The 121,196-nt window shown below is 35.2% G+C and overlaps 7 protein-coding genes and 1 non-coding gene across 17 annotated transcripts; 4 read left to right on the plus strand and 4 right to left on the minus strand.

The window, feature by feature from the left end:
• The first annotated feature begins 10,240 nt into the window (after positions 1-10,240).
• On the plus strand, positions 10,241-24,279 carry LOC131951880 (desumoylating isopeptidase 1). Of its 5 annotated transcripts, none has more exons than XM_059314296.1 (6): positions 10,241-10,344; positions 21,745-21,857; positions 22,191-22,285; positions 22,622-22,731; positions 22,996-23,118; positions 23,409-24,279. In XM_059314296.1, the coding sequence occupies exons 2-6, from the start codon at positions 21,767-21,769 to the stop codon at positions 23,482-23,484; spliced, it is 495 nt and encodes a 164-aa protein (XP_059170279.1). In that variant the 5' UTR covers positions 10,241-10,344; positions 21,745-21,766; the 3' UTR covers positions 23,485-24,279. The 5 variants fall into 5 exon arrangements, with proteins under 5 accessions (XP_059170279.1, XP_059170278.1, XP_059170281.1 ...); XM_059314295.1 differs by lacking the exon at positions 10,241-10,344 and adding an exon at positions 20,300-20,390; XM_059314298.1 differs by lacking the exon at positions 10,241-10,344 and adding an exon at positions 21,106-21,140.
• Positions 24,280-27,365: 3,086 nt separating this feature from the next.
• Positions 27,366-38,310, minus strand: LOC131951874 (phosphatidylinositol 3,4,5-trisphosphate 3-phosphatase and dual-specificity protein phosphatase PTEN). 3 transcript variants are annotated; one of them, XM_059314282.1, is made up of 11 exons: positions 38,130-38,310; positions 36,735-36,945; positions 36,416-36,500; positions 36,113-36,157; positions 35,614-35,788; positions 34,045-34,152; positions 33,805-33,946; positions 33,248-33,423; positions 32,214-32,402; positions 31,507-31,950; positions 27,366-30,844 (listed from the first exon to the last, which is right to left on the minus strand). In XM_059314282.1, the coding sequence occupies exons 2-11, from the start codon at positions 36,811-36,813 to the stop codon at positions 30,833-30,835; spliced, it is 1,455 nt and encodes a 484-aa protein (XP_059170265.1). In that variant the 5' UTR covers positions 36,814-36,945; positions 38,130-38,310; the 3' UTR covers positions 27,366-30,832. The 3 variants fall into 3 exon arrangements, with proteins under 3 accessions (XP_059170265.1, XP_059170264.1, XP_059170266.1); XM_059314281.1 differs by having other exon boundaries at positions 27,366-30,993; XM_059314283.1 differs by lacking the exon at positions 38,130-38,310 and adding an exon at positions 37,888-37,972 and having other exon boundaries at positions 27,366-30,993.
• Positions 38,311-47,938: 9,628 nt separating this feature from the next.
• Positions 47,939-48,010, minus strand: Trnag-ucc (transfer RNA glycine (anticodon UCC)). The gene has a single exon. It is a non-coding gene; the product is annotated as a tRNA-Gly (tRNA).
• Positions 48,011-48,458: 448 nt separating this feature from the next.
• Positions 48,459-55,776, plus strand: LOC131951878 (group XIIA secretory phospholipase A2). The gene is made up of 5 exons (XM_059314292.1): positions 48,459-48,568; positions 51,110-51,310; positions 53,801-53,868; positions 54,610-54,778; positions 55,576-55,776. Exons 1-5 carry the CDS (start codon positions 48,502-48,504, stop codon positions 55,689-55,691), a joined length of 621 nt encoding a protein of 206 aa, XP_059170275.1. The 5' UTR covers positions 48,459-48,501; the 3' UTR covers positions 55,692-55,776.
• Positions 55,777-59,807: 4,031 nt separating this feature from the next.
• Positions 59,808-68,553, minus strand: LOC131951870 (calcium uniporter protein, mitochondrial). The gene is made up of 7 exons (XM_059314276.1): positions 68,436-68,553; positions 64,170-64,236; positions 63,901-64,071; positions 63,654-63,758; positions 63,173-63,333; positions 62,667-62,870; positions 59,808-62,553 (listed from the first exon to the last, which is right to left on the minus strand). The coding sequence occupies exons 1-7, from the start codon at positions 68,544-68,546 to the stop codon at positions 62,350-62,352; spliced, it is 1,023 nt and encodes a 340-aa protein (XP_059170259.1). The 5' UTR covers positions 68,547-68,553; the 3' UTR covers positions 59,808-62,349.
• Positions 68,554-71,274: 2,721 nt separating this feature from the next.
• Positions 71,275-82,226, plus strand: LOC131951869 (phosphatidate cytidylyltransferase, photoreceptor-specific). The gene is made up of 11 exons (XM_059314274.1): positions 71,275-71,558; positions 72,469-72,608; positions 73,100-73,196; positions 76,127-76,303; positions 76,408-76,527; positions 76,648-76,730; positions 77,137-77,293; positions 77,625-77,777; positions 77,873-78,007; positions 78,263-78,366; positions 79,022-82,226. Exons 1-11 carry the CDS (start codon positions 71,475-71,477, stop codon positions 79,164-79,166), a joined length of 1,395 nt encoding a protein of 464 aa, XP_059170257.1. The 5' UTR covers positions 71,275-71,474; the 3' UTR covers positions 79,167-82,226.
• Positions 82,227-82,233: 7 nt separating this feature from the next.
• LOC131951871 (ragulator complex protein LAMTOR3-A) lies at positions 82,234-86,205 on the minus strand. Of its 2 annotated transcripts, none has more exons than XM_059314278.1 (6): positions 86,123-86,204; positions 85,074-85,108; positions 83,991-84,049; positions 83,620-83,750; positions 83,439-83,502; positions 82,234-83,134 (listed from the first exon to the last, which is right to left on the minus strand). In XM_059314278.1, the coding sequence occupies exons 1-6, from the start codon at positions 86,129-86,131 to the stop codon at positions 83,061-83,063; spliced, it is 372 nt and encodes a 123-aa protein (XP_059170261.1). In that variant the 5' UTR covers positions 86,132-86,204; the 3' UTR covers positions 82,234-83,060. The 2 variants fall into 2 exon arrangements, with proteins under 2 accessions (XP_059170261.1, XP_059170260.1); XM_059314277.1 differs by having other exon boundaries at positions 82,328-83,134; positions 83,620-83,753; positions 86,123-86,205.
• Positions 86,206-88,636: 2,431 nt separating this feature from the next.
• LOC131951875 (tubulin-specific chaperone D) lies at positions 88,637-120,443 on the plus strand. Of its 3 annotated transcripts, XM_059314285.1 has the most exons (37): positions 88,637-88,822; positions 91,055-91,105; positions 91,341-91,438; positions 91,540-91,641; positions 95,543-95,689; positions 96,897-97,035; positions 98,839-98,934; positions 101,566-101,698; positions 101,834-101,973; positions 102,173-102,233; positions 102,673-102,779; positions 102,921-102,983; positions 103,292-103,448; positions 103,753-103,840; positions 104,061-104,146; positions 104,291-104,371; positions 104,507-104,580; positions 105,929-106,046; positions 106,379-106,439; positions 106,542-106,596; positions 107,201-107,263; positions 107,358-107,413; positions 107,832-107,913; positions 108,122-108,176; positions 108,502-108,657; positions 109,657-109,797; positions 109,958-110,041; positions 110,208-110,309; positions 110,593-110,646; positions 111,128-111,266; positions 116,675-116,796; positions 117,533-117,610; positions 117,712-117,801; positions 118,232-118,319; positions 118,658-118,767; positions 118,970-119,054; positions 119,773-120,443. In XM_059314285.1, the coding sequence occupies exons 1-37, from the start codon at positions 88,645-88,647 to the stop codon at positions 119,779-119,781; spliced, it is 3,549 nt and encodes a 1,182-aa protein (XP_059170268.1). In that variant the 5' UTR covers positions 88,637-88,644; the 3' UTR covers positions 119,782-120,443. The 3 variants fall into 3 exon arrangements, with proteins under 3 accessions (XP_059170268.1, XP_059170269.1, XP_059170270.1); XM_059314286.1 differs by lacking the exons at positions 88,637-88,822; positions 91,055-91,105; positions 91,341-91,438; positions 91,540-91,641; positions 95,543-95,689 and adding an exon at positions 96,089-96,129; XM_059314287.1 differs by lacking the exons at positions 88,637-88,822; positions 91,055-91,105; positions 91,341-91,438; positions 91,540-91,641; positions 95,543-95,689 and adding an exon at positions 96,439-96,478.
• The last annotated feature ends 753 nt before the right edge of the window (positions 120,444-121,196 follow it).

Raw genomic sequence — 121,196 nt, forward strand, 5'->3', positions numbered from 1 at the left:
TCAGTCTAGAACTGTAAAGATATCAGGGTCAAAACGACATAACCTACTATCTGAGCTAGTCTAGAACTGTTCACTAAAGCACCCTTTCGAACCTGACGGTCCATGTGGCAGGTGAAGAAGAGCTCACCTGTTTTAGTGACCTCGGCAGTTGAAGGGATCGTGTGGTCAGCGCTACGCCCAGCTTTATTTTCTTTACTTTCCGTGAGTCAGGTACCCATCAGAGCTGTGTTGACTCAGGGACAGAAACCAGAGATTCGAACTCGAGACTTTCGGGTTAACAGTTGTATACTCTACCATCTGAACACTGTCAGAGCTATAAAGATAATCAGGGCCAAAATCACCTATAACTCCTATCTAATTGGGAAGTCGTCTAGAGCTAAGATAATCATCATCACAACACCAAACAACTATTTGCAAGCAACGGCAGAAGCTAGTGTGCAACGTGTATCTCATGTGCGCGGTGTTCTAAAAGTCTTACATGTATTTTACAAAATTGAACCCGCGGCATGCTTAAAACTACCGCAAAGTTTAGAGGGGAAAATGTCTTCAAGGAAGGTAATCCGAATGTGTCTACGACTGGAGAATCGTACTTGATCTTATATTTGCTGAATAGAGGCATGCAACTCTCTCCCATTAGCTTCTATCCATACGACGACAAACTGGCAATAATGAACCATGCTGCTACCGCGTAATAGAAATAGCCCCTGACACATCGATCAAAGATGGAAGCTATCTAATAAAAATATTTGTATGAAGACATCATTTCTGATAGAAGCTTTAAAGTCAGAGGGGGCTGAACTCCGGCACGGTGGGTCAGAAATTAGCGATTTCTCTGATATTAAGTACAACATAAGATCACATAAGATAGGTCGGGTTAAGGATGCGAGGTAGGAGGGGGGGGGGGGTTATTGTAGAGTATTCAGAGCTTGACCTTTACTGACCTCTTCACATGGTGCCAACATGCTAAGAATGAGCAGTCAAACGGAGAACAGGAAAAATGTACTTCAAAGCTGGAATTATTTTTAATAGGAAATTCCCCGTCTTACATGACAGAAGGCTCTGCCCTTTAATGTTTGTTTATCCATTTTAATTAGAATTTTTTTTTATTTTTTGCCAGCGGGAGTGTTTTTTTTTTAATTGCGGAAATTCTGAGGTTAATTTTTTAGTAGCAGAACTGTTCGAATGAATTACTCCGCGCCAAGATTTTAAAATGTGAAGCGTTATTTTAAAAAGTTCTCTGTTGACGGATGTTGGAGCAACTCTTAGATCACAATCTGGAACTGACGGAACGGTTGTAATAAATTTCTCGACTCCTCAGCCTCGGTATGTGGTTTTTGACACACGCAACATCCGCGGGGAACTGAAAGAATTTCCTACATCAAAATCTTCAGGATGTGACGCAAATTTTTGTTTTTCTTTAAACATGCGTACAGTTGTTTTCTTTTATTAAAACAGAGGGGAGTGTTAATAATATCCAACGTACGTTATAGTAACGATTTTATTGATTTTTGAACCGGTCATTTACCTTTGTACCACGCAAGGAACCGGTCATTTACCTTTGTACCACGGCAAGGAACCGGTCATTTACCTTTGTACCACGGCGAGGAAGCGGTCATTTACCTTTGTAGCATGGCAAGGAACCGGTCATTTACCTTCGTACCACGGCAAGGAACCGGTCATTTACCTTTGTACCATGGCAAGGAACCGGTCATTTACCTTTGTAACACGGCAAGGAACCGGTCATTTACCTTCGTATCACGGCAAGGAACCGGTCATTTACCTTTGTACCACGGCAAGGAACCGGTCATTTACCTTTGTACCACGGCAAGGAACCGGTCATTTACCTTTGTACCACGCAAGGAACCGGTCATTTACCTTTGTACCACGCAAGGAACCGGTCATTTACCTTTGCACCACGGCAAGGAACCGGTCATTTACCTTTGTAACACGGCAAGGAACCGGTCATTTACCTTTGTAACACGGCAAGGAACCGGCCATAACACAATGCACCTCAAGTGACCCTGCTAAAACTGGATCAAAAGATCAAAGAGCTGAAAGAAACCACTGTTACTCCCCTCCACCCCCCCCCCCCTTCTCCCAGCGCCTGACGTCAGAGTATCCCATGCACCCGTTCCATAATGATAGTGTTTACCCTGCAGACGGCAGATACCCCGCGCTTCCGGTGTCTTCTGCTGACTTCCGTTACCAGCAGAAGTCTATCAAGCCTCCCTTCACTCCCCCCCCCCCTCTCCCTCTCTTCTTACATCTGATCGTCTGCTTCAAGTTGAAAAACAAAAAAAAACGACGACCCGCCCTCTATATCAAATCTGCATCCACCTAACCCAGCAGGGGGGTGGGGGTGGGCGTGGGGAGGGGGGGGGGGGGGGGGCTTTAGGTGGGCAAGCGAGAAACTATAAACCAAAATAACGCGCACTGATCAAATTGCAGCGCGCAACCGCCGTTTGATGTCAAATGCGACCGGTCCTTCCCCCCCCCCCCCCCCCCTCTCCCCACTCCCATCCCCAAAACCGCATGTGGTTTCCATGGCAACTGACAATAAACAAGTCAGGAAATGTAGAAAGCCTTGTTGTATTTATTGTCCTTTTGTATCGCCGGTGTTTATTTCTGGCCTGTCGTTCGTGTATTTGAACGTTCGGCGGAAAAATGGCTTTGGGGTTGTGGTGTTGTGTGTGTGGGGGGGAGACATATGTGCAACACCTTGGCTCCAGAAATTTCATATATATATATATATATATATATATATATATATATATATATATATATATATATATATATATATATATATATATATATATATATATATATATATATATATATATATATATATATATATATATACACACATATATATATATATATACATATGTATGTATGTACATGTGGGTGTAAACACATGTTTTGTATATCAAACCGGCCCTCTCGGGCTATAAATAGAAATTCTGTAAATAAAAATATACCCCAAATAGACGCCTCCGTAACTCACCCCACCCTCACCTATTTACTACCAACCGCTTTGACACAAACTGTGAGCGCTCTGGCCCACATTAAGTGCAGTTTCTGATACCTAGCAAATCTTAATTGGTTATTAAGGTCACATATAGTTAAGTGCGTACGTAGTTTTTTTATATATCGCAATTAGTTCCGTGTTTGTTTTCCTTGAGAAGGGGGGGGGGGGAGGCAGGTCAATATCTGCGGTATATTTACCTGAGCCCCCCCCCCCCAAAAAAAAGAAAGTCTACCCCCCCCCCAACGAAATGGAATTTATAGAGGAAATAAATACTTTTTACAGTGTCCGCCCCCCCCCCCCCCAGAAATTTTAGTCCGCCCCTACCCTTTTACTAACAAAAACCAAGGTGTGTAATTATAATTTTTATATTCATTCCCTTTGCTAGAGTCCCTCTCCCCACACACTTTCCCCTCCCCCCCCCCCCCCCCCACACACACCCGCCATTACCTAAAGATTTGTTTCATCCCTGTGTCGTTAGCAAGCTGCCAAAAAACGATTAGAAAAAAATGTGACAGTAAGGTCTCGGGTTAAGAAAACATCTTAAACGACGTGAACGTAAGCATCGCTTATTGTTAACTGTGTTAAAAAGACACCAAAGATCTTATCAATGAGTTATTGAGTTTGTGTGTGGGGTGGGGGGCGGGAAGGACTAAGACAATGGAATGGTTAAGAGTGATTCTTTGAATTCGGCTGGTGAGCGACTTTTCCCCCTACGTTATACAATATTTAAGTCAATCAGAAACCGTTTATTTATGAATTGTCTTTAATTACCAACCCATAGTTAGAAGTATGCAGTGTCGAAGCAAAAACCCACAGTGGCGAAGCAAAAACCCATAGTTAGAAGTATGCAGTGGCGAAGCAAAAACCCATAGTTAGAAGTATGCAGTGGCGAAGCAAAAACCCATAGTTAGAAGTATGCAGTGGCGAAGCAAAAACCCATAGTTAGAAGTATGCAGTGGCGAAGCAAAAAACCCATAGTAGGAAGTATGCAGTGGCGAAACAAAAACCCATAGTTAGAAGTATGCAGTGGCGAAGCAGTAATGTGAGCAACAGCAGGTTAACGACATATTGTGGCTAAAATGGCATCGACAAGTTCATCGACTTTGTAGGTTCTTTTTCGTTTATTTTGGTAGCATTAATATAAGCAAGGCAGCAAATACCCTAGCTAATCCAAATACCCTAGATAAGCCAAATACCCTAGCTAATCCAAACGCCCTAGCTAAGCCAAATACCCTAGCTAAACCAAATACCCTAGCTAAGCCAAATACCCTAGCTAAGCCAAATACCCTAGCTAAGCCAGGCATCTAAACCTAACTAATCCAAACGCCCTAGCTAAATCAGGCATCTATACCCTAGCTAATCCAAACGCCCTAGCTAAACCAGGCATCTATACCCTAGCTAAACCACCAGAACAAAGAGCAACGTACTTGGCACTGGTGCTAAACCCGGCTTGCCTATCACTCTCAGCCTTCATGCTACACCCCCAGACAGTTGGAGTGTCTAAGTATCACAACCAACCGGAACTAGCACAAAAACGGCGCACAGACATAATTATCATCTGCGCTCATATTTCATTCCCTTCTCCATTTCTCATTTCCCAGACAATGGGAGAAACGAAACGAACGCCTGTCTCGTCTGCTGTTTGTTTCTTTAGCCCGAGGAGCAGGCGGAAATCAGACGCGTTGCAGACGTGAGTGAATAAGAAGAGAATGGCGAGGGGGTGAGGGGGTTGGTTTTATTATCCGCTACTGTGTATCATGGCCACCAACTGGAATTTAAAATAAAAATACGTAACAATCAATAATAGCAATCTCTCGTCACTCAATTAGTACCCTCTCGGAAATCCAGTGAGTACAGGTGAAGCAGAGTCGCTTTAAAATTTAGAGTTGAAATTATGGTAGGCATCATGGTGGACGTATGGTTGTCGGGTACCCATAGGTGGTGGTTGGACGAATGGTTGTTGGGTACCCAAAAGAGCTGAGTGGACTCTAGGACGCCTATCTTGTTGCACAACGATAGCACACTTTCACACGCATACGAAACGGGGAGGGGGTGCAAGTGGTGGGCCGTGCTGTTGTTGACTCCACAGCTAATCCTCTGCATGTTGCACAAATGTAAACAGCAATTAAAACTGAACCCAAGTCTCAACCCCGGCCAACACCGTGATGGATATGTGTCAGGTGACAACAGGAATAATGATGGAACACACAACTAAGTAGTTCTTTTTTTTTTTAAATATCCATTAAAAATAATGAAGAAACACACATCTAAGTAGTTCTTTTTTTTTTTACATCCGACCAATCTCCTATATATTCGAGTACCCAATGTGTTTAACATACATTTAAAACTATTACCCCATGATAGATTCACATAGAGACTTCATGTGCTAAACTTTCACGTTTGAAATACCCCCCCTCCCCCCCACTCGATATAGCGGGTGGGGGCGCCAAAAGGGGTAAAAACCCCATTAAAATGTTAGTTCTTATAAAGCTGCATTGCTGAACAATACACAGTCATAGTTAAGAAAACAGACTGCTACTTGGCTATACAGACTGATTTAACATTTGTCTACCTCGACTGCGTGACAGCAAAATAATGAATGTTAAGGGACATTGACTGGTAAAAAGCACATGTATTATATATTGGGGGTGGGGGGGGGGGGGGGGGGGGGTTGTTACGTGGCTGTGGACGTGGAACGTGGTGTTGAGTATTTTATTTATGTTGTAGACCCCTTTGATCTTTTATTATTTTATTACTGTATATATATTAAATATCTTATTATTATTATTATTATTATTATAGAGTGTTATCTACTGTTGTTTACGTTGTATCTGTCTGTTGCTATAAATATATATATAGACCCCTAGACATTGAAGAACCCAACAGGGGTGCAAAATTAATTGTTTACACCGGGCTCCGGAATGAGTCGCTATAGCTCTGCCACCACCCCCCCCCCCCCCCCATTTCAATCACTCACGTCAAAAACTGACGTCATAAACAGACCTGGCGCAGACGATAGATACAGTAAACACGGAGCGCGAGGCTCGCCACGATCGAGCGGAGATAGAGTGCACACCAAAACACGCCGGTGCACTTTCGTGCTCCTGATGACAATACAACACCCCCACCTGCCGCCCCGGCAGTGGGGATTCCCGGTTTACCACGTGGTTTCGCCATTACTAACTTTAGCAGCCCACGTGGTTTATCCATTACGATATTATTTTTTTTAGGAAAACACATGCACAAAATACATCTGACCTAAAGTTACATAAATGTTTGTGATTTTTTTTCCCCAAGAAGACCTTGAGTTGTTCAATGTGTTTTTCCACCAGTAATTTTTTTTATTATGAAAGATGGTATAGCTCTATAATAAAAACTGGAGAACCTGACTTGCAAGGGCGTAGTTTATTCACGTAAACAACCGCAGAGTGATTTACTGCGCATCGCACTTTACTTGTGGTGAATATTGCTATGACGGGTGGGGCGTCGGTGATGTCTGTACCCCGCACCCCCTAGTGACGCCAACCAAAACGTCAGATTCTGATTGAGTTGGAAGTGGCATTTTGTATGTTAGTGACGTCTATTCTAGCTCAGGTTTTGCCGGAACATGCAATACAAAAACGGTATAACAAGGTTTAACTTCAGCTGGAAAGACGAGCATAGTACATTTTGCTCTTTACTGCGATAAATTATCGTACTCATATATACAAGTAGTGGATTATAGCCACGGTGACATCGTTGGGGTGTGGGTGGAATGTGGGACCCGCCTATGCTAAACTTTCTTGTACAAGAGCTGTCGGGAGGACGGGAAATTGTTTGGAAGCCTCAATCAAATGTTTAGTTAAGATGTGGGGTTTGTTTATGTTTTTAAATATTTTATGAGATACTGGCGACATGTGTTTGACAAGATTTGTTTGAAGACTGGCAAGATCTGTTATGAGAATCTGACAAAATTTTAAGGAGAATAAGACAAGATTTGTTAGGAAAATCAGACAAGATTTGTTAGAAAACTTTGGCAAGATTTGTTAGAAAAATCTGGCAAGATTTGTTAGAAAAATCTGGCAAGATTTGTTAGAAAAATCTGGCAAGATTTGTTAGAAAAATTTGGCAAGATTTGTTAGAAAAATCTGGCAAGATTTGTCCAATGCGTAGACAGAGTTTCATTCGTCAAATGACTCTCCACGTAGCAGTTGAGATGTGGGGGTGTCAGTGTTGTTAGTGGTGGTGTTGGTGATGCTGGTGATGTTGATGGTGATGGTGATGGTATTAATGCCCTTGAGCTGTTGTCAGTGGTGGTTTTCGTGGCGTCGTTGGTAATTTTATTTGAGATGTTGGCGGTGGTGTGTTGGAGGTGTTGGTGTTGATGTCAGTGCTGTTGGTGGTGTTAAGGTAAACAAACCCAGCATGTCTTAACAAGAGCCATGGGGTGGAGCCATGTATCTCTGACCCCACCCCCCCCCCCCCCCCCCCACGACCTATTCATTCATTGTGTGTTGTTATTTTTATACCTTGACTTTCGATCAGAAGAAAGAGTTAACTAATTTTTTCATGAGCTATCAAAAACTTGTGTCTAACTGGGCACGTTAAAACTATATGACGGCATTTGGTATTTAAACAATTAGTATGTCTCTCCCCCACCAACGTATCATGGCGGTGGGGGGGGGGGGCTGTCCGGCTTATGTTTAAATTCTGCCCTGCCTTAAACACCTATCAGAACAGGGAAAAACACAGAAGAAAACGTGAAGTTTTCTCTAACTAAAACCATTGTTAAAATTTGTTTTTTGTTTTGTTCTGTGTCGCCGGGGAAACTTTTTTATTTCATCAAACAGGAACGGCAACCACGGTTGTAAAAAAAAAAAAGTTTTATCAAACTAATTCTTTACTGCTGAGAGTTGCACCCCTTTGACAGCGATCGGCTCGCCTGGGGCCCCCACAGGGAGGAAACTTAATTGTTGGTGTTACTTAACCCCCGCGTTTGTGGCTGCCCGAGGATCAAAGGCGTGCCACTTGCTCGTGGATCAAACGGCTTCTTTTCATCCTTGAAGTTTTGGATAAATAAAGGAATAAATAGTTCCAGATATATCCTGGCTCAGCATTGCCAGAAATCGTCTGGAGTTCATTGTGAACCTGTTTCTTTCTTTATATTTGTCTGTTATTTGTCTGCTAAATGTTAATAATGTCTTAAGTTTACGTTCATGTAAGAATATCAATTGTTATTCTGTACAAGATTTGTGGTGTTTGCTGAGTTGTTTTTTTTTTGTTCTTTTCCGATCCTGCGCTACTAGATGCGCGTGGTTAACTTCAGACATATAATCCATCGTTAATCCTAGTCTTAATCCGAACTGTTTAATGTCGCTAGCTGATAAAATTTAAACGTACCGATCTTAGTCAATGTGCGATTGCTGACGTGGGTGAATGCATGGTGTAGTATTGAGGTAAATTTACCGGAGGTGTTGTTGATTGTTGTTTTTTTTTTTCTCAGTTAAGTTGATAGAGAATTAGTATTTGGATGAAATGTAATTTACAACAAAGTGTAGGTAATTTAGATCAAAGTGTAGAAGCAAGTTATAAAGAGGAGTTACGAGAAATATGTAATTAAATGGTGAATGTAACTGAGATCTAAATGTAATGGAGAGCTAAAAGTAGTTAAAAACAAAATGTAATTGCTTACCATCAAAAATGTAACAGAGCTCAGTAGGCAATGTCTGACATGTGATTGGCCAAGAGACCTCGGCGTTAGCCAATAGATTTCGTCCATCCTCCTCGGCCGAATCGCACATGGCCCGGCACGGTAAAGGCGATAACGTCCTTGACCTACCCCCCTGGACATTGGCAGGGCAGGGCGGGATGTAGAGGGTGCAGAAAAACGTCACGAGGGCGCTCGTCTGCTGGGTGAAGGTTCCTAGTACGTCCGCCAGTTTCTGACCGGCCGCGTCCTGGGTGTAGTCCCCGTAAACGTTGGGGAGCTGGCTGGTGGGGTACAGGCCCGCGCAGGGGGCCACGGTCACGGGGACACAGGCCGGCGACCCCGGGGTCGAAGACTGGGGAGGGTCGGGCGGCGTGTACGGTGACGTCACGGCCGCCATGGCTGAGGCGTGAAGCAGACACAGACAGGTCCACAGACAGACGTACAGACAGATGTACAGCTCCATACTGCTTGAGTTCTAACTCTTGTGGTCTAGCTTATTCCTCTTGGCTTACATCAGTCAAGTTTTCTCTTGGCTTACATCAGTCAAATTTTCTTTTGGTTTACATCAGTCAAGTTTTCTTTTGCCTTACATCAGTCAACTTTTCTCTTGCCTTACATCAGTCAGATGAGCATCTTCCGACCTGCATAAAATAATATTTTTTAAATGTAAAAATAAATCCCCATCTGCAAGAAATCTGCAACAAGATTTTGTTTTTGATTTGCCTTGCAGTTATACATGCAGTTATTTACTAATCCTAAACCAAACCCAATACCTAAAGCCAACCAAAAGTAGAACAGTTTAATTTAACAATGCAACTTCTGTGGGTTCAGGATTTGTTCACCAACTCCCTTGGTACAAAAATCCAACCGTTCATCAACGAATGCTTGACGAAATTTGTGGGAGCATCTCAGAGGCGTAGCGACCCTTCCCGGCGCCCGGGGAAAAACTTTCGATTTTCACCCCCCTCGAACTTCGAACTTTTCATTTGCACCCACCCCTCAAACTTTAGATTTGCACCCCCCCCCCCCCTTTCGAACTTTTCATTTGCACCCCCCTCAAACTTTCAATTTGGCGCCCCCCCCCTAGGGTCGGCGCCCGGGGACATATGTTCCCCCCGCCCCCGCCCCCTCGCTACGCCTCTGGAGCATCTGCAACTTCTTTGTAAATGAAGAGTCGTCAAAAAAAAATATCTCTGCCACAACAATAGTTTAGGGTTTGTACTAAATTTCACGCTTTCACTTTTAGAAGTTATCGTCTTGATGCTATTAGATCTCTATTGAAGCTGATATCTCCAATACACTTCTTTTTACAAATTAAGTTCTCATACGAGATGAAGAAATGTCAAGTATTTATCCCCGAGTCAGGATTTTTTCCCCTATGTTTGGACTGTGTTAGTTTTTAATTAACTCTATCTTACCTCCCCCCCCTCCCCCCCCTCCCTCCCTTCACTAATCCGGCCATGTTTTGCTGAAGAGATAAATGGAATCTAAACAATCTGTTTCTTGTCTCTCCCCAGACGGCCCCAAACACGACAGCACCGCGGGCTGAGGTTTATCTGATCTGCTGCAGCCCTCGAGATGCCTCGGGCAAACGCCGAGTGGCGGGAGATTCGCGTCGGAAAACCTGGTTTGGATGCTGTTTTTGTTTATTCCGTAGGGGATGAAGTTTGGGTTAAAAATAAATAAATTACATTTTTTATACCGCTGGATCGTCATTGAACCTGGCCTCCGACGTGTGAAGATGAGCTTAAAAATTACCTGGTTTAGAAATTGGTTTATTTTCTTTAGACCGGGTATTTAAAAACAAACCTGGTCTGGATTTTATGTTTTAGTTTGTTGTTTTTGTTTAATTTACTAAGCAAAACATGGATGTCGGTACATTTAATTATACACGAAAGTGTGCTAAAAACTGTAAACAGGGCGGGTACCAATATATGGGTGTCTTCGAGTCAGACGCAGCTGTCACAAGATTAAGGGGTGGACTGGCCCACCGGTCTACCGGGACGAATCCTGGTGGGTCCCCAGGGGAAAATCTCGATGGGCCCCCAGCAACGGTGCTATAGTAGTCCTATTAGTGTTTTGAAGGTAATTCTCCAATTCCATTGCTTCCAGCAAAGGCGTAAAATTCAGGATTTGATGGAGGAGGGGTGGAATTCACAATACCCCACCCACCCCCGAAAAGGTTTATTTTAAAAAAAAGAAAACTGCAGTAGTTTTCTAAAGTAATATAAACTAACAATTATATCTTCAGTTACATTACAGATTTTTTTAACAGCTAAAAACACACATTTTTACTCACTCCATACAGACCGTGAATAAGGAAGTTTTTAAAAATTGTTGTAGAATCAAAGAAAAATTAGTATTAGTCTGTAATTTAAAACATCGTTTAATTATGAACGCTTTTAAAAACGTATATCTTTAATAAGAAAGTTCTGCTTTAAAAAATAATCGCCAATAAACTTCTTTTCTGGAAACTTTTTTTAAGAATTTTTTAAATTTTTATTTCTATAAACAGTAAATAAATAATTATTAGTGTTAATTTTTTAACCATAGAAAAGACAAAAAAAGTCATATAACCGAATATCTTACCTGTCAAACTCTTTTAAAACGCATATCTTTAATAAGAAAGTTCTGCTTTAAAAAATAACCGCCAATGAACTTCTTTTCTGAAAACTTTTTTTATATGTTTTTTTAATTTCTATTGACAGTTAATAAATAATTATGAGTGTTAGTTTTTTAACCATAGAAAAGACATAAAAGTCGTAAAACCGAATTTCTTACCTGTCAAACTCTTTTAAAAATGTATATCTTTAATAAGAAAGTTCTGCTTTAAAAAATAACCGCCAAAGAACTTCTTTTCTGGAAACTTTTATTAGGTGTTTGTTATTTTTAATTTATTTCTATTAACAGTAAATAAATAATTTTTAGCGTTAGTTTTTTAACCATAGAAAAGACATAAAAGTCGTACAACCGACTTTCTTACCTGTCAAACTCGTGGGAACAACACGCATCTCATCGTCTGCTTGTTGATATCGTCTGAATGAAACGACGGCATCCAGCAGCACCACCGCTCCCCCCCCCCCCTCACCATCGCTCACGCTCGTGGGCCAGCACGAGAAGCGAGACTACTGCCCTCTACAGACCTCGACCTCTGCCCCGGGGCGGGGTTTTTTATGTCAGATCTGACACCAGGGGCATGGGAGTTGTTGGTTGAGGGTGAGGCTGGGTGGGTGGGGGGGGGGGGGGGAGACTTGCGCGTGATATCTGGAAAGTTGGGATTGAGTGGCAGAAGTGACCTATCGGAGACCTCTGTTTAATTTAGCAACCGCGCACAATTTTGGTCCGCTGCTTGTTTTGATATTGGAACTATCGTGTTTTTCACTTCCTTAAAGTGTGTGTTGAGAGGGGGGGGGGGGGGGCAGTAGTAATAAGTCAGTAGTTGGGAGAGTTGTTAGATGTTATTATAGTATTAAACTAAGTGTTCTAAGTTTTTGTTTTAAGCTGACAACGAAATACAGTGTGAATTCTCAGTTCCTTCGTGACTACATCTCTTAAAGGGGGAGGCGATGCACCGTTTCGGAAGTATGCCAACGCCCCCCCCCCCCCCACCCCCCACACACACACTGCTCCGGGCGTACTAGAAAAATTAATGATGTAGAAAATATAATAATATATATACTAACCAGTGCCGTTGCAACCGTTCACCCCCCCCCCTGTCCGGAAATTTAAATGCTGCCCCCCCCCCCCTTCCCCACCCCATGGAGTAAAATGTCTGAGGCTAACACTGACCGCTGTTAGATTACAGTCAGGACAAGGTAAGGCTTAGGGTCAGCTGCAGATAAGTAATGTCGTCATTATGATGGTAGAAGGGGGGGGGGGGGGGTTCCGTCCATAAATGACGCCACACTTAGGGGGAGTCCGTAATTTGGTGACGATGATAAGGGGGCGGAATTCAGATAATGTGACGTCACACTTAAGCATTTTTAAAAAAGTAAAGCTAGAAAATGATTTTTAGCTTTAAGATTGCATAATATACCTTATACAAAAACCCAACTGTTGAAGTATAATGACTAAACTTGTCATTGTTTAAGTGTGTTAGTATTCTAGTGATCCCGGTGTTCTAATCGTCTCAAATCTTACCACCCCGTGTCAGATTAACCTCAACTGGATACATTACCCCAGTGCTCCAGATCTAGCAGTTTAAAATGTTGTTCTAGCCACCCTGAGTTGTCTAATTACCCACCGCTCTGTCGCTCACCGATAAGATTTCCATTCAAGAAAAAAATTTCAAGTAAACAAAAATAATCTCAGCGCACCGGCATCTCTGTGACAATGGCAGACGCTCAAATTTCACCGCCCCTGTTTATGTGTATACATTTTGTATGTATGTATGTATATATATATATATATATATATATATATATATATATATATATATATATATATATATATATATATATATATATATATATATATATATATATATATATTACATATATGTGTGAGTGTTTGTACAGAGAACAGCCCTAATATTTACATCGGTACAGAGAACAGCCCTAATGTTTACACCGGTACAGAGAACAGCCCTAATGTTTACACCGGTACAGAGAACAGCTCTAATGTTTAAACTGGTTCACTAGCCTAGGTGATTGCTCCCCTTTAAAAAAAAAAAAGCATTTCAATTTTTTTTTAAATTCTATTTTTTATAACCAAAGATTGCTGTTAATATTAATCTTCCTTTAAACTAGTCTAATAAAAACTAATAAAGCGATAAATGTAGCTTATTTAATCAACAATAAGCTATGTCCTTCTGATGTGGTGTCGGACATGGCCACATTGGCGAAATGTAAATAGATCCAGTCTTATAAGAGAGTACTCAAGAGAGGTAACTCAACTATTGTTTGCCACAAGCTGAGGTCCTGTAAAGTTGGAGTTCTGACCAGAGTTTTTTCCAAGCATCTCTTCTGTCCGGTGACCAGTAAAATGCGCATCGGAAAAAAGAACAACGGAAAAAAGCGAAAACAGAAAAAAAAAGCGCCAACAGAAATTTGTGCACACAGAAAAAAAGCGCAAACATAAATTTGCGCACATAGAAAAATGCACAAAGAGAATAAACCGGGAGTGATCTCCCCTAAACTTTCTCGAATATTCTTATATAAAATAACAGGGGATGGGAACTCGGGCTATAGACTTCTAGACATGATTTTTAATCCATTTTAAATACTTAAAGTTTTAAAAATAGAATAAAATCTCGTAGACAAATTAATTGCACACCAAGTGAACGCGAATAAAAAAGCGCATAATAGTGCGCAATATTATTAGTACTTTTAAAATTTACATTAGTTTTTTGAGAAATCGGAAGTAGCGTAAATAAGTACTTCCGGTCAACGAAAAATTCTCAAAATTTGACAGAAGGTAGAGAATTAGATATTTTACTTACATATCAAATTTCATTTATCTATCTGAAATAGTACTCAAGTTATAGGCTTTTGAAAAATTCAAAGTAGAAAAAGTACCACTTCCGGTTATCCGAAATCGCTCAAAAGTTGATACGGATCTACGATTTTGATAAAATACTTGTATATGAAATTTCATCAACCTAGCTGTAACGGTACTCAAGTTATCGTGTTTACACACGGACACACACACACACACACACACACACACACACACACAGACACACAGACATACGGACAAGATTGCAAAATTATGTTTTTCCGTATCAGTGAGATGTAAAACGTCGAGATTTGCAAAAATCTCGATTTTTTTTTTTTGCACGATTACAAGACTTTCTCTATACTTCGTATATACGAGAAAGTAAAAAAGCTCTACCAGAAAAATGCGCTAACAGAAAATTGCGCACACAGAAAAATGTGCAAAAAGAAAAATGCGCACATAGTAAAATACGCAAACCTAACTGAAATAGTACTCACAGGGCTGGCGTTACCTATAAGGCGAACTAGGCGGTCGCCTAGGGCGCCATCCTTAGGGGGGGGGGGGCGCAAAAGGTTTAATCGCTATTATCACAAAGTACCTAATAATTAATAACTTTTATAAAGGAGTAGCGATCTATTTCGGCGCCCAGGACGAACTATCAATTTTGCACCCCCACCCCAAAATTAGGTCTATATAGGCGTTTATTTATTCGCGATGGTGAAAATGCAACCCCACCTCCCTAATTTGGAAAGATCGGGGCGCTTTTTACCAGTCACATTGCCTTTTTAATTTGGTGTCACATAATTGATGTAGAAAAGATTAATTTAAATTTCGAACATTTCAAACGGTTATCTAATTTTAATAGGACTTGTAAGTCTTCGTTTTCTCCGACTTTGAATTAGAAATCTGTCCTGGTGTACAGAGTTTTGTAATGACGGGATTTTCAAAGTATTTTACTTGTTTGGTAAGATTTGATGAATCGGTTAGATTTGGGAGTAACGGCGGAAGGCTGTTGCTGATATGGTTTCGTAGGTATAAAGTATCGAAGTGTTAAAGTGTCATAATTTTTATTTGGCTGTTTTGTAGTTGAAGGTCTAGTGGAATCTGACTGGTAATAGAGAAATGAGAATGCAGGTGATGAAGTATCGTAGTTCTGGAGTTCGGGAGTATTGATTCTTGTGGTATTAAGGTATCGAATTATATTGACTGTTAAAGTGTAGTAGTAGGTCCAGTGAAATCGTTGTTGATTGGGATTACCGTTTGTAGAGTCGGGTGAAGTTAAGCGAGTTTGTGTCGTAGTTCTGGAGCATCGAGTCTAGACTGTTATGTTTAGGTATCGAAGTTTGATATGTGTTTTGAATGTAGTAGAGTATATCGAGTAGTTGAGTCTATCGTAAGTTGGATAATTTCAATTCAGTACGGAACACTCTACAAAGAAAGGTGGGCGTTCTCTAGTTGAAAAATCTTTAGATTTTTAGGAATCTATATTGCAACTCTTAAAGTATAAATATATAAACAAAGTTTACGTTTAATTATAAATTCCATCTTGTTAAATATATATATATATATATATATATATATATATATATATATATATATATATATATATATATATATATATATATATATATATATATATTAAACAGGATGGAATTTATAATTAAACGTAAACTTTGTTTTTTTTTCCCAGATAAGGGGGTTGTTGGGGGGGGGGTTATCCTGGGTGAGGGTCATGGGCGTGGAGAGCATCAGAGGCAAAGTTGCGTGACCTGCAAGCTGCGGTGCTCTAATTTTAGCATGTGTGTTCGTGTGAAATTAAAGTGAAATGCTGTTAGAGCAGGGGTCGGCAACCTGCGGCTCGCGAGCCGCATGCGGCTCTTTTGATATCAAGATGCGGCTCTCCAGCTCCTTGAACAAATGCTAATAATCTTAATAAAAAAATAAAATATTTGAAATAAAAAAATGTTAGTGGCTCTTTAAAACCATGGAAATTTTGAAAATTGTAACTTTTGGCTCTTCCGCTTCAAAAGGTTGCCGACCCCTGTGTTAGAGTGCTAAAGTGTTACATTAGTAAAGCGTCCCTTTAGCTAGGGGATCCAAAATTTAAAAGTATTTTGTATAATCAGCAATACGATAAAATGTATGTCATCATAATTGAATAGAAGTATGTTATAAAAAGCTACTGTTTTTAGATGTTCAAACAAAAACTACAATTAAGTATTCAATAGATAACATATACTGTTGTCACAAGGTTACATAGATAATATAAAATATTTATTATAATTATTACGTAATGAAGTTTAAAGCGTTTTGCTGTGTTTTTGAAGCATGTCTTAGTTACACTTGGTTAATTTAGCTATTCTTGTGAAAGTTATTTCCCTTGAATAAAATTTTGTTATTTGTATTTTATTATTAACACGTTTTTCTTAACTCAGCTTCGCGTTTGTTTGTTTGGTTGTTTGGATGTTTGTTGTTAAAATTGACATCGAAAATTAGCCCACTTCTGATTGCTCTTGAGATCTGAAATTTGGCATACAGGCTACTTTCGCCTAACAATTTCAGATGCAATCATAAAAACTAGCAATTAGAGACCGTAATTAGCTTAATTTAATTACGCCCCAAGGACCATAAAATTGAGGACATGATTTCTAAAGATACCGACAAGACTGTAGGCTTATTGACACAGTTACTTCGGCCCCAATCGATGTGGGTGCGCTGGCCGTGATCGTATAGTGGTTAGTACTTCGCGTTGTGGCCGCGACAACCCAGGTTCGAATCCTGGTCTCTCAAGATTTTTTTAGTCCGTGTATTTATAAACACTTAGTAAAGTCATACTTAATCAAGTCATTAGATAAAGTAGAAAATAAACTATATAAAAAACTTTTTTAAAAACCACGTTTTTCATGTGTAGCAACGGACTAAAAAGGAGAAAATAAAATACTTAAAAAAAACTTTTTAAAAAACCACGTTTTTCTTGTGGACTAAAAAGTAGAAAATAAATTTTTCTTTTGTGCTTCCTCGAGCTGTGCAAGTTCTTGTGATGACTGACAAAAAACGTGGGTAGGACAGATGGGTCGGGAAATTTGATGGTGAACGTACCCACGTTTTTTGTCAGTCATCACAAGAACCTGCACAGCTCGAGGAAGCACAAAAGAAAAATTTATTTTCTACTTTTTAGTCCACAAGAAAAACGTGGTTTTTTAAAAAGTTTTTTTTAAGTATTTTTTAACACGTTTTTTAACACGTTTTTCTTAACTCAGCTTCGCGTTTGTTTGTTTGTTTGTTGTTAAAATTGACATCGAAAATTAGCCCACTTCTGATTGCTCTAGAGACCTGAAATTTGGCATGCATGCTACTTTCGCCTAACAATTTTAGATGCAATATAAAAACTAGCAATTAGTGACCGTAATTAGCTTAATTTAATTACGCCCCAAGGACCATAAAATTGAGGACATGATTTCTAAAGATACCGACAAGACTTGAGGCCTATTGACACAGTTACTTCGGAACCAATCGATGTGAGCGCGCTGGCCGTGATCGTATAGTGGTTAGTACTTCGCGTTGTGGCCGCGACAACCCAGGTTCGAATCCTGGTCGCTCAAGATTTTTTTAGTCCGTGTATTTATAAACACTTTTTTAAAAACCACGTTTTTCAACGGACTAAAAAGGAGAAAATAAAATACTTAAAAAAAACTTTTAAAAAAACCACGTTTTTTATGTGTAGCAACGGACTAAAAAGGAGAACGGACACGGTAACACATTGTTAACGGTGACACGGTTGGTACGCTGGGCATGCTAAAATACACATAAACACGTTTTTCCTTAACTCAGCTTCGCGTTTATTTGTTTGTTTATGGGAGATTTGATCACGTGATTCGTGAGTAGATCTCCACGCCAGCAACGTAAATTACACCCTTTCTCTGTTTAAAGCGTATCGGTCGCTCAAGATTTTTTTAGTCCGTGTATTTAAAAACACTTAGTCAAGTCATACTTAATCAAGTGATTAGATAAAGTAGAAAATAAACTATATAAAAAACTTTTTAAAAACCACGTGTTTCATGTGTAGCAACGGACTAAAAAGGAGAAAATAAAATACTTAAAAAAAACTTTTTAAAAAAACACGTTTTTCTTGTGGACTAAAAAGTAGAAAATAACTATTTACATACATTTGATGACAAAAAACGTGGGTCGGGCAGATGGGTCGGGAAATTTGATGGTGAACGTACCCACGTTTTTTGTCATCAAATGTATGTAAATAGTTATTTTCTACTTTTTAGTCCACAAGAAAAACGTGTTTTTTTAAAAAGTTTTTTTTAAGTATTTTATCTTAACTCAGCTTCGCGTTTGTTTGTTTGTTTGTTGTTAAAATTGACATCGAAAATTAGCCCACTTCTGATTGCTCTATAGATCTGAAATTTGGCGTGCAGGTTACTTTCGCCTAACAATTTCAGATGCAATCATAAAAACTAGCAATTAGAGACCGTAATTAGCTTAATTTAATTACGCCCTAAGGACCATAAAATTGAGGACATGATTTCTAAAGATACCGACAAGACTGAAGACCTATTGACACAGTTACTTCGGCCCCAATCGATGTGAGCGCGCTGGCCGTGATCGTATAGTGGTTAGTACTTCGCGTTGTGGCCGCGACAACCCAGGTTCGAATCTTGGTCGCTCAAAATTTTTAGTCCGTGTATTTATAAACACTTAGTCAAGTCATACTTAATCAAGTCATTGGATAAAGTAGAAAATAAACTATATAAAAAACTTTTTTTAAAAACCACGTTTTTCATGTGTAGCAACGGACTAAAAAGGAGAAAATAAAATACTTAAAAAAAACTTTTTTTAAAAACCACGTTTTTCTTGTGGACTAAAAAGTAGAAAATAACTATTTACATACATTTGATGACAAAAAACGTGGGTCGGGCAGATGGGTCGGGAAATTTGATGGTGAACGTACCCACGTTTTTTGTCATCAAATGTATGTAAATAGTTATTTTCTACTTTTTAGTCCACAAGAAAAACGTGGTTTTTTAAAAAGTTTTTTTTAAGTATTTTATTCAAATGGGAGATAATTCGTTTCTTACCTTTACATTCATTACAAATTCAAGCACCTCAAGCAACTTAAGCGGTTGACCGCTTACACATAAATATAACTTTAAGTTATTATTTGCTATTGTAAAAATCATATAGGGCTTAAGTTCTAAACAAAATAGTTTGGTAGGTGTTTTAGCATTATTAAGTTGAAAAACAAATACATTAGTAGCCGATGTAGATTGCAATACTTAACGTTAGTAGAAATAGTCTTAGTCGTAAATTAAAAATCTAATTCATTGTCTTTTCATATTTTTCACCCTCTCCTAAAGGATTCATATATAACAATTTTATGATGGAATCTATAATATTTATAACCCTCTTTTTTTCAAAAACAAAAAGTATCGTTACATAATCACACAATATAGACATTTTACAATTATAACTAAACACAGTCATGCTTAAAACAGGTAACTTCCGTTTCGGAACTCACCTTGGGAGGGCTGCAGAGAGCCCAACACTACAAGTATATTTTTTTTCAGGGGGTTTTTTTTTCCATACTTTTTTTTTTTTCTACGGGGGGGGGGGGGGGGGGGGGGGGAAGCACTTAAAATTTTCTAGGGGGGGGGGGGGGCTATGTCGTAAAGTAGACTCGTGGACTTAGCAACAATTTCAATAAAATGAGATTACGCTTGCAAACTGGAATTGAAGGAATTAAATCAAACTTTTGAGACGAAAAAGGCAAGTAAAATTTGATTTTGATGTCTTCTTATAACGTGTATGCAATTGATAATAAATTATTACGTCACTTTTAATTAATTGTTTTCTTACACAAATGTTTTAGTAATTAATTTGTGATAAAGGAGGGGTTTTAATAAGTTTTGCATAGGGCGCTAAATAACCTGGCGCCGGCACTGAGTACTCAAGTTATCGTGTTCAAGCGGGAATAAAGCTAAGTACCATTTCCCTTTAACGGAAATCGTTCAAAAGTCGACAAAATACTTTTCAATACAATCTATTACTTATATTTGAAATTTCATCCACCAAACTCAAAAGTAAAAGGTACTCACGTTATAGGCTTTTGAGAAACCGGAAGTGGAGTAACAACTTCCTGTTACAGGAAATCACGCAAAAGTTGAAAGAAAACTACAAATTTGATACCATAGGCTACTTAAATGAAATATCGTCAACCTAATTGAAACGGTACTCTCTCTCTTTCTCTCTCTCTCTTTCTCTCTCTCTCTCTCTCTCTCTCTCTCACACGTACACACACAAGATTGAAAATCTAAGTTTTTCTGGCACTGGAAGATTACAAGCAGAGTTTCTTCCAGGCATCTCTTCGGCCCCCCCCCCCTCCCGAACGAAATGAAATTTATATAATTTATATAGAAAATATATACTTTTAGCAGTGTCCCCCCCCCCCCCCCCCCCCCCCCCCGAAAATTTCAAGTGCCCCCCGGAGAAAAAAGTCTGGAAGAAACACTGATTTCAAGACGTTAATATTTGTCATAACCTCGATTTAGAGTTTTCCACGACTACAAAGCATCCTTTATATTCCGCGTATATTCCGACAACTGACAAAATCTCATTTTAAAATTGTGCGCGATTACAATACTTTTACTAGATTTAACTAGATCTAGATCTAGATCATACCCAGCAGCACTGTAGACGGAGAAAAGTAAAAAGCTTATATTGTAGTATAGTTTTTGATTGTCAAGCTATTGTTGTTATTGACTGAATAGTAAAAAGAAATTATAAAAAACGTTATAAAATTATACACCTTTATAAAAATGTATGCACTAAAAAGGAGAAAATAAATTATTTTCTTTAAATAAATAATAATACACTACTAACACTAATAACATAAGAAAAGTGGGAAAAATAACTCGCCATCATTTTTATAAAAACACCGCATTTACTGTTTCCGCTGCTAAGAACGCTTACTCTACCGATGTAAAAACTGTGAATACTGAATAGTCATCGCAATATCATTCATATGTTACTTACATCACAGTGATTCATAGATTTTGAAAAAGACAGGAACCTTTAGAATATTCGAGACTTTGATGATCCCTAGATCTATATATAAGCCGAACAGAATAAAATATGTAATATTAACATAGGCATAGATTAGATACTATTTATCATACTAGATAGATACTATTAGATAGGTTATTTAATATTTATTATTAATTGACTAGGCCTATATATTTTATTATTTAGGCCTAAACTATATTAAATTAAGTTAATTAACTTAACTTATAAACTTATAGACTTATGCCTAAAAATTTTAAAAAGTAATTAATTGTTAATTATAATTAAGTATACTAAAAGTTAAAAGTATAGGCTTGTGCTAGATCTAGTCTAAGTCACTATATATTAGAAGCCTGTTTAAAAGTAATTTAATTGTTCGTCAGTTACTCTTTTAGGTAGGCTTCTTAGAATGGATTTTTAATTAGTTGATGAATAATGAGTCAGACAACCAGAATCACATTTAAATTTAAAGGTCAAGTAAAACATTCTATAATCTATAACCATTTCTGTAACCCTTTTGCAGCTCATTTATCTCTGCTAACAAAATGGACTCCAAGCAATCCTCATCAAATGTCAAGGTTTACATTTATGATATCTCCATGGGAATGGCCAGAGCAATGTCACAAGGAATTCTAGGTAAGTAAAATGTATTCTAGTAATTGTGAAAGGCTTATATTAAAAGTTAAAACAAGGTCTAATCACCATTGAAATAGATGATTTGTAGTTAACCTGTGAATCAAAATTATTTTTCAACATGTATGCTTATTCTATATCAACATCTGATATTGAGGACTCATTAATGGGTTTTTAAAAAATACATCTTAGTGTTACTTAATCCTAGTTCTACCAGTCCTGCTAAGCCTGTCTTTTTGTCTTTTCATGTTTATAATATACTTCAAAGATGTCATTTTCATTTTATGAAAATTTTATTTAACTTTTATTTAATGTTTTCTAATCATTTATTTTCAGGCCGACAGATAGATGGGATCTGGCATACAGGTATTGTTGTTTATGGACAGGAATATTTCTTTGGAGGAACATCTGGGATAGAGGCTTGTCCCCCAGTGAGTTGTCTTCTTTAAATAACAGTTCAGTGTAGTATTTAGTTTGTTGACCCTAAACGATGGCCTGGGATCCACCAGAGTGATGGGTGAAAGGAATAGTAAACAAATAGCAGCTGAGCGTTGTACTCATCATCATCTTTTCCCTTTTGTCCCTAGGACATGGGTTTTGTACTCACTAAACTCTTTCTATTATTGCTACATGTAAACTTTTTGTTTTGTTCACTGAAGTATTTTTTTTTTATTTCATTTCCTTATTTTAAAATAATTTTTTATTTTTCCATATTCAGTTTTTTTTTTTGTTATGATGAATCAAAATAATTTTTGACATGTTGACAGGGTGGAACAGTCCTTGGTAAACCATTACAAGTTGTTGAGCTGGGCAACACTGAAATTCCTTTCGACGTCTTCATGGATTATCTACAGGAGCTGTCAAAATCAACCTACAAGTAATCTCTTAAATACAAATATATTTTTTTCATGTAACTGTTAAATTTTTTAAACCAAAATTTTGAATGACACAATTTTCAAAATGTTAGTAGCTTTTGACAAGGCAGGCCTGTTGTTTCACAATAAATGTGTTTTTGCTACAAAATTCCAATAGGCCTGTAGGTTTTCTAAAGGAAATTATTTAATAATAGGGGTTTAAAATTCGTCTATTTTAATATTAGTTTATTCTCCGCAAGTATTAAGAGTCATTTTGTTTTCCTCAGGCCAGAGACCTACCACTTGTTCCACCACAACTGCAACAACTTTTCCTCTGACCTAGCCCAGTTTTTAACAGGGAAAGATATACCATCACACATAACCAGCTTGCCACAGGACGTTCTCAGCACGTAAGTTTGTCAGCTGGTCTTTATTTTTTTTTTCTACATGCAAGATTTTGAATAAATAGTTTTCGTTATTTATATTCAAATAATTTTCTGTTTTTGTAGTATCGTTTTAAGTTCAATTTAAATGTTCTATACATGCAGTTTTGAAGAACTAGAGTTTTACATTAGGTGGGAGGCCACATTAGCTCCCCTGATTTTCTAAGCTATTATTAAAAAGTACCTAATAGAAGCACTAATAGAATTTTTTTTTTTAAATCTAAGCCCTAAATATAATTTTTTTAAACTGATTTCAGGCCATTTGGTGCAATGATACAACCATTCGTAGAAGCAATGCATGTACAGGGTGGACACTCACCATTTAATTCTTAACCCAGATGGCATCTAGACTAATTTAGATGTGATGGACTGGGGATTAGAACTATTTTAAACTCAGGAGTGAATGACAATGGTGTTCAGATCAATGTGCATAATGTGTCCCTTGTTTGCCCTCTGAATTGAATGTTTTCAAAAATATGTGATTATTTATTTATGCTGATGTTATTTTAAGTCTTAAATGACTTAATTTGGGGCAGAACCATAATTAAGTATGAGGTTCTCGGTCTAGTAGAGACACTATTTTAAATTTCTTCATGATATTCATCAACATTTTTACTTTAGTTAGCAGGGCAATCACTACAAAATTCAAGTCCTTATAAAAATATATTTAAGTGTGCCTGCAAATTAACCTTTTCATTTTATCAATACATGGAGATGAGTTTCTTTAAATTCATCTGGATTATCAAAACAAAAAGCTAATTGAAAATTAAAATATTATTTTAACTAACTCATAAAGTATAATTCAATGTTATTTTTATTTAAAAATGTATTATTTGCACTACCTAATACAGATGTTATTTTTTACACATTTTTTTTCTTTTCCTTACCTGCAATAATTGAGTTATAGGGACATTGATTTCAGCTTGTCAATTATTGTTCACAGGAAGAGATTTAAGTGCTGACATAGACACATTAAATATTGCATAATGTCAAATTTACTTTTTTAAGCACACATGTAATATTGTGGCAGATTTTAACAATACACTTTTAATAAAGATTGATGTATTTGTGAGCTTAATTATTTCTGAAAAAAAACCTCATTTTCCATTAAACAGCCTAGCTACTTACTTTACTGACTGGTGTATACTATTCATTTTGTCTTCATACTATTTATTTACTGCGTGGGGCAGACTATTGCACAGCCCCTTAAAAATGGTTACATCTTTAGAATGCTACTCTCAACAATATTTACATGTCTTTTATGCAGACTACCTGAGTTTGTTTGCATGATTGACAATATAGACTGTTAAAATAATTATTACCATGGCTGAAGCATGGCAGAGAAAGAATGAATTATTTTGTACGTTAAAAGTACTTATTCTTCCTGACAGGGCATATGAAAAATAAATCAAAGGGTTTGTATGGTCAGTATATTAACCTGACAACTTCTCTTGCCCTTGAGTAAACTCAGAAACATCTTATACTTATAGATAAGAAGTTAAATTTCTTTAGTGTTAGCAATGGATTGCTCTAACCACTTGGCCATGCATTTATTTGTTCATAAACAATAATGTAAGCAATGTACCTGATACCACTATATTATTTAGTTACGGGTTCCCTTTTCGAGCCTAACTGTCCATGACTGTTTCTGTGACCTTGGCATATGAAGAGATAGTGTGGTCAGCAATATGCCCAGCAGCCTTTACTTTCCTTAACATGAGTTAGGTACCCATCAGAACTTGGTGGACTCAGGGACATTCTACTGACATGAACTTGATTTGAATTAAAAACGTATTTGTTAGCAGTCTAGTGCTCTACCGTTAGACCATGCCATCCCAACTATGATTTAGTGCTTGTCAATTTATTAGCCTTCCCTACATATTCCTAAAGCAATGATGGTATATCAGTCCCAAACCCTGCTTTCAATCATTAGTTACTATTACCACATATGGGTTTGTTTAGCTGCATAGTACTTTTTCTGTATCTGGCTTGAGAGTTTAAATTGATAATAAAATAACAAACACTTAAAATAATTTAGAATTTTATTAATTCTGCACATTTGAGTAATATTAAAAATAGCTTTATTCTTAAACAAATGCTACAAAATTAACTATGACAAACATACAATGTTTTGATAAAAAAAAAATTAACATGATAAGAAATAAATGAGTATGGTTGGTGACTGTGAGAACAAATAAATGTGGCTTAATTTATATATCCTGGCTGTTTACATTATTGTTGGGGAAGAAAATACAACTCTACTAATGGAAGTCCTGATACATTTTTAAGTGAGCTATTTTCTATTGTTTAGCTGTATCAAAATACAGCTATCAAAACTACAACTTAACACTGAAAATTTTAATGAAAAAGAATTGTCAAAATTTACTTTTCATTCACAGTAGTTAGTGGCCATCCATGTGTGATACGCAATTCCTTTCTCCTCAGCCATTTCCCCCCTACTCAATTACACTTTAGACGCTCCATAATTTCACTTAAGTTATAATCACAAAGAGCAGGTTTAGCACCATTATTTCAGCAAAAATCCCCACACCAGTTTTATCCACAAGAAAAATTTATTTTACTTGCTAAAAAATAATTACAACATTTGTTAAAACTGTTTAATATTTAGCAATTGTTGAAAATATCTAGCAAGAATTATTTTTAGCAATACAAAGCAAGTGCTAAATAGCATTCCATGTAACCCACTCCCCACCCCCCTTTCCCCTACAGATCAGGAAGTCATAATCTCCCCTGCTCCCTCCCTAAACGGGTGTCATCATTTATGGACAGCCACTTACCTAAAAAATATTTTAAACACTTTCCCGGAAGCTTTTATTTAAATTTTATGTTATGATTTTCTACACTGTATCAATATTATTGCTTTACATACAGTAATAATATCTAGCACACTAGTGAAACTGTCTTCACTGATTCTTACAAATAATTAAATGATACATATAATTCTCACAATGTGTGCTGTGCTTATAGTTACGTTTACTTAGATTTTTCTCAGTATAAATCAATTAACATGTGATTTAAAATTCCAACATCAATGAAGGCTATTTTGTATTTACAGACATTATTTAGGTAACTAAAATAACAATATGCATTACACAACTGGTGAAGCTAGTTAAATTATTTTTAAGATAACAGAAAGATGCCATTTTAATTTACAAACCATTGTTCATGAAAAAATACAAGCATGTATCAATAATAAACATATCCAAAAATACTGAAAATTACTTCAATGTAAATATACACAAGTCAATTATAGCATGGACATTCCATTTAAAGCCTAGGGGTGAACACGAATGAATAAATATTTTTAATCATGGCTGATTCTAACATTTAACAACAAAAAAAGAATCGCTATATACACATCTGTTGTTCTGTATCCCTGTAGTTATGATATCACAAAACACAAGCTAACACTGTAACACAAACAGCCATCACTACCAACAGTCAAAACATTGTCATGGACAGAATCTAAAATTTGTTTTTTAATTAATTTCTTTTGGTCACAAAAAATTAAACCCACCATGAAACTCGTTTAGCAGAAATAAAGTTGTGAGAGTAGAAAACAAGCAACAAGTACACAAGCGATGGGAGTTGAAATTTTCCTGGCTAATAACATTAACATCCATAGGGTTGCGTATGGCAGGTGTGACTGTAACAGATTTAAATACAGTTTGTAAACATTGTGCTGGCAGCCAGTAATATAAATAATTGGATCACACACAAATATTACTAAACTGGTTCAATGAAGTACTTATTAATTCCATTTTTTTTTTTTGATATTTTTCTTTTTAGAAATCAATAGATGCTGCTTTTTCTCTCCTACTGTTAATGTAAGTGTAAGATAGTGAGTCACACCTGACCAACTGTTGTGTCCATGATAAAAAAAAAACTACTGTCAATGACTGTTTTAAGTGGATCTCAGACATACATATAAGAACTAGAATCACATGACATCAAATTCCTTTTGTTGAATGACCATTTAGAGTGGGAGCTTGATCATACACGTAAGAGAACAAGTATGGGCAGCTTTATTTACCACATACTGCAGACTTACGGCTTTCTGATGAAGGGCTATTATGTAGCAACTACATCTACTGCTTTCTGATGAAGGACTATCATCTAGCAACTACATCTATATAGTGGATCCTTGCTGCAACAAAGAATCTCAAGTCTGCAACTACCTAATCCCCCCCCCCCCCCCCATTGATTATCCAGGACTATTATTTGTAATTACAAATATTAATGGGACTTTAAAAAAATCAATTTTATTAAAATCATTTGTATAACTTTTCTTGATAAATTATATGAAATGTATTTCTTTTTCATGACATTTTGTAGTAATGAAAAGTAAATATGCTTCATAATTTCTATAAGTTTTTAGTTTCAAGTTACAACAGAAAACATTTCAATAAGGACTAGTCATAAAAATTAATATATGTTTAAAGCTACAAACAACAGGGATAAAAAAAAACGTATGAGAAAAAAAAACAGTAATGAAAACAAAACAGCTGACTTTTGGATAAATATCTTTTTGAATAACAAACATTCTTAACCACATGAATGGCTAGACATACATGACAACAGTCAACCAGTTGTACCATTCTATAGTCTTTCAAATATATGGCGGAAAAAGTGTACATAGAATAATATCAAAAACACAGAGGGTCATCATCCATTGTTGTTGATTATGTATAGGCACAGAGGTTAACTACACTAATATTGTTGCTTATTGTTGTTTTTTGTGACCATTCCAAACCACCCAGGCTATTAGCTAGTTTTAAATCAATAGCAGTTAATTAAGATCTTAAGAAATCATTGACTAATAGAGGAAGCTAAATAAACATTGTCAAACTGATTTTTTATTAGTAATTAATTTTTTCTAAATAGGCCATAAAATTTTCATTTTCAGGAAAAAGATAATTTTGTAACAATTTTTCAAAAAGTTTATAATCTCATTTTAGAATATTAAGCACCAAAATATGTCACTATAAAGTGGATTAAAAAGGATATTTTTTTAAAATGTCAATTTAAGTAAGATTACAACAATGTGTGTCTGTAATAATAAAAAAAACTGAACATGTTACTATAAGAAATAAACAATATTTTTTACAATATCTAAACCTTGTCTTTTGTTGTTTTTTTTTTCCTGAGACAATCATCTTGCAACAAACAACATGATGCATTGGATAAAAAGTCTAAACACAGAGAATGTAGGACATCTTGTTACATATCATTTTTTAACAAATGTTAGTAGCCTTACAAGTTAATTTAAACAAATATACTGCCAAAACCACGGAGGGTAAATTAATACTTCTGTTTAATTAAAATTTTGTATTGTTTTTTTTTCTCCTCAAATAAATAAAATAACACAGTATTATATTCTGAGAAAGGTTGTGCACTCCATAAAGAAGGCTCATACTTCTGCAACAGGATGCAGAAGCATCAAAAGATATGCCGATGTATTATATATATATATATATATTTGATTCTCTTTAAACTATATTCATATATACAAAAAAAAACAGCTATTTTTACAAACCTCTACACAACTTACAAGATATTACGGTGCAACTCTACATCAGTTAAGTGAATACTTTGATTAAATTTAATTATTAGCATAATATACAGATATTGAAGCTGCACAATAACATTTTCAATATTTATTTCATTCATGAAGTCAATTTCAACTTTTAAATGATTGACATAAAAACCTCAGTGAACAACTGACTGAGCCAGAGCCTAACACCAGTGGAGAACTGACTGAGCCAGAGCCTAACACCAGTGAACAACTGACTGAGCCAGAGCCTAACACCAGTGAACAACTGACTGAGCCAGAGCCTAACACCAGTGAACAACTGACTGAGCCAGAGCCTAACACCAGTGAACAACTGACTGAGCCAGAGCATAACACCTGTGAGCAGGTACAGCTGACAAGAATTTATTACACAGATTTTTAACATAACTCATCTGGTCGGCTATTTCACTTTCAGATCATATCATAACATTGGTCAGAAAAATATGCAAGGCTCCTGCTTAAATAACACATGGCTTCCCCAGAACCAGGCTTTTTTAACTCCAATTTTTTCTTTATTTTTCTAGAATTATATAGTTTTGCTTAAAATCTCTTCAAACTCTTACCATCATTAAACTTCATCAATCCAATTTCATGAAGCTCTTAATACGGAAATGTTTAGTAGAACAATTCTTTAAAGCTTTGTTGTGAAAATTTAATAAAAGTGAAATTAGAACAGTCTGATTCTGGGGAAACGACATATAGAATAGTTCCACACAACTGTTTTCTTTTTACTAGTACTCAATTCAGATTTTTTATCTATGGCAAATGTAGATTTTTGACAACAAAATAAAAAGCCTTTAGGAAGGTGACTAGGAAGCAAGTAGATTTCTACTTCACTAAGATAAATGATTTAAAAAATGTATAAGCAGAACCACAGAGTCTGACTAAAAATATCCTCACTCCACAGTTCAGGTAGTTAGCAGCAGCATTGTATAAACATCAACATTACACTGGAGAGTTAAATAACTTAAAGCAGGTGAAAATTACAACAAAAAGCTTTTAGCATTCCATAACTTACAAGATATAACATAATATACTTGTTCAATTATATTGGGCTTTTTCACTATGAATTTCCCATTTGAATTATTACAACTTAACTTTAAGAAACAGTAGAATAAATTTTTGTATTTCTTAATATTATAAAAGTATTTAATTTAGCATTTTAAAAGTGAGTTTTTTAAGTAGAAAACAAGATTTAAAATAAACTAAAATCCGTAAAAAAAATTTTAAAAGATTATACTACCGACAAGAGATTGTTAAATTTTTTAATTGATTATCTAATTTAATTTCCTATTAAGAGATCATAAATAACTTTATGACCTATTATAAATATTATGTTAAAAAAATAGAATTGAAACATTTGAACTATATGGCTATGATGAATACATACATGTACCGACTAAGTAATTTATCCTTAGAGGAAATGAAAAAAAAGAGGACTAAGATCAGCAACAAAATTTTAAAGAAAGCTAAGATCATAAGCAGAAATAAATATACAAAAAGGTTACAGTTAAAGTAGTGACTTGGCAAATACAACAACAAAAATTGAAGCTCACAATCTTGAAGTAATGAAGATCTTAACTAGTTTTGTTCAACAATAACAATGAAAATAAATGTGACATGTTGAATACATGCTTGCATTTGAAATGGTGTACAATCAACTTGAAAATAAAAAGATTTCTGCACAAAGGCAAATATTTACACATGGGATGATTTAAAAGAAAGAAAGAAAGAAAAAGAAATGTACAAAACAATAAACGACATTAAACAAAGCCAATTACTATTTGTAACTGACTGTTAAAAACTTAAAACCACTTTACAAGATTAAAAGCCTATCAAAATCCAGTATCTCATATTAGCCAATGGAAGACAAAACACTGTATAGAATGTTTAAATAGTGCTCCACAAAACTGGATATCTTAACATTTCTTAAGGCAAATATAGCTTGACTCAAATTTCATTAAGCACAACTAGGACTTGGTGTCATTAATAGTAATCTGCCATTCAAGGCACATCAAGTTATGACAGACTTACAAAAATGAGTATATTTACATATAAACAAAAAACATTCATACCTCACTAGATACATCAGCCGCAAACCTGCAGTAAGTAGTTTAAAAAACTAGAGTTTAAGACTTTCAAAGATTAAAACATCTTAAATAATGTGTAGATATTTATAAAAAAAAACAATCTCATTTAACCTTTATAACTGCATTACATTTTATCAGTTTATTTTCTCACTTTGAAATCTGTGAAATGAAGTATAACACTTATGACATATGATAACTTGTTTTAATTTACAAACTAGAGCAGGCAGTTATTTATCCATTAAGTTTTAACCAATAACCATCCATGTCTAACTACTGGGATAAAACTTGAGTCAAATTAAAAACAAAACTGTTAATAGATGTGCCCATTTATGTAATAATTCACAGATGGAAATTAAGGAAAATAAAAGTCAATGATAAGGCTGCCTAAAATATTATCAATGAAATGTTAATTTTTTTTCAATGTTGAGTTGTATTTTTTCAAACTTAAAAAATATATATCAAAGAGTTACAGGTTGGTTTCTAAAAGGGTAAATGTAAATTTAATGTAAATTTCAATCACAAGGACAACTACTTTAATAGGAATTCATTTCAAACATTACAGACGTGAGTTGTGCAATGTCTTTTATCCAGTTCAAGGTCCACATGTCTACTTCCCAAAACAAACAACACCACATGAAAAATAAAGAGAGATATATTTAGCTGGGGTCATACCTGTGTGATCTCACAGTCCTCCCACTCATTTTCAGACTCTGTGTCGGACAAGTCATCCTGAATCTCACTGTCACTGCACCCCAGGGACATGGCCTCTGTGCTGCCTGTTATAGAAGCTGTTTCTGGATCCTGATCCACTGTAAATATTGGCCTGGCGCCACCATCTGCTGGGTGCAGCATCATATATTTGTCTTGCAGCGAATGGTCACTGGTGCTGTGTTTGTTTTTGATGTGCGAAGGAAGCGGAGGAGTCTGGGGCGATGTGATGGGGGACGCGGAGGACGTCCATCTACTGGATGAGTTGAATGGATGCAGCAGGTTGGGCTGTGTGGCGGTGTGGGTTGGTCCAGTCTTACAATACTTGTCTGTGTTCAACATGTCATCTGCACTTTTACTTCTCTCTAAGTTGCTGTTCTCTTGCATGGCTTCAAAGAGTACTTTCACCTAAAAATTAACAGTATGCATTCACATTGAAACATTCGTTTCTACTAAACACAAACTATCTCTAAGCTGACATCAAAACGCCTTACTTATCTTTTAACAATAAATGTTCAACCATTGATATTACAAAATTATAAACTTTGAAACTAAGAAACTCATTGAGTGATTTAAGATTTTTTTTTTTAAATTAAATTCTAACAAAAAGAATATTAATATTAAAAAAAAAAGCTATTTATTCAGTCATAATAAAAAAAAGTATTTCTTACCTTAAAATTAGGACTAAACAATTTATGTGATTTATCTTTGTTAGCCCGATCAAGTTCAGACTTTGGCAAGGTGAGAGATAAATATTCAGCAGGCTCTTCACCTGAACCATTGCTGACACTACCATTCTGCTGCACTCTCTCACGATCAGTCACAAAAAATGTGTTGAACCAGAAGTGGAACATTTTTTCCTACAACAAAAACTTTGGCTTAGATCAGACCACAATAAAGAATATAATTATATGTATACTACCTACAAACAGTCTGATTACAGCGGTAAGGCATGCTGGCAAACATATGGGTTTTTGACTGAACCATAAATATGTAAACCATATGCGTTGAACAACCAACATATTTTCTTGACCAACTAACTAAAGATCCTATAAAGTATACAGGGGTAAGAAATGTCAGCCAGTTGAGCTGGAATAAAACTTAACTGTGAATATATTACATATGTTTGAGGCCACCTGTGATGAAGCAATGTTAGATAAGGGTCAAAAAGGTAGAAAAGGAGAAAAGGTAGAAGCTAAGAATTAGCTTAGGTCAGCTAGACATTGGTCAAACAGACCATTACAGTGATATATAACTATGTATATGTGTGTGTGTGTATGTATATATATATACATATATATATATATATATATACATATATATATATATATATATACATATATATATATATATACATATATATATACATACATATATATATACATATATATATATATACATACATATATATATACATATATATATATATATATATATATATATATATATATATATATATATATATATATATATATATATATATATATATATATATATATATATATATATATATATATATATATATATATATATATATATATATATATATATATACACACACATAACATCTCTACCCTTCCCTCACCACACTATCCAAAAGGGAGAAAAAATGTATCTAAAAGATGAGCCAAACCAGAGTTAGACTAAATTAAAAAACCATGAGAAATTTAAAGAAGTCTAAAAAAAAATATTGAAAACCACTTACTCGTTTGTTAATTTTTGACTTATTAAAAAATTCTATTTTGATGTCACCGCATATGGGGACAGAATGACTTGAGTGCATCACAGGCATGAGGAAACTTTTTTGCTCCCTTTTAACACCATCAAATACTGGGGATGTGTAGACCTTCACCTTGAGCTGGGACACCTCATAGAATGGCACTGGTCATGGGAAAAAAAAATCAGTTAACCTCAAGAATCAGAAAATCCTATACAATCAATCACCAGTTGAAAAAGTGCTTATAAAAGTAAAGTAAGTTTCCCTTTCAAACCTGACGGGCTAAGGGGCAAGTGAAGTAGAGTTCACTTGTTTCTGTGACCTCGGCATATGAAGAGATAGTGTGGTAAGCACTATGCCTAGCCGCCTTTACTTTCCCTAACATGAGTTAGGTACCCATCAGAGTTGGGTGGACTCAGGGATGGTCTACGGACTTGAACCTGGATTCAAGCTCGAGACTTACGGGTTAGCAGTCCAGCTCTCTACCGCTAGAAAAAGTGCTTATACTTATATTGATATCATCTGTTGAATAAACTGATACTCACTGCATGAGCCACTGTTGAACATAGGGATGGTCTCAAATTTTACCCCCTTCAGTAATAAGCTGACCTGTCTGTAGGACACACCTGGCTTAAGTAGTTCAGCATAGTACAATACATAACGTCGCTGACTAGGAATGGTCACGCCCTTGAGAAAAAATAAATATTATTAAACTATGTTATAAGCTTATCACACCTGCGAAGAATAACACCTTGTAACTGAGCAATGCTCTAGCAGACATTTACCTTCTCATCCCTTGTTCTTGTAGCACCGTAATGTCTTAATGCAGCATCAGGATCTCTAAACCGCTGTCTATGCAACATATAGGCACAAATCATGACACCTGTTCTACCCTGATGAAGAAAAAGTATGAATTTATTTGATAAGGGACTCCAAAAGAATAGTTAGAGAACCATTAAAAAATGTAAACTTGCAAAAATATGCCTACTTATCTCTTAGTTGTCAACCAAAAGTGATAGCTTTATTTTAAATGGGTTATTAATATTACAAGATATTTTTTTACCACCTTGTTTTGATGGATATTGAGAAAAGAAAAAATTATGAGGGACTTAAACTTGTGATAAGCTCTTCAATTACACAGTACACAGATCTAAGACAAATGTATTTTCAAATCTATCATCCATTTATCAATCTTTAGAAACTGTAATAATAATAAAAATGTGACAATGCTCAGTAAGAATTTTTTTTCTCCAGCTGTTTAATATAATGAGTTCATGAATCACTGTGATCAAGGAAAGAAAAACTTGACAATTGGATCAAATAAGGAAGAGGGAGGGCCACTTCAAGTGGTATCAAGTATACTGAACAAAAGTCATCGGAAAAGTAGGTAACAGAATCTAGGCCATGAGCAATGAGGATGTAGAATTGGATGCATCTGCTTATGCCATCTAGTGACATTTAGCACTAAAGTCTTGTAGTACAACCTCCAAGTGATAGACCACAAACTACATGTTTATATCCTGGTCAAGCAGGGACAAAAATTCTAATCTGGAATAAGTCTGAAGCTAATCCTTATATAATACAAAATGGGACGTTTACGTCTTTTTTACCACATATAACATATCACAATATAATATACCAGATCCAGGAATAAATTTACACTCCCCTCCCCAATACACACATATGCCAATGTGTATTTTTAAATAAAAAGGGATTGCATCATTTTAGAGAAAAATGGATTGTTGCATCAAAGCAAACATTTGTAAAGACCTTTACTGTGTTGAAAAGAAAGGAAGATTATATAAACCAGTTGTGTTAACGTATGCATCCAACCTATCTAACCAGCTACATTTTTGCAACAAAAAGAAACAAGAAAATAAGGTCCAAAAACACTGACCCTCTACCACATCTAACCTATATAAAACAAATCTTTATTTTTAAATAATAAGCTAAACAAGCAGGGATTTTTTTTCCAGAGATTTGGCTCAGGGGTGGGGCAAGTATATTTTTTTCAACTTAAATGTAATATTTTTTCTATTTAGTCCAACCCCCAGAGTAATGCCAGAAAGAAACACAGTACCCATTTGTATGATCCATTAAGGGGTGGTATAGAGTAATGTTTTATAACAATTCTCAGTTAAAATTGCTAGAATTTGCAATGCAAGTTACCATAACAAATTTATTTACTGTGATATAAACCACTACATTAGTCACAAGAACCGGTTAATAAAGAAGAAAGTAATGTAGTAACTGCTACGTAATGCCTCAGTTTAAAGATACAACTTTATAGTGCTACTACAGAAATTTTGTATGAAGAAAATGGCTAATTATTTTTCATTAATAATAAACATTACCTTTCCTGCCTTACAATGTATAGCTGCAACATTATCAGTATGCAAAGATAACCACTTGTCTAGATCCTCACAAAAGGGTTTGATTAGCTCTAGTCTAGGTGGGTTGTGGTCATCAAACGGGTAATAGGCAACACGGTTATGAAATCTAATTGGATCATAACTCCTCTCCGAACACCTAAAATGAAAAAATTTAAAAGATGCAATTGTGTAAAGTTAGTACAATTATTTAATAATAAAATAATAGTCAGGATATTTTTAGAAAAAATATTTTAAGCGCCTCTTTTATAAATAATTTTTAAAAACTTTTTTCATTTAAAACTATCATAAACTAAAATGATGAGTTGGTCAAATGCATATATGCGGAAAACTGACTTTTACAGCAAATGCAAAAACTATGATTCCTAAACAAGTGATTAATACAGAAGGCAATATATGAACATTGTTGAACACTGTTACCTGAAAGCAACAGTAAAAAAATAATGTTTTAAAAAGTACTTACAAATTATACACTTTGTAGTGATCTTTGTGTTTGGACTCTAAAAACCTGGAGGAAGAGAAGAAACAGCCACAGGCTTAAGAATAGTGAAATAATATTATTTACTACAGCATTCACATAAAAACAGTAGTGTCAATCATTTGCTACTTGGGTGTGTGACTGTGTGGCCAATTAACTTTCTGGTTTCATGGAATAGTTTATTGTTATTGAACCAGCATATTTTACTGCTATCATAGTGATTGAATGAAAGTCCATTAAATTACTTACTTTCACCTCTGAGCGTCTCAAAGTAACAAAATATTATACCTGATGACATCATCCATGTTATTCCTGTAGTACCCTTCAAGTTTCTCTGCAGGGAAACCCATTGCAATGATGTTGGGGGTAATATCTGAATAGCGTTAAGTCAAGCATTCAATATGTTGATTCGTAATTAAGGTTTCATTGTAATATCCAAAACTGAAAATCAACTGTTACAAGATCTTTATGATTACAGTTGTAGAATTTTTATAAAGTAGAATTAAATTCTCTGATGTACCAGCAGAAAATTAAGTTGGTGGAAAAAATAATTTTTGCCGTTTCATGATGCATTTAAATTTTAATAGAAATTTAAAAAAAAGGATACAAGTAAGGTCCAAGTCAAAACCATCTTCTTTGAGGCGCCTTTTATTGCGACTTACTAAGCCTTTTAATCTGTTTGCCATTCTTGTGTAAACTTTAATTAGAAAAACTAACAAAAAAAAAAGATGGGCAAAAATATTATGTTCCTATTGACTGCATAGTGACCCAGCTACACCATGTTTGAAGCAGATCTTGAGCTTTGCTTTAGATGATATCTGAAAAAAAAAAGTTTTTTTTAAAGTTAAACTTTATAATTAAAGTGTAAATATATAATCAAGAATTCAAATAATTTAAAAAAAAGCATTCTACTAAGGTATATTAGGTATTTTTAAAAAGTGGCTTATTTTCTATATCTAAAATTACTCATCTTTAGTTTAGTATTCTTTAATTAGTAGGTCTACTTGTTATTTAGGTCTAACTAGGCCTACTTACTTGATGAACTTTACCTACACTTAATATGAGACTAGCTAGGATTAAGCCCAAACTGTTGGCCTCAGTGCTAACTGTTAGTTCTATTAACACACACATCACTGACTAACTAAATCTAGATCTAGATCTAACTCACACAACTGAAGTTTCTGAGCAGTCCTTAGATCTATATTCTATATCTAGATCTGGGCTCGAGGCCCTAACTACACTCGGCCCTACAGTTATTTTTTTTTTTAAAGTTACAGTCAATATTCAATATTGAGTTAATCACACAGTTTATTAGATGCAGTCACACACTTCACACTAGTTCACACAGTGATATGGTCTAGCTCTAGACTACTCTAGAGATTTTATTTTAAAATTACAATATTAAGTAGTTAAGTAAGTAGAGTAGGCCTAGGTCTAACAATCTAAATTGAAATTCTAAATCTCTGATTTTCTAGATCTCTAGGTCTTAGATCTAGATCTAGAACTAGATCTAGATCTGAGTCAATATAATAATAATAATATATTATTATTATTATTCTTTTATTCTTTTCTTCTAGCTGTTCTAAATTCTAAATCACTAGTTTAAGTCCTGGCCTAGGCATTAACATTAGCACATTAAATTGAACACAAGCTTATAAAATATTTTATTAATACCAGTTTTATTCAACAATTATTGTCAACGTCGAATGTGCTTCTTTCTTTTTTTAATTTTATTGATCATTAATTTTACTTAGGCCTACTTAAAATGCTTTTAACAGAACCAAAGGAAATAGAGGACTAGCTCAGCACGATTATCTTCCTTGAACAATGTAGAATGTAGATAGAACTAGATCTACCACTGAAAATAAGTAGATCTCTACACCCAATGGTGAAAAATAATCGTCTCGTAGACTTAATAATGATTTTATGTTTTAACCTATTCAATATGTGGGTTTTAATTGTAAACTGTGTAAAGTAAAAAAAATCACAAATGTGTTTTTACCTGTAACACAAGAAAGTCTATTTCACGAATCTTTCATTCGAATGAATATGTGCATGTATCAATGCGCATTAGTTGTCATTCCTGCTTATACCACAACACACTTCCGGTAGCCTCCTATGAGGAACTCAAGCCTATATAGGTCACTACTTGGCTGACCTAGTGACCGCATATTACCCCTGCCTTGTTCTGCTTAGGTTTTTTTCATGTCATGATAACCTTTAGCTGAGTAATTTTGAGCAGATATTGACTTTAAAATTAAAAGGAAGAATATTGGTTATATAGCTTTATCTAGATCTATATATTTTGAAAACAGCCACAAGTTGCAAAATATTTTTTAAAAAGCAAGTTTAGTGTGTTTTATATTTTTATAAAGTTAGGCCTACTGTGTAGCATAGCGTGTAGAATGTAGATCTAGAATCTAAGGGTCTAACTAAGCCTACTAGATCTAGATCTAGATCTTAAGAATCTAGATCTATACTTTTATAAATATAAGGATCAGAAAGTAGAAACATTAGAGTTTTAAAGATTTAAACCCTTACCCACTCTATTTACAAGATTTTAAAAATACAATATTAATTAACACATGGAGAATCTAGATCTAGGCATAATTTTTAAAAATAATTTTTGAGAGGACCGAATAATCATGTTTACCAGCGCGATTGAATTTGAAGTAGAAATCTAGATCAAGATCTACACTCTACACATAAGGTGATGCAATACAACAATTTACCAGGTCAAGTGCCAGCTAAACTAAAAAACAGCAACAAATTATGTTTTGTTTAACTAGCACTATTATATTGTGTTTGTTTATTTTATGTGAGTTTTTGACTGCGTAGGCTGGCGTGTGTTCTGAAACCCGACGGGCTAAGAAAATAGCACTGTGTTAAAAAGAAAAAAAAGTGCAACCGCAAACCCGGATTGCTCGTTTATGACCTTAAAAGCCCCCGGCGTGTACTCATGACAATGGACAGGAACCGATTAACCTTAACTAAAGCAAAATAAACATGGTGTATGGCATCCGGCGAAAAAGGGCACAACAACGAAAAGTAGAATTTATAGAACAATTTCGAGCACTGCTTAATATTTTTATTATTTTAGAATTTGTTTTCTTTTCTTTGTTGTCAATAAATTTCAGATGCGGTTAATTTTTACGTAGATCTATATCTAGATCTATTTACATCCGCGGGAGGTTGGACGTTGGGCGCAGGTCTTGAGTTGGAGTGGGGGGGGGGGGGGGGGGGGGGTAATCGCCAAAGCGGTATTAAAAAACAACTAATAAAACTCATTTAAATTAAGCTGTATTGGATGTAGCAACAAATATGTATTGAGCACGCTTAACTGATAATTAATTCCGGGCGTCGGAAAGGTTGGCTACGCCGCTGCTTGTGTATTGTCCACCCCCCCCCCCCCTCCCACCCCTCTTTTCCACAACCATCGGGATCTGGATCTTTTAATTAAACATGACATCAAGCACTTACAACTAAAATAATAAAGTTTAGTTCAGCCATCCACTGAAGATGTGTCAGTTGATAGCGTCTTTGTGAAGTGTGTTGTAGGATACGGGAAAATTACACACGAAAATATTATCCTGGTATTTACCGCACACAATGTCAGGCAATCTCCGGGATAAATAGTTTAAGCGAGTGATGGTGATCCGGAGAGTTTAGCTCAGTGTTTCTTCCAGACTTTTTTCTCCGGGGGGGGGGGGGAAGGGGGGGAGCATTTGATATTTACATATTTACGGGGGGGGGGCCGGACAACACTTTCTGGGGGGGGGGGGGGGGGCGGACATTGATAAAAGTATATGCTTTCTATATAAATTCCATTTCGTTCGAGGGGGCGGCAGACTTAGACTTTCTTCGGGGGGGGGGGGGGGGGGGGGCTCGAAGAAACTGGTTTAGCTGTGCTGTTGTCTCATTTAAAAGTATGCTTATACAAGTTTTAGTAATTCCGAGCGATTTTTTTAAAAATGAGATTTTAAAAAAAACTTTAGTTTAGGTATACTAAATTATTTACTGCTTTTAAACAATCATGAAAAAGACTGAATTATTAAAGTGCTTCTGGTTTAATTACGCTTATAAATTATCCCTAGTAATTTAAAATGTAACGCTTCGGATGAAATTAATTTTCAAAAAATTTATTACCTGGTTGTATTTGTTTATTTATTTTATCCTACTACGAATTTTTTTTAGTGCTCATGTTCTGAATCTTTTCTCCAGCACATAATTTTTTTTCGGTGAATTCAACTCTGGATAGACATCTCAGCATCAGAGAGCCCTTTCTTCCAACAAGATTCGCGAGACACAATGGGGCGTGTGTTTCTCGTAGTGGGGAAGACTTTTTTTTTTTCTGTAGGAGTTGCAGGGGGAAGCACATGAAAACATACGCTGCTCGTAACTCGTAAGTGCTAGATATAGATCTAGTAGAAAACCCGAAACGTTTCAGCGCATTCAAACTGATTAGTACTACAGAATACATTTAAATGAGACGGAGGCGAATAATTAACATACATTTCTAATGAACCCAGTGATTATTTTAAAAAAATAAACCGTGTCACCCACCCAACTGCCAGGAATCTGTAAAAATAGTATTTCCCGTTATAAAAAGTGTACGGGTGTAAACCACTAAGTTGCCCGGGACAGGGTACCAAATATGTTGCCGGGAAAGGGTTATATAGGCCCTTTTTGCCTACAGGGTCGTCCACAAACGATGTCCTGCTATTTTAACGTTTTCACTCACCCCCTTTTTTACACATCGACACACCTACCTCGCAGGGGTGAGGGGGCGTAATTTTGTGACGGTGTGTGATGAGTTGGAAGGGGGGGGGGGGTTGTTCAGATGGTGTGACTTCACACTTTTGCATTATAAAAAAGCAATGTTAGAACATTCTTTTATAACTGCGAATAACGGCTACAATTAGTTACTAACATTTTTTAAGGCTAAAGTTGGACGCCACACTTTCTGCCCCCTCCTCCCCAATTCCTTCTTCTCGTCACAAAAGCTCGACTTGTCCCCCTCTAGTGTGACGTCGTTTATGGACGACCCCTGTACCACTTTGCTTTTGCTAAAGGCGTACCTGAACTGTGATTTGTATACTAGGTCTATATGCAGTGGCGTAGCGAGGTCGGGTGTCACCCGGCGCGGCACTTAATGGTGTCACCACCAGAGGCTTAGCGACCCTTCCCGGGGACAAACTTTCGATTTACACCCCCCCCCCTCAAGTTGTTCTCTATATATTTTGCTATTTTTTGCCTTGGTGTCACCCCCCCCCCTAAATGGTGTCACCCGGTGCGGTCCGCACCCCCCGCCTCTGTCTATATGTGCTTGTGGTTGAGTGTGTGGTTAAGCCGCTGAATGGTCCTTTTTTTTCGACGTTAATATAAAAAAAAATTGTTTCTCCACTTTTCAAAACATCAAACGTTTCCAATCTATTAAGAATATATATAAAAAAAATCATTAGTTATCACTGAATACTGCGCACTAAAATAAAATAAAAACTAAACAAAAGTAAGCGTGGAATTTTATTTCAAGATATACGATAATCATACGACCGTATCAGGGCTTTAAAGTTGAACATGTAGGGGGGGGGGGTGAAGGGTGGTCGCGTGCGGACCATACACCCAACACACTAAATTACCAAATAGCTTCACCAAAAAAAAAAACAAAAAAAAAAACAGTCCATTAGAGGACCAGAGTTGACATAGTTCACTGGGCTCCTGGAGGCAGAGGATGAAATCATCAACAGTACAACGGGTCACCTGGATGTAGGCCTTAATTTTCATTTCGTGTTGAGTATTACGACAGCGATGATTTACCTCCCCACCCCCTACCCCATTACCTTGGAGCCAGGAACATTCATGCCCGTGGCGTCAACAATTCACCCCCTCACCCCTTTTTTCCCCCACTTACCTCTAATTATATAACCTGGTGGTGACACTAATAAACGCACGTTCTAATTTTGGTAGTCGGCCTTGCTATGCTAGGTTGGTACATTATATAGCACGGGTGACATTCATAATATTTTACCGTTGAACTGGGCCTTTAGTGAAAGCCATTTGGCTATGTTATACTACGGGGGTAAGTGGTAGCATACACTCCGTAGGGTACTTTATGCTACTGTGGTAAGAGGTGACCTACAGTAAGTTCAACAAGCCGAAGTAGTTGGCGACCTATACAGTACATTGGGTACATTATGCTACTGGGATAAGCGGTGGTATACGTAACATATGGTGCTAACTTATTCTAACCTATTGAAGTTAGTGGTGACCTACGCCATAGGGTACTTTATGCTGCTGTGGTAAGCGGTGACCTACAGTACATAGGGTACTTTATGCTGCTGTGGTAAGCGGTGACCTACAGTACATAGGGTACTTTATGCTGCTGTGGTAAGCGGTGAACTACAGTAAGTTCAACTAGCCAGTTGAAGTAAGTGATGACCTACAGTACATTGGGTACCTTATGCTACTGTGGTAGGCGGTGATATAGAATACAAATGTACGCTATACTAACATATACTAGCCTATTGAAGTAAGAGTGACCTACTCTATATGTTACACTATGCTAATGTGGTAAGCAGTGACCTACAGTACATATGGTACGCTATGCTACTGGAGCAAGTGGTGACCTACTTGCTATACGAAAATAATTCAAACAAAATCAAATGAGGGCTACGTTACATTAAGTAGGAGCTCGGAACAACAACAAAAAACTATTCATCAGCACTGCACTAAAAATAGTAGCTTATAAAAGCGCGATCAAACATGCAGGATAATCAAGTTGTTGAGAAGTTACAGTCTAGATGCGAGTGATGCTAGGTGTTTGATGAAACTATACCGTATCCTATATCCAAAAGATCAACACGAGGACTAAGGGGTAGATCAAATTATTCGTGTGTAGAAGGCGCCAAGGAGGGGTGGGGTAGGATCTTAAAGATAACATCTAAACCCGTCGAGCCAAGTTTTTGTCTGCAATCAAAAGAATGGGGGAGGGGGGTGGGTGGGGGAGGGGGGTAGAAATAGGTGTACCAGTATTTGAAGCTATTGCGCCAGGAGAAAAAAAATTGGAACGACATCAGTTTGAATTTTCATGAATATTATTACTATAAGGTTTAGGTTATAAAGGTTGGTAAACACGGTTACATGCCATTACATAGTACTTATATTTGAAGTGCTTTCGGTGATAATGTTATGGTTATGTTAGAACTAAATTGATATCTAAATGGGGATTAAGAAAACGGTGATGTCTTTGTGTTGTAGAATGGTTATGATAGAATGAAACTGGCATTTAAATGGGGATTAAAATTAACAGTGATTTCTTTCTGTCGTAGAATGGTTACGTAACAGTTACGTTAGAATGAAACTGGCATTTAAACGGGGATTAAAATTAACGGTGATTTCTTTGTGTTGTGGAATGGTTACGTTAGCATTAAACTGGCATTTAAATGGGGATTAAGATAAACGCGGTGATGTCTTTGTGTCGTAGGATAATCGCACCGAACGGCTGTCAGTTGGTAGGGTGTCGCGTGCCCCTGTATCAGAGAGAACACATCAGTCAGAAGATGAACTGTCACACAAGCATTGTTTCTTCCAGACTTTTTTCTCGGGGGGGGGGGGGGGGGTGGCGGTAGAATTTTTTTTTTTGGGGGGGGGGGGGGGCGGACACTGTTAAATGTATATATTTTCTATATAATTTCCAGTTTTAATTTACACAAATAAATTGATCTACGCGGATTTAAATTAGCAAAAAGTGTAAGTTGATTTTCAGTGGTTTATGGATCTAATGATTACTATTGGGAGAGTTCGAACAAAGAATCGCTGCAATAGAAGTGGGTAAGTGGCGGGCGGTGGGATTTCCCACTGGGGCCAGCTAGGTAATGAAATAGTTTTTAAAAACTTTTACAACCGCACCATGGGTTCCGAACTCACAACTGACGTGATAGATATCATCACCACTCGGACACAAAATTACATATCAATTTTACAATTCAGAACTTTGAGACTCTTCTAGACCCACTGAGTACTTGGACTGATAAAAATTGAGTTTCAAGAGTTTACCACAAACCCACTCACAGATATCCGGACATTGTGACCTAAGTTTGAAACAAAGAAAACAAAAGGTGTGACCTTTTGAGGTGAAGATCACTGAGAAATTTTCTTTTTCAATGCACACTGACCGAATTGTTAGAGCAACCAACAGACGTCGTGTCTTTTGGTCCAGTCTTGATCTGCCCACCATACTCTATTCTCACTCTTCAATATATAACAGCAATACATGCAATACAGATAGGACGACGAGGATAGTCGGAGCACATCGTATGCTAACCCCAAAGTCTCGAGTTCGGATCCCGGGTTCGAATCCGTAGGACATCCCTTAGTTCATCTAGTACGAGAAACGATAAAACTGGGCATCGTGCTGAACACACTATCCCTTATTAGGCCGAGGTCACAGAAACAGGTGAACTCTACTTCATCTACCATATGGATCGCCGGGTTCAAAAAGGGTAACTTTACTCTAAGCTCTTCGACAAACGCTCAAAATCACTCGGGCATAGCTAAAACCGGGATAAGCTTTTAATCAATATTGTAAAAATCCTACTCTATTTTTATTCTTTGCTTTCAAGGCGAAGAAAATTTCAGCGACTATTGAAAAAAAAATCTGCAACATCTGGTGCTTGTTCAGGAATCAATCTTTTTTTTTCTTACACCTAAACGTGTCGTGTGTCCGGATGTGGTGACTGCGCGTGTGCTTTATTTTCGACACTAGTTACCATAATATTTTACAGAACTGTTTTTAATAATAATATCAGATCCACATCAAGGCTTGTTATCGCCTGCAATAACGGTGGGATTACCCAGCCTGGATTCAATCTTCACACCTACATCAACGGTGGGATTACCCAACCTACCATGATTGTGGCTTCAGACGTGCTGAACGAGTCACTGAAAGGATGGTTTGTGAGCTACTGACTGTGTTCAACACCCTAGGCTAGCTCAGATCAGGTCTAGAACACTAAGGTCAGTTTCTATTTCTATTAAAATTTAGGCTAGTTTTTTTTTCCAAGTATATGTGAATGATGTAGCTACTTATCATCATCATTCTCATCCCTTGTGTAGCATGACGCAGTCACACCTCCATCGTACTCGATTTTGGGCGATTCATACATTAGGTCCATGAGATTCTGACTGCTTGTGTTTCACTGACAGGGACAACTGATCCAAGTTTGTTTTGTCCTACCTGCTTTCCTCTTTCCTTGTGGATTCCAATCTAAAGCCTGTCTGGAAGGTACTTATACTTGAAAAATATGTTTATAAAAAGACCATGAACAGACACCAATGAACAACCCCTTTCTGTCTCGTAACACTTCGTTACAAAAGCTAAACTATTCGGGCTGGACATATTACTGGACACACAGATGCTTGTTACACTCTACGTCTCGCATGAAGGGATTTCTATAAAAGTAAAATTTTAAAGCATGTTAATGGCTAAATTCCTGATCCAATGGCTTGCAAACTTTGTATCAGACATTTTTCTCCAAGTGTGTGTGAGGAGGGGGAAGGGGGTGAAGTTTCCAGAGGCGTACTGAAAATTTAGATATCTTCTAATAAAATTATATATTTTTCCATTTCTTTATTCGTCGGGGGAGGGAGGGGGAGAGGTCGGATGTGCTCCGGTTTGGGGGCGGGGAGGGGGGGTGATGGTGTCTTGTCTAGTGTTTTGGCTGCAGAAAAAATAAACCGGGAGTGATCTCCCCTAAACTTTCTCGAATATTCTAATATAACACTACGTGGGATGTCAACTCGGAATATAGACATGATTTTTGTTTACTTAAACTTTTAAAAATAGAATAAAATCTAGTAGAAAAAAAAATTGCGCACCAAGCGAGCACCAAAACCAAATGTGCGTAATAGTGCGCAATATTATTAGTACTTTATAAATTTACATGCGTTTTTTGAGAAATCGGAAATAGCGTAAATTAGTACTTCCGGTCAACGGAAATTACTCAAAATTTCTAGAAGGTAGAGAATTAGATCTTTTACTTACATGTGAAATTTCATTTATCTATCTGAATTAGTACTCAAGTTATAGGCTTTTGAAAAATTCAAAGTAGAAAAAGTACCACTTCCGGTTATCGGAAATCGCTCAAAAGTTGATACGGATCTACGATTTTGATATAATACTTATATATGAAATTTCATCAACCTAGCTGTAACGGTACTCAAGTAATCGTGTTTACACACAGACAGACACACAGACACACACACACACACAGACATACGGACAAGATTGCAAAATTATGTTTTTCCGTATCAGTGAGGTGTAAAACGTCGAGATTTGTAAAAATCTCGATTTTTTTTTGCACGATTACAATACTTTCTCTATACTACGTATATACGAGAAAGTAAAAATTGCCAGATTGCCAATGACTCAGTAGCAATAGAGTAGGCACGGGGTGTTGAGGGAGAGGGGGGGTAGAATCCTATCTACTCAAATTGAGGCAGCTGTCATTATGGAGGGTGTGTCAGACACCCCCCACCCCACCCTACATACTCCAAAGCAGATGCTATATGTCCGAGTCCTTCATTTCAGAAACGGTAGCGCATGTTTATTTCATATTGCTTTGCATAGCGAAAACAGATAGGAAACGTCCGCATGCCTTTTTATATTGCTTGATCCTCGATCATTTTTCATAAGTTTTGAGACAAAGCTCGTGGCAGGAGACAGTTGGGAGCATTTCCTCAAACGTTGAAACCGTGGCCATCGCTTTATGGAGGGGTAGCGCGTGAGCTTGACCGCACCACCAATTGAATGAGCCGGCCTTAATTAGCGCCTCAAATTGGGGCCGGAACAAGTTTTGTGTTAGAGCCACAGAATTTGACATAACGTCTGAACAAAAGCGCTCATGTGTTGGTCAAAACGTGTCTCTTGCGATAAGCAGTACCTCTTAGACCTACAGTTCTAATGCGCAGCGACCTGTTCTTGCGCCCGAAGGAACTAGCGATTCCCCCCCCCCCCCCCCAACTTATTTATAGTTATTCACGTGCGAAAAAGCGCCGGCCCCCTCACCCCCACGGCTAATTTGGAAAGGTCGTGGCGCTTTTTACTAGTCACTGTCCCTGAAACAGTTATAACTGTAGTGTCGCGAACAGTTAAATCAGCATGGGCAGCCAAGAGGTAATCTATTTTCTTAAGAAAGCAGCACATGATGAGCTTTTAGAAAAGCTTATCCGTCTGAATGTCAGGGAACCTGTTGTCCGAATGACAGGGAAGTTGTTGTCTGAATGACAGGGAAGTTGTGGTCTGAATGTCAGGAAAGCTGTTGTCTGAATGACAGGGAAGTTGTGGTCTGAATGTCAGGAAAGCTGTTGTCTGAATGTCAGGGAAAGCTGTTGTCTGAATGTCAGGGAAAGCTGTTGTCTGAATGTCAGGAAAGCTGTTGTCTGAATGTCAGGGAAAGCTGTTGTCTGAATGTCAGGAAAGCTGTTGTCTTTCAGGAAAGATATATCTGATGCATGACATTCCTGTTGGATTACATCAAAACCTTGTAACTTTTTCACTGTAATTTTTCATAATTTTAGTTTTATTGTGTTCGACAAAACCTCTAGATCCACTATCGTTTTGTGTTCGATAAACTTTACAGCAGAGGTCAAACTGTGTGCAATAATCATACAAATTTTCTATATTGTTTTATTAAATAGAGAGATTGAAAATTTAGTAAATCCAGCATGTTCTTAGGAAAATAATCGCAATTGTCAGTATGGAAATTGCGCTAAAAAATACACGCTGGCATTCATAACTGAACAAAAAAATTATGCGTCAGCCGGGAATCGAACCCGGATCGACTGCTTGGAAGGCAACCATGCTAACCTTTACACCACCGACGCCACATACATGCAGGCACTTTATTTATTAATAAATAAACCTTGACAACTTCATCAACAAATTGGAACAGTCCACGTCATTTATTGATTTATCTGACTAGATATAGACTCTAGAGCCTCAATAGAATACGTATAGTATTATAGATCGAGATCTACATGGCTTTCATTTTCTTTTGCGTCCAGGTAGGCATTGTTTTTTATAAGACGGTTTATTTTCGTATTTTTCTTGTGAAACTCATGGACTTAAAATTCAAGTAGATTCGATCTAGAAATTATGCCAAATTTTAAATCTTGAATTAAGTAAGATGTAACTATCTATAATCTAATCAACGTTCTTGTTTGTAATCAACTTAGATTCTAGTTCTAGTCTAGATCTTTTTTTAAAAATGTTGGAGGCGAAGTCGTAACTTCACGTGTAGCACGTAGAAGAGTTCTGGTTCAGGGGTCAAAATCGTCCTAAAGGCCGTTTTTATTGGATTAGATGTAGATCTAGAATGGTAGATTCTAGGTCTAATCTAGTGTTACACTCTATAGACCTAAGTAACATTAATACGATAACACGTACGTTACATTAATATAGATCTATTTTTAAAAAAAGGGAAATAATAATATAGATCTACATCTACATCTACAAATCTACACGGATGAATATTTAAGATTATTTCGGTAGACAAGATCTACTTTCATTTCTTACCGGTGTACGCGTTTCTTCTCAGCCGAGATATTTATAGTATACTGAATATACCTATTTAAACTATACTATATGTTTCAATACAATATTTATCATTGTGTAGTGGTTGTATTTGTGCACATTCTTAAAATGTTGGTCAGTGATAAGTTTGCCCTTTCTTTTTAAAATAGCCAGCCATACACGTCGACAGTAGCGTCAGGGGCGGTCCGCTCCGAATGACACTATACAATAGGGGCGACCAGTAGCGTACGCAGGGGGGGGGGGGGGGAGCAGGGGGAGCGGCCGCTCCCCCTCTGGCCATTTTCAGCAAAGTGGCGCCTTTTTGGAAACTTTTAAAACTCAAAGTTTTAAACGATGATATTTGTTAAAAAAATATTTTTGGTCGGCACATCTATGTAAATCACAAGATTTCTTTTCAAGCAGCAATTAAGCATTATTGTACTAGTCTAGTTGTGTCTACATTTACAACACGTATTAACAGCTGCATCAGTTTGCCATTCTAAAAATAACCATTGCAATGCAATGTTTAAAAAACTTCTACGGGCGGTACCACTTGACAAGAGAGGTGTTAAGTTTAAATCCACGGTATAATGTATTTGTTTACGAATAATTGAAATAGAAAATGCTATACATAAAACTTCACACATAATTACTTTATATATACAGTTTGGATCGTGTGATTAATTTAATAAAAAATACAATACAGAAACAAATACAACTGATGTGGCACTTCTATTTAAATTTACTTTTGGGCAAACTGCGTAGCGGTGGGGAAATTTCGAAAAGGTCAACAACGTCATCACGATGAAGTAGTAGTATTCTTACAGTTTGGGCGATAGTGATTACGATTACAAATTATATGAAACAGTTACAACCCCCTACCCCCATGGACCCCTCTGTAAAAAATATTGTCATAATACCACTGCTACATATTTTAATCTATTTCTGAATCAGTATATATGTGTAATTGAATATATATATATTATGTTTAGAACAGTCATCTAAAAACTGACGCTATGTTCACTCTGAGTTGGTTATCTCCCCCCCCCCCACCTCCACAATTGTGTAGAGCGACAATAATGTCACACGTAGGTATACTCTGGGTTGGATGATTGTCCTAAAGTGACCGGACAGTGGAGAATGAAATTGAACCCACCCCCCCCCCCCCCAATCCACTCCGAACTGACCTGTTAAGTACATTTGGGAAAACGCGTATCGATGTACCAAAGTACCATGCCACCAGAATCATAGCTTTTGAATCAGGTAAAACTCTGTGAATATTGTTTTTGCAATTACCAGTAAAAAGGTGTGAGATCGATACAGTGATGTAACCCATACCTGATCACTATGTTAAAAAACGATCTTTAAAAAACACAAATAGCAGTAGTTAATTAAAAGATGTATGATCTGAACTAAAAGTCCAATATTTTAGTTAAATGTAAGCTATTTTTCCGAATGTTTCTCTATTATATTTTAAAACGTGTTTTTATACCAACTCTGATTTTAAAAACTTTCATTATGCTGTAATATTTTAGCATTCATATTGAAGATATATTTAATTCTGATTTAAACAATTTTATTACTTTCTAAAGTAATTATTGATTTCTTTAGACATTTATAATTAAATATGTAGATATATACATATTTATATTAAGTGAGAGATTATTTCCCTATTTCGCTTGTCTTAATTAATGTCCCAGGAGATTATTACGTAAACATTTTTTACACGAATTACAAAACAAATTGTGTTGCGTTTATTGTTTTTTTTTGGTTGTAGTGTGTGTATATGTATTTTTTTTTTTGCTTAGATTGATACATTTTTTGTTTTGTCGGTCTACATTGTGTGTTTTTTTCTTATTTCTTCAAGTGTTACTTACAATTTATTTTACATCATAACGAAGTAATGACATACAGCTAGTAATTATATATATATATATATATATATATATATATATATATATATATATATATATATATATATAATATATATATAAAAAACACGTGTATAAAAACGTGTTAAAACTTCGGCGCCTTTTTCTTGCTCATTTCGCTCCCCCTACAACGAAAACCTGGATACGCCTCTGGGGGCGACATTAGATCCAAAAATTGTACAATTTTAATTTACTGCCAAAAACAATGTTTTATCCAGTTTTTTTTAAAAAAATAGCAAAAGGGGGACGGGGTGGGAGAGATGGGATGACATCCTCGGGTACCGCATCTGGTGACATCTTAGCTAGTTACGCCTCTGCACATCGATGTTAAGCAATAGAGGTGGATTGGCGATTGGATAAGTAGGACTTTTTGTAGACCAATAGTAATTTGTGATGGTATGTTTTATGGATGACTCCTATTAGTCTGTTAAACTTTTTTATTAGAAGTTAAAAAATATTCGTTGTGTTCTTCTAAACTAGGATTGAACGATGATCTAAGCCAGCCATGGATTTTATTAACGAGTCTGCTGCCCATAGTTCTGCTGCTTGTGTCTGGGTGTTGGGCTCAAGAAGCCAGCAAAGCCGCCCGAGACATTCTCGGCTCCCTACAAGACGTTGTTGCCAACATTCAAGACTACATTGGAGATAAGAACAAGGGATGCTTCTTTGAATGCCCAAATGGTAGGCTACACCGTACATAATAATATAGGCCTACAGCTTGTGAAAATTAGTGTTGTGAGCAAGAGAATGAATAGACGGGGTCGTTGATTTTCTTTAAACGTAACGCATTTTCCCCATAATACTCCCCCCCCCCCAATGCACACACAAGCGTACTCTAATTAATCCCACGTCATCACAACAACCCTCATTCATAAAAACCTCTCATTATATCATTTCCTATAAATTTTTAATCTTCGTTAGATATATTTATCAAAAGTTCATACAGTTAATTAAGCAAAAACATGTTTAGGTTTATAGCACTGAGGACTTGATTGGTCAACTCGGCCTTCATATTAGAAGTCCAGAGTTTCTTCCAGGCATCTCTACCGCCCCCATTTTTTATAGAAAATATATACTTTTACCAGATTCTGCCCCCCCCCCCCCCCCCCCCCCCCCAATATCAAGTCGTCGGTTCCCCCCCCCCCCCCCCCCCCCAGAGAAAAAGGCACTCAACATAATCTGGGCATGCCCTCAACATTATAATCCCTTAATCTCCAAGCTTATCAAATCCCACCGGATTAGAGCCATACTATGTTAACATCTGCTACCGTATTTTTCATAAACTAGGCAGGAAACAAGCTTGAAACTTACGTTTTTATGGTCAAGATTTTAATAGGACCTCCGCGAATAAAGCACCCAAGGCGAAATTTGTTTTTACCTGTCGCAGTCAGCAGCGTTTCCTTTAACAAAGCACCCCTTACCATTTATTTTATAACTTCTGTCTTATTAGTTACATTTTTTTTCGTCGGAGAAAAATAGTTGTCGGCGCAATGAGTATGTTGTGTCTATACTACAATAAGTCACATGCAATATAGACTTAGGACCTACACGATTAAGTAACTTGACGATGAAGCCGAATGGACGAGGGGGACATCCATGTAAAAGGTCATAACCTACTTTACGACTTGTGAGATTTCCGGCATGTATGGTGAGATAAACACGTAATATACACATTATTAAAAGCGAGTCCCTTAAGTAGTCGGGAGAATGACGTGCAAATTGGGGGGGGGGGGGGGAGGGGGTGAGGTCCATGACTAACAGGACTGCTGCTTATTATATGGACGCCACTGGTTGCATTGATGGCTATCTGATTAAATTGACGGCTACTGTATACAGCATGATACTTTTGACACCTAACTCCAAAAGTCCCGAGTTCGGACCCCCGGGCAGATGAGACTCGTTAGCTTGTGACAGCAACCCGTCTGGGAGAGAAAACTCATTAATCAAACAACCGTTGCCTTGCAGACTGTTCTTGTGTTGACTAACATGGAAGCAAATCCAAAGCGAAATACAGGCTGAAGTTGGAGTCAACTTGTCATATGGCGCATATCATTTTTACTCTAATTAACACATAATTGTGTTGGAGGAAATTCTCTCTTTAATATTACAGTTTTAGGAACGAAGAAGAAGTAGTAAGCCTATTTTTTAAGTAGCTTTCTTCTTCGTGATAAAGACGATGATGATGATGCGTCTTTGTTTTAAGTCGGTATTCAACAAAACTGAAAGCTGATAGTAATGAGTAAATTAGCACATCCCTTATAACACAATGTAACTAATAAATCACACCCTTCCAGTTTCGTGTTCTTGACCACCCCCCCTACCCCCTATAACACAATGTAACTAATAAACCACCACCCTACAACTTTTGTGTTCTTGGTCACCACCCTACCCCTTATAACACAATGTAACTAATAAATCACACCCTACCATGTTCGTGTTCTTGGCCACCACACTACCCCCTATAAATAACACACTGTAACTAATATTATTAGTTACATTGTCACACCCTACCATTTTCGTGTTATTGACCACCACACCACCCCTTTTATAACACAATGTAACTAATGAATCACACCCAACAACTTTCGTTTTCGTGACCACCACACTACCCCACTATAACACAATGTAACTAATAAAATACCACCCTACCATATTCGCAGTATCTATCATGGGGACGATCCCTTGGGTTTGGCGGCTCAGAATAAAGTAAGAGCTCACCTGCTACACCATAATGTCAACAGTAGTGAATTAAGTGATCAGCCTTCACACAGTGGGTCCTCTAGTCTTACACTGAATGGTTCTCAACGATTAGCATAACCGACTCGACATATTCCAAGGCATAGTGGAGCATACGGGAGGCGTCGATAAAACTTTTTTTTCGGTTTGGGCCTAGTTAGGGTTGTGTTGCAATAGTTTTATGTAGGCCATGGAGAATAACTTTAGACTACTTACCAGTGGTTCTTTCAGACTTTCCTTCGGGGCGGACTGAATTGCCCGGGAGGGTGGAGGGGGGGGGGGGGGGTGATGCCGGGGCGCGGACACTAATAAAGGTAGATATTTTCTATAGGCCTATAAATTCTATTTCGTTGGGGGGGGGGGGGGGGGCAGTGAAAGAAACACTGCTACTTACATCTATAGCGTTGACTTTTAAAATGTGTTTCCATGTATCAGGTAAGAAACCCAAGGCTAACCCTGACCACAAACCATCATCCAATGGGTGTGGAGCTTTCGGCATCCAGGTAAAGTGGCGCTAAGGACAATTTCTATTTTAATGAGATACTGACCAACCTATGTTTTTTTTTAATTAGTCAGTTCAAAAATAGTTAATCATGTTTAAAAAATTAGTTTTACCTTTTATTTTGTTTGTCCTTTTTGTAATTGTAATTGAGGATGCATTTTATTTGTCTTAAAAAACCTAATATATCATTATTTCTTTTAAATATTTTATTTTTAGGGGGGGGCGGCCTATATGATTTTTTTAAAATGTCGGGTGGGGGGGGGGGGGGTCTGCCTTTTGTCACATTTGCTAATAGGAGAGGGTGTTAAAACTTAAGTTGCGCGCGGTCATAATTGACGACCCTCAACCCCAACATTACTTCTTCACATAACCTTCCCTCTCTTACCTTCGCTTACTTCCCCACCTCACCAACCATTACTTATGCCCTTAACTGCCCGCCGTAATCTACAGAATAGGTGCTGATGGTCGCTCGGCTTATGTAAAAAAAAAAATATTGCTTTAAAAAACACGTGGATAGACTTTTTGACTAACAAAACTGAACATTTTGTGAATAACGATAAAACTGAACTTTTTGTAAATAGTGATAAAACTAAACATTTTATGAATAGGGATACAACTGAACATTTTGTGAATAGGGATAAAGCTGAACATTTTATGAATAGTGATAAAATTGAACATTTTGTGAATACTGATAAAACTGAACATTTTGTAAATATTTACTTGTTACCCCTGTGTGCATCAGTTGGATGAGCACATCCAGATGAAAGAGGTGACCTCCTGCTGTAACAAACACGACATTTGTTACGACACGTGCAACAAATCCAAGGACAACTGTGACACCAAGTTCAAGGACTGTCTTCTTGATGTTTGTAAGAATAAGAAAAAATTGTTGACCAAAGAAGTTTACCAAGGTGGGCCTTACTTTAATAGAACTGGAGTTTAGAACATTAAATAAATAGGCATTAGGGGTCGTCCATAAATGACGTCACACTCGTAGAGGGGGGGGGTCCGTAATTTTGTGACGGTGTGTGATGGGGGGGGGGGGGGTTCAGATGGTGCGACGTCACACTTTTGCATTATAAAAAAGCAATGTCAGAAAACGAATTCTAGACGTTATTTCGCGTTTTAGAAAACTGCTTTAATAAATTGTAATAGGAATTGATTAAAATACTTTATTTTTACAGAGTTCAGAAAAATATATTAGAAAAATATTGATGTTTAATAAAAATGCAACTGCAATTTTGAGGGGGGGTCTGGGTTTTTGTGACAACGTGTGACGGAGGAGAGGGGGGAGGTAAAAATCGTCAAAAAGCGTGACGTCATTTATGGATGACCCCCTTACATAAAAGTTGGAGTTCTTTCTGTGGATATAATATTAAACCAGCTATGGGAAATACACTCATGGTTGTATATCTATTCCTGTTGCACGCTTAAGGCACTTACATAATACTAAAATAATACTGAATAAAAAATAATTAAATCGTGTTCCATCCACCTCTTTGCCTTTGTAATCAAGCAAGTATATAACTAAATGTCTAAACATTCACACTAATGGGATGACTTTCATGGGTTTTTTTCAGACATTTTATCCCGAGGTGTGAGCACTTGAAAATATATATGTTCTTTAATTTCTTTTGGAAATGAGTGAGGGGGGAGGGGACTCAGATGATGCATTTTATTAAGCAAATAATTTTTCTTCCACATTTAGCCTGTCTTTCATCCGTGGATATGATGTATGCTGGCACCGTGGCGCTGGGATGTAAGCCTTACAGGGAAGCCCAGAGAAATGCGTGTATATGTAAGCCTGTCAAGACGGAATTATAACATGAACTTTTAGAATGCCTGTGTATGTAAGTCTGGCAACAAAGTGATACCATAAAAATATTTGGCATTATTTTATTTATATGTAAGCCTGTTAAGACGGAATTATAACATGCTTTTATAGAATGCTTGTGTATGTACGTCTGGCAACAAAGTAATACCATAAAAATATTTGGCATGATTTTACTTATATGTAAGCCTGTTAAGACGGAATTATAACATGCTTTTATAGAATGCTTGTGTATGTACGTCTGGCAACAAAGTAATACCATAAAAATATTTGGCATGATTTTATTTATATGTAAGCCTGTCAAGATGGAATTATAATATGAACATTTAGAATGTGTGTATGTAAGCCTGTCAAAATTGAAATATTCAGCATGATTGTATATATATGCCTGTCAAGATTGAATTATAAATAGACTATTAAGCATGCTTGTATAGTGCAGTGTATTAGTGTAAAAAAAAGAGTTATTATCTTCACTGCCATAAATGTTACTCATCTGTGAGGAAATATACAAGATCTGAAATCTAGAGAATGTTATGTGTGTTAAAAAAAATAGATATTTTATAACTATTGTTTGTTGACATTATTTTTACAGTATTGTTGCAATGCTTATATATGTAGGGCTTCAGCCAATATGGTTTGCATTTATATGTATTATTCTAATATCCTAGTTCTCTTGATGTCAAATTTGCGGTTGGAAGTTACTATGAATGATTTATAATGTAGGTAGTGTGATAGGGTGAAGAATATTCTGATAATTCATTTGCGCTTGACACCTTTGGGATATGTAGATTTTGAACTTTGTAATGTTCATGAAAGCATTTTAAAATCAAATCAGTATCATGCAATTGTGATCTTTCCAATGATAACGTTTTATTGTTAACATTGTTAAATTCATTCAATATATTTAGGGGCGACAGAATTATTTTTTAAACACCAGAATGACTATAATAAATACATTTGTTGAATATTAACTGTTTTAAACTTTTTTTAAAAAATGATAATGGAGTTGCTTTTTGTTTGCTAGGTGAATGTATTTGAGAATGATTGGGAGATCCTGAACTATTTATATTTATAGTGTTTTTTTGTTTTGTTTTTTGGAATGAATGGGTTAGTGATAATAGATTACTTGTAGTTGGCACAGATAGATACTTGGTTAAATACCCCTTCAACTCAGTCAGAGACAATCAGTCTATGGCCATGTCTGTATGTATAGAGATTATGTAGGCCAATGCAACGAAGTCTCAGCTGTACTTTCCCTAGTCTGTATTCAATGTTATTCAGTTGTGTCTAACATCAAGGGCTATACTGACAAGGAATCGACTTTTATTTTGGAGGTAAAAACTGGGATGAGGGTAGGAGGGAATGGAAGGGACACAAATAAAACAGTTTTAACATACGGAACAAAACAAAAAAAGACAAAACTGCATAGGTTTGAAATTTATTGAAAGAAAATAGGCTTAAGGTATAGCTGTAGCATAATATGTGTTAAATAATATATATGTAAATGTTGTTTAATGTGCTTTTCAAAGTACAAGTTGATAAAAAGTTGAATGTCTTCTGCTGTTGGCAGAGTTCTATCTACATCATTTACAAAAGTATAACTATTACAAGATTACAAAGAAACAATTTTATTAAATACTAATTATTACATTCTTAAAAAAAGCATGAAGAATAATGCTCTTTATTCCTAAATAGAACAGTGCACAATGTATACGACAGTGATGTTAAAATGAAATTTCAAATTAGATGGTCACTAACCATGACATGTTCATTTGATCACATGGTTACCCTTTTAGCCGAAATGCGCATCAGAATGATCGAAAATATAAAAGGGAGATAACATCTTTGAGCTTGATTCCTTCTGAAGCTCTCCTTAAGCAGAGATGAAATTGCAGCATATATTCTGATCATTCAAAACAACATCTGCATGAATGTATTTCTCTTTGTCACTGATCAACAGGGACTTGAATTTATAATTTTGGTGAAGATATTCAACAGGAATAAAGTTATTAATAAAAGAAAACAATGAGATGCAGAGTAAAAAAATAGTTATAAAAAGTTAATGGAACATATAGTTACTCACAACAATGACATGCAAGTATAATGTTTTGTTTGAAGGAGGGGAGGGGAATGCCAGTGTAAATATCAAGATAAATACCAACCCACGGGAGTAGGATTATAATGATAAATAATTAGTTTTTTTCCAAAAAGTTAAATCACAGACGGCTTTAAAAAAAATTGTGGTTTTTTTGTGTTAAAAGTTCAACAAACTAAACCGCTCTTGTTGTACAACACAATCATCAAAAAGAGGACATCAACATTACAACATTCAACTTAATGCATGGAACAAAATTTGATATGTTTCCCGTCAAATAATTTTAAACCCAAAAACTATTTGCAATAAATTATTTTTTCAAAATATTAAAATTTTAAATGTAAAATGTCAACAAAACATTACCAAGGGAATACCATTAAACCACAGGAATATAACAGGTCTGAGATCAGTAGTTAGTAAAAGTAGACAAAATGCAGTTTTTATGTTGGGATACTAAAATAAAAGATTCTATTGCAGTCTGCAGCCTTACTTTTATATTGCTAACTGTTTCTAATAATAATGAACACATTATGTGCATCATAAGGTATTTACTGCAATAATTAAATTTTAATTTTCCTAATGATGCATATTTAGTTATGGCATTTTGTGCTAGAAGCTTTAATAAAACATTTTTCTAAATCAAAACATTTCTTTCAATCAGTTGCGAACCAAACAAATATAATACTACATGTAAAACTAAAATACTTTGTCTCACGTTTTAGTTGAAAAAAATCCTTGTTCTTATTTTCAATGAACAGGAATATTTTCACAAACAATTTTTTAATTGTTGAAATAATTTTTTTTAGAATTTTAGTATTATGTATGTGGTATTTTAAAAAAATTATTCATAACCAAAACAGAACTGAAAATATATCATTTGGTTATGAGATCTTGTATTCTAATGTTCATTTGACTTTAACATAGAGAATACACACTTCATCTTGATAACAAAACTTTTGAAATTAAAACTAAATGATTAAGTCCATAAAAGAACTTCAATAATAAACAATAAAAACCCCTCAAAAACTACACAATTCTTCAATGGAATTATAAGCAAAAACAAGCAAAGTTGTAAGAAAGTAAAAGTTAGTATATAAATAGGACTGACACAATGACATGAACACACCAACTTACACAATGTAGAGTACAAGGGTCGACGCCCTGTCTATTCAAGATGAGGGAATCAACCTGGCAAGGTTCCTATAGTAACTGGCAAAACCTGGCAAGGTTCCTATAGCAACTAGCAAAACCTGGCAAGGTTCTTATAGTAACTAGCAAAACCTGGCAAGGTTCCTATAGCAACTAGCAAAACCTGGCAAGGTTCCTATAGCAACTAGCAAAACCTGGCAAGGTTCCTATAGCAACTAGCAAAACCTGGCAAGGTTCTTATAGTAACTAGCAAAACCTGGCAAGGTTCCTATAGCAACTAGCAAAACCTGGCAAGGTTCCTATAGCAACTAGCAAAACCTGGCAAGGTTCCTATAGCAACTAGCAAAACCTGGCAAGGTTCTTATAGTAACTAGCAAAACCTGGCAAGGTTCCTATAGCAACTAGCAAAACCTGGCAAGGTTCTATAGCAACTAGCAAAACCTGGCAAGGTTCTTATAGTAACTAGCAAAACCTGGCAAGATTCCTATAGCAACTAGCAAAACCTGGCAAGGTTCTTATAGTAACTAGCAAAACCTGGCAAGGTTCCTATAGCAACTAGCAAAACCTGGCAAGGTTCCTATAGCAACTAGCAAAACCTGGCAAGGTTCTATAGCAACTAGCAAAACCTGGCAAGGTTCCTATAGCACCTAGCAAAACCTGGCAAGGTTCCTATAGCAACTAGCAAAACCTGGCAAGGTTCTTATGGTAACTAGTAAAATCTGGCAAGGTTCCTATAGTAACTAGCAAAACCTGGCAAGGTTCTTATAGCAACTAGCAAAACCTGGCAAGGTTCTTATAGTAACTAGCAAAATCTGGCAAGGTTCCTATAGTAACTAGCAAAACCTGGCATGGTTCCTATAGCAACTAGCAAAACCTGGCATGGTTCCTATAGCAACTAGCAAAACCTGGCAAGGTTCCTATAGCAACTAGCAAAACCTGGCAAGGTTCTTATAGTAACTAGCAAAACCTGGCAAGGTTTCTATAGCAACTAGCAAAACCTCTCAGGCTGTCACAGCAAAAAGTTTTTAAAGACTGAAAGAACATATGAAAGGCACTCGTTTCACGCTCAAAGTAAAACGACTGTATAAATAAAGTAGAGATAGTTTATATAACCTCTTTGCATGCAAGTGATCTTATAAAAGGCAGAAAGTGAGTTTAATTATGCTGATAAACAAACAAGAGACAGCAAATCTCAATTGAACTGCAAGTATCTATGCCTTCTAATGGGAGCAAATTAAACTACAACTGTTTTTAATTATAGGAAAGGATAGTAATTTTTAAAAGAAATACAATATGTCAAGAGGCCACTTCTAAACCCTGCTAAGTTCACTTTCTGAAACAATTAGTCACCCTTCTTTATTAACTGGAATTTAAAGTAGTATACTAATTTTTGTTGTAAAAGGTATACATTAAATAAAAAAAATTTAATAGTAAAGTATAAAAATCCTAATTTTAGTTAACAAATAAATATTTAAAATTCAATTTCATCAAAATCAATCAGAAGGGACTAAGCAGGTTTTGCAAGTGACCTCCTAATGTTATTACTTAATTAAATCTATTAATTATATTTAGCGGAACATAATAGGATTGGAACAAAAAAATTGTAACATAAAACCCAAAAATATGACAAAAACAGCAGTAAAATACTTGAAAGCGAAGAGCTGGGAAAATTATGTTGGGCAGTAAGTCTTCTATTTAACACACAATGGATCTGGTCAAGAAATCACAGTAGCTGGTGTCCTTTTTTAACTTGTTAATTATACTTTAGTACTTCCCACACAAATGTTATAGTGACACCCAAAGAGAGATTAGGATCGTTTCGTTTGGGCCTGATTACTTCACAACAACAAAGAGATGAGGATAATAAAATTGGGCTGAATTACTCTTTAAAAAAACGTTAAATTCTATAAAAATTGTAGGGTCTGCACACTTAAATCAATTCTCAAAAATCAAAACAACTCAAAAATAAATAAATTAACACTGATGTGACACAATGTCACCTGCAGAAAAAAAAACAACTGCTGATGAATAAAAATAAAAACAATCAACTAGGATAAAAAATGTAAAAGTATCTCTAAAAAAAAGAACAGATTAGACTTTTTATAAAATACACAATAGCTACTCAAAAGACCTTGCTTAATCTTTATATAACAGGTAAAATTCCTTAAACCCTCCACCTATAAAGGTTATATAACAGATAGGAAGCAAAATGTGGGTTGGGCTTGTTCAGCAACCAAGACCTTTTCAAAAGTAGCCATGTGTCGATAAAGATGCTTAGACTAAATAAAAAGTAAAAACATTTAGAACTCAATAAAATTTTCAAACATGGGTGAGCAGCAATTCTACGCCCAACAAACGACAAATACCTAAAGAAAATTTAAAGCCCATCTTAAAGATAGATGTTTCCACAAACAGTAAAAAAAATTAAGAACACTTTAATTTTATAGTCATCATCAATACTGAAATTTCATTCATATCAGTGTTCCAGTGATATCTACAAATTGTTCAACCTTAAGATCACATTGTAAAATTTTGTATAATCAAGCTCACATAACTGATAGCAGTTAAAAGTCAACAAAAAAAAAACAATGTTAACACTTATAATTTCATAGATGTAATCATGGGCCTGCCTTTAAAAAAAAAGCTAGTCAAACCCAGCAGTAAATTAAAATACTCAAAGAAAGAAAGTTATGTCCCAAAACTACTGTAGAAACACCATTTCATTTTAGTATAACTATACAGGATTTAAAATACAGCATGTAATAACCAACAAAAATAGTTTGTTGTGTTGTTTAATAATCTTTTATAAAACGATACAAAAATTTTAAAAATCTAAAATACTTTGAATAAATTGATTATAAACAGTTTTACACATTAAAAACACTAATGATATCAAGTGTTGATTAAACCCCATTAAACTTTCTTAAACTTAGAAATTAGTCTTTTTTTTTTAAACATAGCTCTAGCAATGGGTGTAAAGAATAAGAAAGATTATTTTAAATGGGAGAGAACACATAACATGTCCACACTATAATAAAAATGCATGAACATGATATTTTTAACACTTGAGGAGCCTGTTTAAAGCACAAATGAGAGAAAGAAATGTTACTAATGAGGTGAGTAAGAAATTTCTGTATTAAAATATATTATTTATGAATGCTATTTTATACATTATTTTTTATTTAATTTAAAGAGATTTATTTTTACGACTAGCTCTTTAACTATAATTTTTTATAATTACTGAAATCATATAATAAATTTATATAATTAATTATATTTGTTTCTACATTAAAAAAGAGATAAATAATGATACAGATATATGTTTAAAATAAAACAACTATATTATAATATTTTGCAACTAAGTTTACATTTCTAAAACGTGGTTAAAATATTCCAGAAAGCTCACATTAATCTTTTTTGGATAATTTTTCAATTTCTTTAATTGGGAGATGGAGCTGCAGAGGATCCCTAAGCCTACGGAGATCATGTTCAGCTTCAGTGATTTTTTCACGTAGTTGGTTGTACTTGTCCACATCCAATTTCTCTTTGGATGCCAGTTTATAAAACTTGAGGAGAAACTGGCGATCTTTGGCATCAGGGAAAGCATACTCCTAGAATTTAAAATAATAACTGTAGTACAAGTATTTATTGAAACTTAAAATTGTATTCCCGCAAGATGAAATTTGTGTCAGAAACAGGTGTAAGGATTGGAGAATAGACCTACCTGTTTAGTCAGAATGAAGTAGGTATACATAGCCATACTCGTTCCATAAGTGACGAAATACGTAACTGGCTCCATAATATCCCAAGAGTACTCCCACCAGGTCAGACGAGCTAGAATTCCAAACTGAAGACTCATGCAGCCTAGGCCCAGCCAGACCAGGCGGTTAGTGCTCACACTTGCTTTAGAACACAAGTGTTGAGTTTTCTGAAGAAAAAAAAAATTAAATAATAAAGCTTAGTTCAACAATCAAACAGACTAACTAAATAAGAATGTAGTCTTTAATGTGTGTCATAACATTAATGTAAGAACATTTCTAATTAGTATTAAAAACCCTGAAAAAAAATAACCACATATTTCAGTAATTAAATTTTTGAAATTTGGCAACAGTTAAGCAACTTGCAATATTTAAAAATATTCAAGTCTCAGCAGTTATTAAAAGGAGGCAAACCTACATTAGTTTAAGTAAAAGTGTACACACACTGAGTAAGAAGTACTTTGCTGTTTACCTGCTCTAATGGTGATATTTGCATGTTTAGATCTTCTAGGCGTGTTCTAAGTTCTCGCTCCCTTTCTAGCTGGTAACTCTCCACATTGAGGGTAGTATAAAGCTGACTTATCAATAACTTAACATCTGTTAAAGTCTGAGCATCTTCATGTGATACAGGACCTACATATGATAACAAAAGTCAAATATAAATATGTTTGGCAAGTGTTTTAAGAGAACTTGATGAAGTAAATGAGTCCCATATCAATCATACATACTCTGACAACCACAGCAACAGCATTAGCCTACTAAAGCCTTAATGTAGAAAAACAGCTTAATACCATTACTAATCCTTTTTAAAACTTTTAAAAGTATGAGATACACTTTTCAAAATTTGACTTTTATTTTCTCCAGTATGTGAGTACATACTACAAAGTCTAAGTACAAATTAAATAAAATATATATAATTATTAAAATATTAAAAATGAAACTAAGGTACATACAAATAACAGGTGGGCTGACATGGTACTTCTGATCATTGATACTAATTTGAAACTCAGATCTCATGAGGACGTCAATGGACGTGGATTTAGCAATCCGGCTGCCGTCTGAAGAAAAAAGCAAATATAAACTTTAAGGTTTTTTTTTTTTTTTTTTTTTTTTAAATATTCTGATAATTAACTTTTAAAACACTCTTGTATGATTGTTTAATGTCTGTCTTAAGCTTCCTGCTACACCTAACAGCCATACCTTTGGTGAAAAAGGTAACTGTGTCAATGCCCCCATCCTCATCCTTAATAAATTTCACAAAATCTCCCACATTCTGTGATATAGGTTTGAGTGTAAATTCACAAGTTTCTCTTCTTGAAGGCAAAGGTAAAGCAACAACTGGAAGCCCATCTCTGTAGTCAACGGTTACATCTGAAATATTTTCAAGTCGTATTCAGTAAACCCCTAAGTTATAGAAATAACTTACAAAATAATTTATAAAACAGATTAGCTTTGTTAAAAAAAAATACCTGTTTTATATAAAACTTGCGAGCAATATGGACGGGAGATTTCATTTTTGAGGTGAATAAACTGAACCTAAAATGATACAGAGTACAAACACTGAGTTAAAAACAAACAAAAAAACAACTACAAATAGTATGCTCACTGTTACACCTGTGGCAATCATTGTAGAACTGCACCACACCCTTTAATAGGCTTATTAGGCTCCTAATTATTTGTTGTTTTATTTCAATTACATATTACTACAGTCTACAATACATTCTCTAGCATTGATATCGTACAAATTTGTATCATTAGGCCATTATATTTAATAACGAAATGATATATTAGAATCTATAGCCTAAACAAACTAACTATTTTGCAAAATTAGCCTACAGAAAAATAAAAAGCAGTTTTACCAAAAACTTTGAAAAAACAATAGCCTGCTGACCCTATGCCCTATCCCAGGGGTCTCCAAACTTTTCAGTCCGAGGGCCGCATCAACTATCAAATTTCAGTTCGGGTGCCAGTTTCTTCCAGGTATGTCGTTGATTTTTCTGGGCAAACTTCTTCAGCATTCACCAACAAACGATTTTTCCTTGGACAAAAAGATCTCCGCGGGCCGGATGAGAGGACTTCGCGGGCCGCATCCGGCCCGCGGGCCGTAGTTTGGAGACCCCTGCCCTATCCTATAGGCCCTATTAATTACTAATTAGTATAATAATTAGGCCTATAGCCTAGGCCTAATAAATAATTACTAGGCCTAATTAGTAGGGTAAAGGAGGGCGTTAAGAGCCACACTTTTTAGCACCTGTAAATTTTTAAAGATTTCTACTAATCTAAGAATTTTTTAGTATTGAAAATATGGCAAAATTATTCTAACATAGCTTACACAATTTAAAAATAATAACAAAGTGTATTAAATATACTTTAAATGGGTTTAATTGAACATTTATTGTCATACCCCCGAAATCAGCATTTGGGGCGAAAGGAGCCGGGCAATGGGGCAATAAGTATTATGATAATTTAGACTAACTCCGCAATAGAAATAATTAATTTCTAACCCCAAAATAGTTACAGCTGTGTACACACACTTTAACTGATACTAACTATCACTAGGCCCCAATGGGCCCAGTCTACAATTGATACAATTGCAGGTGTACATAGGGCCTAAAGTCTAGTAGTTTACAGTAGGCACATTAGTATGCCTAGTGTGTAGCTAGTATACTAGTGTGTAGCTGTCCAGAGTTAACATTCTTGTATGTAAAAAGGGGTGGTACTAACTAATCTGCCTTAATGCTTTCCCCTGATAAGCCATGTGTGCTAAACATTACATAACATCCTAATTTATAAAAGGCCATGTGCGCTCTTCTCTCTCTCTCTCTCTTTCTCTGTCCGCAAAAAATTTTCGCCGGACATCACGTCAGAATCGGCAGCGGTATATGGAGAACTTTTTACGGACTTTTGTTGAAAATAATATGTTAGATGTTTTAAATGTATAACCACAATTTTACTTAAAGAAGAAAAATAAAAATTAAAGGCGTATTCGAATGTAGAGAAACAGTATTATTTATGCAACCGGAAAAGCATTAATATATGTGAAAAAGAACGCATAAAACTGTGACGTCACTATTGCTTATACATTAACTAATGACGTCATCTGCCGTGTTAAGAATGAAAAGAAATGAACTATTTCATTCAAATTTGATTTAGATCTACGTACACTATGAAATGTATACAATACAATTTTTCCGGCCTAAACTCATAAAATTTATTTTATGTATTTGGATTCTAGATCTAGAGATTCTAGATCTAGACTAAATCTAAATCTAAATCTACGCAATAACTAGATCTAGACGTAGACGCTAAGATCTAGATTTAGACTCTAACTTCTCTAAAATCAATTCCAAAAATAAATTTCTATATTAGGACTAAACTATTTCAAGACTTATTTATTTTATACAAAATCTTTGTTTGGAACTGGCTAATTTGGGATAAAAAATTAATTTGAAAGAATAGGCATATTCGCGTAAGTTAAGATTTTAAAATACGTGTTTCATTCTCCGTATTTTATAAGGTGCCTAAATATCGGAGATGTTAGTGTACATTAAACCACGCAGGTGGTGCGGGTTCGAGACACAGCAAGTCAACTTGGTTAATGTATTCTTTTTTATTATGCTCGGGCTAAACTTAAAAAAAAAATTCTTTTAGGAATCTAGATCTAGATCTAGATTGTCGGGTGTCCGATAGGGCACTTCCCGGCGCCGCAGGCGCTTCAAATTTGGCATGATCTTGCCTTGGTGCGACAGAACACGGGGGCCGGTTGGCCGAAAAGTCTACGATGTGGGGGTCAAAACTGACCTCGACTGACCGGTACCTTATATGAGCTATAAATCGAAAAAAAATGTCCACGGAGGAACCTCTTCATAACTCTTGAGGTCGTAGACCGACCTTCGGGCGAATTAATTAAGCATTCAAATTCTCAATGTTTTCGAAAGCCTAAGCGAAGCTGGGCAGCATGCCTAGTGACATAGAGGTGAGAAATGTTGAGGGGAGAGCAGTGGTACTGGTTTCCCCTTTTTTTCTCCTTGCTGGACCCTGAAGGCCATAAATTACATAAGGAGATGCTATCTCTGGTTGGCTGAGATCTAAGAACTTAGTCCATGTTACCTACAAAGAGATAAGTTTTATGGTGGGTTAGATACAGGTGGGGGCTGGGTATCATGGGGGTGAGAAATTGTTAGGGGAGAGCAGTGGTACTGTTTTCCCCTTTTTTCTCCTTGCTGGACCCTGAGGGCCATAAATTACATAAGGAGATGCTATCTCTGGTTGGCTGAGATCTAAGAACTTAGTCCATGTTACCTACAAAGAGATGAAGTTTTATGGTGGGCCAGAAACTGGTGGGGGCTGGGTATCATGGGGGTAAGAAATTGTAAGGGGGGAGCAGTGGTATTAATGTGTCTGTTTACTTCCCTGCTGGACCATGAGGGTCATAAATTACATAACATACCACCCCAGATTGGCTGAGACCTAAGAACATTTATTCATGTTACCTACAAAGAGATTAGAAGTGTTATGGTTGGTTAGAAACAGGTGGGGGCTGAGTCTGCTGTATTGCCCCTTAGGGGTAATAAGTACAAGTACCATTTTAAAAATTACCTTGTTAACATCAGATGGCTGAATTTTTACTTTTTAGCAGGTTAGAATTGTATTTCTATCATTTAGACACAAGTCTGTTTAACAATTAATACATTTTGTGTTAACTATTCCTATACCAGTGTCATATTCAGTGGTCTAATAAATGAGAAACTTGCACTTAGGGTTTCAAGAGCCACATAACAGTATCTGTTATAACTTTTCTAAACAGGCAAGCTAGTGGACAAAATTAATGTATTCATGTAGATTTAGTTATTATCTAACAAATAAAACCATTATGGTAATGATCAGTCAAGTTTTACCCTGATAATGATAAAAACTTTATAGCATGGTAAAATGGGACAAATGTCGGCCATTTTGTTTAGGCACCAATAATCACTGTGCAAAAAAAATTCACCAAAATAAAACTATTCTAGCCATAGCTATAAAAATAGTGTTAAAATGTACAACAACCAATGCTCTAATACAGGAACAAAGAATGGGCTTGAAAAACTCATTTGGTTTATTACAAAGTAAAGTTTCCCAAGTTATGTCTATTTGGAAAAAAAGTTCACAAAATGGTTTTATGGAGATGAGAAATTTTAGGGAAAGAGCAGTGGGATTAAATCCTGTCTCATCCTCTCCCTATTGGACCATGTGGGTCATAAATTACATAAAATGAATCCTCTGCTTCTCTGTTATCAAAGAACAGCAGTGGTTGTTACCTCAGAAGTAGATTAGCAGTGTTATTGGGGGTTTTGTGGGGGTGGGGTGTTGATTGGGGCTTAATACCACACGGCTCTTAACGCCCTCCTTTACCCTAATTACTTAATTACTCTAGGCCTAAAACTAAAAGATCTAAATCTAGATTCTAAAACAATGATTTTTGTAGTTTTTTAATAATGGATCCTCCCATTTCTGTGTAAATTGTATCATTCTGTGATAATTAGAAACATTTTTACCAAATTGCCTACTATAAAGACATAGCTTTACTTACATCCTACCCCCTGACCCAATGGGCAATATTTCAATCACCTCGGTCTTTCCCTCATCCCCCCTCCCCGTACCCACATTCCTGTATTATTTTTAATTTTTATCCAACTCAAAGAGATCTATGTAACTATAGCAAAGTGCAATTTTTACTGAATTGAAAAGAATACCTTTCTAGACCTAGAAGCTTGACTTTGTTTACACACAGAAAACAAATTTGAGTTCTGTACAAAAACACTTCTATGAATTAATTTTCTCAGTGGAGCTACGGCCGCCATCATTACACTCTCACAGAAACGAGATAAGAATAAAAAATAAAAAAATACCAGATAAATTTTTTTACACACAGAAGGGCCTAAGTAAGCTTTTTTTATGCAAAATATTTCAATGGAGAAAAATCAACTTAAAACAAAGCATGCAAATCGAAAAAAGGGTATTATAATTAACTACAACGTGCTTTTTAAATATCACAGCTAAATCTTCTATAGACAAAAATACTGGCTGTGAATGGGCAGACGGTAGGATGGAAATTGGGAGTAGATCATTTTCGATGCATAGTTTAATGTTTAAATATATGTTTAAAATATGTTTAAGTATATAGAAAACAAGTTAGCAGCTAGGCCTATAGTAGCCCAATTTTTCTCTCAAAATCGTGTTGATGGGGAAACTAAAATTACAAGTAACGTCCTTATCTAAGCCATATTCTTAATTTGATGTGGATCAGGTCTATATGCTATATAATTATATATGGAATGGATAGCTCCTATTTCTGATATAAATATCTAGATCTAAATCTCAAAAAGTACAAATGCTTCGTTCCAAGTGACGCCCAGATTACAGCGACTGTTGAACTTAAACCTTTTATGAATCCCCTTATTAAGCGTGTTGACCATTCTAAATAATTATTGCAGATGGCGTTTCCTATTGATTGCCCCATAAAAAAAAAGTATTTAAAAAATTGACGTTAGAAATGTATTTTTAGTCTTTTCATTGGCATTACTACTGTGACAACCTGGCATGTTAAACATGGGAGAAAATTATTTAGCATTTACCGGAAAAAATATTTACAACTAGAGAGACCAGGTACACATTTTTTTATTTTTTAGCGTAGGCCTATCCGTTAAACTTTGAAAAAAAAATGTTCTACTTAAAATGAGAGCAATGTGTGCGTTCGTTGAATGTATTTTCATCGCTTTTTAGCTTGCTTATTACTAAACACAATCCCCCCCCCCATAAAATGCAGTTGGGTTTTTCTTAAAACATCGGTATTTTTCCAAAATCTTGTCTGAACTCTGTCAAAATAGAGTATTTAAATCAATTAAGCAATAAATTAAAATAGTTTTCTAAAACGCGAAATAACGTCTAAAATTCGTTTTCTAACATTGCTTTTATATAACGCAAAAGTGTGACGTCGCACCATCTGAGCCCCCTCCCCCTCGTCACAAACCGTGACGGACTCCCCCTCCCCCTACGAGTGTGACGTCATTTATGGACGAAATCTAGCCCGGGCTCTAAACGGAATAGGAAAAATTATATAAAGCTCATTTTGAGCTATAAGGGTCATCCATAAATGACGTCACGCTTTTTTGACGATTTTTACCCCCCCCCCCTCCGTCACACATCGTCACAAAAAGCTAGAACCCCCCCCCCCCCTAAAATGACGTCCTATTTCAGCCTACAATCCCCCTCAAAATTGCAGTTTAATTTTTCTTAAAACATCGATATTTTTCCAAAATCTTGTCTGAACTCTGTCAACATAGAGTATTTTGATAAATCCCTATTTCAATTTATTAAAACTGTTTTCTAAAACGCGAAATAACGGCTTAAACTAGTTTTCTAACATTTTTTTTATAATGCAATAGTATGACGGCACACCATCTGACCCCCCCCCCCCTCCTCATCCCACACCGTCACAAAATTACGGACCCCCCCCCCCTTACGAGTGTGACGTCATTTATGGACGACCCCATATTACTGAATTATACACACTTAAAATAAAGATAGTATGTCGCTTCTAGACTTTATACTTATTGTTAACGTGTTTTCTACATCAATTGTATGACACCAAAATAAAATAAAAAAAACCTTTTAAGGGACAGTGACTGGTAAAAAAAGCGCCCCGAATCTTACTTTATTGAGAAGGGGTGGGGGCGCTTTTTCGCACTTTTCGCACTTTTTAAAATAATCATATATAAATTAGGGAAGTAAATATTTATAGTTCGCCTCGAGCGTCGGAATGGGTTTATAATTATTGCCAAGCTATATAAGTTTATCATTATGTTAAAGTTATAGGCCTATTGTGTTATACCCTAGTTTTTTAAAATTCTTAGTTTCGCTTAATGTCTGCTATTTTGAATGATTGGATGAACAAGTAGACATATTTTAAACTCCATTAGACACCATATCTTTGTTAATTATTACTTATGAAGACGTAACAAGAACATAATTTTATAAAATGATGTGATTTGAATAATTTATTTTGTTTTAAAACACGATGATTAGTCTCCGCCGATCCTTAATAGTGTAGCTGATTACGATTGTGTGCACATAGTGTGAGTGTCCTATGATTTATACTTTTTTTAAGGGTCCACCCAGCTCTGATCTGTACCTAACTCACGCTAGGTAAAGTAAAGAGTAAAGACGTCTGGACACTGTCAGAGATTCTTCCAGGCATCTCTTCGGGGGGGTGGGGGGTGGAGGAGGGGGCTGAGCACCCCGAAGAAAGTCTACCGCCCCCCCCCCCCCCCCCCCCCCCCCCCCGAAAATTTCAAGTACACCACCCGGAGAAAAAAGTCTGGAAGAAACACTGGAAACAGGTGAACTCTACCTAACTTGCCCGGCAGGTTCGAATTTGGAAATTTATTTTTATATATTTACTTTACAATATAATGAAGAAGGTACGACCTGAAATAGTTTAATTTTTGTGTGGAAAACGGCTTAAATCAAAGTGTTTATGATTTCGAATACTATTCGGTGCAATTCGGTACATTTGTGATGTTAGTTCGACCACAGATAATGGCAGATAATGCTATTATCAACATTACCAGTAAAAAGCAATACACAGTGCGTTAGAAATTTGATTGAACATTCCCAGCTAACCTGGAAGTTATCTATCGTACATTAGTATAATTTAAGAGTATTAATATATAATTTTATTGATTATATTCTGGGCTACACCCTGTAGCTGTACTGAACACACTAAAACAATCATGTCCTCATTAACTTCGGATTTGCGGCAAAGAGCTTCCCAAGCAACGACAACGCCATCATCTTCTGGAGACGACGATAAACATGTAAGTCATTTGTAAGTTCATATTAGTTCATAAGTTGCGGCATGTACATTTGTAAGCCAACTAATTTAATAAGGGGTTCAATAACCTATAGTGGGCTATAGACTATAGATCTAGATTCTAGTTGCTATAGAGATAGTGTCCTAGACCTAGACTCTCTGCCCTAAATTATTATAAATAAATAGTATTTAAATAGGCCTAATGACTAGATAAAAGATTTAGAAAATACTTTAAAATAGATTTTATTAGATGGATGGTGTTGCTAAAAAAGGTGAATTGGAATCTAGACTAGTCCTAACACCACTTAGTCACTTACCAGCTTTTAAGTAAAGTTTGTATTTTTTATAAAGTGTAAGTTAAATGCAATTAAAAAGTAAATGACATGAGATTTAAAATACTAATTGTTATAAAGGAAAACAATTTGTGTAATTTTGTTGTACATGAGAATGATGATTTTGGAATACTTGTACATATGATGACTGCGAGTAAATGTGCTGAGAATGTAACTATATTTGAGAATGTTGCTTGGAAGAAGAGGGATGTGTAGAATCTAGGTGGTAAAATAAAGTATTGAATGTACTGTATGAATTGTATGTCAGTGTTATAAGTTTTTGTTAATTTAATTTGTGTGTCTCATCCACTGTTTGTATTGAATAAATAAAGTTTTCAACATCATAAATTATGATAATTAATTAATTTTGTTGAAGACTTAAATCACTTTAAAACAAAATCAATATTATTAAAAACAAATTAAAATCACAAGAGAAACTTTTTTTTTCATTTGAAATTACATTTTGAAACAAGAAAATTTAAAAACAACCCAAGAGTTTTATTTGTATTAGTTTTACTAGCTGTATGAATGTTTCTATACCTTATCAGTAAGAATTTCCTTAACAATTTTTTTATATTATAGAAAGATGCAGGAATTAGATCTCAAGCTTCAGCCTCTGATACAGATGAAGAAGATTTACCTGTAAAGCCATCAAAGCCGATAGTTAATGAAGGACAAGGGTCTGATGTTCTAGACAGTGCGTTAAAAGATTTTTCCCCAAGGTGTTTATCATTTTTTTTAAAAAATTATGTTAGCAGGATTTTATAGTTAAATCAGTGTTGAGCTCTTATAAATCTGCAATAATACATTAACTTTTTAAAACTCCCAGTGCTTACCTGAATTACACAATCCTCTTGTGCCATTATGAAAATAGTTAAGTTCTTGAGCTTTACCCTTTCTTTCATGGTTTGTACAGCTCACCCTGTACATCGTCTCACAAATACTGTCACATATGTTCTCGTCAAAGTTTTTTGCACTCTGCCAGATCTCAGTGGCCACTTAACCTTATTTACATTAGAATCCAGATGGAGTAAATGAAAAAAATGGCTGATATAGTGGCAGGATAGCTTTAACTTCTTTTGCTTTTAAATTTTATTTTGATGAAACCGAGTTTATACTAACCTAAAATTTGTTTTACTATGTGCCCTTTTTCTCAGTTAAAAATTGATGTTTTTATACTGCCTTGTTTCAAATAATATATTTTATACTGTAGGTGGCGAAACTGGCTAATCCGTGGAATTTTTACATGGCTGATGATTTTTTCTTTTGCAATTCTTATTTATTTTGGACCATTGGCACTTGTGCTTGTAGTAAGTAACAAGTTTCTCATAAAGATTTTTCTCTTTATTTAATTTTATGAAAATTTCCCATTAAAATTGAAATATTTGTGTGATTGATGTATTTTTAACATGTTTTTAAAACATAAACCTAGACTTATGTCAAAAAAGTTGTTCTGATATTTAAGTTGTACTTTTACACTACTAGGTTGATTAAGCAAAAACTAAAAACACATCTGTTCTTAATTTAGCAAAATAGCAAAATTGTATTCTCACATTACAAATTTGTGTGGCACTGTGTGTGTCACTGTTACAAAATGATTTTAAAAAGATAAGTAACAAGCAGATTATAAATTGTTAATTTTATTTTATCAACACATTTAAAATGTAGCTTCTCTAAAACTATTTTACTTGATGTAAAAAGCTGAGTAATAAATCACTAAAACAAGTGAAGACCACAGGCGATAAACCACAATTGTAACACTAGTAACAGTTTTCTACTTTTGGGAAAAATGAGATTTTGTTAGAGATTCTTTGCTGCTCCATTGTGGCATGATTTTAAAATTCTAAATATTGAAGGGACCCAGGTGGTTTTACGCTTTCATATTTTTATACGTGATAGATGTAAACTAGTACTACATGAATATGGCACGAAGTCAATAACTTTAAAAAGTGGACATCTGTGGTTTATTCAGTCTGGTCTTCAAGTTTGATCACAGTTTAGTGAAATGAAACACATTGTTACCTTCTCTGGGATATTTACCTGGTTTAGCCCTATCGAAGGGGAAGTGACCCGATGCCCATAAATTAAGTGGACGACCAGCCCTCGGCTGTCGCTATTAGGTCGTAGACTGACCATACATTATCGGGGGATGACCAGAGCGTCATTTTGTGGTTTACGGCTGGGGAACATTCCTGACGTAGTTGGGCCCGGCCGTAACGAGATATGACATACTGGTGCAAGTGCTTAGTGAGTGGCCATTGCGGTCAGCCTGGATTGTAATTTATGGCTGGAATAATCCTGGCCTGAGATGATTTAATTAAGTTTAACACCTGGTGGGGCGGATGTTCCCACTGTGGACTCTGCTTATCAGAGGAGTAGGGACGGTCAGTAGGACTCGGTGCAGAGTTAGTAGACTAACAGGGACATCTTGTGAGCTGGTGGAGCTCACTGGATGGACACAGTTAGGGACAAGTAGGGTAGTCACATTAAGGACTTCTTATTTTAATATTTTTCTTATTGTGTTAGATGGTGTGGTGGTTTTGATGTTAGGTGTTGTACTTATGTCGTGGCAATAAAGTGTAAATAGTTGCTAATTGCATTTATTCATTACCAGTTCTTTTTCTTGTTTACAAAACCCTGCCTAGTTTGAAAGGACTAAGGAACGGATCGTAACCACGTAAAAAACAAATATTTAACTGTATTAACTATTTAAAAATAGCCTCACAAATTAAAGGACTACTACATTAAATATAATTAACTGTACAAACATAGTATTTTGTAATATAAAAAAAACAGCTTGTTTCCTAGTGATGCAGCTAATATTGATTTTGCATAAGAGCTTAGCAGTCACACAGGGCTTAAGATCAGCTTACTGAGTATCAGTTCCCTTGCTGTTGGTGAGAAAGTCAGCATAACCTTGCTGTTATTGATTATTTGATTTTAAATCACCTGTGTCAGTTGTGTGGTCATTGGACTAACTTGACTGCCAATGTGTTATAAGAAAAAAATTAAAGTTGGCCTACCCTTGAACCAGACATTTCATTGACCTCAACATTTAATCGTATGGTCAGTACTATGACCAAGTGCCTTTACTTCCCATTAACAAAAGATAGATACCCATCAGAACTGTGTGGAATCTGGGATGTCCCATGGACTTAAGCCCTGGATTAGAAATTGAGACTTTTGTGTTGGCAGGCATATAGCACTACCTTTCAACCATGCTGTTTTTCTAATTTTGATTAATTCACCTATCTCAATGTTATTGACATTTAATTAATGTGACATAATATTATTGACATTTGATTAATCCGAACAAGACATTACTCATTATCCCCACCCTGTCCATTATAAATTGACACTAATATGAACACTAGCCCATACGGTAAGGTTACACTTAGGAATAAGGTTTAATGTCAGAGATAAGCTTATTTTACAATTTCCTGGTTACCCTGGTTGGCAAGGCCAAATGCTGAATGTTTTTTTTTCTTTCTTATTTTATTTTACATGTCCCTTTCAGGCATTCTATTACTCATTTTGCCTGTAAAATGCATAATAGGTATTCTTGAGGGGGTAATGTCCTAGGCCTTATAAACTCACCTCTCAGTATTCTTAAACTTAAAAAATAAAAATAAAAACTCAGAGTCAGAGAAAAGTAAGGTCAATTTCAACAACTGTGTCATACAAAAATCTATAAAATGTCTGTATTGTAATGGGATTTTAAAACCAAATTTTCTGTTGTAATTAGTGTTATCTATTTTGTGTTTACTATGCTGTCATTCACACACTTATCTTAGGTGGAATTTGGATTTTTTTTTTTAATATAAAAAGATAAGTAGCTGTACATTAAAAAAAAAATATTCCATTAAATTATGTGGGCAAAAAAAGTAATTTAGTTGAATGATAAGTTTAATTGCTGTAAACATGTCTAATTCTGCACAGTCTAGGGCCTGTAAATGTACTATTTTTGAGCTGCAAATAAGTAAGCCTATAACTATAATGCTGCACAATTTAGGAGATGTATACATGTCTAAATCTGCACAGCTTAGAGGTTTTAAATATGTTTAATTTTTTTTTACAATTTTTTGAGCTGCTGTATAAGGCTTCACAATTTAGGAGCTGTATACTTGTCTAAACTCTAATATTGCATGATCTGTGAATAATAGTTAAGTAGGTCCCTATGTCTAATGATGCACAATTAATAAACTGTAAAATTGACAAGTGATTTACATTTTGTCTCCAGACATTTGCCCTACAAATAAAATGTTTTCATGAAATCATCACCATTGGATATATTGTATATCGCTCATATGACCTGCCATGGTTTCGAACCTTGAGTTGGTATTTCTTGTTTGCTTCCAACTTTTTCTTTTTTGGAGAAAGTATGATTGGAAATTTTGGAGTTTTATTGGCTCGTACTGTAAGTATTTTAGAAACCTAAGTTATAATTATTCTGTAAATTTTAAAAATACAAAATCATTTGAGGAACAGTTAATAAAGAAAAACTTTTCTATTTTTTTCCAGGATTTTTTGCGACCTTTTGTGACATACCATAGATTTATATCATTTTCTCTCTACACTGCCGGACTAGTTGGCTTTGTCTGCAGTCTAGTCAAGAAACATTATTTAAAACAGTTCACTTTGGTCAGTTACATTTTATTTAAAAATTGTTTTTATTTACTTAAACTTATTTAATACAGATACTGTTATTTGAAAATATGTGCCTATTTTTGCTATCATTGTTGAACTGGTCTATATTTTCAGTTTGGATGGACTCATGTGACACTGCTACTTGTTGTTGCCCAGTCACACTTCATTGTTCAAAATGTTCTAGAGGGTCTTATATGGTATGGTAAATTATTTATTTATTAACATGCTTCTTTTTCAAAAAAAAAATATAGTTTGCAGTTAAATTTAGTTTATTATCAAAATTTGTTCTAACAGCATACAGCAATGTATTTTACTTATGATGCATAGAGTCCTCTTTCCATTGGGCAGATGAAGTAGAGTTCATGCCTCTTGACATCGTCACATGAAGGATGTGGTCAGCACTGTGCCCAGCTGCCTTTCTTTCCCCAATATAAGTCAGGTACCCATCAGAGCTGGGTGGACACAGGTACATCCTACAGTCACAAGTCCAAACTTAGATCTGAACTCCAGACCTTCAAGCTTGCAGCCAAAAGCTATGCAATTCGACCATGCTGTCCCATATTTTACTTGACATACATATCTATAAAACAATCTTTACCACAGGGTACTTGTTCCAGTATCCATGATCATCTGCAACGACATAATGGCATATATGTTTGGATTCTTCTTTGGACGTACTCCTTTGATAAAGTTGTCTCCTAAAAAGACGTGGGAGGGTTTTATTGGAGGCGCCTTCTCAACTATAATCTTTGGCATCATTGTAAGTAATGCGAGGTTTTTTTTTACTCTACACCCAGTTAAACAGTAATCCTACTTTATTATTATAAGTGAATAATAATTATTTAAAAAATGAATAAATAAGTAACTTTTCACAGCTGTTTGTTCAAAGTGTAGACAAAGTAGAATTAATCAGTTCCTTTGACTCAGGTGTGGTCATTAGTATGCTCACTTGTCTTACTATTCCCAATTCTAATGTCAATGTTTTATTTTAGCCTTACATCCAATACATGAGACTTTCCAGTAAGTAATTGACACACTGTCTCATAATGATGTTTAGCAATGTTACATTAATTTTGTCTTGTTTTCCCCAGCTGTCATACTTTCTTGTACAGTATGACTACTTTGTGTGCCCTGTGTCATACGACGAGTCTAAAGAATCCCTCTCAATGGAGTGTGAACGATCTCATGTCTTTCTCATCTATCAATACAGCCTGCCTGAAACTATTAGAGTCCTGTTCTCACTGGTAAGGTACTTTTAAATTCTGCAAGATATTGTAGTGTGTGGGTATATCATTTATGTTAGTTCCTTACATATTATGTTTAATTTTATTCTAAACAGGTGGGAATATCTAAAACAACAATCAGCATGTATCCATTCATCCTGCATTCAATTTCTCTGTCCATTTTTGCATCTGTAATTGGACCTTTTGGTGGATTTTTTGCTAGTGGATTTAAGAGAGCTTTTAAAATCAAAGTATGTAAAAGTTATTATTCTGTATATATGCATTTGCTATATTTAATATACTGTGGTTTGGTATTTCAACAGTAGTTTACTCATTCACAGAGAGTTCATTGTTTTTTGTTACTGTATCAATATGATCGAGGCAGATACTTAAGAAAGTGTAACAAGCAAAATAAATATAAGCAGACAGTTTTTTTTTTAATAAAACAGTGATGTGTAAACAATTATTTTTAAACTAATCTAATTCACATTTGAAAACTTTCTTAGGATTTTGGAGATACCATCCCTGGCCATGGTGGAATTATGGATCGTTTTGACTGCCAGTTTCTAATGGCAACATTTGTTCATGTCTACTATCATAGCTTTATTAAGTAAGTTGGCCTATGGCTATAACATAATCTTAAGTTTAAACAAGAAAACTTTAAGGGGTTTTTCACCATTTGTATTAATAATGTATCCTGATTTTATTTTATCATTTAGTGATTATTTCAAGTAGTTAAATTTTTCTCATCTGGATATTTTTTTTAAAGCCTATGAGTACATATATTTAAAACGAGCCAACCCGCGGCACATCATACGCTGCTATTTAGTTGTTTTATTTTCTACTTTCCAGTAATTCATAATTTGTGAATTCGACAGTACCAATGCTGCCACTGAAAATATTTGCTTTAAAAAAAACACTATCAGTAGCTCGTTAAGGACGATAACCCCCACCCTCCTTTCCCTGACCCCAAACACCCCCCCCCTGTGAAAGCAGCCTTCTCTTAGTTACCTCCCCTAAGTTTAAAATAGTTTCAAACTAAATTATCTGCCCTTAATAACCATCACTAAACCCGGCTCTATGATTGTAAACATTTAGCGTGACCCACAGCTCACCAGACCATGTAGGGGTGGGGCTGGTAGTGAGCGCACTTAAAGCTTGGTGTTTTCTATCCTTTCCAAGAAGAGAATTATATATATAGATATTTGACTGTCTTGTATAAATTATCGTATAATATTATGTATTATGTTTTTTGCCTTCTCCAGAGTGATGAACCCCCAAAATATTGTCCAGAGTGTGTTAATGCTGAAGCCAGAGCAGCAGATAAAAGTGTTCACCATGCTGCGAGACAAACTGATGCAGCGGGGGTTGATTGAAAATGTAACCGCGGCAATCACTGAATCTATGTAAGGTCTCACTACATGTCATTTAGCTCATCCTGTTGGTTTATTGTTTTAAATGGAAGTCTTTTAATCTTTCAGTGTTATCAATATTTATTTAGATTCAGTTCTTGTGGTGTTATTACAGATAACAAATTTCTGCATGTGGTTTTGTAAACATAAAAGTATATATATTTTATAAACATATTGTCATTGTTAAATATTCACTAGATTAAATTATAAAACAGTTTAAAATAGTTTTCATCATTTTATCTTCAATGTATTTCGGTAAAAATAATTATATTTGAAACTGAAATAAAAATTGTACACATTGTTATTTATATATTGTGTTTTTAGATAGCCATAGTGTTTATTGTTTTTAATTGGCATATATTAAAGTTGTGTGAATTGCTTTGGATTCTATAATAATTATAAATAAGCCAGTAACCAAAGCTGCTCTTATAAGTGAATGCTAGTTTGAACGTGTATTTAAATGTAATGCTTAATTCGTACTACTCCTTTTTTTTTATTATTAAAGTAAGTTTTGAATTAAATGATTTTTACTTTTTGTGTGAAAGAATTAAAAATTTAACCAAAGCAGATGAGCATTCCTTTCAAGTTTTGCAGAGCAGTTTTTAATAGAGTTTTTGGTTTTAAAAAACTGATTCAGTATATTTTAGTTTGTACATGTTCTTAAATTGTAATTCAATAGTTGCTATCTTTACCACAACTTGCAATAATTATTAAATTCATATTTTTAAAAAGGAAATGTCTAATTAGACTAGGGATTGACGAATATGAATCTAATTTATAACTCTTTCACATCAGGTATTAATTTTTAAAAGAATGGTTGGTTGCTACTTAGCAACCACTTTGTCCTCAGTTCGTTGGAAGTGGCTACTTCAACGTTCAAAGTATGATGTAACTGTAATACTATTATTCAAAATAGATGTATTATGATTAAGTGCAACCAAAGAGGATGAATGATGCATAATTTTTTAGATCGTGTGTAATTGCAATTTTTCAACAAGAATAATTTATTTTCATTAGTTAGGACTTAGGTAATTGTTTTAAAAAAAATAGATGGTTTAGTGGCAAAAGAGTAATTTGGTTTTAATTTATCTTAAGATAATTACTTTTTAAACCCAACTTTTAGATGTTTGTTGGTGATTGTTTTACTAATGGCTTTGTTCTTATACATATTTTTCCATGATGGCTTCTAACTTTACTCTTTATTTTTTAATAAACATTATTTCTTTTTATTTTCTCTTTAAAAAAATTGAATCTAAGCCTACAATTTGTACTACCTTTTAAATTTAAAAAAAATTCTATTTTCAAATAATTATGTTGAGAAAACTATCTATGTTAAATGTATTTTATCATATATAATATAAAAACATGTCATTAGTTGGTTGTTCATTAAATATTTCAGTGATAGAAACTTGATCTGTCATTTTGTCTGTTTAGTTTTATAATTTTTATAAGTAATTATATTGCTATTAAAACACTGACATGCATACTTAAATTAAGATACATATTTCTTTGAATGGAAACAATACCATGATTGATGTTTTGCTAGATTTTTTTTATCAAGAGTTTAAAACCAACATTATTTTTGCTGTTACTGTTTCTTATTTAAAATTTTATCAGTAGGCCTATATTACATCAAACCATTATTTTAAGAGAATGTACATTATTTTTTTCAATACTAATCAGAGATGGAGAAAAGTTAATGAGTTGTTGGAAAATGTAAAAAATGTTAGAATCTTCCATTTAGTTTAAATAATAGTGATCAAAATCCTACTGCTTAAAAATGTAAACATCTAGTATTAAGTCCTACAAAAAATGTACCATTAAGATGTTGCTTAAATTTAATTTGTTTTTTCACTTTTGGTGGAAAAAACCCTCCATGCTAATATACAATTAGTTTATATAAGCTGTTTAAATTGTGTATAGAAACTGACACTTAAAAATATAAATTGAAATATAAATTTCAATAACAGAGCATAGCTTTGTAAAGAAGATTTGGCACTACATATTTGTGATATTGTTCACAATCAATAATTAGAAGAAAAAAATGATGTATGTTAATGGAATCAACAAAGGTATTTTTTCACTGCACAGGTTAATGTAATTTTTTTTACCCAAATGGTTTTTATAATTGTGCATAATCAATAATTAAATATTGTAGAAACCAAAGCTTGAAATAATCAATGTTTAATTTACTGCAATTATTTAAAACTACCATAAGCCATATCAGAGGTGTGTTCTAGTTCACTTTTGAAATATCCTACTTGGTAAAAAGCCAGAGCTGAGGTTTTAAAATAATTGAGGTGCATTTTAAATTTTTTTACACAATCAGATTGCTTATTAGTATACAACAGCAGCATTCCAAAATTAAATGTTGTTAATCTTAATGTGGTTGGTAAAGGTTCTTATAAATTGCTACTGTTGCTATGATCTAAAAAATAAGTTTGAAATTAAGCAAAACTTATGGTATGAAAATGGCATGGTACATATTGTGGTACATTGTCTTGTGATTGATTTGTATTTGTGTATAGTTTATTATTTATTGATTCCAACGCCTGTCAACAGGGAAAATAATTCTGCTTTTTAGGGTGCCACATTTTAACGTTGTAGCGCCTGTTCAGTGAATAGTTTTTCAATAAATATATATTTAAATTTAATAACAAATTTTATATTTTCCCTAGAAAATTTATGACTTTTGCATTTTACTTCCCAAGATAACAATTTCTTTCTAAAACAAAAAGGTCTTACTATTTAAAATTGTTTGGTTGATTCCACCTTTGCTCAATAACTTAACATTCACAGTTGGCTGTTCAGGCTAAAAATAAAACCTCTAGTTTCAACAACTGGCACTAAAAGATGGGATACTGAGATAACTGCACTAGTCTGGCTTGGCCCTCATTTCTCACAGTAGAACATTAAATAATTAATTTCAGCTAACATAAAGTTCCAAATTTTCAAAAGAATTAGGTTTATTGAATGATAAGTGTTTTACAACTACAATGGAATCTTCCCCACTATGATTTTTCTTTAACTTTACAAATATGTCCAATATAGATCTTTTAAACAGTTTACAAAAGTTAAGTAACCAAGCAAGAAATATCACCATTAGAGTTGACATTGCTGGCTAGAAAGTTCCTAACTCATCAAAGATTGGTTATTCTCTCATTCAGGTATATACCTTATGTTGTGCTAATCAAGATTTTTAACATGAACACAATCTTTGAACATGAGCAATATTCAACTACCGCTAATATCACATAAATATAAAGTCTGCATATACAATTTATAAATCCATGCAAATAAAGAAAAAAGTTCAAAATATTTACTGGTACTTAATAAAAATCTGATGTCTTTTTTTTTAATAGTAAATTCAAACACCACCAATAGAAGGCTCAGCTTTGACTCACCTCGTAATGTTAAAAATAATTCTGTTAAAACTTGTTTATTTTAAAAAAGTACTACTTGATCATGTACTTGTGTGATTTAAATTATTTTTCAGTGTTTATTTGTTAATTAGCACTCTAAGTTTAGCCATGTCAATAAAGTGTAAAAAAAAATACAAACAAATGTGTTGGGTGACTTTAAAAAAAAAAGTTTCAATGTCTAGATAATACACAAAATGTTAAGAATAAACAATGAATATTGTGCATCAAATAAATTGATTCAAATATCCTTTACCACTGTTCTAATATAGTCAGGTGGAAGGTATAATTTTTTTCATTATGTACACATTTAAAATAAAGTTGCATGCTCATCATAAATGCAACCTATGTACAATACATTAAATAATCTCTGTATTTCATTTATTCTGATACAACCATGCTCCCATATCTTAAAAAGTAATAAGCACCCATGTGCTTAATATTTTAACTGGCTTTTATAGCTGTACAGCCTTCTACATCATGCCGACAACTTTGCTAACATCTTTTAATACATCATCAAGTTCATTTTCTAATTCCAAGATAAGTCCTGAAAAAAATTAGTATAACATAATAACAAATTCCTTTACTTCGATTTGAAAAATTAATTTCCACCTTAATATAGCAATTTTTAAATAAAGTAACAAGTCTTTCACTTGGATAAAGTATGGTTTTATAAAGAAATTCTAAAGGAAATAAAAGTTTTACACTAAAATAACATACAAATTAAAAAAAAAACCATCAGATTTATAAAAAGTGTTTTAAGTAAAAAACTAATGTGATGAAATCTGGGTGGGTGGATAAAAAAAATGACTGTTTTTAAACAGAAAATTATCCTACAGTGTGTGTTTTACCTGTATTAGCATTTTTATCTGCTATGAAGTGAAGAAGCAATGGGTGGTTATTGATCTGCACTGTCTGTCAAAAGAAATTTTTAAAAATTAAATTTTACATTTTAGAAAAAGCATAACTAATTGGATAGGCTTACTAATTAACAAATAATGCATACAGAGTACATGTCTAAAATATTCATACCTGGTATTTGTCATAGAAATTAATGATGCGCTTGTTAGGGCCCATGCCCATTTTACTAGCCTGCTCAGTTTTAACTCCAAACACAGACAGAAAAGGTGGCCGCAATGCTGAGTCTGGTGCCATCTGGTTAGCTACTGAACAGAAATATTTTTCAGATAATAAACAGAATTTTGGTTCTTAAAGAAATACATCTACAATTAATTTTTTAGAATGCTACTACTACGTTTGGCAGTATATTACATTAAGAGTAATTGGGATGTTTTTTTCTATTTAAATTGATTAAAACAGAAAAAAGTCAACAATAATAAGAAGTAAATGTTTATGAGAGGTTAAAATAATAAAAAGCATGACAACAATTTTTTGCTACATACCTTTTATAATAACTACCCCATCTCTGTCTGTGATAGCAATAGCAAAAAGGCCTTCAACTCTGAAAGTTTACAAAAATTAGGTATATTTCATTATAAAAAGTATAAAAATGTGTGTAATTCATGGGTACTGACAGTAGTAGAGATAAGGGTGACATATCAAAGAAAGACAAAACTAAAAAGCTTCCTATGCATTCCTAAAGTACATACAGATGAAGTTAAAAATTTTTTTTACATGGTTTTATAGTATAGACTTTTCTAAACAAAATAAGTTAAGTTCCTTAACTATGTATTTTTTCTATATCTATTGTATGGTAATCTCTTCCGACAAGTTAAATAGCCTCCGACTAGAGCTGGACAGTTGGAAGGGTGAGGTGCTAGTAAAAAAAAATACCCTTTATAAGCTTTAATAGCTATGCCAATTTACAAACACGAAAGACAATTTAGCAACTCAATGACACAAACCAGCTTTAAGTATTAGTGACTAGATTTGAGCACTAAACAGATCAGTAGTTTCTGACAAAGACAGATGATTTTCCAAGTATAGTATCATTTTACAATAAATATACTACATGTAACAGCTCATCCCCGATATTGATAAGCAACCTAAGCTTATGAAGCAATCAATCAGCACAAAATGTGAAGGGCATTGGAATGATTATTTCATTACACCCACCTCCCATATTTTTCTATAGTTAGGTGCAGTTTTGACTATCTAATGTTCTCCAATACTTGAAATCCAACTATGAAATGTATTATAATCAAGATTATTCTGAAAAGAAGACATGAAACAATACTCGACTCAACTAGTTTGCTTGTAGTGCAAAAGATTCTCTAAACTTTGAGCATTTGTTACAGTTTATGGATTCCTTATAAAGGCTAATGTAATTATAAGGGGCATTGAGTATTTAAAGAATCATACACTGTACATACACTGGAAGGGGTTGCTATGCCTATGCATACATTTTGATTTTGTCATTTGGACGTTTACTTAGCTGGTTGAGGAAAAATAATTGTTTGGTTGCAGTAACTTAATTTGATGTCACTGCCCTACCAGCATTAAAAAAATGGTTTATTATTACTCACGTGGCCATAAGCTTGAATAAATATGATTTCAATTCCTGGAAAAAAAACGATAATAAACGATCTAAGTAAATTATTTCATTGCTCATCCTTGGCCCTCTAAATCTTTAGAATACTGAATTTTTTCTGTACATCGTGAAGTGCACTAAAGTTTTGTTTATTTTCTGATGCGTCCAGTATTATATATGAGCCAATTACAACACATAAAAGCAAGAAACAAGGTTACATATCTAAAAATACCCCACTGGTAACAAATTGATGTTATCATGAGTTCCCTTGAATTTTCTTTCTCTGAGATTGCAGCAATGCAAGATGGGCAAGGTAGAATCTAGTACTTTAATAAAAATATTCCAAACATGGCTGTCCCCTAGGAGGAAAGGCTCTGAAAGGCAGTCCATTACCTACTTAGTACTTAGGTAAGGAAGATGTAAGCTAAATAAATGTTGAGCTGCATCACTAATCCTGTCGAATACAGTAAATTCAAAAAGCCCTAATGAATGGGGGCTAATCAAATTCTGATCTACTAAAATCTAGATCTAGACCCAGATCTATAAATTAATATTAATTATAAACTTGTTCAATATGTTATGTTTTGTTAAATTTTGTTTGGTCCTGCTTTAGTTAGTAGGCCTATTAAAAGTAAAAGGCAAGGCAATCTCATAATCTTGACAATCACTGAGTCTGAGTAAAATCTGTAAAATGCCACGGACTACCTAAAAGATCTAGAATTTAGTAGAATTCTAGATCTAAATCTAGCTAGATTCTAGAGGATTTCTTTCATTTTAGGCTAGGCCAAAAAAAAAAAATTAAAATATTTTTCGAAATCTTTTATTTTCAGTCGCAGGTCATGTGATTTTCAAAATATTTCTTTAGCCAACTCTGCAAAACATTCATTTAGAATAATTTAGATCTAGTTTTCTAGAATATATTTAACTGAAGCTAAGAGTAAAACAACCATAAGAATTAACAACAATGTAAAGTAATTTTTTAAAAATATCTAGACTAGATCTAGCTAAATCTAGAGTCTAGATGTAGATCTAGATCTAACTTACCTCCGTCATGTTGGTGTTTGGCGAAGATGTAAAACTGTAAAGACAACACTCTCTTGGGCTAGAGAGCTATATTTAGTTTTCCAGTCCAGATTTTTAACTATTTCCAGGTTTATCTTTTTCCTCATGAAAAAGGCATTATTTTCCTTACAGAAAAGTCATTCGCCACTGTTTATAGGCTAGAAGATTTTACTAGACTAATGAATTTAAAATACATTTTAAAAATAATAAGAACGGGAGAGACAAGTAAAATGCATCTCTAATTTTAAAAAAAAAACTTCCCAAGAATGTATATCACAATATATATATATATATATATATATATATATATATATATATATATATATATATATATATATATATATATATATAGGCCTATATATATATATATATATATATATATATATATATATATATATATATATATATATATATATATATATATATATATATATATATATATATATATATATATATATATATATGTGTGTGTATATATATATGTATGTATATATATATATATATATATATATATATATATATATATATATATATATATATATATATATATATATATATATATATATATATATATATATATATATATATATATACATATGTTACGGTCAGAGCCCGAAGTGCGGCCAAAGCTCGCATTGGCCGGCTCTCTTGGCCAAAGCCCGAAGAACTTAGCTCTAACAGCGTATTTTGTACATTGGCTGGCCAATGCTCGCACTGGCCGGGACGTACTGGCCAAAGTCCGAAGCGCTTAAACTTGACAGCGTATTTTGTACATTGGCCGGCCAATGCGCGCACTGGCCGGGATGTTCTGGCCAATGTGATTTCTAGACTAAGTTGTGATCGCGTTTTCATTATTCTGGGTGAGGTTTCATTGTGAGTAACGTATTGTTTAGCTCTTGTTTGTATATCATTCTATATGCAATACGACATGGACTAAAAGGACCGTCAGATCAAGAGACAGCCATACCAGATTGCTGCCAAAATAAATATTCCAAATCCTAAAGGAAGAGAATTTGTGAAGCAAGTTATTTCTGAACTAAAGAACATGTGGCCTGAACGGAAAACCAAGGCATAACCAAAGCCAATGTACAGTAGAACGTGCCAACAAAGATGTTCAAAACATGATTATGACAAGGATGCAGAAAATGAATCAGTTTATTGGGCTGAGAGTCTTAAATTCATTCAATTTATGAAAAACCGTAATTTTCATCAAGGAATCCAACAATCGCCATACGAAACCTTGTTTGGATGCAAAGCAAATGTGGGACTTAACACTTCAAATCTACCAAGAGAGGCTCTCGATAATTTAGCTACTTAGGAAGATCTTGAGAACATTGAACAAGAAATGGAGGTTGCCATAAATGCAACGACATCCTAAGCTAACACATATTCTGCCGTGGCGCAACGGCCAGACCAGCTGCATGACAATAATAAGGCCAACATATTCTGTGTAGTTTGTGAAAAATATTGTAGTGTAGCCCATTCTTGTGGATCTTGTGGGAACTATGTCCATGCAATATGCGGAATAGCCAATGAAGCAGACGAAGGGTAAGGAGGGAACAGTACTCGCAGAATATGTCACAATAAACAAGAAACGATGGACAACAGGTCAGCAGCGCATACTACCTTGCAAACTCAGGGTGCTAAGATGCTAACAAAATTTAAACAAGTTGAAGTGGGAGATACTGGTCCCTAGCCAGATGATCTTCTGATTCGGACTGGCTGGTCCACCATAGCCAGTCCGCGGACTGGCCGGCAAAAGGCCGAAATCAAAAGCCATTTCAGACTTTGAAAATGAAGTAAAGTTTCGGAGTTTGGCCGGTCAATGGGAGGCGATATCGGGCAATGCGCGCATTGACCGGCCAATGTGCGCTTTGGCCGACTTCGGGCTTTGACCGTAACATATATATATATATATATATATATATATATATATATATATATATATATATATATATATATATATATAAGCTTATACCGGTGCTTCGCTACGATTATAGAAATGGCGCAACACTCTGATTGATGTCCGTCCCTTGCGTATGCGTCGCATTGGTGTGGATATTGACATTCCAAATACGCGCACAAATAAGCCTCATGTAAAAAAAAGAAAAACCAACTAAAATTATGATTAAGCCTTCGCTTTGTTGCCTGACAGTACTAAAACAATCAAATAATTGCTTCAGTTCATGGTACCCTAGCCTAACTTAAATTAATTAAGAAAGAAACACAATAAGCCATAGCTCACGTATAAAACCAGCACATTTGCCTCCCCATTCTAATGTAAAATAATAAGCTTGCAAGACAGCTCTTCACCGCTTAAAGCTATTGCTCTGAATTTTAAATAAGTTTTACTTGCTTGTTTAAAAATTAGTATATATCCTTTGGCAGTAATACACTTACAGTTATTATTCCATCTGTAGTTGGTAGCTACGGTGGCCTAACAATAACTTCTAAAAATTATTTGTTTCGGTGCTTAGAGTGACTAATCCTCGAATGTTTACATCATGGCGGCGAACGTACCAACTGAGGGAAGCGGTGACGGCATCACTATGGCAGATGAAGATAAATGCCTAGTTCACGAAACATTTAAAGAAGTAGATGAAGTTAAACATCTTATACAAAGTCTTGAGACAATATGGCAAGATACCGTTGCAATGGAGATGGCAGAAGAGCGCTTTCGAAGTACTGTAGTAACTGTGTCTTTGTCTAAAAAATTAAAAATAAATTATAAAAATTAAAAATGTCTAGTCTAGCCGCTAGCCTAGTGTTGAAAGTGTCGTTGATTTTGATAAAATTGCTCTCCAGTCTCCAAACATCACACACACCTCTAGAGAAATCTAGACCTAGATCTGTATTACATTTGTGTTTGTAACAAAATAGAATGACAAATAAATATAATATATTTTATAATATATAGTAGTTTTTCTCACTAAATCTAGAATTTACGCAATTATCAATTTAAACATGACCACTGAATAATAGACATCCATATTTAATCCATTAGGCACTAACTTTGGAGTTTTTAGTTCGTTTTGAACTAAATTAGTTAATTTAATATTTATTGTCAATCACTACCATGTCCAACACATCTCTCCATGACAACTCTTCTTAAGCTTGAAGCTAAAGAAAACCACAAATCAGGTTAGACTCCATGCACAAGAGTTCCTCACTAGTGATCACCAAATAGCGGTCACGTGGTTTTTAAAAAATAAAAATAAATTGGTTGTGATACGGACGCCGGTCTTATAAAAAAACAGCTCACAATATTTGATTTCTTTTTTCATAGACTGATAAAACTAATAATGCTTTACGTTCTCGCTCATTTCTGTACCTACACTGTTGATATTTTTTAAATTCTATTAATTTTAATGAAACCAACTTTTGAATTTAGCCTCCGTTCTCCAAACCAAATTTTAAAATGCTTTTCTGGCATATCTAACCCTGCCACTTATGGTTTGTTGTTATGACACGGAAATCCCGCCATTTTGCGCGTGGTAAACATTTTTAAATGTAATTAGTTGAAGGTCTCTGGAATTTGGCCGAAAAATCACCGGAAATCAGACGTCCGGTCCGGGCGCCATATTGTTGTTAGCAACCGACCACGCATCCAAGTTAGAGAGAAATACTAATATATAGGCCTATCCCATGCGCCCATATTCTACTACTACATAATATAAAATATAAATAGTTATTAGTTAACTATAGTTAGGCTGCGGCTTTTCGTACTTCACTACAAATCCCTATGAACTTATGAAGGCTATTTGTACTCTGACCAATCAGCGCAAGGAAATTTTTCTGAAATTCTTAAATTCACTTAATCATGCTATGAAGAACTAATTTTTTTTTTAGATCTAACCTTATTACTAAACCTAACTCTAACCCTACCGTAATCACCATCCCTAATGCCTGACCCTAACCCTAATGCTTAACCCTAATCCTAATGCCTAACACTAAATCCTAACCCTAATGCCTAATCCCTAAGGAAAATTGAAAAAAAGCAAAAAAAAAAACAAACTCTGAGCCAAAAGAAATAGAGCCCACGCCTCAAAAACAAACCAGCTGATGCATAACCACTTCGACCACCGGAACATTTCAAATAATGTTCCAAAAGTCGAGTGTCATATGCCCAGGACAGTAAATTTAAAAATAAATTTGATTGGTCAGCTAAAAATAGCGAAGGACGAATAGCCTTCTGAGGGCTATTTGTAGTAAAGTACCATTATAGACACTCCCTATAAATATTATAGGCCTTTTCTCTTCTATAGCCCAGTAAAATAAGTAAATAATTCAAATTCAGCTCCTTGTCTAAATTCAATTGTCAATTATTTTATTACAGTTAGATTAGACCACTCTGTACTCATACAAATTTTAAGCTATCAATGAAAGAGAATGAGAGAATTTTAGTAGTAGCCTACTTAATTGTTCATCATCGTAATTTCCCGTTCTTGCCTTAGAGTAAGACACATGGGGCAGATGAATTAGACTGAGTAGAGTTCATCAGCTTCAGAGACCTCTGCATATGAAGGGATAGTGGTCAGCATTATGCCCACTTACCTTTGTTTCCCTTACTTGAGTTAGGTACTCATCATAGATGGGTAGACTCAAGGACATTCTATTGATTTGAACCCAGATTCGAACTCAAGACTTTTGGGTTAGCAGTCTAGCTCTCTGCTGGCTGCTAGATCATGCTGTCCAATACTTAAGTGTTACTGGCATTTAAGGAAATTTTAAATTAGCATATCTAACCCATTCAACAACTCATGTCAACTTATTTCTTTACTACTGTATTTGTACTTTAAATTTAAAAAAAAAGTTGTTTACAAAGTATTGGAGGTGATCGGTCTTACTAATCTTAATAAAATCAACATCTTTATAAATTATCTGTGTTATTTAATTATATGTATTTATCTACAGTTATCATTGATGATTATCAAGAACAGCCTCATTTAATTGATCCTTATCTAGGTGAGCTTAAAATTATTTCCTAAGCAAGAATTAGATTAATTCAATCAATACAATAAATTGAAGATTTATGTTATTATTCTGTTTTTATTTGTTGAATATTATTATTCTAAAATATTTGATAATTAATATCATATATGCTATCTGATTAAAACTAATATATACCCTTCAGTACAAATTATATTTACTCTTTGTGCATCATTAGTTATTAAAAATGCCCTTTATTTCATGCGAGCAGAGGAGTTTCTCATCATGTTGTTAAATATTGCAAAGCAACCTACAGCACCAAGACCTGTTAGCAAGCAAGCATTTGTTTATTTATACCTCATTACAAAGGTATGTAAATCAGTCACTACATTTTTTCTAAACTGTATTCAAATTTTCCCACCAGACATATCTGTATGAAATCGGAATCTTTCAAATTTTTTCTCTGCTAGATGCGAGGATTCAAGCAAGTTGTACGTCTGCTACCACATGAAGTATCAGATATGGAACCACTCTTGACTCTTATTGAAGCTCAAGATCCTTCAGACTTTGAAGTAAGATTTTTTTTTAAATTGGATTCATTTGTTTCATCTTAGTAATACTTAAAAAAAAATTAACTTCTTTGAAATTTTATTGCAAAAGAATGTGTCACATTGAACTATTTATTAGTCTGTATAACTGATGAACAGGTATTATTTCATTAACTACAAGTATATCATTTAAAAAAAAAATTGTTGAAAGGCTTATTAGTGATTTTGGGACTTTACAAGTCAGCATTATGAGACTCTTTATAAAAAAAAACTTTTTTTTTTAATCTGCAAACAAACAACATATAGAATAATATAAACAATGATCAAATGCAACATTACAGAAAATAAAATCATTTAGGGCTTTAGTTAAATTGGGTGTAGACTCAAAAAAAATAATTAAAAATCATTTTAGTTTTTTAAAGTAGTGTTTAAGTGATTTAAAGTTTAAGTATGCTTGTTGAATCATGAGAAGTGTCATTTAAATAGGTAGGTATCAGCAGAGCAGTCAGATTATTTCATGTGACCCATACATTTGCTTCTGAATTCTGGTAGTTCTTTATATCAGTAGGTTGACAATCCTTTATTGTATTAAAAACCAAAGATTTGTTTCTCTGCAACATGATGTGTTTGTGTTTCTCAGTGCCAGTTACTTGTGTTATGCTTAAACCTTCTTTGTTGGTCATCTGGTTCTTATGTCTTATGGCGTTAACTCAAAGTGAATCATATCTGCCCCCAAAACATTACAAATTTGTTCATGTAGTTATAACCACTCATTTCACTAACTGCTTATATTTCCAATATTATCTGTAACTTTGTCATATTTCATTTTTTTCTTTCTAGTTTTATGGTAAACATATTGGTTCTAGGCCATTAGCCAAACTGCTAGTTGCAGGGTGGGGGAATTGACAGAGGGTAAAAGTCCTGCTTTGAACATATCAGTGATGGTGTTTAACATATAGAGTTTTGGACTTCCAGAATTAGATACATATCTTAACTTGCTCTAAAACTCATTTCCCAACATTTTCTAAACAAAGGTAGCAGCTAAGCCCAAACAATAAGCCTACTCGTTTTTTACTTTTTACTCTTATATGTAGTATAGAGGAAGTATTGTAATCGTGCAAAAAATTGAAATAGAGATTTTCATAAATCTCGATGTTTTACACCTCCCCAAGTCGGGAAAATATAGTTTTGTAATTTTGTCTGTGTGTGTGTGGATGTGTGTCTGTTAACACGATAACTTGAGAATCGTCACAGCGATTTCCGGTAACCGGAAGTGTAACCTATTCTACATTTTTTTTAAAAAGCCTATAAGTTGAGTACTGTTTCAGATAGATAGACGACATTTCACATATAAATACAAGATCTAATTCTCTGCCTTCTCTCAAATTTTGAGTAATTTTCATTCACCGGAAGTAGTACTTTACGCTATTTCCGATTTCTGAAGAAAAAAAAACGCATATTCGAGAAAGTTTAGGGGAAATCACTCCCGCTTTATTCTCCTTTAGAAGCTTTTCTTCTCTCTTATGTAAAGAGTATTGTTCCAGCTATTCATTCCGTCTCGGCGGACGTACTGGTCTGACTCAGCCGTTAGTGCTAAAAGTTTGACATGATTCAGCTGTAACGTACTTACTCATATTTAATCTGGGACTTCTCCATTAGTCATAGACATACGTCCACATTTGTATCTTCGATTATCTCCCGACACACGAAACATAACACAGACCCAACTCAATAGGGTTTAAGTATTGACTATTTTTGCGGTATTATTTGACTAAATCGCCAAGAACCCAATCGGCTGTGCACTTTATGAATACCACTAGTAGAGTAGATGTAGTTAAACGGGGAATACTATAGCGTTATGTTATCTGTTGTTGTTTTTAAATTAGTCACCCGTGAGTCACAACCGTATCGGTTAATGTGGGGTAGTTTTTCTCCACGAGTTCTGACCTTCGATAATCCGTGTCGGTGTTGGAAACCAGCTCGCGATGATTCTAATTAGCACGCGTTTTTTTAATCGAGTTAAAATATTTTGTCAGAGTACGGCGCTGAGCATTCCAAATCCAATATTGTCCATACCCCCACCCCACCCCAGGTAATAAGTTAAATTTTCTAGGCCCAAGGTATTCTGTCTAATTTCTGTGTCAATATGGAGATGTGTTGGCAGCGCACTGATCTATAATTAGTAACTTATGGAGAGAAGGGGAAGTAACTTTAGTTTGAGTTAGACTGACATTTCAAACGAGTAGAAGGGCGCGTAAGGTATGAGTGCAGTACATTACCTTCAATTTTATTTGTTTAGCTATTTATTTATTAGTTTATTACGCTTTGATTATTTTAAAATATGCTAAACTATTTGTAATACCTAGTGCTGTAAATTGTGAGATTATGGTTTAAATCGTCGGTCTATAATAAAAGTCTACGAAAATGAAACGTGTTCGTTAGCTCTTTAAATTCTTACAACTGTCAGACAAGTAGGACATGAAGACTAATACAGTCTTTGGTCCACCCTATCTACGAACTTTGTTAGTATTTCTGAAATACTTGTTGTAGAAGATAAATTCATAGTATAGAAAAAAAAACCCAACCAACTGGCGCGTTCTTAGTAGTGTTTGCACTATTTGGCTATCTATACGATTATACTGTGTATGCAAAACCTTGTCACATTTGATGTCAAGGTTTCTGTTGAGCGGAGTACCGATCATTCACGACCAACAAAATCTGTTTTAAAATTATTGATACAGTTGCGATCAAAATCTCGCACGACGCTTTTAAAGGCGAGCGCCCACATGTCATTACTGAGGTAGATACGATTTCTGTTTTTTTTACGTTCACCGCTCCCCCATTAGAGCAAAGTGTTGTGTTTAATGTCCACATCAGTGACACAAGAAAAGTGACGAGAAACACGGTGTTCGCGTGCTGCGATTATTGTGTGACAATAGCAGTGGTGAAACTCGCCGGGACTCGCGTTCGTAATAAACGAAATTAAGTTAAAACCTCCATTTTTACCTCACAACGCATATTTATATTAGGGGTCATCCATAAATGACGTCACGCTTTTTTGACGATTTTTACCTCCCCTCTCCCCTCCGTCACACGTTGTCACAAAAAACCAGACCCCCCCCCCTAAAATGACGTCACACCTCAGCCTACAACCCCCCTCAAAATTGCAGTTGAATTTTTTTTTTAAACATTAAGTTTTTCCAAAATCTTGTCTGAAATCTGTCAAAATAGAGTATTTTAATCAATTCCTATTACAACTTATTAAAACTGTTTTCTAAAGCGCAAAATAACGTTCGTTTTCTAACATTTCTTTTCTATAAAGCAAAAGTGTGACGTCGCACCATCTGACCCCCCCCCCTCATCACACATCGTCACAAAATTACCGACCCCCCCTCCCCCCTACGAGTGTGACGTCATTTATGGACGACCCCTTATGAAATCGGACTGCCGGGGAAATGATCGTTCTCTTGGCGATTGGTAGACTCTTTAGGCTAGATCGCTGTTCAGCTTGACATGATGGAGAGAGACAAACGTGTTGAGCCGCAACTCGTTTCTAACTAAAGAAAGTCCGTCTTAAAAATAAAAATATCCTTTAAAATGGCGTCACGCTTTTGTGCCATTGGATACACCCTGTTGTCACACATAGCAAAAGTCAAAACCCTCTAACATGACATAAGACATATTCCGATTATTTCTGTAAATATTAATTGAGTTGTTTCCCTTCCATAAGGGGCTATAACCAAGATAGGTTTAGTTTGCTATACATTAATTTAGTTTAATTCCCTTCATAAAGAAAATGAGTTTATATAATAACTACTGTTAAATATTTGCTAGCTATGTTGTTTTAGTTTACTCTTTCTTTCCCAATAGTTGTACTGTCCTTACTGATTTAACTCATGAATTATTAACCCCATCTTCCCAACAGTTGTGGGAAACCCGCTATGTACTGCTAGTGTGGCTCTCCATTGTGTGTCTGATACCGTTTGACCTGAAGAGATTGGACAGCAACCTTCAACAGGGTGACGGCAACATCAAAACCAAAACAATGGACAGGATCATGGCTATATGTAAAGTAAGTCAGCAACATTAAAACCAAAACAATGGACAGGATCATGGCTATATGTAAAGTAAGTCAGCAACATTAAAACCAAAACAATGGACAGGATCATGGCTATATGTAAAGTAAGTCAGCAACATTAAAACCAAAACAATGGACAGGATCATGGCTATATGTAAAGTAAGTCAGCAACATTAAAACCAAAACAATGGACAGGATCATGGCTATATGTAAAGTAAGTCAGCAACATTAAAACCAAAACAATGGACAGGATCATGGCTATATGTAAAGTAAGTCAGCAACATTAAAACCAAAACAATGGACAGGATCATGGCTATATGTAAAGTAAGTCAGCAACATTAAAACCAAAACAATGGACAGGATCATGGCTATATGTAAAGTAAGTCAGCAACATTAAAACCAAAACAATGGACAGGATCATGGCTATATGTAAAGTAAGTCAGCAACATTAAAACAATGGACAGGATCATGGCTATATGTAAAGTAAGTCAGCAACATTAAAACAATGGACAGGATCATGGCTATATGTAAAGTAAGTCAGCAACATTAAAACAATGGACAGGATCATGGCTATATGTAAAGTAAGTCAGCAACATTAAAACAATGGACAGGATCATGGCTATATGTAAAGTAAGTCAGCAACATTAAAACAATGGACAGGATCATGGCTATATGTAAAGTAAGTCAGCAACATTAAAACAATGGACAGGATCATGGCTATATGTAAAGTAAGTCAACAACATTAAAACCAAAACAGTGGACAGGATCATGGCTATATGTAAAGTAAGTCAGCAACATTAAAACCAAAACAATGGACAGGATCATGGTTTTATATAAAGTAAGTTGTCATGTAATGTTGTAAATAATTTGTTGTGTTGTATTGTTCCAGAACTACCTGTCATGTAATGTTGTAAATAATGTGTTGTGTTGTAAATAATGTGTTGTATTCTATTGTTCCAGAACTACCTGTCATGTAATGTTGTAAATAATTTGTTGTATTCTATTGTTCCAGAACTACCTGTCATGTAATGTTGTAAATAATGTGTTGTATTCCATTGTTCCAGAACTACCTGTCATGTTGTAAATAATGTGTTGTATTCCATTGTTCCAGAACTACCTGTCATGTAATGTTGTAAATAATTTGTTGTGTTGTAAATAATGTGTAATGTTGTAAATAATGTGTTGTATTCTATTGTTTCAGAACTATCTGTCAGTGAATGACAAGAGCAGGGACGCTGCTGCTTACCTGATGTCAAAATTTCTGACACGACCTGACGTCAAACAAGATCTCTTGCCGCAGTGTCTGGACTGGATGATGCAGACCTTAAAAACAGCTGATTGTAAGTTACCACAATTGTCTTCATTAACCAACCCATAATGTGCTGGCTTTTCCCTGCTGACATTCCATGCTTACAGATAATAATTTCCTGACATTCCATGCTTACAGATAATAATGTCCTGACATTCCATGCTTACAGATAATAATGTCCTGACATTCCATGCTTACAGATAATAATTTCCTGACATTCCATGCTTACAGATAATAATTTCCTGACATTCCATGCTTACAGATAATAATGTCCTGACATTCCATGCTTACAGATAATAATGTCCTGACATTCCATACTTACAGATAATAATGTCCTGACATTCCATGCTTACAGATAATAATGTCCTGACATTCCATGCTTACAGATAATAATGTCCTGACATTCCATGCTTACAGATAATAAAGTCCTGACATTCCATACTTACAGATAATAATGTCCTGACATTCCATGCTTACAGATAATAATGTCCTGACATTCCATGCTTACAGATAATAATGTCCTGACATTCCATGCTTACAGATAATAATGTCCTGACATTCCATGCTTACAGATAATAATGTCCTGACATTCCATGCTTACAGATAATAATGTCCTGACATTCCATGCTTACAGATAATAAAGTCCTGACATTCCATGCTTACAGATAATAATGTCCTGACATTCCATGCTTACAGATAATAATGTCCTGACATTCCACGCTTACAACTAATAATGTCCTAGCTTATTCCATGCTTACAGATAATAATGTTCTGACATTCCATGCTTACAGATAATAATGTCCTGAATTATTCCACGCTTACAGATAATAATGTCCTGAATTATTCCATGCCTACAGATAATAATGTCCTGGCTTATTCCATGCTTACAGATAATAATGTCCTGACATTCCTTGCTTACAGATAATAATGTCCTGACATTCCATACTTACAGATAATAATGTCCTGACATTCCATGCTTACAGATAATAATGTCCTGACATTCCATGCTTACAGATAATAATGTCCTGACATTCCATGCTTACAGATAATAATGTCCTGACATTCCATACTTACAGATAATAATGTCCTGACATTCCATGCTTACAGATAATAATGTCCTGACATTCCATGCTTACAGATAATAATGTCCTGACATTCCATGCTTACAGATAATAATGTCCTGACATTCCATGCTTACAGATAATAATGTCCTGACATTCCATGCTTACAGATAATAATGTCCTGACATTCCACGCTTACAACTAATAATGTCCTAGCTTATTCCATGCTTACAGATAATAATGTTCTGACATTCCATGCTTACAGATAATAATGTCCTGAATTATTCCACGCTTACAGATAATAATGTCCTGAATTATTCCATGCCTACAGATACTAATGTCCTGACATTCCATGCTTACAGATAATAATGTCCTGACATTCCATGCTTACAGATAATAATGTCCTGAATTATTCCATGCCTACAGATACTAATGTCCTGACATTCCATGCTTACAGATAATAATGTCCTGACATTCCATGCTTACAGATAATAATGTCCTGAATTATTCCATGCCTACAGATAATAATGTCCTGAATTATTCCATGCCTACAGATAATAATGTCCTGGCTTATTCCATGCTTACAGATAATAATGTCCTGACATTCCATGCTTACAGATAATAATGTCCTGACATTCCATGCTTACAGATAATAATTTCCTGACATTCCATGCTTACAGATAACAATGTCCTGACATTCCATGCTTACAGATAATAATTTCCTGACATTCCATGCTTACAGATAATAATGTCCTGACATTCCATGCTTACAGATAACAATGTCCAGGGCCGCAGTCAGCTGTGTGGTGTCCTGAGCTCTCTAGCGCTGCTGTTCCAGCATGGGAAAAGGGAGGACTTACTGCAGTTTGGTAGGATAAAATTGTTGGATCAAATGTTGTATGTCAGTTTGGTAGGATAAAATTGTTGCATCAAATGGTGTATGTGTACTTGCTGCAGTTTGGTAGGATAAAGTTGTTGGATTAAATGTTGTATGTGTACTTGCTGCAGTTTGGTAGGATAAAATTGTTGGATCAAATGTTGTATGTCAGTTTGGTAGGATAAAATTGTTGCATCAAATGTTGTATGTCAGTTTGGTAGGATAAAATTGTTGTATCAAATGTTTTATGTGTACTTACTGCAGTTTGGTAGGATGAAAATTGTTGTATCAAATGTTGTATGTCAGTTTGGTAGGATAAATTGTTGTATCAAATGTTGTATGTCAGTTTGGTAGGATAAAATTGTTGCATCAAATGTTGTATGTGTACTTACTGCAGTTTGGTAGGATGAAAATTGTTGTATCAAATGTTGTATGTCAGATTGGTAGGATAAAATTGTTGCATCAAATGTTGTATGTGTACTTACTGCAGTTTGGTAGGATGAAAATTGTTGTATTAAATGTTGTATGTCAGTTTGGTAGGATAAAATTGTTGGATCAAATGTTGTATGTCAGTTTGGTAGGATAAAATTGTTGGATCAAATGTTGTATGTCAGTTTGGTAGGATAAAATTGTTGTATCAAATGTTGTATGTCAGTTTGGTAGGATAAAATTGTTGGATTAAATGTTGTATGTCAGTTTGGTAGGATAAAATTGTTGTTTCAAATGTTGTATGTCAGTTTGGTAGGATAAAATTGTTGGATCAAATGTTGTATGTCAGTTTGGTAGGATAAAATTGTTGCATCAAATGTTGTATGTGTACTTACTGCAGTTTGGTAGGATGAAAATTGTTGTATCAAATGTTGTATGTCAGTTTGGTAGGATAAAATTGTTGGATCAAATGTTGTATGTCAGTTTGGTAGGATAAAATTGTTGGATCAAATGTTGTATGTCAGTTTGGTAGGATAAAATTGTTGTATCAAATGTTGTATGTCAGTTTGGTAGGATAAAATTGTTGGATTAAATGTTGTATGTCAGTTTGGTAGGATAAAATTGTTGTTTCAAATGTTGTATGTCAGTTTGGTAGGATAAAATTGTTGGATCAAATGTTGTATGTCAGTTTGGTAGGATAAAATTGTTGGATCAAATGTTGTATGTGTACTTACTGCAGTTTGGTAGGATAAATTGTTGTATCAAATGTTGTATGTCAGTTTGGTAGGATAAAATTGTTGCATCAAATGTTGTATGTGTACTTACTGCAGTTTGGTAGGATAAATTGTTGTATCAAATGTTGTATGTCAGTTTGGTAGGATAAAATTGTTGCATCAAATGTTGTATGTGTACTTACTGCAGTTTGGTAGGATGAAAATTGTTGTATCAAATGTTGTATGTCAGTTTGGTAGGATAAAATTGTTGCATCAAATGTTGTATGTGTACTTACTGCAGTTTGGTAGGATGAAAATTGTTGTATCAAATGTTGTATGTCAGTTTGGTAGGATAAAATTGTTGGATCAAATGTTGTATGTCAGTTTGGTAGGATAAAATTGTTGGATCAAATGTTGTATGTCAGTTTGGTAGGATAAAATTGTTGTATCAAATGTTGTATGTCAGTTTGGTAGGATAAAATTGTTGGATTAAATGTTGTATGTCAGTTTGGTAGGATAAAATTGTTGTTTCAAATGTTGTATGTCAGTTTGGTAGGATAAAATTGTTGGATCAAATGTTGTATGTCAGTTTGGTAGGATAAAATTGTAGGATCAAATGTTGTATGTGTACTTACTGCAGTTTGGTAGGATGAAAATTGTTGTATCAAATGTTGTATGTCAGTTTGGTAGGATAAAATTGTTGGATCAAATGTTGTATGTGTACTTACTGCAGTTTGGTAGGATGAAAATTGTTGTATCAAATGTTGTATGTCAGTTTGGTAGGATAAAATTGTTGGATCAAATGTTGTATGTCAGTTTGGTAGGATAAAATTGTTGGATCAAATGTTGTATGTCAGTTTGGTAGGATAAAATTGTTGTATCAAATGTTGTATGTCAGTTTGGTAGGATAAAATTGTTGGATTAAATGTTGTATGTCAGTTTGGTAGGATAAAATTGTTGTTTCAAATGTTGTATGTCAGTTTGGTAGGATAAAATTGTTGGATCAAATGTTGTATGTCAGTTTGGTAGGATGAAAATTGTTGGATCAAATGTTGTATTGTGCTAAGGTTTTGACATGTATGTGTGTTGCTGGTATACAAATGTGTTATTGGCATTTGTGTGTGTGTTGACATTTGTATTGTTCATTTAGACTTTGCTGAGAGCTGATCATGTGTGTTGTTAATATGTGTGAGATGTTGACATTTGTGTGTGTAGCTGACATTTGTGTGTTTTTGACATTTGTGTGTGTAGCTGACATTTGTATGTTGTTGACATTTGTGTGTTGTTGACATTTGCGTGGTGCTGACATTTGTGTGTGAGCTGACATTTGTGTGTTTGTTGACATTGTGCATGTTGTTAACATGTATGTGTGTGTTGTTGACATTTGTGTGTGTTGCTGACATTTGTGTGTTTGTTGACATTTGTGTGTGTTGTTGACATTTGTTCAAAAGTCCTGACATTTGTACATGTTGCCCCACCAGCTCCTACTGTGCTGAAAGTTGTGCTAGAGGCTGACCTGGAGAAATGTGAAAGCTGTGTCATACGCAAACTGCTGGGGAAACTCATTCAAAGGCTGGGTCTGACCTTTCTCAAGTTCAGGGTCACTGCATGGAGGTCATTCACTTTTTTTACTTAAAATTGTTTTACTTAACAGACTGAATTTAATTGTAATGTTTAAAATTTCTGTTATAATATTGTATATTAGTTTCCTTAAAAAACACGAGTGACTACTATTTTGTCATAAAACAGGTACAACAGAGGAAATAGATCACTTGCAGCCAATCTAGGGGGAGTGTCTACTACATCTAATGGGGGAGGTAACTCTGAACTTACTGTTGGGGAAGAGGATGAAGATATTGATGTGCCAGAGGAGATGGAAGACATTATAGGTATGCCGTGTGGTTTATTTTTTAAAAGAGGTAATCTGTTTTTTTTTAAAATTAAGTTCATATAAGATACAAATAAGTACTCTATGAGTTTGATCTATTAAGTTTTCTGGGATTAAAAGTTAAGATTAGATTTGTAAACACTTAATTAAATAACATCCCATAAAGCTTATGATTATCTCTTTTTTTAACCACTCTTTAGAACATCTGCTGGTGCATTTAAAAGACAAGGAAACCATTGTCAGGTGGACAGCTGCTAAAGGGTTAAGTATTTATTAACTTTTAGACTTTAAGGCTGAACAACTATTACCCATCGAGCAAGAATTAAGTAGTTTTGTAAGAATCTCTTTCCCAGTGGTCATTGCCTTAAAGTCAACTGCTTCAACAAAATCTAAAAATACTTAGATTGTAAAATAAAATTATTTAGTTTTTTTAATAAATTAATATTTTTTAAAAAATAATAAACAACCTGAGTTCACATTCATTTCTAACTCCTAGCCAAATTTTTAACAGTTTAATGAGACTTTTTATTTTTCTAACTTATTTTTCTTAACTTTATTAGCTGCTGAGCAATGTATGTTAAAAACTATATCAGGAAAATCTTGTATTCTGCAAAGATTCTAACTGCTTGGGTAGATTTTGATTTAGATCATCCAACTCTCAATTTATTTTAAACATTTCAAAATTTGGCTCCAACCACAGGATTGGTCGAGTGACAGGACAACTCCCTAAGGAGCTGGCAGATGATGTGGTCGGGTCTGTTTTAGATTTGTTCAGTTTCCAAGAAACAGATGGGGCCTGGCATGGAGGTTGGTCCAGACTTTGTACTCTCTTTTGTGGGGTCTGTGTTCTTAAAGTTATTTTTGGTCTTTATATTCTCTTCTACTTAACAGTTAATTTGATAGTAATATTAAGTGTTCTCCCTTTAAAAAATGACTTTATTTTATCAGGGTGTTTGGCTTTGGCTGAGCTTGGTCGTAGAGGACTCTTATTACCAGAGCGTCTTAAAGATGGTATGGTTAACTTGAACATGAGTTGCTGTCATTGTTTAACATCAGTATAACACATACATGTATCTTCTATACACATGAATTCATTTATTTATTAGTTTGGATCATTATACTTATCAGCTTTAAATTAAATTCTTATAAACTTTGCAAGAAATTTATAAAAAATTAAATGAAATAATTGTTTAAATAATCATATTTAGTCAGCTGAATGGCCAAACTGTCCTGATCTCAATAGTAAGTTTGTATTTGCAACACATTATTCTTGAATGAAAATGCCACAGCCTTAATGTTTTACCCACTCCCCTCTCTAGTGGTGCCAGTTATAATGAAAGCCCTGATGTATGATGAAAAAAGAGGCAACTTCTCTGTGGGAGCCCACGTCAGAGACGCAGCGTGCTACGTGTGCTGGGCTTTTGCCAGGGCCTACGAACCCTCAGACATTGTTTGTTATGTAGATCAAATAGCCAAGTAAGTTGAGATACATTTTATTCTTTCATCGCTCCATATAGTATAAAAACAGCATGCAGCTTTAGCAGTCAGCTGTTTGGAGCAGTCAACTTTGTTTAGCAGCCAACTCACTCAGATATTTGGCTCTAAATGCATGTACATTTAATTAGAAATAACCAAAATTTCATAAGTGAAATCCAAAACTCTTTCCTCATATTTTTCCTCATATTTTTGACTTCAGCAAAGCAAATGATTTTACTGTGGGGGGGGGGGGCACTATTAGAAGATGTAACTAAGCATATTTATGCTGTTTACTTGTTTGCAGTTACCTGATTATCGTCTCAGTGTTTGATCGTGAGGTCAATGTCAGACGAGCGGCAGCCGCAGCCTTCCAGGAGAATGTAGGCCGTCAGGTCAGGGCCACTTCCTGTTCATTTTATTCATTAGTTAATTTTTTTAATTAGAGCTTCAGTTAATTTTGTTACCATACATATTTTAAAAAAAACATTTCAAAATTATTATATTGATTGAATTAAATTAAAGTAGTGTTTAAAAAAAAAAGTTTTAGTAGAAATTAAGCAATTACTACTTTTATGTAAGTTGTTGTTTTAAATGTAATTTTGGTATGAACAGGGCACATTTCCTCATGGTATTGACATCCTCACTACAGTTGATTACTTCGCTGTTGGCAACAGGCCCAGGTGTTATCTGGAGCTCAGGTATTGTTGTCTGTCATTGACAGCTTCATTCTGACAATCTAGTTTGTTGTGGGCAGTAAGCTTCATTATGACAGTTTGAATGAAAAATAATTGAATAATTTTTTTAAATCAATATTTTATTCCTATGAAATTATTTTGTTTCAGTGTTTACATAGCCAACTTCAAAGAATACACGCTAGGTGTGATTGACCATCTGACTGATGTTAAAATTGCCCACTGGGACAGGTACTGTGTCAACTGTGTGTACATGTTCTGTTATGTCAAACCTGCTCAATGATGTGTGTTGATAAAGTAAGCCATATTGTCCTTATAACATTTCTATTATGCATAGATTTAACCCTGTTGTTTTTTTACTTTCAGTGTGATCAGAGAACTTTCATCAAAAGCTCTCCACAGGCTCACAGCTTGTGCCCCTGACTACATGGCCACTACAGGTAGGTCTAAGTGACATTGGTAACTACATGGCCACTACAGGTAGGTCTAAGTAACGCTGGTTAGAGAAGTATGGTCACAACAAAAACTCAGGTGCTTTTAGTAGTGGAAGAAGAAAGACCTGGGGGGGGGAGTATTTTTTGTTTGTTGCAGCACACTTACGATTATGTGATTACAGCTTATGTGGTATTTGTAAATATTTAAACACTTATCAAACAGATTTTATTCTTTGAATATGGTAAAATAGAAGTTTCTAGATTTTTTGTGTTGATCATGATATGTATTTAGTATAAACTCACATTGTTAAAAATTGTCAACATTTGTTCTGTTAAAACCTGACCCCTCTAACTTGACTCCACTAACCTGACCCCTTTAACCTGATCCCGCTAACCTGACCCCTCTAACCTGACCCCACTAACCTGACCCCACTAACCTGCCCCCTCTAACCTGATCCCGCTAACCTGACCCCACTAACCTGACACCACTAACCAGACCCCACTAACCTGACCCCACTAGCCTGACCCCACTAACCTGACCCCACTAACCTGACCCCACTAACCTGACCCCACTAACCTGACCCCACTAAACTCACCCTATTAACCTAACCCCACGAACCTGGCCCTACTAACCTGACCCCACTAACCTGACCCCACTAAACTCACCCTATTAACCTAACCCCACGAACCTGGCCCTACTAACCTGAACCCACTAACCTGACCCCACTAACCTGAACCCACTAACCAGACCCCACTAACCTGACCCCCCTAACCTGCCCCCTCTAACCTGACCCTACTAACCTGACCCCACTAACCTGACCCCTCTAACCTGCCCCCTCTAACCTGGCCCTTCTAACGTGACCCCTCTAACCTGACCCCACTAACCTGACCCCACTAACCTAACCCCACTTACCTGACCCCACTAATCTGACCCCACTGACCTGACCCCACTAACCTGACCCCACTAACTTGACCCCACTAACCTGATCCCGCTAACCTGACCCCACTAACCTGCCCCCTCTAACCTGACCCTACTAACCTGACCCCACTAACCTGACCCCTCTAACCTGCCCCCTCTAACCTGGCCCTTCTAACGTGACCCCTCTAACCTGACCCCACTAACCTGACCCCACTAACCTAACCCCACTTACCTGACCCCACTAATCTGACCCCACTGACCTGACCCCACTAACCTGACCCCACTAACTTGACCCCACTAACCTGATCCCGCTAACCTGACCCCACTAACCTGACCCCACTAACCTGGCCCTTCTAACGTGACCCCTCTAACCTGACCCCACTAACCTGACCCCACTAACCTGACCCCACTAATCTTCCTCCTCTCATCCACCAGTACTGCCCAAGCTACTGCCTCTAACAACTGGGCTGGATTTGTTCCAGCGACATGGTGCCATCCTTGCCATAGCTGAAATTCTACATGCTCTCTATGATATTTCCAAATCTAGGGGAGTGTAAGTCTAGCAACTATTTCAGTTTTCTAAATCATGACCCACAACAATAGCTTTGTTTTGTGTTGTTTTCATTTTAGTTGAAAATAAAGTATTTAACCATATTCAGGTATATCTTTACATATGAAAATAATATATATATATATATATATATATATATATATATATATATATATATATATATATATATATATATATATATATATATATATATATATATATATATATATATATATATATATATATATATATATACATATAGTATAGAGGTAAGCAAAAATGCCAAGAAAGTAATTAAATCTTTGTGTAACTGACTAATTGTCAATTTTTAACAGGGAACTAGTCAAATTATTAAACGATGATACAGTGGAAGGGATACAAGATATATCAAAAAAGGTATTTAAAATTGCATCTTCAGTTAAACTTTTTTTTACATACGCGTATTTTTTAAAAACATTTTTCTAGGTATTGATCAAGATTTTGCCTTTATTTCCATAGCTCCAAGACCTAAAGATGTTCAAGCGACATGGAGGAGAGTATATGAGAACATCTGGTAATTACTGTTGATTTTTTCTTCTTAATTTGACTAGCCAAGCCTTTGCTGTGATCATGAATATTTTAATTCCTTTATTGTGAACCAAAATAAATATATTTTAGACAAGATTTAACAGAGTATATGGGGGGTCGGCGTGGTCGAGTCGGTAAAGCTCATGCTTGCTGAACCGAAAAGTCTTGAGTTCGAACCCTCGTTAGCTGGGGACAGCCACTCTTCTAGGAGAGACAACTCCAAAATCAAACAACTGCTGCCTTGTAGTTTGTTCTTGGTTGGACAAAGGCTATGGAAGCAAATCCAAAAAGATAAGCAGGCTGAAATCGGAGTCAATGGCCTCAATGGCGCATAACCAGTTGACACGAAATCCTTAATTGTGATGGAAGCATGGTCGAGTTGGCAAAGCTCATGGTTGATAAATTTGAAAAAAAGTCTCGAGTTCAAACCCTCTGGCAGATAAGGCTCGATCCCTCCCAACACTAAAAATTAAGAACGAAGAAGAAGAAGAAGAACAGAGTATATAATATTTTGTGAAACAAGATTTACATTCATTTTTTTATAGAATACAAAACATTTTTTAGACAAGGTTAAACATTTTTGTTTTCAGTGTGCTGTCTCATAGAGAAATGTGCGTTGTCCAAAATGCCTTTTCATAAAAAGCCAGTCTTAGGTGAGTGCTTAACATGCATAGAGACTTAAATATGTAAAAACAAATGTCTGTATAAATCAGATAAAAATGCATGATTTATTTTTCTTTCTATTAGAATTGTGGCAGTCTTTGATAGATGAGTGTCTGACTAAGATAGAGCCAGAGATACAGGTAGGATTTTGTTCCTTAAAAATCTCAAACGTGAATGTAGTAACTTACACTTATAGACGTTATTTTACTAAAAAGTAGAGATTATATATAGCATTTATAAAAACTTTTTGATTTTTGTCATGAGCATATCACAGACCAATCACTAGCCTTGTTACAGTTTTCTTTACCCTTCTCTTAAATTTTTAAAAGTTTGGCCTTCAAAAGCTGGTGAATCCTTTTGAACTCAATCAAAGAATGACATTTTATTTTAACTTCAAAATAGTAACAGCTAAAACATGTACTTAAGATTCACACATGTAGGGCTGGTAAGTAGGTCATCAACCTCTTCTACGGCTTAATAAAACCTGCATAAGCCATAGAACTTGTTGGTGACCTACTTACCAGCCCTATTCTTTGTCAACCTCCATTCATCCTTTAGGCGGCAGCTGTCTCAGCCATTCCTCCATTCTTCTCTGAGTACTACACAAAACCTGATGGCTCAGTTTATGAAGACATCCAAGGTGGGTACAGTTAGAGCAACCATTTTCTCTGCTCCCATTGTTAAACACTGTTTCAGGAAATTTTCATTGAAATAAATGCCTAAAACTTAAGAGTTGTTCCTCATTTCAGGAAATTCTCATTGAAATATTAAGTGTCAAAACATTAGAGTTGTTCATCTTTATTGTTTTAAGTTACTAAAACTTGTCAACTGTCCATGAAATGTTCCAGAGTCCATTCTGTCTCACTACCTGACTGAACTCAAGTCCTCCAACCAAGCTACAAGGTAACATACAGCTATTTGGGTGGCTAAGTAAAGAAAACTTGATTCATGGTTGTTTTAAACACAATTCATGAAGAGTTATATATTGTAATGCCGTGAGCACTATAATGCAGAATTATTTTTTTAAATACAAAAAAATAGTTTCATCATTTCTATATTTGTTATTGATAGTGAAAAATATTACTTTATTTGTTACTTATAATTAACAATAAGTATGTTTTAATACAACATTATTGTGAAATTAAGTTTATAATAGACTTATAAATAAATATTAAAATTATGTACATTTTTGTTAATGTATGACTATTTCTCCCCCCTCATGTTCCAGGCAAGGTCATAGTTTAGCCATTGGGGCATTACCTGAAGCAGTATTGAAGGGTCAGCTGTCCAGAGTGATGAGTGGGGTTATTGCTGTCTCCAAGATTACAGAGAAAGAAGAGAAGATGGCAGAGGCTAGAAGAGATGCTGTCAAAGCTTTATCCAAGTAACTAGTGACATTTTTTTTACTCAGTCAAAGCTTTATCCAAGTAACTAGTGACATTTTTTTTTTACTCAGTCAAAGCTTTATCCAAGTAACTAGTGACATTTTTTTACTCAGTCAAAGCTTTATCCAAGTAAGTAGTGACATTTTTTTTACTCAGTCAAAGCTTTATCCAAGTAACTAGTGACATTTTTTTTACTCAGTCAAAGCTTTATTCAAGTAACTAGTGACATTTTTTTTTAGTCAGTCAAAGCTTTATCCAAGTAACTAGTGGCATTTTTTTTTACTCAGTCAAAGCTTTTACTATTTAACTGGGATAAACCAACAGCACTTGATAGTCATTTAGAATTATGGATTGAGGGTAGAGGTTGAGAATTGATGTTAGAGTTTATGTATGTTGAGGGGATGGTGTGATTGGATGATAATGTGCATGACTACTAACCCAAAAGTCGCGAGTTTGGATCCAGAGCTCAAGTCCGTAGGTCATCCCTGAGTCCACCCAGCACTGATGAGTATCTGACTCATGTAAGGGAAAGTAAAGACAGCTGGGCATAATGCTGAAAACTTTATCCTTTTATATGCCAAGATCAGTCATCACGTGAACTCTACTTCATCTGTCTGTTCAAAAGGGTAAAACCATGTTGAGACATGATATCTCAGAACAAGATTCTTAATATTTCAGATTTGAAACCTCCAGTTCCCAGAAAAATGTGCAATTGGAAAACTGGGCACACAGAAAAAATGCGCAAATGCAAACTAATTATACTAATACACTTTAATTTTATCATATTTCGAGGAAATATGTTTTATTACGCCACAGTGCAGATGCAGTCACTCTTTGTTAATGTCTATAATTGCTCAATTTATGAAAACAAATATGTGTACGGTTTTCCATTGCACAGTTTTCCTGATGTTTCATTATCTGTACTTGTTATTCTGTAAAGAACTGATGTTTGTGTGAAAAGACTTGATATTTCAGTGAGTTTTCTCTTGATGTTTCAGTATCTGTACGACAGTTGGTGTTAGTTTTGATGGGAACCCAGAAGAGGTGATCTGTTCTCGCAATGTAGACGTCGTGTATCAAGCTCTGCTTCAGGCAATGAGGGACTACACCCTGGACAGTAGAGGGGATATTGGGGCGTGGTCAGTACTACACTTTTACCATTACCATTTTATTTTTAAACTTTGTAATATTAACATGACTTTCAAGCCATTTTGAAAAAAAATTTTGCTCGGTATATAATAAATAAGAGAAAAATATCTATAATTATGTAATAATTTAAGTTTTGAAATGTCTTATTAGGGTTAGAGAGGCATCTATGCAAGCACTTCATGATATTACTAGTCGTATTGTTAAAATTGACAGTCAACTTCTCTCCCCTGATATGTAAGTGAATACATATTTTGCTTTTATTTCATGTATTAGTGATGACATTGATTTCCTTTATTTGAATCCTTATTAAAATCACTTAATATTTTTTATATTTAAAAATTAATTTAAATCTGAGAAAGTTATGACCATTGTTTTTCATGTGTAGTTCTTTTTATTGCAGAGTCAGGCGTGTGTTTTGTTGTTTGATTCAACAAGCTGTAGAGAAAATAGACAGAACACGACGACATGCTGGGGTCTTGTTCAGTAATTTGCTGTACCACAAGTAAGCCAGTTAATAGCACAATTTTTGTTTAATTAGACTTACCAGCCAAGTGCAGGTGTTATTTAGCCAAATTTACTGCTGTCATCAGCTAACCACACAATTTTTGTTTAACTAGACTTACCAGCCAAGTGCAGGTGTTATTTAGCCAAATTTATTGCTGTCATCAGCTAACCACACAATATTTTATTAGTTTGTCTGTGAGGCGTTAGATGATTTCTATCTAAGACTTAAATACATTAGTTTCTGTTATTAGGTACTGACCTTGTTATATTTAATCCCCTAGGCCTGGGATTCCTCACATACCACAGGAGGAAGAAGTCAAGGCCATTTTTCCAGAGTAAGTTCCTAGTAAAATATAAGTGTTCAGTATCAAACATTGATAGACTAAATTATAGGAACCTTTATCAGTCGTTTATTTAGCTTGCAACTTTTGTTCATATAAGTGTCATGTACATTAATTTTAAATAAATCATAATTGTGTAATAATGTTTAATTTTTTTTATAGTCTAAAGTTAAAAACTAGCTTCAAGTAAAGTTATGAAATAATTCTATTTTTAAACCAAGTACAGTGTTTGTTCCTTGTAAATGGAAGTTATATTTTATCACTAAATACAATTTGTTTCATGAAAATGAAAGTTCTGTTTTTACAACAAAAAAGTTTGTTTCATGAAAATGAAAGTTCTGTTTTTACAACAAAAAAGTTTGTTTCATGAAAATCAAAGTTCTGTTTTTACAACAAAAAAGTTTGTTTCATGAAAATCAAAGTTCTGTTTTTACAACAAAAAAGTTTGTTTCATGAAAGTTCTAACTTTTTTCAGATCTCTAGTTAAAGTAACAAATTGGGCAGCAGAAGCTGACACATATCCCATGTTTTCTAAACTGCTAGCACTACCACAATACACATACAGTGTTTTGCTGGGGTTGGTGGTCAGTGTAGGTGGGCTCACAGAATCTCTTGTAAGTATTGGCAACCAAGTATTTGCTTTGATTCTGTCAAAACATCTATAAAAATAGAAGCAATATCACTCTCAAGCCACAAAGAGATTGTTTGATACATTAAAGCAATATTGTTTTTAGTGATTGTAAATTGCTTAAAAAATATGATGCAAGTTAATTTATGCTTGCAAGTTATTTTTATTTTTTTCTGTTTGATATTGTGGATTTATGGGAACAATCATTTTCTCAGATCCAACTAAATAAGTTATTTTATATATGTTGTACTGAGTTAATATTTTAATCTATATATATAAAGCAAAGTGGTCGGGTGCCCGATAGGGCACTTCCCGGCGCCGCAGGCGCGTCAAATTTGGCACTAAGGTGCCTTATGGCGATAGAACACGAGGGCCGGTGACGGTTCGGCAAAAAGTCTACGGAGCGGGGGTCAAAACTGACCTCGACTGACCGGCGCCTTATATGGGCTATATTACGAAAAAAAAATTCCTCCGACGACCCCCCTTGAAATTTTGTGAGGTGGTAGGAGAACACCTTGGGGTGTCACAAAAAACTCGGCATATCTGGGAAAACTTCGTAAAGGGGTCAAAACTGACCAGTTGTATTTCCCTATATAATCTTTGTATTTTATGGGAAAAACAGAGGGTCATTTCAACGCAGACTTTAGGGTACTTAAGCTCAGTATAACTGGCTAATTTTTTGCATGCTCCTAGGTCAATGGCTTGACCTTTAGGGAAAACTGTCGGTTACACTCAAAGCCCTCGACGAGGGCTAAAAAGTGACCGCGAGTGAAATTCTCTTTATATGAGCTCTATTACGAAAAAAAAATTCCTCCGACGACCCCCCTTGAAATTTTGTGAGGTGGTAGGAGAACACCTTGGGGTGTCACAAAAAACTCGGCATATCTGGGAAAACTTCGTAAAGGGGTCAAAACTGACCAGTTGTATTTCCCTATATAATCTTTGTATTTTATGGGAAAAACAGAGGGTCATTTCAACGCAGACTTTAGGATACTTAAGCTCAGTATATCTGGCTAATTTTTTGCATGCTTCTAGGTCAATGGCTTGATCTTTAGGGAAAACTGTCGGTTACACTCAAAGCCCTCGACGAGGGCTAAAAAGTGACCGCGAGTGAAATTCTCATTATATGAGCTCTATTACGAAAAAAAATTTCCTCCGACGACCCCCCTTGAAATTTTGTGAGGTGGTAGGAGAACACCTTGGGGTGTCACAAAAAACTCGCCATGTCCGGGAAAAATCGGGAAATGGGTCAAAACTGACCAGTCGTATTTCCCTATATAATCTTTGTATTTTATGGGAAAAACAGAGGGTCATTTCAAAACGGATTTTAGGGCACTTACCCTGTTTACATCTGGCTAATTTTTGACATGTTTATAGGTAAATGGCTTGACCGTAGGGCTGACATGTCGGTCTTACTCAAAGCCCTCGACGAGGGCTAAAAAGTGACCGCGAGTGAAATTCTCTTTATATGAGCTCTATTACGAAAAAAAATTTCCTCCGACGACCCCCCTTGAAATTTTGTGAGGTGGTAGGAGAACACCTTGGGGTGTCACAAAAAACTCGCCATGTCCGGGAAAAATCGGGAAATGGGTCAAAACTGACCAGTCGTATTTCCCTATATAATCAGAGGCGTATCCAGGTTTTCGTTGTAGGGGGAGCGAAAAGAGCAAAAAAAAAGGCGCCGAATTTTTAACACGTTCTATATACATGTATTTTATATATATATATATATATATATATATATATATATATATATATATATATATATATATATATATATATATATATATATATATATATATATATATATATATATATATATATATAATTACTAGCTGTATGTCATTACTTCGCTTTGATGTAAAATAAATTGAAAGTAGCACTCTGAAGAAATAAGAAAAAAACACACAATGTAGGCCGCCAAAACAAACATTGTATCAATCTAAACAAAAAAGCAAACAAAATATACACACACTACAACCAAAAACAATGAACGTTACACAATCTGTTTTGTAATTCTTGTAAAAAATTTCTTACATAGTAATTCCTGGGAAATTATTTAAGACAAGTGAAATAGGGGAAATAATTACTCTCTTAATATAAATATGTATATATCTATACATTTAATTATCAATGTCAATACAAATAAATAATTAGTTTAGAATTATTTAACACTATTCGTATTAACAAAATGTTTTTGTCTATAATCAGAATTAAATATATCGTCATCATAAATGCTAAAGTGTTACAGCATAATGAAAGTTTTTGAAATCAGAGTTGGTATAAAACCACGCTTTTCGATTAAAAAGATACACATTCGGAATAACAGCCTACATTTAACTAAATATCGGTCTTTTAGTTCAGATCATATATTTTTTAATTTACTACTGCTTCTTTGTGTTCCTTTAAGATTATTTTTTAACATAGTGATAGTTATGGGTTAGATCACTGTATTGCTCACACACCTTTTTACTGTCCGGTCACTTTAGGTCAATTATCCCACCCAGTGTATACCTAGGTGTGACATTAATGTCGCTCTACACAATTGTGGTGGTGAGGTGTGGGGGGGGGGGAGAGATAACCAACTCAGAGTGAACATAGCGTCAGTTTTTAGATGACTGTTCTAAACATACATATATATTACACATTTATACTGATTCAGAAATATATTTAAATAAGTAGCAGTGGTATTATGACAATATTTTTTTTTACAGAGGGGTCCATGGGGGAGGAGGGTTGTAACCGTTTCATATAAGTTGCAATCGTAATCACTATCGCCCAAACTGTAAGAATACTACTACTTCATCGTGATGACGTTGTTGACCGTGTCAAAATATCCCCACCGCTACGCAGTTCGCCCATAAGTAAATTTAAATAGACGTAAACGTAGACACTACTAGACTAGTACAATAATGCTTAATTGCTGCATGAAAAGAAATCTTGTGATTCACATAGATGTGCCGACCAAAAATATTTTTTTAACAATTATTGTTTAAAACTTTGAGTTTAAAAAGTTTCCAAAAAGGCGCCACTTTGCTGAAAATGGCCAGAGGGGGAGCGGCCGCTCCCCCTGCTCCCCCCCTGCGTACGCTACTGTATATAATCTTTGTATTTTATGGGAAAAACAGAGGGTCATTTCAAAACGGATTTTAGGGCACTTACCCTGTTTACATCTGGCTAATTTTTGGCATGTTTATAGGTAAATGGCTTGACCGTAGGGCAGACCTGTCGGTCTTACTCAAAGCCCTCGACGAGGGCTAAAAAGTGACCGCGAGTGAAATTCTCTTTATATGAGCTCTATTACGAAAAAAAATTTCCTCCGACGACCCCCCTTGATATTTTGTGAGGTGGTAGGAGAACGCCTTGGGGTGTCACAAAAAACTCGCCATGTCCGGGAAAAATCGGGAAATTGGTCAAAACTGACCAGTCGTATTTCCCTATATAATCTTTGTATTTTATGGGAAAAACGGAGGGTCATTTCAAAACGGATTTTAGGGCACTTACCCTATTTACATCTGGCTAATTTTTGGCATGTTTATAGGAAAATGGCTTGACCGTAGGGCAGACCTGTCGGTCTCACTCAAAGCCCTCGACGAGGGCTAAAAAGTGACCGCGAGTGAAATTCTCTTTATATGAGCTCTATTACGAAAAAAAATTTCCTCCGACGACCCCCCTTGATATTTTATGAGGTGGTAGGAGTGTCACAATAGGGTGTCACAAAAAACTCGGCATATCTGGGAAAACTTCGTAAAGGGGTCAAAACTGACCAGTTGTATTTCCCAATATAATCTTTGTATTTTATGGGAAAAACAGAGGGTCATTTCAACGCAGACTTTAGGGTACTTAAGCTCAGTATATCTGGCTAATTTTTTGCATGCTCCTAGGTCAATGGCTTGACCTTTAGGGAAAACTGTCGGTTACACTCAAAGCCCTCGAAGAGGGCTAAAAAGTGACCGCGAGTGAAATTCTCTTTATATGAGCTCTATTACGAAAAAATTTTTCCTCAGACGACCCCCCTTGATATTTTGTGAGGTGGTAGAAGAACACCTAGGAGTGTCACAAAAAACTCGGCATATCTGGGAAAACTTCGGAAAGCGGTCAAAACTGACCAGTTGTATTTCCCTATATAATCTTTGTATTTTATGGGAAAAACAGAGGGTCATTTCAACGCAGACTTTAGGGTACTTAAGCTCAGTATATCTGGCTAATTTTTTGCATGCTCCTAGGTCAATGGCTTGACCTTTAGGGAAAACTGTCGGTTACACTCAAAGCCCTCGACGAGGGCTAAAAAGTGACCGCGAGTGAAATTCTCTTTATATGAGCTCTATTACGAAAAAAAATTTCCTCCGACGACCCCCCTTGATATTTTGTGAGGTGGTAGAAGAACACCTAGGGGTTTCATAAAAAACTCGGCAATTCTGGGAAAACTTCGTAAAGCGGTCAAAACTGACCAGTTGTATTTCCCTATATAATCTTTGTATTTTATGGGAAAAACAGGGAAATTTTAACACAATTTTTAGGTTACTTAATGTCTGTACATCATGCTAAGTTTTTGCATACACTACTATAGATGACTAGGCCGTATGGAAAAACTGTTGGTCAGACTCAAAGCCCTCGACGAGGGCTAAAAGATGATCTTGAGTGAAATTCTCCTTATATGAGATATATATATATATATATATATATATATATATATATATATATATAAATAAATTGACGAACGATCCCCTTAATATTATGTGACGTCGTAGACCGACCATGGAGGGTAACAAAAAAACTTTATTCCCGTCGGAAACAGCCATTATAGTCGTTAAATAAGTTCATATAACGTAATTTCTTATATAAGCAAACAATATAAGTAAACAATGACATACGTCATACGTTCAGTTTTCAAGGGAGGTAACGTTTTTAAAATTATTATTTTTCAAATAATTGTATACTATTTTAAACAGAAACAGAAAATGACGAAGTATAGCATTTGTTTTAGTACAAAATTAAGTTGTTAATTTAGTTAAGTATGTTAATTAAATTAATTAATTAATTTCAAAAGGCAATGTAATATAAACTATGAGATATACTGTTCATGAAACCTGTGTAGTTCTAATTCCATTTTAGTTATACATTGCGTACTTTCCAAAAATTCGCTACGCATCTGCATGTAAATGACTAACAAAAACATTTTTTCTAAAGTTAGCATTACTGTTTAAATTAAACTTATTAAACTTATTAAAGCACTCCACACCCAATCCATCGCTAAATAATTAAGTATGCAAATTCTCAAATGCCTTTTAAAAACCTAAGCGAAGCTAGGCAGTATGCCTAGTTGTACCATAAAAAAAATGTACAACATGAGTGAAAAAAAGCAACACTTAATTTTGTTTGTCTTGGATACAGGTCAAATTCTCCAGTGCATCTCTACAAGATTATATCAAAAGTTTATTACACAACAAAACAGCTTTAGAAGGTTTTATGAAAGTTTTACTCACAATTTTTAAAGACCATCAAAGGGATGACAGGTGAGTTTGTTATAATAATTAGTGCAGTGAATTCTGGATTAGTGGATTACTGGGTGGGATGGGTGCATTAAATGCTTGATTTGGGGATTACTGGGTGGGATGGGTTCATTGAATGCTGGATTAGTGGATTACTGGGTGGGATGGGTTCATTAAATGCTGGATTAGTGGATTACTGGGTGGGATGGGTTCATTGAATACTGGATTAGTGGATTACTGGGTGGGATGGGTTCATTAAATGCTGGATTAGTGGATTACCTGGTGGGATGGGTTCATTGAATACTGGATTAGTGGATTACTGGGTGGGATGGGTTCATTGAATGCTGAAATAGTGGATTACTGGGTGGGATGGGTTCGTTTAATGCTGGATTAGTGGATTACTGGGTGGGATGGGTTCATTGAATACTGGATTAGTGGATTACTGGGTGGGATGGGTTAATTAAATGCTGGATTAGTGGATTACCTGGTGGGATGGGTTCATTGAATACTGGATTAGTGGATTACTGGGTGGGATGGGTTCATTGAATACTGGACTAGAACAGGACCAACAAAAGTCAATTAATTTGAAGAGTATTGAATGACGAAGAATATCTTTGCCTATTTTTCCACTGTTTATTATTTAACAAACTGGCATCTTCAGCATTAAGCTGCAATTTTGCTATCAAATATACTCCATTTCTAGGGTATCCTTGCCTTTAATTAGGCTGCAAGTATAATGTCAAATATTTTCTATTTCTAGGGTATCCTTGCCTTTAATGAAAACACTGGACCATATGCTGTCATGGGGCCTTTTGGAGAATCTGTCTACAGACAATGAGTAGGTTTTTTTTTTTAAATAACACAGGACTTGTACTAGATTCAACACATTTTAAGAACAAGGGAAAACAAAATCCTGTAACTATTTTCTTGTGTACTTAGGGAATCTGTGCCCAACCAGATAATTGAGCTAATCAAGACTGAGGTTCATAAATCTGGCAGTCCACAGAAACTGATGGCTGGAGCAGATGTGTAAGCCATTTTAAAATTTATTTTGTAAATCAAAACTATCAGAAATAATCTGGATTTAACAAGTTAATAAAATTAAATTCTTCTGCAATATTCTTTTAACTTAGAGTTACCTTCCTTTACACGAGAAATGCCTTTCAGGCTTGGGTTCTATCCCCTAGGACCTCTAAAAATTTAATTTGGATTCATATAGACATTTATAACCATTCAGACTTAAAAATTTTTTCATTCAAGTGCTCTCCCCTTTAACTAGAGTACAGTGGTTTTTTTCTTCAGCATTCTTTTTGTATGAGCTTAGAGAAAAACAAATATTTGAAAGGTTTTCAATTTTTGGCAGTTTATGAAAGTTTATTTAGTGTAAGGGAGATTATGTTTGTTTATTGGATATAACCATCTATATAGTTATCTATATATTCTCTCTATTCTCTTCCAGATACTGTGGTTTACTGCAGTTCCATGGAGCACCAAGGACCAAATGTTTGACACACCTCATGATATTGTTGTGTCATAAGTACCCAAGGGTGAGTTGGTTATATCATAAGTAGGCTACCCTAGGGTGAGTCGGTTATGTCATAAGTACCCAAGGGTAAGTTGGTTCATAAGTACTCAAGGGTGGGTCAGGTCTACCTAGCCTTTCGTTATTGTGGATGACATTGACGTGTATATTTTCTGTTTTAATTAATTGTATGTTAAAATCTACCAAAATATTACTATTTATTCTAAACGTTGTTCTTCAATCTACTTGAAATGAAACTCTTTAATTTACAAGCAAATGACATTTTTTAATCTACTGGATATTTTACTATTTAATCTATCAAAAAATCTATTTAATGTAGCTTTTGATCTTATCTTGATGTAGGTAAGGAAAACAACATCAGACAAGCTGTATGAGGCATTGCTGACCTATGAGGATGTTGTTTCTGAGGAAAACACGACAGAGATCATGACTGTCTTAAGTGAGACCAGTTGGTGAGTTGACCCAACCCACTAAATATACTTTCTCAGAGCAAAAGGTCATGCAGGGGAGACCACTCTAAAAATTAAAATAAAACATTCATCCCCAGCAGTATAGAATGGTTATAATATTTTAGAATAACATTCCACTTGTGAACTTGTATTTTGAGTTGTGACCTTGACCAGTGTAAACTTTGACCTTTTGATTTTTGTTTAGGGATGCGTTGGACATGGCAGATATCAGGGACAAGCGCAACACCTTGTGTGACCTTCTGGGTATTAAACGTCCAGTTTTTCTCAAGGTAAGGACAGGGTGGAAAATATTTTTATAGATTCTGCATAAAAAATACACTGTTTACAATATAAATGTAAGGTTCTTTTTCTAACATTAAAACTTAGCTTTCAAATGTGTTTTTTTATTTATGTTTATGGTTTTTGTTTCCTGTATAAAGACTTACAGTCAATACCATTAGACAACCATGTAATAAACTCTGTTAGATAGTGTAGTGGTCTGACTCTTGTTACAAGTAATGACCTGTGTTAGATCAATAACCCATGTTACATTTATTGACCCTCTATGCAAGTAATGACCCATCTAATAACCCATGTTACTTCTGTTGACTATTGTTACAAGTAATGACCCTTATTAGATTCAATAACCTATTTTACATCTTATGTCCAGTGTTTCATTTAATGGCCTTTGTTACATTTAATGACCCTTGTTACATTTAATGACCCAATTTAGGCATTATGATCCTTGTTATATCTTATGACCCATGTTGCATTTAATGACCCATATTAGACATAATGACCCATGTTACATGTAATGACCCATGTTACATGTAATGACCCATGTTACATATAATGACCCATATTACATATAATGACCCATGTTACATATAATGACCCATGTTATATGTAATGACTATGTTACCTATAATGACCCATGTTATATGTAATGACCCGTGTTACATACAATGACCCATGTTACATATACTGACCCATGTTTTGATGTTCCAGAAAACATAACCCTTCTGGCACCTATGAACCAATATCCAGCTCAGCAGCTGTTGTGTGTCTATTGTGTGGAGCCATGAGCAAATATGAGCAGAGCTGGTGAAATCTTCAAGTGACCAGCCCTCTGTGTCAAATGTTTATTGGTCGAATTTAAAAACTAATACAAAAAACTCACAGGCTGTCTGCATTAAATCATTTTAAAAAAATCACAAAATAATACAAGTTCAGCAATGGACTAGTAATCCTATCTAGTCTGACCAAGATTTTATTTATTTGCTGATTTGCATAGGTTAACTCTGGAGTTGTTTCTTTGATTAAAAATTTCAACTTTTTAAATTTGTTAGCAAGTCTGTCTTTGTGCTGTTTTGTGTATGGCCAAATCCCATAAACATTAGAGTCAAATGTTGAATAGGTGCTATATTGAATGGTGATTTACTGCTATGTTGAATGGTGACCAAGTATGGTGTCAAATAGGTGACTCATTGCTTTGTACAGCCAAGTCAAATGGTGACTCAAATGGTGACTCAAATGGTGACTATGTGAAACATCTGTCTGTGATAACTAATCCAAGTTTTTATTATGTTGTGAGGGAAACAAATTTTTTGACAGAATTGAATGAATGGCTTCCCTAATTTGCTGCTTTTTAAAAATTGAATAAAAATTTGGTATATGCATTTTATCTGTTGTATTATTTTTTTAAAAGTGTATGCGTTGTTAACTTCCTCTTGAAGAACAGTAGAAGAAAACAACAAATTTAAAATAAAGTTATACTAATCTTTTGAATGCACTCAATATAAAAAAATAATTAAGAAGCATCCTTCTATAGAAAAAGCATTTCTAGCTAAAAATATATAAGAGTAAGAGATTTAATGAGCTCGATATTCAAGATTTTAAGATCCATGATTAGAACACCAAACTCTGCCTAATTTACCACCCATCTATCCTCACGACACAGTGTCCTCCCACCCAGATATTCTGTGGTGCCAAGAAACCCATGGATGTGGAGCTGTCCCATTGAGCTGGGCTCTTCACTTCTAGGTTATGTTTTCATCTCTCGGCTTCAATTTTATTCCAGCTTCTACTTAAAGAGAAATAAATATTGCTCCCTTTTCTCCTAGTTTTTAATTACCTGAGCATATATTTAAATATATTAGTTCTAAGTACCCCGTAAATTATAGTACGTCCAAAAAAAAACCCATTGTCGATTCGCCTATTTATTCAGCGAGCGGTTTGAAATGAGCGCTGAGAAAACAGATCCAATTGGCTAAAAAAAATGCAAGTGTCAATTTACTGGCAAAATGCGTGCGGCGTCAAAACGGCCAATGACAAAACGAACCCGACAAATCGGCCCCGTCAAATTGACCCCGTCAAAAGGGCCAGTGACATATGGACCCCGTCATATAAGCTCCCGACAAATAGGCTCCCGT

Source organism: Physella acuta, unplaced genomic scaffold (assembly GCF_028476545.2).
Source record: "Physella acuta isolate Inbredline_101_S28 unplaced genomic scaffold, ASM2847654v3 ptg000834l, whole genome shotgun sequence".
In the NCBI taxonomy this organism is placed as follows: Eukaryota; Metazoa; Mollusca; class Gastropoda; family Physidae; genus Physella; species Physella acuta.

Coding starts and splice junctions, on each gene's coding strand:
- LOC131951878 (XM_059314292.1), top strand. CDS start 48,502: ATGGTAGATTCTAGGTCTAATCTAGTGTTACACTCTATAGACCTAAGT. Junction 48,569..51,109: donor TAACATTAATACGATAACAC/GTACGTTACATT, acceptor CTTCTAAACTAG/GATTGAACGATGATCTAAGC. Junction 54,779..55,575: donor GACCAAAGAAGTTTACCAAG/GTGGGCCTTACT, acceptor TTCCACATTTAG/CCTGTCTTTCATCCGTGGAT.
- LOC131951874 (XM_059314282.1), bottom strand. CDS start 36,813: ATGGCAAACAGATTAAAAGGCTTAGTAAGTCGCAATAAAAGGCGCCTC. Junction 32,403..33,247: donor AGTCAAAAATTAACAAACGA/GTAAGTGGTTTT, acceptor TTTTTGTTGTAG/GAAAAAATGTTCCACTTCTG. Junction 31,951..32,213: donor TGTTTAGTCCTAATTTTAAG/GTAAGAAATACT, acceptor GTTAATTTTTAG/GTGAAAGTACTCTTTGAAGC.
- LOC131951875 (XM_059314285.1), top strand. CDS start 88,645: ATGGCGGCGAACGTACCAACTGAGGGAAGCGGTGACGGCATCACTATG. Junction 88,823..91,054: donor GGCAGAAGAGCGCTTTCGAA/GTACTGTAGTAA, acceptor ATTTATCTACAG/TTATCATTGATGATTATCAA. Junction 102,234..102,672: donor AGGTGGACAGCTGCTAAAGG/GTTAAGTATTTA, acceptor CTCCAACCACAG/GATTGGTCGAGTGACAGGAC.
- LOC131951880 (XM_059314296.1), top strand. CDS start 21,767: ATGGACTCCAAGCAATCCTCATCAAATGTCAAGGTTTACATTTATGAT. Junction 21,858..22,190: donor AATGTCACAAGGAATTCTAG/GTAAGTAAAATG, acceptor ATTTATTTTCAG/GCCGACAGATAGATGGGATC. Junction 22,286..22,621: donor GGATAGAGGCTTGTCCCCCA/GTGAGTTGTCTT, acceptor ACATGTTGACAG/GGTGGAACAGTCCTTGGTAA.
- LOC131951870 (XM_059314276.1), bottom strand. CDS start 68,546: ATGATGGCGGCCGTAGCTCCACTGAGAAAATTAATTCATAGAAGTGTT. Junction 63,759..63,900: donor AGTTACCTTTTTCACCAAAG/GTATGGCTGTTA, acceptor TTTTTTCTTCAG/ACGGCAGCCGGATTGCTAAA. Junction 62,554..62,666: donor ACTTCATTCTGACTAAACAG/GTAGGTCTATTC, acceptor TTTAAATTCTAG/GAGTATGCTTTCCCTGATGC.
- LOC131951869 (XM_059314274.1), top strand. CDS start 71,475: ATGTCCTCATTAACTTCGGATTTGCGGCAAAGAGCTTCCCAAGCAACG. Junction 73,197..76,126: donor CATTGGCACTTGTGCTTGTA/GTAAGTAACAAG, acceptor TTTTGTCTCCAG/ACATTTGCCCTACAAATAAA. Junction 76,304..76,407: donor GAGTTTTATTGGCTCGTACT/GTAAGTATTTTA, acceptor ATTTTTTTCCAG/GATTTTTTGCGACCTTTTGT.
- LOC131951871 (XM_059314277.1), bottom strand. Junction 83,754..83,990: donor TGGGGTAGTTATTATAAAAG/GTATGTAGCAAA, acceptor ATTTCTGTTCAG/TAGCTAACCAGATGGCACCA. Junction 83,503..83,619: donor ATTTCTATGACAAATACCAG/GTATGAATATTT, acceptor TTCTTTTGACAG/ACAGTGCAGATCAATAACCA.